This window comes from Bufo gargarizans, chromosome 1 (assembly GCF_014858855.1).
Source record: "Bufo gargarizans isolate SCDJY-AF-19 chromosome 1, ASM1485885v1, whole genome shotgun sequence".
NCBI lineage: Eukaryota > Metazoa > Chordata > Amphibia > Anura > Bufonidae > Bufo > Bufo gargarizans.
Genome location: NC_058080.1, coordinates 360,127,965 through 360,249,860, shown reverse-complemented (window position 1 = coordinate 360,249,860; position 121,896 = coordinate 360,127,965). Strand labels below are relative to the sequence as shown.

General features: G+C 44.8%; 2 protein-coding genes across 3 annotated transcripts; one reads left to right on the top strand and one right to left on the bottom strand.

Annotated features, from left to right (window-relative positions):
* The first annotated feature begins 292 nt into the window (after positions 1-292).
* On the top strand, positions 293-64,157 carry GNG7 (G protein subunit gamma 7). Of its 2 annotated transcripts, none has more exons than XM_044269089.1 (3): positions 293-378; positions 60,085-60,205; positions 62,057-64,157. In XM_044269089.1, exons 2-3 carry the CDS (start codon positions 60,125-60,127, stop codon positions 62,180-62,182), a joined length of 207 nt encoding a protein of 68 aa, XP_044125024.1. In that variant the 5' UTR covers positions 293-378; positions 60,085-60,124; the 3' UTR covers positions 62,183-64,157. The 2 variants fall into 2 exon arrangements, with proteins under 2 accessions (XP_044125024.1, XP_044125033.1); XM_044269098.1 differs by having other exon boundaries at positions 327-385.
* A 20,398-nt stretch (positions 64,158-84,555) lies between these two features.
* Positions 84,556-87,430, bottom strand: GADD45B (growth arrest and DNA damage inducible beta). The gene is made up of 4 exons (XM_044283437.1): positions 87,295-87,430; positions 86,898-86,999; positions 85,980-86,196; positions 84,556-85,159 (listed from the first exon to the last, which is right to left on the bottom strand). The coding sequence occupies exons 1-4, from the start codon at positions 87,336-87,338 to the stop codon at positions 85,046-85,048; spliced, it is 477 nt and encodes a 158-aa protein (XP_044139372.1). The 5' UTR covers positions 87,339-87,430; the 3' UTR covers positions 84,556-85,045.
* Positions 87,431-121,896: the final 34,466 nt, after the last annotated feature.

Below are 121,896 nucleotides of genomic sequence, written 5' to 3'. Positions count from 1 at the left end.
CCCAGGGTTAGAAAAACATGGCTGCTTTCTTTCAAAAACAGCACATCTGTCCACAGGATGTGTCTGGTGTAGCCATTCGGCTCCATTGCAGTCAATGAGAAAGAGCTGCAATACCACACAGGACCAACAGACAGGTGCAGCTGTTTTTGGAAGAAAGCTGCCATACTTCCAATTCTGGACAATCCCTTTAAGTCGCAGATGCTGCCTACCCAACCTCCAGCCCAACGTCCCCCCCCCACGTGAACTCCCCACCTTCTAGTGAGTGCCGCTCGCTCACGTACCCCCGGGCATGCGCACTGCCCTCCCACCGCGCGTCCCCGGCCCCGCCTCCTGTGTTCGGATAGAAGAGGCAACTGATGCTGCGCCCGGAGCCCGCGGGTGAGAGGTCACGTGACCGGGGGAGGGGGACCCGGAATTACTCACCCTTTATTTAGCATTGTATGGCGAGCCCTATTCTGCCGTAGTGTCCTTATATTGTCCAGGGGGGCGCTTTCTGTGCTGCATGCTCACAGCTGTGGGGCCTTGCTGTGCCAGTGTGTGGGGTTCAAGGTGATGCACTGCTGTGGGGTCCTGGCCGTGCATAGCCTAGGGACTGCCCATAGGGTGTATTAGGGCTCATAGCACAGGTGGTTAGGGTTCTGCTTTATATCAGGCAGTTATTTCATTGCCATACAGGTGTGGACCTCCTACTGTAACCCCCCTCCCCCCAGTTTTTTTTATTATGAATTTGATAGAACACGATGTTACCAGTTTTTTCTGTCAGGCTGCCGTACATATGGCGCACGATGGAAGCCATATGGCGTTCTACAGAAGCGATGCTGCCCTATCTGGTGGCCATGCCCTGGTCTTTTTCAGCTTATTACCTTCATTGCAATGAGATCTGTATGTAATACGTGCATTGTGGAATTTGGTGCAGATTTATAGGCTAGCTCAACAGCCAAGGCCACGCTCACATCTGCGTTGGAGGCTCCGTTTGGGGCGTCCATCGCAGATTCTGCCAAATAGAGCCGACAAAAAGGGTCCTAACACCTGAGCGGACCTCATTCTAGTGCTCGCCTAACCTCCCAAGGCTTCCTTCCCTGACATCACAACAAGGAATCTCAAAATCTTTTGCACGCGGCATGTGCTCCGCTTCCAGCGCATGCATAGGGTCTTCCATTTTGTGGGTTATTGCCTCAGAGATATGTCCTGTGCAGGCGCTGCAGCCTAACCTTGTGAAGATTGGGAGGCGTATTTCCGGGAAGAGAGCAAAATGTTTAGATGCTTCGCCATGATGTCGGGGAGAGGGGAGGAAGCCTTGGGAGGTTAGGGTTGGAGCAGAGAGGTGGGCTTGGGCACTTGGGAGCTGTTTTTCAGCAGAATTGGGGTATGGTGACATTTTATGTAATGTAGAATAATGGGGTTTGCAATGCGACATGCTGCGCTGCTACAGTCGCATCTTAAAACTGGACAATCCCTGGACTAGCTCAGCTGAATGTAATGATACCTTTCACTTAGAGATTGTTGCTTCATCCTGAAGAAAAACTCCAACTAGCAGTTAAGTGCACCGAGGTGCGGGCTCAATCACTCTGTGCACCCTTGCCTATCCTGCTTCCTTTCCAGTCCCTTCCTCTCGTTCTACTGCAACAGGCTAGGGCCAGGAGACCTGGTGCAATAGCCCAGGGTCCAAAAACAGCGCCACACATTGGTGCAGACGTACTAATCCTGTAGATGTAAGTTTAGCCAGGCTGTCTGGACCTGCAGCAGATCTATCACAGGGGCTCAGGCTGGAGGATAAGGCTACTTTCACATGTCCGTAGTGTATTGCGAATCCGCAATACACCCGGCCGGCACCACCATAGAACTGCCTATTCTTGTCCGCAATTGTGGACAAGAATAGGAAATGTTCTATTTTTTTTCTGGAGCCGCGGACCGGAAGTTCGGAGCCACGCTCCGGAAAAGTGGATGTAGAGAGCACATAGTGTGCTCTCCGCATCTCTTCCGGCCCCGTAGAGAATGAATGGGTCCGCACCCGTTCCTGATATTGCAGACGTGTGAATAGACCCTAAGGGCTGCTTCACACGAGCGGATGCCGTGCGTGACATCCGCTGCGTGAATGACAGCCAAGACCCGATGCGGACAGCAGAAGCACGGAGCAGTAACATGACTGATAATGCTCCGTGCCTCTCTGTGATCCCTTTACTACGAAATCACAGTGAGATAAAGTTGTCAGTGTGATTTAGTAGTAAAGAGATCACAGAGAGGCACGGAGCATTATCGGTCATGTTACGTGCCTCTGCAGTCTGCATCGGGTCTTGGCTGTCATTCACGCAGCGGATGTCACGCATGGCAATCGCTCGTGTGAAACAGTGTGGTGCAGGGACAGACACTGTTCTCTGACTCCATACCAACTAGTGGTTGGCTTACTTTTATACCAGAATTGTGGTGGAATTGGCGTAAGATGTCACGTTAGTTCACACCACTTTAGGTAGGCCAAACCTCTTTGGCCAGTGTGTGTTTTTATTTATTTATTTTGTTAAACATAGGGGGTCATTTACAAAGACTTGCTTTTTACGCCAGTCTTTGTTTCCCCCCTGTGCTGGTGGAAAAAGCGTCTAAGGCTACTTTCACACTAGCGTTCGGGCGGATCCGTTCTGAACGGATCCGCGCATAATAATGCAGACGGAGGCTCCGTTCAGAACGGATCCGTCTGCATTAAAATGGCAAAAAAAAAGCTAAGTGTGAAAATAGCCTCGGACGGATCCGTCCAGACTTTCAATGTAAAGTCAATGGGGGACGGATCCGCTTGAAGATTGAGCCACATTGTGGCATCTTCAAACGGATCCGTCCCCATTGACTTACATTGTAAGTCTGGACGGATCCGCACGCCTCCGCACGGCCAGGCGGACACCCGAACGCTGCAAGCAGCGTTCAGCTGTCCGCCTGTCCGTGCGGAGTCGAGCGGAGCGGAGGCTGAACGCCGCCAGACTGATGCAGTCTGAGCGGATCCGCTCCATTCAGACTGCATCAGGGCTGGACGGCTGCGTTCGGGTCCGCTCGTGAGCTCCTTCAAACGGAGCTCACGAGCGGACCAGTGAACGCTAGTGTGAAAGGAGCCTAACTTAGGCCCGTCATATATGACCCCCTAAATGCTCCAAATTGCATGTTTTGGCACAGTTTATGACAAGGTTTAGGTGCGCTGACGGTAAATGCGGGCCAGCCTGATTCCCTGTACATGCAGTTCTAATCTATGTAAAGCCAGGAATCTTACGATGGGGCAATATTTGGGGTGAAGCACTCATTTGAAGTTTTTAAAGCAGCATAAATAGTTTTACCTTCTGGTTTGGGATCTGCGTAAGGGCTCATGCACACAAATGTATTTTTCTTCCATTTCTGTTGCGTTTTTTTGTGTATTCGGAACCATTCATTTCAATGGGGCTTGGAAAAAAAATGAAATGACTGCAAGTGCATTCCATTTCCGTATGTCCACATGTCTGTTCCATAAAATACTAGAACGTCCTATTCTTGTCCATTTTGTGGACAAGGACAGGCATTGTTACAATGGATCTGTAAAAAAAAAACGGATGCAACACGGACATCACATGGACGTTAACCCTTTTCTTTGTGGTTCTATTTTGCGGACTGCAAAATACGTACGGTTGTATGCATGAGTTCTAAGGGTGGTTTCACACACAGGAGGTTTTTTTTCCTGTCATTTTTCTGAACTTACTTTTGCATTTTGAGTGGTGTTTTTGATGCATTTTTACTGCAAAAATGCAAGCTCGAGATGTTCGGTGGTCTATGGGAAATATAAAACACTGAACACTTTTTTAACTGCTGCTCCTCTGTCTGAAATCCCGCTTCCTCGCCGCTCCACACATTCCCGGCGCGTGCGCACTGCATTGCTCATTATGGGCAGAGGAACAGGGACTTTCAATGCGTCAGCCTGAGCAACCCGATCCAGCCGGCGGAGGCTTGGGATTTCAGACTGAGAGGAGGAGGTAATCAGATTAAACAAGGGCGGGCCAGAGGGGTGAAAGAGGAGGGGTTTGGTAAGCAAAGAGCAGAGGGGCATGGGCACCGGCCGCATAAACATCGCCCCTGGGCACCTTTAGAACCTAATTACCATATGGTATAAAAGTGTTTTTTGGAGCAAATCGGCGATGGACTGCAATATGAAAGGTACCATAGTAATCTGGGGAAAGTAATGGAGAACCTGATCTGAGTGGTCTGTAATGGTCATATTTGGTGAAAGACTCCCTTTAACGTGTAACTGCTATTTCACTACCAAAAATGAAATTCCTAACATATGTGATGCTGAAGAGAAGCTATTCATGAAGCTTTACTTTTCAGTTACTTTTACCTTTCTGGTGTCTGTATTCAGCCCTTAGCAACCCTGTTTCTCTGTGCCTGTATTTCAGCATCTTCCCAAGATGGCATCTGCTGCACTTCCTGCGGTGATGTTTGCCATGTCCTTGAGGCCATCCTGTATTTCCCTCACTTCCCATAATCCCTTGCTCTCCTTACATGAACTAGCAGGACAAATCAGAATGCAGATAACCTCCCCCACTACCCCAGAGCAGTGTGTATCCTCTCACATACAGCTAACCAGAGACAGACAAGACCAATCAGAATGCAGATAACTCAGGGGTGTGAAAATCGTATCGCCCGACGCCCGGGACATGCAGTTCCAGGAAGGTAGTTTGTTCAGTAGCTTAGCCCTGCTGCGGGCAAGTAGCAGAGCTGAGATGGCTTTGTTTACTGGAGCAGTGGATCGGCGACGAGCTGGGCGTGGAGAGGTGTTCCCATGGTGATGGGGACGCTTGCAGTTAAAATATACCATAGGAGTGGCAAAAACTCTGATCTGATGGTATAGTCCAGTGGTGGCGAACCTATGGCACAGGTGCCAGAGGCGGCACTCAGAGCCATCTTTGTGGGCACCCGCGTCCTAGAAAAAGTCTATGGTGTACCAATATTTTTCCTGCCATTCATCAGCGCAGGGCGCACTATGAACAGCGCAGGCAGCGCATTGAATGTGGGCAGGCTATTATAGTACATGGGGGATATACTATACTGTAGTATTCAGGCTATTATAGCTAAATTATAAAGTACATGGAAGATATACTATATTGGTATTCAGGTTAAATTGCCATGCTGGCACTTTGCGATAAATAAGTGGGTTTTGGGTTACAGTTTGGGCACTCAGTCTCTAAAAGGTTCACCATCACTGGTAAAGTCTAATCCCAAGGTGTTCCCATGGTGATGGGAACGCACCTCTGGGCAGTGTGCCCTCCATCATTGGTGGCAGCAGCAGTTCCGATCGGAGCCCCAGCAGTGTAATGCTGGGGCTCCGATTGGTTACCATGGCAGCCAGGACGCTACTGAAGTCCTGTCTGCTATAGTCAGTTACTCAGCAGCATTATACTTACATGCACTGTGGCCGCCCGGCGCTCCTTCTTGTAAGGCGTTTCATTCCGTGTCTGTTCCTTTTTTTTTTTTTTTTTTTGTGTGGACCGTATACGGAACCATTCATTTCAATGGGTCCGCAAAAAAAAAAACAGAAGGTACTCAGTGTGCATTCCGTTTCCGTATGTCTGTATTTCCGTTCCGCAAAAAATAAAACATGTCCTATTATTGTCCGCATTACGGACAAAGATAGTACTGTTCTATTACCGGTAAGGGCCGCAAAATACGGAATGCATATGGATGTCATCTGTATTTTTTGCGGACCGCAAAATACATCTGGTCGTGTGCATGAGGCCTTATAATGCCACGTGTTCCTGACTGACCACAACTGTACTGAAATCTGTATGTGAAAAGTTAGGTGCTTGAGTAAATTTCTCACAGCTTGTGGATGGAAATTGTCAAGATCTCATCCACTTTGCTGCTACTGTAGACTGTCGATGTTCTGTATGTGAGGGTCCATTCACACGTCCGTAGAATGTGTCCGCACCCGTTCCGCAATTATCCGGAACGGGTGCGGACCCATTCATTCTCTATGGGGCAGGAATGGATGCGCACAGCACACAGTGTGCTGTCCGCATCCGCATTTCTGGAGTGCGGTCCCGAATTTACCGTCTGTGGCTCTGGAAAAAAAATAGAATATGTCCTGTTCTTGTCCGCGGACAAGAATAGGCAGTTCTATGGGGGTGCCGTCCGGGTATATTGTGGATCTTCAATTTGCGGAATCCGCAATACACTATGGACATGTGAATGGACCCTAAGGCTACATGCACACAAACGTATTGTTTCCGTGTTCGTTCCGTTTTTTGCGGATAGGATGAGGATCCATTCATTTCCACGGGTCCGCAAAAAATGCTGACAGCACACTGTGTATTATCTGCATCCGTATGTCCGTTCTGTAGCCCCGCAAAAAAAAATAGAGCATGTCCTATTCTTGTCCATTTTGCGGACAAGGATAGGCATTATTACAATGGATCCGCAAAAAAAAAAACTGATGCCATACAGACGTCATCAGTTTTTTTTTTTTTTTGTGGATCCGCAATTTGCCTAATGCTGTTACAAAAAAATTCTGCAGTGTATGCAGCACATATGGTCATGCCTTCAGGCCATGTACTTGGTTATGGCTATGATGGTTGTTATGACATTTCCGATAATTATTGGCCATTTTCATAGTCCACAGTATAAGCAGGAGCATTCATTTGTGTATACCAAGAGTAATCAGTGCAAGTAACTAGTAAAACAACACTCCAATGTCTGTAATTCCACCACCAGTATGCAGTTATATATACCTGGGAACGGTACGGACTTAGTACCAATATATTATGTAACAATATGGATAGGTACACAGGTGACAAGTAGCAGAGCGAACTGGCGTTAGCAGATAAGCCGATATAATCATGATGCAAGGAGCAGTTACAATCTACATTATGCTGCTTTAGCAATCCATATTATTTAGGAATAACATTATAGCAACACGTGTCATGTTTAAAAAGCATGTTCAGATACATACGTAGAAAAGTGGTAATCATTAACCTGATAAAAGTAAATAGCAGCCTATAAATAGGGGATCCATCTGTATGTGTAGTGCAATCAATAGGCACTTTGCAAAATGCATCTAAAGGATACAAAATACAGCACACCACGTTCTTGTATCCTGCACAGTCCAGTAAAGATAAATGCCATTTTTGTGCATTATGTGGAACTTTTGACACTTTTTAAAGGCCCCTTGCAGACGAGCGTGTGTCACACTGCGAGTCCGCAGCGCAGCTCCCGGCCTGGCCACCCAGCACTGATGGGGGTCATAGCATTATATTGATTTATGATGCTATGTAACCCTTACAGTTCTGCAGTGTATTGGATAGCATTATGTCACTTATCTAATACTGTCCTGTTATCTGTTACTTACAGAACTGTAATGGTTACATAGCATCATAAATCAATATAATGCTATGTGACCACGTCAGGACGGGAGCTGCAGCGTGACAAACCCTCGTCTGCAAGGGGCCTAAGAATTGGGCTTGGCTTAGCAGGATAGGGTGTGGCCTCCCACAGCCCAACAGATTTGCTGCAATTTACACAGAAACTGGCATCAATTATAGCCCAAATCTATGCACATCTGGTGTAGATTTGCTTTTCTGGCGAATTGAACTGCCTGAAGATGCGCAGAAATTAAAATGACCTTTCAGTTCAAGAAAAAAAATTCACATCAACTGGGGCACAAACAGAGCACTTACATAGTGACCTCCTTTTCATCTTTTTAGTTGCAGATTCACTCATTCTTGAGCTCCTCTTCTGCCATCCAAGATGGTCCCACTGCCTCTCAGACTTTCTGCCTACTCTTGGCGAGCACTGCTGGCCAGTACAAGGGCAGCAGACAGAGTGTTTGGCTACCAAATAGTTTGTCTGAGAAGCAGTGCAGCCATTTTGGATGGCAGAAATGGAGCCTGGGAATTGACAGATCTACAGCTAAAGAAATGAAAAGGACACCCATACTTACCAACGTTTAGGTTGGTAAAATCGGACATAGAAAACCCTGCCGCACTCCATAGGAAACAGGTTATAGATAGCCCTGTCCATTTTCGACCCAGGACAGCTGGCAACTATGGACACCTTGTAAGTGTTCTGTTTGTTCCTCAGTTATTGTGAATTGTTTCCTTGAACTGGAGAGTCACTTTTAGAGATGAGCGAATTTCCGGTTATGAAATTTGTTCACGCTTTGTTTGATGGTATAAGCTGAATTGCGTTATGGTTTCCCTTACCATGGACCGTAACGTAATTCTATGATGAAATGCCTTTAGAGGCATTTCGTTATTTATTCCGTCATAATAGAAGTCTATGGCCTGCATAACGGATCTGTGCCGTTTCCATTATTCAGGAGAGGACTCCCCTACATAACGGAAACAGAACGGATCCGTTTTGCAGCCCATATACTTATATTATGACGGAATAAATAACGGAATGCCTCTAAAGGCATTCAGTTATGAATTCCGTCATAGAATTGCATTATGGTCCGTGGTAACGGAATCCATAACGCAATTCGACTTTTACCAGTAAATGAAGCGTGGGCGGAGCAGGTGCGTCACGTGAGTAAGTGAAGTTACGCCGCCGTCCGCTCTGCCTGTTACTGGAGCGTCATTGTAAAAGGTAAAATAAAGATGCAGTGATTAGTCCGACTGCAGCGGGGCTGGGGCAGTTATGGGGAGGGGGGTCTGTGTATGGCACTGCTATCATGGGGAGAGGGATCTGTGCACTGTTATGCCCATAACAGTGCACATATCCCCCTCTCCATAACAGCGCCATCCACAGATCCCCCCCTCCATAACAGCGCCATCCACAGATCCCCCCCCTCCATAACAGCGCCATCCACAGATCCCCCCCCCCTCCATAACAGCGCCATCCACAGATCCCCCCCCCCTCCATAACAGCGCCATCCACAGATCCCCCCCCCCCCTCCATAACAGCGCCATCCACAGATCCCCCCCCCCTCCATAACAGCGCCATCCACAGATCCCCCCTCTCCATAACAGCGCCATCCACAGATCCCCCCCCCCCTCCATAACAGCGCCATCCACAGATCCCCCCCCTCTCCATAACAGCGCCATCCACAGATCCCCCCCCTCCATAACAGCGCCATCCACAGATCCCCCCCCTCCATAACAGCGCCATCCACAGATCCCCCCTCTCCATAACAGCGCCATCCACAGATCCCCCCTCTCCATAACAGCGCCATCCACAGATCTCCCCCCCCCCCTCCATAACAGCGCCATCCACAGATCCCCCCTCCATAACAGCGCCATCCACAGATCCCCCCCCCCTCCATAACAGCGCCATCCACAGATCCCCCCCCCCCCCCCTCCATAACAGCGCCATCCACAGATCCCCCCCCCCTCCATAACAGCGCCATCCACAGATCCCCCCCCCTCCATAACAGCGCCATCCACAGATCCCCCCCTCCATAACAGCGCCATCCACAGACCCCCCCCCCTCCATAACAGCGCCATCCACAGATCCCCCTCTCCATAACAGCGCCATCCACAGATCCCCCTCTCCATAACAGCGCCATCCACAGATCCCCCTCTCCATAACAGCGCCATCCACAGATCCCCCTCTCCATAACAGCGCCATCCACAGATCCCCCTCTCCATAACAGCGCCATCCACAGATCCCCCTCTCCATAACAGCGCCATCCACAGATCCCCCCCCCCTCCATAACAGCGCCATCCACAGATCCCCCCCCCCCCTCCATAACAGCGCCATCCACAGATCCCCCCCCCCTCCATAACAGCGCCATCCACAGATCCCCCTCTCCATAACAGCACCATCCACAGATCCCCCTCTCCATAACAGCACCATCCACAGATCCCCCTCTCCATAACAGCGCCATCCACAGATCCCCCCCAATAATAGTGTAGTCCACAGATCCCCCATAAGTCGTCCACAGATCCCCCATAATAGTGTCGTCCACAATTTGTTTTAATATGGCCTTTGAACATAATTTTTCAAGTAAAATCATATAAACCTCTTTGTTTTGTAATTTTGTTGTTTTTCCCGATTAATCATAGAAATTAATCGGCAACTAATCGATTATTCAAATAATCGTTAGCTGCAGCCCTACTGTTTATACATTTGGCGTAAGACTGGTGTATACATTTCCCCATTGGATTGAGTTGGGGAGGTGAGGTTGGAGTAGTAATATGATTGGAACTATGAAGCTAATAAGGCTCATTGATGTATTTCTAGTTGTAAATCATGCACCGCTTCATGATGCATAAAAATAGACTGGCGGATTCTAGTCTGAGCTAGCTCTGAATGCATTGTCCTGGCAATACCATACATGGTCATTATGGAGGCATGGCCACTAGAGGGCGCCAGAGGCTAAGGTTAGACTTGCTCTGCTGCAGCGCAGTTCTTGGAGCAGTGTGAATGATATGACGTATCTGTCACCTCGTATCCCTGTGTATTATATATGATGAGCCTGGAAATGCTAGCTACTGTGGCTTACCAGAGAAACGCAGGGACATTTGGGGGCTATTTTGACTTATCAGTAATGTACTGATCACACTTTGTGCTTCTCTAACATGTTCTGTAGCGCATTGAGCTAGGAAAAGTAGCGGTGCTCTCAGGCAAGAATTTCTAGTATTGACTAGAGTGGTTTCACACTGCCTTTCTCTGGAACAGCTCTTTTTGGGTTCGGGGAGAAAAAAAAATGCAACAGCCCGATGTTACCGTATATGTAGGCCAATGGGATATTATAAAATACTTTACAAACTAGATTTTTTTTGTAGTGTTGTTTTTAGTTTCCAAGCCTTTATTTTTCATCACCGAATGCTCTGTGTGGCATTTTTTTGATGGTTTCCCATGGAATTCTCTACAAGAAGAAAAAGGCAGAACAAAGCGTTATGCGATAAAAAGTTATGCGATAAAAAAAAAAATGCCTGTACAAAACACCAGAATTTCATGGCCTTTTTTGCAAGCCCAAAAAAGACATTACATTAGTAAATCTGGGTCATTGTTTTGTGAAATTTACACCAAAATTCGGATAAAGGCATGTGTAAATGCTGCATCTGCACACAGATAATCCGCAGTGATTACAGTAAAACCAAGTGGATTACATTTTTTACAGATCTCATCCACACACTGTGGACATTTTCCACCAAAAAAAATTCAGGCATAACTTGGCATTGCGTGTGGATTTTAAATACACATTTTGTCAATTTATGTTGCTGACTTCTTTGCAATGGACAGCATGAAATCTGAGGCAATTCTTCAGTACTGCCTTTCCGAAATCTGCAGCGCAAAATCGGATGGGGATTTCTGCCAGGCCCACTTGCTGACCAGCTATGTATGTGTGGCTGTACTCTACTATACCTACCGTAAGCTAGGGCAGCGCTAAAGCCAGCCCATTAGTGGCGGTGACGTCACTGGGCTCACTGCTTGGTGGACGCCTCCACCTAGCTTAACCATGGAGAGTCCGGTACGTCTCCTGATCTCCAGAAAAGGGGATATGTCTGGGTTCAGCTCTGAACCAGAGCAACCCCTGTAAAGGGCATCTGTCAGCAGATTTGTACCTATAAACTAGCTGACCTGTTGCATGTGTGTTTGGCAGCTGAAGGCATCTGTGTCTGCCCCATGTTCATATGTGCCCGCATTGCTGAGAAACATGAAGTTTTAATATATGCAAATGAGCCTCTAGGAGCAACGGGGGTGTTGCCATTACACCTAGAGACTCTGCAACTGCTGCATCCTCTGCACTGTAATTGACAGGGCCAGGCAGTGTAAACATTATCATGCCAGCCTGACAATCACAGTGCAGAGGGCTTGGCAGCTGCAGAAAGGGCAGAGCCTCTAGGAGTAATAGCAACGCCCCCGTTGCTCCTAGAGGCTCATTTGCATTAGGGATCGACCGATATTTATTTTTTAGGGCCAATACCGATAATTTGTGAACTTTCAGGCCGATAATTTATACCGATATTCTGGGTATTTTCATTTTTGAAAAAAATAAATAAAAAATTCCTACACATCTGCTGAAAATTTTTTTTTTTTTTTTTTTTGTAAATCATTTTTTCATTTATACTTAATATTTTTGTGTCTTATTTTTATTTATTTTTTAGTTTTGTTTTTTTTTTTTTACTAACTTTTAGCCCCCTTAGGGACTAGAGCCCTTGTCCTATTCACCCTGATAGATCTCCATCAGGGTGAATAGGAGCTCACACTGTCCCTGCTGCTCTGTGCTTTGTGCACACAGCAGCATGGAGCTTACCATGGCATCCAGGGCTTCAGTAGCGTCCTGGCTGCCATGGTAACCGATTGGAGCCCCAAGATTACACTGCTGGGGTTCCGATCAGGGGAGAGGGGATCCTGTGGCCACTGCCACCAATGATTAATGGTGGGGGGGCCCCAATGGTTTTAATACTGGGGTGGGGGGCGCACTGCGCCACCAATTAAGATAAATCTGTCATTCATTCATATACAGGAGGCGGGAGCTGGCTGCAGAATGGCATAGGCGGCTCCCGACCTCTATGAGCGGTAGCTGTGATCCGCGGCATCTGAGGGGTTAACTACCGCAGATCGCAGCTAATGCTCATAGAGGTCGGGAGCCGGCTATGTGATTCTGCAGCCAGCTCCTGCCTCCTGTATATGAATTGATGAGAGAGGTATCTTCATTGGTGGCGCAGTGGCCACAGCCCCTCCCCTTCTCTTGTCCCCTGTCCTTTCATTGGCGGCAGCAGCACAGGGGGGAGGAGACACTGCTTCCTTCTCCCCTGTGCTGCTGAGGGAAGACTGAGAGCGCTGACAGCAGCGCGATCTGTGTTCCCAATAAGCTATCGGAATATTGGCAAAATAGATGCTGATACCGGTCAAAATCCTGAATATTGGCCGATAATATCGGTAAATCCGATAATCGGTCGATCCCTAATTTGCATATATTAAAGCATAATTTTTCTCAGCAATGTGGGCACATATGAACATGGGACCAACAGAGATACCTTAAAGGGGTTATCCCATCTTGGACAATGGGGGCATATCGCAAGGATATGCCCCCATTGTCTGATAGGTGCGGGTCCCACTGCTGGGACCCGCACCTATAAGGAGAACGGAGCAGAGAAAGTGGAGGAGGGCGCACTCGCATGCGCAGCCGCCCTCCGTTCATTTCTATGGAGCCACCGAAAATAGCCGAGCGCTGGCTCGGCTATTTCCGTCGGCCCCATAGAAATAAATGGGAGCGTTGGCTGCGCATGTGCGGTGCGCTCCCATTCACTTCAATGGGAGAGGCGGGGAGCTGCGCCTGGTGGTGGTCGGATCCTGGGAAACCCGGGGTCCTCCAGCCACAACTCTCCCCGGCTCCGTTCTCGTTGTAGGTGCGGGTCCCAGAGGTGGGACCCGCATCTATCAGACAATGGGGGCATATCCTTGCGATATGCCCCCATTGTCTAAGATGGGATAACCCCTTTAAGCTGCCAAGTGCACATGTAACAGGTCAGCCAGTTTCATAGGTACAAATCTGCTGACTGATGCCCTTTAAATCTCTGCTATTCTTATGTTTAGGAGTCATGTGGGTGGAGCTGCTCAGTGACTGACATGTATGCTTGTATGCTTAAGGCCTCATGCACACGACCGTTGTGTGCATCCGTGGCCATTGTGCCGTTTTCCGTTTTTTTTTGCGGACCCATTGACTTTCAATGGGTCCGTGGAAAAATAGGAAAATGCACCGTTTTGCAGCCGAGACCGTGATCTGTGTATCCTGTCCGTCAAAAAAATATGACCTGTCCTATTTTTTTGACGGACAACGGTTCACGGACCCATTCAAGTCAATGGGTCCGTGAAAGAACACGGATGCACACAAGATTGGCATCCGTGTCCGTGATCCGTGGCCGTAGGTTGCTTTCATACAGACGGATCCGAAGATCCGTCTGCATAAAAGCTTTTTCTGATCTAAGTTTTCACTTCGTGAAAACTCATTTCTGACAGTATATTCTAACACAGAAGCGTTCCCATGGTGATGGGGACGCTTCTAGTTAGAATACACTGCAAACTTTGTACAAGACTGCCCCCTGCTGCCTGGCACCACCCGATCTCTTACAGGGGGATATGATGGCACAATTAACCCCTTCAGGTGCGGCACCTAAAGGGGTTAATTGTACTATCATATCCCCCCCCCTCCCCAGTTTGAATATCGTTGGTGGCACAGTGTGTGCCCACCATCGCCCCCCCCCCTTCCCTCCCTCTATTGTAATAAATCGTTGGTGGCACAGTGTGCGCCCACCATCGCCCCCCCCCCCCTTCCTCCCTCTATAGTTAAAAATCGTTGGTGGCACAGTGTGCGCCCACCATCGGCCCCCCTCTCTCTATAGTAGTAACAACCATTGGTGGCAGTGTGCGGCCTCCCATTCCCCCCCCCCCCCCCCCATCATTGGTGGCAGCGGAGTTCCGATCGGAGTCCCAGTTTAATCGCTGGGGCTCCGATCGGTAACCATGGCAACCAGGAAGCTACTGCAGCCCTGGTTGCCATGGTTACTTAGCAATAGTACAACAGTAGAAGATTCATACTTACCTGCTTGCTGCTGCGATGTCTGTGACCGGCCGGGAGCTCCTCCTACTGGTAAGTGACAGTTCTTTAGCAATGCGCCGCACAGAACTTTCACTTACCAGTAGGTGGAGCTCCCGGCCGGTCACAGACATCGCAGCAGCAAGCAGGTAAGTATGAATCTTCTACAATTGTACTATTGCTAAGTAACCATGGCAACCAGGGCTGCAGTAGCGTCCTGGTTGCCATGGTTACCCATCGGAGCCCCAGCGATTAAACTGGGACTCCGATCGGAACTCCGCTGCCACCAATGATGGGGGGGGGGGAGATGGGAGGCCGCACACTGCCACCAATGTTGTTACTGCTATAGAGGGGGGGGGGCGATGGTGGGCGCACACTGTGCCACCAACGATTTATTACAATAGAGGGAGGGAGGGGGGGGGGCGATGGTGGGCGCACACTGTGCCACCAACGATTTATTACAATAGAGGGAGAGAGGGGGGGGGGCGATGTGGGGCGCACACTGTGCCACTAACGATTTATAACAATAGAGGGAGGAAGGGGGGGGGCCCGATGGTGGGCGCACACTGTGCCACCAACGATATTCAAACTGGGGAGGGGGGGGGGTCTGCCCCCTGCTGCCTGGCAGCCCTGATCTCTTACAGGGGGATATGATAGTACAATTAACCCCTTCAGGTGCGGCACCTGAGGAGTTAATTGTGCTGATCACGGCCCCCTGTAAGAGATCGGGTGCTGCCAGGCAGCAGGGGGTAGTTATGTACACAGTTTTTCAGTATATTCTAACCTGAAGCGTCCCCATCACCATGGGAACGCCTCTGTGTTAGAATATACTGTCGGAAATGAGTTTCACGATGTAGCTCATATCCGACAGTATATTCTAACGTAGAGGCGTTCCCATGGTGATAGGGACGCTTCAAGTTATGTTCGGGTGTCCGCCTGGCCGTGCGGAGGCAAGCGGATCCGTCCAGACTTATAATGTAAGTCAATGGGGACGGATCCGTTTGAAGATGACACACTGTGGCTCAATTTTCAAACTGATCCGTCCCCCATTGACTTTCAATGTAAAGTCTGGACGGATCCGTCTGAGGCTATTTTCACACTTAGAAATGTTTTAACAATATAATGCAGACGGATCCGCTCTGAACGGAGCCACCGTCTGCATTATGAACACAAGTGTGAAAGGAAAGGGACTCCTGACTTTACATTGAAAGTCAATGGGGACGGATCCGTTTGCAATTGCACCATATTGTGTCAACGTCAAACGGATCTGTCCCCATTGACTTGCATTGTAATTCAGGACGGATCCGTTTGGCTCTGCACGGCCAGGCGGACGCCAAAACGACTTTTTTTTCATGTCCGTGGATCCTCCAAAAATCAAGGAAGACCCGCGGACGAAAAAACGGTCACGGACCCCGTTTTTGCGGACCGTGAAAAAAAACTGTCGTGTGCATGAGGCCTAACCGTACAGAGTTAGGCCTCATGCACACGACCGTTGTTGTGTCCTTTGTTCCGTGAGTTTCTGCGGACCCATTGACTTTCAATGGGTCCGTGGAAATTTGGGAAATGCATAGTTTGTCATCCGCGTCCTTGATCCGTATTTCCAGTACGTGAAAAAAAATGTGACCTGTCCTATTTTTTTTCACGGACAACGGTTCGCAGACAACGGAACTCCGTTTTGCGGACCGTGAAAAAATACTGTTGTGTGCATGAGGTCTTAGCTGTCAGTTGCACCACACATGACTCTGATGCATAAAAACAGCAGAGATTTAAATGAATGAAATACAAGTTTTACTGAATCTTTTTCGATAAAACTATATATCACTCTGCTTCGCTCCTCCTGCTCTATGATATTCTGCCTGCAGATTGCACTGCCCTTTAATGGGCAGAAAATCTTTGCATTTCTGTGGTGGATTTGCAGTTTATTTGCATGCGGCTTAGTCCGTTGAATGAGGCTAATCCCCATGCGGCTACTTGCAGAAGTTTTGGGAAAGTCTGCATTATGTGAATCACTGCATGGATTTCTCATTGTCATTAGGGCTCATGCACACAATCATATTTTTGGTCAGCATTTTTTGCAGGTCGGATGCGGACTCCTTCGCTTCAATGAGGCCACAAAAAAAGTCCGTATGTCAGTTTCATGGCATCTGCAAAAATATAGAACATTTCCTATTATTGTCTGTATTGCGGACAAGCATTGGACTGTTCTGTTCCGCAAAATGCAGAATTCAGGTTGTTTTGTTCAACTCCGTATTTATACTCCGCAGGCGCACAGGGCACACAGAGTTGTTGTGGTAGGCACTTTGCCGTTGGCACTCCTTATGGTGCCTTGGCATCATGCACTGCTGTGGGATGTATCAACAACTATGGCTCCGACAGAATTGGAGCAGTTGCTTATAATAACCAGTCAAATTACATTTCTCAGTTGTCTTCGGCCACATGCACAACTTGTACTACACCCGCTCCGTAAATACAGCGTCCACACCCCGGGAGGAGCATTGTGTAGCGGCACATAGCATCCCATACGGCTCCGTAGTTTGGGCCCTAAGGCAGAAGCTAAAGTAGATAACCTGGTTGCTTGGTTTGGGTAATGCTCCTTTGGATGACATGATGTGTTCTATAACTGTCAAAGGAAATCGATTCTCCAAAAATAGAACACCTGAGTCAGGCATGTTTGATGTCAGAGGCTTCTTCTGCTAACACAAGAAGATTACCAGGCTCCTAACTGCAGTAGCAGAAGCACCCACAAAAGCTGGTTCAGACCCACCATGTCTCAGTCCTCCAGACTGGAGCTGAGGGATACTTCACCAGCACCAATAGCAAACCATCAGTGAAATACCTTGATTCATAACTGCACGTTTTCCTGCCTTGAAACGAAAAATATATTTTTGTACTTTTTCAGCCTGTTATTATTAGCTCTCAGGATACATTTATCTGGCTCTATTTTAAAGGAGTTCTCCGGTAATAATGGATTCATACTTATCTGCTACCCACGCTCCAGTCCTCTGCGCTGTGTTTACATCTGCCACAGTGTGGGCATGGTCACATGCTCTGCTGCAGCCAATGACTGCCTTCTGTGGTGATATGGCCACAGCAGGACTGGAGTGGCTGGCACTTGGTAAAATGTCTTTATTTTCAGAGAATCCCTTTGAGTCTTTTATTTGGTTTCTTAAAGCACCGTCTCACTTCAGCAAATGGCATTTATCATGTAGTGAAAGTTAATACAAAGCACTTACTAATATACTGTGATTCTCCATATTGCCTCCTTTTCTGGCTTGATTCATTTTTCCATCACATTATACACTGCTTGTTTCCATGGTTACAACCACTTCTGAAGTGCAGGTACGAGGTGGCTGGGACTAGATCTGTGCATGAGTGCCTAATGTACCTTCCAGGCACCAGAAAGGCCACCATCTTTTCCTATAGTGTGCAAACATGGCCACCGGTGCTGGGTTACAGGGTGGTCGTAACCATGCTTTATAGTTTTTGCGGGGCCATGGAACGGAGCGACATGTGTAGACAGCACACGGAGTGCTGTCCGCATCTTTTGTGACCCCATTGAAGTGAATCGTTCCGCACCCGAGCCGCAACCAAACCACGTTGTGTGCAAGAGGCCTTATGGAGTCATTCACTGAGAATAAGTGTTTAAAAGGAATTGTTAAGCTAGACCCCTTATGGAGAGCTTTTTATTGGGTGTCTTGCTGTGACTGCTGGGGAGGGGTCCTCCAGTGACTGCTAGTGTTGAACAAACTTGTGTTTCAAGTTCGGCTTACAAGATTCGGGTTATCTAAGAATTCAATTAAGGATTCTGATACCACAGACCATAACTTACGGTGGTGATGGGGATGAGCCTCCCTAGCATCGCAAGTGACGCTAGGTAGGCTTGTCCCCGTCACTGACTGCCTCCGCTCCGCACGGCCAGGCGGACAGCTGAACGTTGCTTGCAGCGTTCGGGTGTCCGCCTGGCCGTGCGGAGGCGAGCGGATCCGTCCAGACTTACAATGTAAGTCAATGGGAACGGATCCGCTTGAAGATGTCACCATATGGCTCAATCTTCAAGCGGATCCGTCACCCATTGACTTTACATTGAAAGTCTGAACGGATCCGCTCAGGCTACTTGCGCACTTAGAAATTTTTCTAAGTTATTAATGCAGACGGATCCGTACTGAATGGAGCCTCCGTCTGCATTAATATGATCGGATCCGTTCAGAACGGATCCGATCAAGCGCAAGTGTGAAAAGTAGCCTAAGTAGAATTAGTTTGAGGGGCCCGGCATATGGGGGGGGGGGTTGGGGGGGCGGGCATTTGTTAGTGTCTGATAACCCCTTTAAGTCATAAAAAAATTATAAAAATGTATATTAGGGGGTGTTCGCCCAACAGATTTTGAAAACACTGAAAAAGTCAGCCCAGAATCTGTGCAGTTTTTGGAGAATTTTTTTCAGCCAGCTTCCCATTCATTTCAATGGCACATCACGAATTGCACTCCAAGATTTTTTTTCAACGTGAAAAAAAAAAGAAAAGCAAGTTCTGTCTCCCTTCTTGCGTTTTTGGGGCCTGGAAAACACATGAAAAACGTAGTGTGAACAACTTATAGCAAATAGCTTATTGTGATTGCAAATGTTTGTGTTTCCAGAGGATCAATGGTAGACATGAGCCGGGATGAGAATAGTACTGACTGATGATGCGATCAGGTCAGGGGAGCCGCACGCGGTTGTGTGAATCGACACTAAGTGATGTTTCATTTGCTGTTCTTCACGTCCCCTGTACTGAAGTACATAGAGCAGGGCTACTAACCAGCGCCTGCAGCAGTTTTTCTCACAGGTTGCTACGAGTAAAGAGATGATTTGCTCCTATTTATAGATGTACTTTTACAAGATGCTCTGTTTCAGACTCACTGAAAAAAACAAGCAGTTTTCTACCAAACATTCACTGATAGTTCACGTTCGTTCAAACAGAGCCTGTTATTCTGTGTCCTGTGAAGTAGCGGTAATGTAACGTGCTCATACAGTGCGCCTGGCCTCCTATCCAGGTCTCGCAGTCCTGCTGAAGGCACATACTGCGTAGTTTAAAGGACTGGAGTACCAATTAGTCCTCCTTTTTACATTCATCAGTCTTCTTAGCTAAAGGAGAGGTTAAAACTGTATTGTGTGAATAATAAACCTTGGGGGAGTGATGCTATGATTGTTTTACTTTCAAGCAGAAAGCTCATTTTACAACTCAATATAAAATGAAACAAAAAATAATAATAATAATCTACTGTAGAAATCCAGGGATCATTCACACAACATCAGTTTTCAGAACCAATTAAAGTCTATGGGGCCATTCACATGGCCTTTGAATAGCAGCCATCAAAAAATAGAACATGTCCTATTTTTGGCTGTTTTCTCAACCAGACAGACCCCATTGAAATCGATGGGATTGTTTATAACGACTGTTTAGACAGAGTGCACCCATCTAACGGCCGTTAAAAACATGAACACTATGACAGGTGAAAAAGGGGCTTTCAAGGGGGAACGTCATGTCCTGCTGCTTCCAGTGCAGAGCAAGTGTTTCCTCACATGCAAGCAGATGAGATGAGTATTTCTTCTTTTTAATGGCGCAACCACGGTTTAGGAGGTGGCAGGGGTTCAGCATTGAATAATTATTAACAGCACAGTGGGGGTAAATTATATACTGAGGGCACTGGGGGGGCATTAGAATTCCAGGAGGCACTTTGTACTGAGGGCACTACATGGAATTGTGATAAATAAAAAAAATACAATGAAATTTAATGGCTATTAAAAATGTGAAAAACTGGACGCACACAGTTTATCTGTTTTTAACCCCTGAACAACCAGCACCGTACATGTATGACAGAGGATGTCTTTTTAAAGATGGCACCCGCTCCGTAGTGGAGTAAGCACTATAGCCGCCAGGTGCCTGCTGTTTCACATAGCAGACACGCAGGGATAATGTCTGCGATCAGCGTGAGAGTTGTGACCACGGCATCAGAGAGGGGCAACTCGGGAGTGTTGTGCTCCCAGGTCCTGAACGTTTCCCCTGCGCAGCTGTTGGTTGTGTGTGAAAGCCCTGGTCTCTCTGAAGAAACCAGGGCTTTTAGAGCTGTAGTTCCTACAGAGCCCTGCAAGTGGCAGGGCTACATAAGAAGCTAGCATTCCAATGTATTGTAGAAGCAAGCTAATGATTACTTATCACAATTATCTAGGGTGGCTTAAGAAAAATAAAAATCTTAAATATAAAAAATAATAGGTCAATTCAACCCCCTCTTCCCATTCACCTTGTAACAAATAAAAATAAAAAATGGATACAAAGTCAAACAGCTTCGTAAACATAACTATAAAAAAATAAATAAATTATGGGGGTAATAATATGGCATTGAAATTTCCTTTTTTTCCAAAGTTTTTTTTTTTTCCCAGTACAAAAACTATCCAAATGTGGTAATGTTGTAATAGTACTGACCGAGAGAATGAAGGGCACAGGTTGGTTTTACAGCATAGGGAAGGCCGTAAAAACAAAACCCATAAAACGGTGGTGGACTTAAGCCTCTTTCACACTTGCGTTGTCCGGATCCGGCGTGTACTCCACTTGCCGGAATTACACGCCGGATCCGGAAAAACGCAAGTGTACTGAAAGCATTTGAAGACGGATCCATCTTCAAAATGCTTTCAGTGTTACTATGGCACCCAGGACGCTATTAAAGTCCTGGTTGCCATAGTAGTAGTGGGGAGCGGGGGAGCAGTATACTTACAGTCCGTGCGGCTCCCGGGGCGCTCCAGAATGACGTCAGAGCGCCCCATGCGCATGGATCATGTGATCCATGCGATCACGTCATCCATGCGCTTGGGGCGCCCCTGACGTCACTCTGGAGCGCCCTGGGAGCCGCACGGATGGTAAGTATGCTGCTCCCCGCTCCCCACTACACTTTACCATGGCTGCCAGGACTTTAGCGTCCCGGCAGCCATGGTAACCATTGAGAAAAAGCTAAACGTCACATCCGGCAATGCGCCGAAACGACGTTTAGCTTAAGGCCGGATCCGGATCAATGCCTTTCAATGGGCATTCATTCCGGATCCGGCCTTGCGGCAAGTGTTCCGGATTTTTGGCCGGAGCAAAAAGCGCAGCTTGCTGCGGCCAAAAAACGTTCCGTTCCGGAACGGAAGGCATCCTGATGCATCCTGAAGGACGGACTGTCCATTCAGAATGCATTAGGATAATCCTGATCAGTATTCTTCCGGCACAGAGCCCCGACGACGGAACTCTATGCCGGAAGAAAAGAACGCAAGTGTGAAAGAGCCCTAAGCGTATTTTTCGCTTTATAAGATGCACCTGATAATAAGACGCATCTAGATTTTAGAGGAGGAAAATAAAAAAAGATATATTTTGAACCAAAAGGTGGGCTAAAAATAAAATAACAGAATATTTCACACTGTTTTGACGCACTATTGTGGAGGAATCTGCGGAAGACATAAGCACTGTTATGGGGGGTTTGGCAGATGACGCACTGTTATGGGGGATCTGTGGATGACACTATTATTGGGGGATCTACGGTTAACACACTGTTATATTATGGGACTATACTTCCCCTCATCCTTAAGAATGCATCCTGCTGTACATGAATAAATTCTTTAGGATGAGGGGGCTATGTATACATTTTAACACTTACCATTAAACACCAATTACGTTTATATTAAATATGACTATAACTTCCCTCATCCTTTAGAATACACCCATGTACTACAGTACATATGTGCATTCCTGTGGATGAGGGGGTTATAGTTACGTTTAATATAAAGATGTAGGCAAATAACGGTACAGTTCCTGGACAGTGTTTATATTAAATGTGACTATAACCCCCCTCATCCTTAAGAATACATCCATGTACTGCAGTGCCAGGATGCACTCCTATGGACAAGGGGGGTTATAGTCATATTTAATGTTCAGGTCTGCCCCTGATCGCCCTGTCATATCCTGGCTGTCACTCACCCAGCGGGCAGGACAGCACGGCATTCAAGGATGACGGAAGGCCAGTATGAGTCCCTCCCTTCTTCCTTCCTAATAGCAGCGCCACACATAGACAGGAGGGAGTAAGCTGATTGGTGGAGGAGGCAGAGCAGCAGTTGATTGGTGCAGGGCGGCAGTGCAGAGGAGAAGAAGAATGGCTCTCGTCTCTTCTCCTCCTTTGGAACGGACCCCGGCTGCAGATAAAGAACGTGCGGGCTGGCGGCATTCAGCTGAATGTTTCACTGCTGCTTCCCGCACCAGAGTGCTTTGTATCGCACCATACTTCTTCCTTCTAGGTGGCCGCCTCAATTATTAAAGCTCCTGCAATGTGCCAGCCACCATGATTTTGGCATGTGCGCTTTATAAGACGCACTGAACCCCCCCCCCCCCCCCCCCCGAGTTGGAGGAAAAAAAGTGCGTCTTATAAGGCGAAAAATACAGTATATTTTTTTTTTTTCAATTCGACCACATTTGAATTTTTTTCCCAGCTTCTCACTGCATTGTATGCAACATTAAATGGTGCCATTAGAAAATACAACTTGTCCCGCAAAAAACAGCTGCCACTATTTTTCCTGGTGTGCCGTCCCCGCCTTACACCAGCATGTGTCCCGTAACATCACCTGTCCCTGAACAACACAGTTATTGGGAAGGTCCACTTAATGACTGACACATGGACAAGTGCTTTTGGCCAGGGATGCTACATTTCCTGATGGCACACTGGATGAACATTGTGGTGGCCGGGAGCGTACCCTGGTATGGCACAGGTGCTACTGACGCCAAGGATTGCGGGCCCTACTTCCATCAGGATTTCCGCCACCACCTACATTAGTGGATGCTAGACCTGCACAATATATCGCCAAAGCAATCGCAATCGCAAATTGGCCGACCCAAAAATGCTGCAATTGTATTACCATATGTTTTGCTTTGTAAGACAAACTTTTTCCCCAAAAAGCGATGGTTGACTCTTTACGTGGATGACACGGATGTATCGCCGGCCGCTATGCTGCACAGCGTGGCCGGCCATACATCAGTTACAGTATGGGGAGAGAGGAGGGGCTGGAGGCAAGTCGTTATTTTAATGGGCAAATGTTCTTCTATTTATTCTATTTTATTTCTCTGTTCTGTGCAGTGCTATTAAGAAAATGGCAAGTTTTGTATTTTGTACTTTTGCAGTAATGAAAATATGTTATTTAATTTAGTAAAAGATGTTTTATTTTAAAAAACACTGCATTTCAGGTCTTGAGTTAAGCATAACTACATTTCAGCATTTGTGTGTGCTTTTGCCTTGAAAATCCAAGCAAATAGACCTCTAGCACAATTCCCTTAAAATATCGTAATGCATATTGTTATCGCAATCTTTAGGGCCCTAATCACAATCGCACAAAATTCCCATATCGTGCAGCCCTAGTGGGTGCAACCCCCCCTTCTCCACCTCCTCCTCCACTTCCACCTCTGAATTCTCATCTTGCAGCACCAGTCATCCATCAGTCAGTAGCTGGAAGCAGTGTAGCACTGCAGTGGAGAAGCGGCAACAGGCCGTGCTGAAACTAATTTGCTTAGGTGACAAACAGCACACCGCCACAGAGCTGTGGCAGGGGATAAGGGACCAGACTTATGGCTCTCACCACTCAACCGACAACCATGCAGGGTTGTGTCTGATAATGGCCCTAACTTGGTGGCGGCTTTGGAGCTCTGGAAGCTCTCACACATCCCATGCCTAGCCCACCTGTTCAACTTAGTGATTCAGCGGTTTCTCAAAACCTACCCCAATTTGCCTGAGCTACTGTTGAAGATGCGCCACGTGTGTGCCCATTTCCGAAAGTCATCTATAGCTGCCGCCGATCTGGCAACGCTGCAGCAGCACTTGAAATTACCAGCTCACCAACTGTTGTGCGTCGTGAGCACGCGCTGGAACTCCACATTCCACATGTTGGCTAGTCTTTGTGAGCAGCAGAGGGCAGTAGTGGAATACCAGCTGCAACATGGTCATTGCCTTTCCAGTCAGCTTCGGCTATTCACAAGCGACAAGTGGGCATGGATGTCTGACCTCTGTGAGGTTTTACACAACTTTGAGGAATCAACACAGATGGTGAGCGGCGATGCCGCTATTATCAGTGTAACCATCCCACTTCTGTGTCTACTGAAACGCTCGCTTCTCACTATGAAGGCGGACGCTTTGCATGTGGAAATGGGGGAAGATAGTACATAGGGTGATAGCCAGACCACCCTCATTTCGTCTTCTCAGCACGAATTGGATGATGAGGAGCAGGAGACGGTTGCCTCCGCTACAGAGGGCAGTACCCACAGCAGGTTTATTCCATCTGTTTAGCATGGATTGGCATGAAGAGGAGGAAGAGGATGAGGAGATTTGAGAATCATCCTCCTGATAAAGACAGCGAAGTCTTGTCTGTTGGGACTCTGGCACACATGGCTGAATTTGTTATACTGCCTTTCCTGTGACCCTCACGTTATACGCATTTTTGCCAACACCGATTACCTGTTGTTCACCCTTCTCGCCCCCTGCTACAAAAATAACTTCTCATCTCTCATTCCTATGGTGGAGAGAACTAGCAAAATGGTTGAATACCAGAACGTCCTTGTGGAAAAATTGCTCCAAAAATTTGTAGCTGACAACACTGGCGGCAGAGTACGTAGTTCCTTGGGCAACCGAGGAGGGGAGACGAGGGGAACACACAGCAGTTCCAACAGAGGCAGGGCAACACTCTCCAAGACCTGAGACAGTTTCATGACACCCCACCTGCACCCTCACCCGCACCAGCGTTTTGTCAGAGCGGGTATTTAGTGCTGCTGGGGACATAATAACTGACAAGCGCATCCGCCTGTCTGCATTTTCAGTTCACTTGAAAGGGACTGAGCAGCCCCTAGGCCATGTGACTTATGAGTGTGACGTCACTGGGCCTAGGACCGTCACGGTCTCTTCATACAGCTGATCGGCAGCGGTGCTGGGAGTTAGAAGCCCACCAATCAGATATTGACAGGTTATCAATATTGAACTCCATGTGTCTTGCTTGCTGCTTAGCCAGACGTGGGCCACTTGGTGTCCCTGCCTTAAATGTAAACGGGGACATTAATCACCTTAGAGACCAGCCTTTGGACTTTAATGACTAAGTGATTTTTCTTGTTTTTTTCTTAGTCACATTCCAAAAGCTATAACTTTATTTTTTCATTGACATAGCTGTATCAGGGCTTGCTTTATGTGGACCAAGATTTCTGTTTTAACAGAATCGTATAACATACACGCATTCTTTTACATGTTTTGTCAATGAAGCTCTTTGAGAGCTTATTTTCTGTGGTAAGAGTTGTAGTTTGTAATGGGACCATTTTGGGGTACTTTTGAAATTATTGGTAACTTTTTTTTTTTTTAAAACAACAAAATGAATTCTAGCATTTTCATTTTAGATATCTTTTCTTACTACATTTAACGTGCAGGATATATAACATTATTTATTTTCAACATTAGTCCTACAAGGCTTAGATATGTGATCAAATGACTTATGTAGAACAGTGTATAATGCCTGTCAATGTAAGTAAGGCCTCATGCACACGGCCGTTGTTTTGGTCCGCATCCGAGCCGCCAACTGATGCGGACCCATTCACTTCAATGGGGCCGCAAAAGATGCGGACAGCACTCTGTGTGCTGTCCACATCCGTTGCTCCGTTCCGCGGCCCCGCTAAAAAAATATAACATGTCCTATTCTTGTCCGTGCTTTGCGGACAAGAATAGGCATTTATATTGAAAGCTGTTCGTGCCGTTCCACAAATTGCGGAATGCGCACGGACGCCATCTGTGTTTTGTGGACCACAAAACACACCACTGTTGTGAGCATGCGGCCTTAGGCCTCCTGCACATAACCATATCCGTTTTGCGGTCTGCAAAAAAAAAAAAAAACTCGTCTAGACCTATCTTCTCGTGGCAGTGCCAAGGCTTGGTGACTCAGTGCTTATGCAGTGATTCAGATGCTGGTTTCTGAGTTTGGGAAGCAGGAGAAGATCCATTGCACAAGCACCGAGTTGGCTCAGTGACTCGGCGCCTGCAGAGTGGATCTGATGACTACTCCTTTGGCCTGTTTTCAGATGAGTCCAGTGTGGAAAACATGCTTTGCGTTTTATGCTCGTTTCACAGGATCACACAGCATTATAATGATTCATGGGTCTCTGCAGGACCTTTATTCTACATAATTATACCGACAGCATTATGTCTGTGTAAGGCCTCATGCACACGACAGTTTATTTTCACGGTCCGCAAAAACGGGGTCCGTGATCCGTGATCCGTGACCGTTTTTTCGTCCGTGGGTCTTCCTTGATTTTTGGAGGATCCACGGACATGAAAAAAAAGTCGTTTTGGTGCCCGCCTGGCCGTGCGGAGCCAAACGGATCCGTCCTGAATTACAATGCAAGTCAATGGGGACGGATCAGTTTGACGTTGACACAATATGGTGCCATTTCAAACGGATCTGTCCCCATTGACTTTCAATGTAAAGTCTGGAGTTCTTTTATACCATCGGATTGGAGTTTTCTCCAATCCGATGGTATATTTTAACTTGAAGCGTCCCCATCACCATGGGAACGCCTCTATGTTAGAATACACTGTCGGATATGAGCTACATCGTGAAACTCAGATCCGACAGTATATTCTAACACAGAGGCGTTCCCATGGTGATGGGGACGCTGCAGGTTAGAATATACTACAAACTGTGTACATGACTGCCCCCTGCTGCCTGGCAGCACCCGATCTCTTACAGGGGGCTGTGATCAGCACAATTAACTCCTCAGGTGCCGCACCTGAAGGGGTTAATTGTACTATCATATCCCCCTGTAAGAGATCAGGGCTGCCAGGCAGCAGGGGGCAGACCCCCCCCCCTCCCCAGTTTGAATATCATTGGTGGCCAGTGCGGCCCCCCATCGCCCCCCCCCCCCCCCCCCTCTATTGTAATAAATCGTTGGTGGCACAGTGTGCACCCCCCATCGCCCCCCCCCTCTATTGTAATAAATCGTTGGCGGCACAGTGTGCGCCCCCCATCGCACCCCCCCCCCTCTATAGCAGTAACAACATTGGTGGCCAGTCTGCACCAAATCCGCACGCAAATCTGCACCAATTCATACGTGTGCATGTACCCTTAGAGGAAACAAATTTTGCAAACTGCCATCGTTGGCATTCCGTTCCAGTACCATGCTGGAATTACATGAGCTCTTTAGAACAACACATACAGTGGAGGAAATAATTATTTGACCCCTCACTGATTTTGTAAGTTTGTCCAATGACAAAGAAATGAAAAGTCTCAGAACAGTATCATTTCAATGGTAGGTTTATTGTAACAGTGGCAGATAGCACATCAAAAGGAAAATCGAAAAAATAACTTTAAATAAAAGATAGCAACTGATTTGCATTTCATTGAGTGAAATAAGTATTTGAACCCCTACCAACCATTAAGAGTTCTGGCTCCCACAGAGTGGTTAGACACTTCTACTCAATTAGTCACCCTCATTAAGGACACCTGTCTTAACTAGTCACCTGTATAAAAGACACCTGTCCACAGAATCAATCAATCAAGCAGACTCCAAACTCTCTAACATGGGAAAGACCAAAGAGCTGTCCAAGGATGTCAGAGACAAAATTGTAGACCTGCACAAGGCTGGAATGGGCTACAAAACCATTAGCAAGAAGCTGGGAGAGAAGGTGACAACTGTTGTCGGTTGTTCGACAACGGTGCGATTGTTCGAAAATGGAAGGAGCACAAAATGACCATCAATCGACCTCGCTCTGGGGCTCCACGCAAGATCTCACCTCGTGGGGTGTCAATGGTTCTGAGAAAGGTGAAAAAGCATCCTAGAACTACACGGGAGGAGTTAGTTAATGACCTCAAATTAGCAGGGACCACAGTCACCAAGAAAACCATTGGAAACACATTACACCGCAATGGATTAAAATCCTGCAGGGCTCGCAAGGTCCCCCTGCTCAGGAAGGCACATGTGCAGGCCCGTCTGAAGTTTGCCAATGAACACCTGAATGATTCAGAGAGTGACTGGGAGAAGGTGCTGTGGTCTGATGAGACCAAAATAGAGCTCTTTGGCATTAACTCAACTCGCTGTGTTTGGAGGAAGAAAAATGCTGCCTATGACCCCCAAAACACCGTCCCCACCGTCAAGCATGGGGGTGGAAACATTTTGCTTTGGGGGTGTTTTTCTGCTAAGGGCACAGGACAACTTATTCGCATAAACGGGAAAATGGACGGAGCCATGTATCGTGAAATCCTGAGCGACAACCTCCTTCCCTCTGCCAGGAAACTGAAAATGGGTCGTGGATGGGTGTTCCAGCACGACAATGACCCAAAACATACAGCAAAGGCAACAAAGGAGTGGCTCAAGAAGAAGCACATTAAGGTCATGGAGTGGCCTAGTCAGTCTCCGGACCTTAATCCAATCGAAAACCTATGGAGGGAGCTCAAGCTCAGAGTTGCACAGAGACAGCCTCGAAACCTTAGGGATTTAGAGATGATCTGCAAAGAGGAGTGGACCAACATTCCTCCTAAAATGTGCGCAAACTTGGTCATCAATTACAAGAAACGTTTGACCTCTGTGCTTGCAAACAAGGGTTTTTCCACCAAGTATTAAGTCTTTTTTTGTTAGAGGGTTCAAATACTTATTTCACTCAATGAAATGCAAATCAGTTGCTATCTTTTATTTAAAGTTATTTTTTCGATTTTCCTTTTGATGTGCTATCTGCCACTGTTACAATAAACCTACCATTGAAATGATACTGTTCTGAGACTTTTCATTTCTTTGTCATTGGACAAACTTACAAAATCAGTGAGGGGTCAAATAATTATTTCCTCCACTGTACTTCCACATATGTATGTAAAGGCAGACTGCATGGATAGGTGCTGGATATTATACACCTGTGGAACTGAGACTGAATTCAATCATTAAAGGGGTTGTCTCACTTCAGCAAATGACATTTATCATGTAGAGAAAGTTAATACAAGGCACTTACTAATGTATTGTTATTACCCGTATTGCTTCCTTCTCTGGCTGGATTCATTTTTCCATCACATTATACACTGCTGATTTTGAAGGGTTGTGGCCAGGAAAAAGAGCTAGCCTCTCTGGTGTATAATCCAATGGAAAAATGAATCAGCCAGCAAAGGAGGCAATATGGACAATCACAGTACATTAGTGTCTTGTAACATTCTCTACATGATAGATGCCACTTGCTGAAGTGACAGAACCCCTCCATACTTTTGTCTATATTCGGTACGTCCACGCACTACAATGGTGATGCAGTAAAACTGTGTGCGGTTGACTGCCTGCAGTTACTGCACCAGCACGCATGGATTCCTAAATTAGTTAAAGGATTTTTTTCTCATGCAGAAAAACGCAGTGTAATACAGTACCAGAAAAGCGTATGAGATTAGACAAATCTCGTACACTTTACTTTTTCGTTCCTTGTGGAAATTTCCCTGCCATACAAATTTCAATTATGTTTGTGATTTTTTTTGTGTGCGCGTATTTCACCCTTTCCAGTGGAAGTGTGAGATCTGTGGCAAAATTGCATCAAAGCTGCACCAAAACCCACAAGTAACACATGCGGTTTTTAGTGCAGAAATACACAGAAATCAACACCAAAATTTGGTCAGACCTTATGTAGGCACTTTTAGGCCACCTACACACATGCCGGAATACGCAGTTTTCCCGTGCAGAGTAAAGCCTCATTCATACCATCAGTGATTGTGATCCAACGCCAGGAGTGGAGCCTCCACAGACATAAGGTATAAGGGAAAGATCTGCACCTGTTCTGTGTTTATAGCCGCACCTGCTATTGGCTTATAATCACTGATGGAAATCACTGACCGAATACTGAGGCATAATACAGTACCAGCAAAGTGTTTAAGGAGGTTACACAAATCTCATGTACATTTAGCAGATTTTTTCTGTGCGGAAATTAGAAATTGTGGATTTTGAAGCATATACCGTATGCTACAGAAACGCACTGAAATACACACAGATATTCGTGTGCATCTTATGTGTGTTCACCCACACTCTTGTGTAAGTGGCCTTAGGATGCTGTGGCACCTATCAGACATTGGGGGCATATCCTAGCGATGTCTAAGGCTCCATTCAGACGTCCGTATGAATGGTCCAGATCCGTTCCGCAATTATGCGGACCTATTCATTTTCAATGGGGCCAGAAAAGATTCGGACAGCACACAGTGTTGCTGTACGCACTTCTGTTCCGCAGCTCCGCAAAAAATAGGCATTTTCTATTATAGTGCACATGGCCGGTGTCAGTGTTTTGAGGATCCGCAAAACACTTACGAACATGTGAATGGACCCTAAGATGGTACAACCCCATTAAGGCTCTGCATGGGAACCATTGGAGTAATTTATCAAACTGATGTAAAGTATAACTGGCTTAGTTGCCCATAGCAACCAGTTAAATGACACCTTTCATTTTCCAAAGGAGCTGTGAAAAATGAAAGGTGGAATCTGATTGGTTGCTATGGACAAGTAAGCCGGTTGTTAAATGATGAATGACCCCACATGTACTTAAGCACCAACAGTGGACTGAATCCCATATTGTGCAAGAAAAGGTTCTTTGTAGAACAGTTTTTTTCTTTTGAATTCCCATGATGAGATCTGGTTCTGGGGCGTAAAGGGGTTGTCTCCTCATGGAGAATGGGGGCATATTGATAGGATATGCTCCTATTGTCTTGTAGGTGCGGGTCACATCGCTGGGACCCGCACTTATATCAAGAACGGAGCCCCCCAAGGTGGTGGCTGGAGGACTCCGGGCCGGCCACCACCAAGCCGGCTTCCCATAGAAATTAATGGGAGCGTACCGCACATGTGCGGCCCCTGCTCCCATTCATTTCCATGGGGCCAACGGCTCTGCTAATTTCGCTGGCCCCATAGAAAATTAATGGAGTGCGGCTGCGCATGCGCAGTGAGCCCTCCTTCACTTGCAGGGCGCTGTTCTCGATATAGATGCTGGTCCCAGCGGTGGGACCCGCACCTATAAGACAATGGGGGCATATCCTAGCGATATGCCCCCATTGTCCATGATGAGACAACCCCTTTAATATATGACCGTCACATGGAGCCATAATACAGCAGTGGGAATTCAGCCTAATTCCTTATGAGCTGTAAAGGAAAGTGTTTCCTTCTTGCTTCTAGAGGTACCCATTGGCATCAGTCCAACCAGGTATCCAAGTCTAATATGGAATCGTGTAGCTTATTCATGTACCATTTATGTTAAGGTTTTAAGAAATTCTGCTTTCAGTATCCATTTCCATCTACTTATTTGTCTTTTTTTTTTTTTCACATTGTGCAATAGACTTTATTATAGACTATATTCAGTTCAGCGTGTGGACAACATTCCTTTGTGATGTGACCTGTTTAATTTGCTTGTATTGGGCACGTGCGTGGCTGGCAGGCTGGGTGTCGCCAAGCAGAAGCAGGTCATATAAACTAAGCCTCAAATTCCACTAAAAGTAATAACAAGCTGCCTCTCTTCTATGCAGAAAGAGAAATATGTGCACATGGCACTAGATAAGGAAGCCAGTGCCAGCAATAGGTTAGCAGTATAATAAGCTTCAAACATGATGCCATCTGCTGGACACGGTGGGCCACAAACAATGCCGCTGTTCATGCTCATTAAAGCCCCTTTCTCACGGGCGACTATTCCGCGCGGATGCGATGCGTGAATTGAACGCATTGCACCCGCACTGAATGAACCCATTAATTTCTATGGGGCTGTTCTCATGAGCGATGATTTTCACGCATCACTTGTGCGTTGCGTGAAAATCGCAGCATGCTCTATATTCTGCGTTTTTCACGTAACGCAGGCCCCATAGAAATGAATGGGGTTGCGTGAAAATTGCAAGCATCCGCAAGCAAGTGCGGATGCGGTGCGATTTTCACGCACGGTTGCTAGGAGACGATCGGGATGGAGACCCGATCATTATTATTTTCCCTTATAACATGGTTATAAGGGAAAATAATAGCATTCTGAATACAGAATGCATAGTACAATAGCGCTGTAGGGATAAAAAAAATAAACATTTTTACTCACCTTAATCCACTTGCTAGCATAGCCTGGCATCTCTTCTGTCTTCATCTTAGCTGTGTGCAGTAACAGGACCTGTGGTGACGTCACTCCGGTCATCACATGATCCATCACCATGGTAAAAGATCATATGATGGATCATGTGATGACCAGAGTGACGTCACCACAGGTCCTGTTACTGCACACAGCTAAGATGAAGACAGAAGAGATGCCAGGCTATGCTAGCAAGTGGATTAAGGTGAGTAAAAATGTTTATTTTTTTTATCCCTACAGCGCTATTGTACTATGCATTCTGTATTCAGAATGCTATTATTTTCCCTTATAACCATGTTATAAGGGAAAATAATACAATCTACAGAACACTGATCCCAAGCCCGAACTTCTGTGAAGAAGTTCGGGTCTGGGTACCAAACATGCGTGGTTTTTCTCACTCGAGTGCAAAACGCATTGCAATGTTTTGCACTCGCACAGAAAAATTGCGCGTGTTCCCGCAACGCACCCGCACATTTTCCCGCAACGCCCATGTGAAAGAGGCCTAAATGTTTCTCTGATGGCGCTCCCGCCGTTCATGTTTGAAGGGGCTGAGGTGTTCGAGAAGAACTATGGCCTCTTCATAGTATTCCAAGTACCTTGCAGTACATTTTCTAACGGCTGTGCCTTGTGGTGCAACTTGATCCCATATACTTGAATGGATGCAAAAAGGCCATCTGCCCAGTGGATGTGGAGTCACAGGCCGAGGAAGAGGCTGCAGCGCTCATCCAAGCACCCAGCCTTCTTAGGACCCCCTTTAGGATACCTGCGCATGGATGCGGGCTGTCTTGCAGAAATTCTACACAAATTTCCTTGTGGACTTCGGTGTTTTTCCACACCAGATCTACACCAAAAACCGCATCTGGTACTTGCAGTTTTTGCCGCAGATCTCGCCCTTGCATTGAAAAGGGTGAAATCTGCACACACAAAAAACGCAAAAGCTCTTGACATGCTGCAGATTTTAAAAGCCACACGGCATGTCAATTTTATGCAGGACTAAAAAGTAAAGTGTACATGAGATTTGTCTAATCTCACACACTTTGCTGGTACTGTTTTAGGCCATTGCATGGGTCCGGCCCGCTGCACGGATGTTGCCCTTGCATTGGGGACCGTAATTGCGGTCCCCAATGCACGGAACAGCCTTACACTGAGGTTTATCCGCATGGATAAAACACGCATAAACCGCAATCTGTTCAACTAGCCTTACGGCTGCTTCTGCACGTCTGCACATATGTGCTTTACACTTCCGTTCTTCTGTTCCGTTATATGAGCAGAATAACAAAAATAACGGAAGTGCAGGACTTTTGTCTCTGCTATAAAAACCTTCTCCTAAACGGAAACCTAACCAATCTGATTATAGACAATGGGGTCCGTGGGCTCCATTTGCTTTCTGGTTACTGTTCACCAATGTGTTTGTGAGATGATTATATGGCACTTACTAATATATTCTTTGAGAAATTCGGCGCCATTTTCTATATTTCATAAATGTTTTATGCCATAAGATGGCTGATTATGGAGGGTCATGTGACCAAGTAAATCACCTCCATGTGATATCCCCTCCATTCAAGCACATTGCACCTGCACTAAACCTCCAACATAACAAGTGCAGAGATGCAGGTGCAGTGTGTTTGAATGGAGAAGATATTGCATGGAGGTGATCTGTCTGGTAACATGACCCTCCATCAGCGGCCATCTTATGGACAGGGCCTGTGTGAAGACAACACAAAAGACTTTGTAAACAAGGGGGCATACCCTCATGAAATGCAGAAAATGGTGCAGAATTTCAACAAAGACTATATTAGTAAGGGCTCGTTCACATGACCGTTGGTGTCCTGTTCCCGTATTGTGGACCGCATTTGCGGATCTGCAATACACGGGGCACCGTTCTGTTGTCATTCCGCATCACAGATGCGGACCCATTCATTTCAATGGGTCTGCAAATCCGAAGATGCGTAACGAAACACTACGGACTGCTTTCTGGGGTTCTGTTCCGTGCCTCCGCACCACAAAAAGATAGAACATGCTCTATCTTTTAGCAAAACGGAGGGATCGCTAACCAATTCCAGTAAATGGATCTGCGATCCCCATACGCCTGCCCCACGGAAGTTGCCCGTGCATTGCGGACCGCAATTTGCGGTCCACACCACAGGCTTCACACGTTCGTGTGAACGAGCCCTAAGTGGCATATAATCATCTCACAAACACATTGATCAGCAATAACCAGAAAGTGTCCAACCCCTTTAAGTGCCAAATCCGGCACTTCCATTACTAAAACAGAGCAGAAGAATGGAAATGTGAAGTGCAGATGTGAAAGCAGCCTTTGCAAAATCTGCTGTGTAAAGTTAAAAATTGTTTGGAAATTCACGACCATTAATTATAATTATTGCAATGGTTAAAATAAAAGACTACTAGGGTCATTAACGATAACAGTTTGGCATATAAATTTGGCCCCCTTATTGTGACTTTTTGAGGTCCGTACGACAATATGCCACTGCAGAGTGGTGGGGTGTGGTCAACAGACCTGGCAATTTCACTAAAATATACTCCTGGAAACAGGAGCAAGTATTGGTGACAAACTACTACATTCAGGGGGTGGGGGTAGTTTCTCACTCCAGGTGCATGGACTGCCGGAGGATGCACCTGATCAGCGTAGGGGTAATCAGACCGGCGTAGAAATCTTTGGGACCACCATTACATGAGCCATGCTGGGTATTTACATTTACCATGTTCAGAAGTAAGGTCTGCAAAAAAAGTATGTGAACCCTTTGGAATGATATGGATTTCTGCACAAATTGGTCATAAAATGTGATCTGATCTTCATCTAAGTCACAACAACAGACAATCACAGTCTGCTTAAACTAATAACACACAAATAATTAAATGTTACCATGTTTTTATTGAACACACCATGTAAACATTCACAGTGTAGGTGGAAAAAGTATATGAACCCCTAGACTAATGACATCTCCAAAAGCTTATTGGAGTGAGGTGTCAGCCAACTGGAGTCCAATCAATGAGATGAGATTGGAGGTGTTGGTTACAGCTGCCCTGCCCTATACAAAACACACACCAGTTCTGGGTTTGCTTTTCACAAGAAGCATTGCCTGATGTGAATGATGCCTCGCACAAAAGAGCTCTCAGAAGACCTACGATTAAGAATTGTTGACTTGCATAAAGTTGGAAAGGGTTATAAAAGTATCTCCAAAAGCCTTGCTGTTCATCAGTCCACGGGATAACAAATTGTCTATAAATGGACTGCTGCTACTCTCCCTAGGAGTGGCAGTCCTGTAAAGATGACTGCAAGAGCACAGCGCAGACTGCTTAATAAGGTGAAGAAGAATCGTAGAGTGTCAGCTAAAGACTTACAAAAGTCTCTGGCATATGCTAACATCCCTGTTAGCGAATCAACGATACGTAAAACACTAAACAAGAATGGATTTCATGGGAGGATACCACAGAGGAAGCGACTGCTGTCCGAAAAAACATTGCTGCACGTTTACAGTGCACAAGAGCACCTGGATGTTCCACAGCAGTAATGGCAAAACATTCTGTGGACAGATGAAACCAAAGTTGAGTTGTTTGGAAGAAACACACAACACTATGTGTGGAGAAAAAGAGGCACAGCACAACAACATCAAAACCTCAACCCAACTGTGAAGTATGGTGGTGGGGGCATCATGGTTTGGGGCTGCTTTGCTGCGTCAGGGCCTGGGCGGATTGCTTTCATCAAAGGAAAAATGAATTCCCAAGTTTATCAAGACATTTTGCAGGAGAACTTAAGGCCATCTGTCCACCAGCTGAAGCTCAACAGAAGATGGGTATTGCAACAGGACAACGACCCAAAGCGTAGAAGCAAATCAACAACAGAATGGCTTAAACAGAAGAAAATACACCTTCTTGAGTCGCCCAGTCAGAGTCCTGACCTCAACCCGATTGAGATGCTGTGGCATGACCTCAAGAATGCAATTCACACCAGACATCCCAAGAATATTGCTGAACTGAAACAGTTCTGTAAAGAGGAATGGTCAAGAATTACTCCTGACCGTTGTGCACCTCTGATCTGCAACTACAGGAAACGTTTGGTTGAAGTTATTGCTGCCAAAGGAGGTTCAACCAGTTATTAAATCCAAGGGTTCACATACTTTTTCCACCTACACTGTGAATATTTACATGGTGTGTTCAATAAAAACATGGTAACAAATAATTCTTTGTGTGTTATTAGTTTAAGCAGACTGTGATTGTCTATTGTGACTTAGATGAAGATCAGATCACATGTTATGACCAATTTGTGCAGAAATCCATATCATTCCAAAGGGTTCACATACTTTTTCTTGCAACTGTAGATGTTGGTTTAGGGAAGCTGTTTTTTCCCAGAACAGAAATGGCTGAGACGGTGTGTATGCCGCTTTCACTTCCAAGGACATATATAATGCCAGGTTTGGTATATTAGGGGTTGAGCAAAGATCATGTTAAGGGCCCCTACACACTCAAATGTGGACTGTAATGCCAGAATAGATGTGTGTATTTCTTCTTCTTTAGCTTTCTGTCCTTCTGATCCATCAGAAGAATTCTGATCAGTTATTTAAAAAGTTCTGCATGAAGTTAAGGGTACTTTAAGGCCTCTTTCACACGAGCGTGTCCGGATGCGTTGCGGCAAACCCGCGCGAGTAGGTACGCAATTGCAGTCAGTTTTGACTGAGATTACGTTCCGTTCAGTTTTTATCGCACGGGTGCAATCCGTTTTGCATGCGCGTGATAAAAAACTGAATGTGGTACCCAAAGGCCGAATGCACATGGCCGTGAGCGGTCCGTGGAACCGCGGCCTGGATTCCTGCTGAGTGCAGGAGCGCACGGCGTCATGGGTTGCTATGACGCCATGCGCTCCCTGCTGCCGCCACAGTACAGTAATTCACTGGTATACCAGTGTATTACTGTACTGCGGCGGCAGCAGGGAGCGCACGGCGTCATAGCAACCCATGGCACCGTGCGCTCCTGCACTCAGCAGGAATCCAGGCCGTGGTTCCACGGACCGCTAACGGCCGTGTGCATTTGGCCTGACCCGAACTTATTCACAGAAGTTCAGGTTTGAGTTCAAGGTTGTGTAGATTGTATTATTTTCCCTTATAACATGGTTATAAGGTAAAATAATAGCATTCTGAATACAGAATGCATAGTACAATAGGGCTGGAGGGGTTAAAAATAAATTAATTAATTAACTCACCTTAATCCACTTGTTTGCGCAGCCGGCATCTCTTCTGTCTTCTTCTGTGAGGAAAAGGACCTTTGATGACGTCACTGCGCTCATCACATGGTCCATCACATGATCTTTTACCATGGTGATGGATCATGTGACGGACCATGTGATGAACGTAGTGACGTCATCAAAGGTCCTATTCCTCACAGAAGAAGACAGAAGAGATGACGGCTGCACGAACAAGTGGATTAAGGTGAGTTACATTTCATTTTAATTTTTTAACCCCTCCAGCCCTATTGTACTATGCATTCTGTATTCAGAATGCTATTATTTTCCCTTATAACCATGTCAAATAATAAAGATCGGGTCCCCATCCCGATCGTCTCCTAGCAACTGTGCGTGAAAATCGCACCGCATCCGCACTTACTTGCGGATGTTTGCGATTTTCACGCAGCCCCATTCACTTCTATGGGGCCTGTGTTGCGTGAAAAAAGGCACAAAATAGGGCTTGCTTCGATTTTCACGCAACGCACAAGCGATGCGTGAAAATCATTGCTCATGTGCACAGCCCCATAGAAATGAATGGGTCCGGATTCAGTGCGGGTGCAACGCGTTCACCTCACGCATTGTACCCACGCGGAAAACTCGCCTGTGTGAAAGTGGCCTAACACTTGCAGCAGAGGATTCCGTTGCTTGCACTGCCTGCAATCCGGATGCAAACGGATGCATTTGTGAGACGGATCCGGATGCGGATCCGTCTCACAAATGCATTGCAATACCGGATCCGTCTTTCCGGTATTTATTTTTTTCACATTTTTAAAGGTATGCGCATATCGGGAAACCGGATCCAGTTTTCCGGAACACTTAGTACCGGATCCAGCACTAATACATTTCGATGGAAATTAATGCTGGATCTGGCATTCCGGCAAGTGTTCATGATTTTTTGGCCAGAGAAAACTACAGCATGCTGCAGTATTTTCTCCGGCCAAAAAACGTAAGAGGGACTGAACTGATGCATCCTGAACGGAATGCTCTGCATTCAAAATGCATTAGGATAAAACTGATCAGTTTTTTTCCGGTTTTGAGCCCCTAGGACGGAACTCAATACCGGAAAAGAAAAACGCTAGTGTGAAAGTACCCTAACAATGAACATTAAAAAAACAATTCAGTTCTGATTAGTTAATATGATCTTGCTGTAACCTTTATAGCCGTGTGGTTCTCGTCTGTGTCTCAGATAGGGCTGCAACGATTAATCAAAGTTAATCGATAATAAATAATGGGATTCGTTGTCAACGAATCCCGTTATCGAATAATCGGCCGATTAGTTGTTATGGGAGCGGGCGGTCAGGGTCCAGCAGTAACTTTTACTTCAACTTTAAATCAGCGCATCTTTACTAACTTACAATAAAGCTCCGGTAACAGGCAGAGCGGGCGGCGGCGTTATGTCACTTACTCACGTGACCCGCCTGCTTCATTCATAAATTGGGCGGAGCAGGCACGTCACGTGAGTGAGTGACGTTACGCCACCGCCTGCTCTGCCTGTTACTGGAGCTTCATTGTATTTGTAAGGTAATAACGATGCGCTGATTTAAAGTTCAAGTAAAAGTTACTGCCAGTTAAGGAATAGTCTGAATACTGATGTGGCCGGTGTATTGGGAGATCTGTGGATGGCACTGTTATGGGGAGGGGGATCTGTGGATGGCACTGCTATGAGGAGGGGGATCTGTGGATGGTGCTGTTATGGGGAGGGAATCTTTGGATGGCACTGTTATGGGGGAGATCTGTGGATGACACATATAGCATACGATGCTATATAGTGTCATCCATAGATCCCCCCCCCCATAGCAGTGTCATCCACAGATCCACCTCCCTATAACACTGCCATCCACAGATCCCCCTCCCCACAACAGTGCCATCCACAGATCCCCTCCCCATAGCAGTGCACAGATCCCCCTCCTCATAACAGTGCCATCCACAGATCCCCTCCATAACAGTGCCATTCACAGATCCCCCTACCCATAGCAGTGCACAGATCCCCCCTCCCCATAAGGCCTCATGCACACGACCGTTGTGTGCATCCGCGGCCGTTGTTCCGTTTTTTTCCGCGGACCCATTGACTTTCAACTGCACCGTTTGGCAGCCGCATCCGTGATCCGTGTTTCCTGGCCGTGAAAAAAAATATGACCTGTCCTATTTTTTTCACGGCCATTCAAGTCAATGGGTCCGTGAAAATCACGGATGCACACAAGATTGTCATCCGCGTCCGTGTCCGTTTTTTCCTATCATTTCAATGGCAAACTTGACTTAGATTTTTTTTTTCATTTTTCATGTCCGTGGATCCTCCAAAAATCACGGAAGACCCACGGAAGAAAAAACTGACACGGATCACGGTACAACGGAACCACGTTTTGCGGGACGTTAAAAAATACTGTCGTGTGCATGAGGCCTAACAGTGCCATCTGTCCGTGGATCCTCCAAAAATCAAGGAAGACCCACGGAAGAAAAAAACGGATCACGGTACAACGGAACCACGTTTTGCGGGACGTTAAAAAATACTGTCGTGTGCATGAGGCCTAACAGTGCCATCCACAGATCCAATCAATAACAGTACCATCCACATATCCCCCTCCCCATAACAGTGCCATCCACATATCCCCCTCCCCATAACAGTGCCATCCACAGATACCCTCCATAACAGTGCCATCCACAGATACCCCTATAACAGTGTCATCCACAGATCTCCCATAAGTGTGTCATCCACAGATCCCTTATAACAGTGTGTCATCCACAGATCCCCCATAACAGTACCATCTACAGATCACCCCCATAACAGCGCCATCCACAGATCCCCCATAATAGTGTCATCCACAGATCTCCTATAAGTGTGTCATCCACAGATCTCCTATAAGTGTGTCATCCACAGATCTCCTATAAGTGTGTCATCCACAGATCTCCTATAAGTGTGTCATCCACAGATCTCCTATAAGTGTGTCATCCACAGATCTCCTATAAGTGTGTCATCCACAGATCTCCTATAAGTGTGTCATCCACAGATCTCCTATAAGTGTGTCATCCACAGATCTCCTATAAGTGTGTCATCCACAGATCTCCTATAAGTGTGTCATCCACAGATCCCCCATAACAGTCTGTCATCCACAGATCCCCCATAACAGTCTGTCATCCACAGATCCCCCATAACAGTCTGTCATCCACAGATCCCCCATAACAGTCTGTCATCCACAGATCCCCCATAACAGTCTGTCATCCACAGATCCCCCATAACAGTCTGTCATCCACAGATCACCCTCATAACAGTGTCATCCACAGATCCCCCATAACTTGTCCTTTTTACATTGTAATGAAATTTTTTTATAATTATGTAACTCCTAAATTTGTTTTAATATGGACTTTAAACATAATTTTTCAAGTAAAATCATATAAACCCCTTTTTTTGTCATTTTGGTGTTTTTTCCTGATTAATCGATGAAATTATCGACAACTAATCGATTATTCAAATAATCGTTAGCTGCAGCCCTAGTCTCAGATGAGCATGGCAGTGCCATGTGGCTGTACACTAAGGCTACCTGCACATGCTGCGGATTCTCGTGCAGAAAACCCACAGCATAATACAGTACCAGCAGAGTGTATGGGATTACACAAATCTCATGGACACTTCTTACATCGGTGCGGAAATTGACCTGCTGTGCGGATTTACAAATTAGCAGCATGTCAATTATGTTTGCGATTTTTGGTGCGGATTTCACCCTTTTCAATAGGATGGTGAGATCGGCAGCAAGACCACATCGAATTCGCACCAAAAACTGCATGTAACACATGCTGTTTTTGGTGTGGAAATGCCCAGAAAAGTCATGCGGCTCTTCTGCAATTTTACCCACAGCCATGTGCAAATAGCCTAAAGAGGTCTGTATAAACCCACAAGTACGCTCCAGGTCAGGCCACATGCTGCCTCCCTGATGTTAATATTTACCACATTTGAATTGCTGAGCTTTTGGTTTTTTCAGATCTGGTACAAGTGTCGATATTTGCATGTAGACATAGGCATAATTGGTATGTATGGATTCTGTACTACCTGAACTTTTATTTTTTGGACGTTTTGTGCATCTTAGTTTCTTCAGGGGTCAGTATTATAGCGACAAACATGTTTTTTTTTTTTTATAAATTAGGAAAAAACGACACTTTTCAATGATTGCAAAGCGCTGGATGGCATTTTCACTGTCTGCCAATTGTCTAATTGTCATTGTTGGGTTTAATGTAAATTTTTTACATATATATATATATATATATATATATATATACATAACAGGAAAAAGATGGGCAGCACTCCAAGAAGTAAAAAAAAGCAAAAATACTTTATTTACCCCAGCAGGACATGCAACGTTTCAGCTCCTGTTTAGAGCCAAAACATTGCATGTTCTGCTGGGGTAAATAAAGTATTTTTGCATTTTTTTACTTCTTGGAGTGCTGCCCATCTTTTTCCTGTTATGTATTTACTGGATTGGCTTGTATCCATATTGGGCCAGCTGCACCCTTCAGCCTACATCGGGGACGGTGCTGCCACTTTTTCTCTATCTATCTCTCTCTATCTATCTCTCTCTATCTATCTCTCTCTATCTCTATATATATATATATATATATTTGAAGGGGTTGTACTACTAGCAACACTTTCCCTATCCAGATAAGAGGGGATAAGTATGTGATCTCTGGGGGTCCAACCACTGGGAACCCAGCCATCACAAGCACAGACGAGTGACGATGGATAGCCCAATGAGAATGGAGCAGAGGTGCGCATGTGTGTCCACCACTCCATTCACTTTTATGGAGTACAGTGCTTGGAACAGTCCCATGGAAGTAAATGGAATGGTGGGCACACATGTGTACCACCGCTCCATTCTCATACCGCAGGTCGATGGCACTTGCAGACCCCTATTCCCGTGATTGCTGGGGGATCCAGCAGTCGGACTCTCAGAGATTAAACACTTATCCCCTATCCTGTGGATAGGGATAAGTACTATTAGTGGCACAACCTCTTTGAAGCGTCTGCCTCTACTTTGTCAGGGTCATCTGTCTTGATATGGCCTGGCACAGCATTGTAAACCCCATTATTCACACGTCAGTGATTGGGAGCCAAAACCAGACATAAGGTATAATGGAGATATTCTGTGTTGGCTCACAATCACTGACCGAACACTGGCTGTGTAGGCTCATGCATATGGCTGTAGTTTCAGTCCACATCCTGTCTGCATTTTATTGCAGATAGGATGCGGACCTTTTCATCTCAATGGGGCTGCAAAAGATGCATGTACATTTCCATGCCGTCCGCAAAATTAGGACAAAGATAGGACTGTGTTTTGTGGACATAGATAGGAGAGAAATTCTGGCTTGCACTCAGCCGGGATCCGTATTTTGCAACCCGCCATTTGCAGACTGCAAAACACTTGAGGCTGCGCGCATGAGCCCTAAGACCTTAGGCATTCTCACACCGCTGTTTATGCCTTTTCTGTCAACTCTGGCCGACTTTGCCTCGTTTATCTGCATGGCTTTTGTGTTTTCAAACAACGCCATCTCCCCAAGTCTATGTGAATTATGAACTGTAGTGCACACATGCATATTTTTGATACATGGAGTTGTTGTATTTTTTGCAGAATGATGTAGTTATTGCATTTTTGCCAATGTTTTTCTATACCCTTCTCTATAGGGAAAATAAAATAAATTTCACTCATGTAGAAGAAAAAACGCACGTGACAAAAAAGAAAACGCATTCAGTCTTCTAGCATTTTTTAGAGGCAAAAAAAACCCTGTCAGACCGTGGGTGTAGGAGCCCTAAAGCATGTTAATGAATGCTTGCTTGCATCATGGCAGTGCTCTACTTTGGATTCTTTTTTGGCAGACGAGCAGCGTATTGTGAGGATATACCTCCACCCACATAATAGTGGCACGGAGCTACTGGCTTGTATAATATTCCTTGCTCTAGATGTGTTAACCCCGAGATCTCAGAAGCGCACGCTTTATGTAATAGTGTGGGATCAGCACAGTGGTGTTGTAATAAGATAGTGTTTTATTTCTGCATGCTTTATCTTGCTAAATGGATCTGCTGCTGTCCACCCACTTACATATGATCATATGAGTGCGGGACAATAGCCCCGCGGGCGCCCCGACGTCCACAGCATCATTGTAATCTATAATGTTGTGTACTCATATGGCCCGCTCACGAACTGTATGTCTCGGAGTGCAAGGGCCCTTACTGTGGATATTATTTACATTATTGTGTTGGCGGCACATTAATCAGGTTTATTATATAGTCAGTGAACACTAGTACAGGAAGTAATTGATACAATGGACTGCACGTTGAAATGTGGAACTGGCTTCTTAAAGGCGTATTCTGGTTGTTAGAAGTTATCCTCTGTCCACAGCACAGGGGATAACTATTAGATCCGTGGGGGTCCCATTGCTGGAGCCACCACCGATTACGAGAATGGGGACACCGTTCCCCTGAGGCCCAGGATAGGATTGGCAGGAGTCAGACACTGATTTATAGGATAGCTACCTTACATCTGGTGGCATTGAAGACACAGCTTTCTTTTCCCCCCAAGTGAGAATTGTAAGGTCTTTAAGACTGCTTACTCCTACTAGGTGCTGTCCACAAGGAGAAATTGTATCCCCCAGATCCAGATAGTTGTCAGTCACATTGCCTTCAATAGTTGTCAGCAGCAGTGTCAACCCAGAATTGTCTACCAATAGGTGTCAAGGACAGAAACATGGAATAGAAAATGTAGCCCTCCAGTATATCATATGCACCCACCCGTACCGTTATTTATAATGGCACGACATGATGAGCAACTGTTATCAGAAGCCTCTCTTGGTATAGCTTTGGCATAGGCGCTTATAAGCAATGCAGCCAACCTAAGACTACCTGTACACTGCACCAAATACCCACCAAATGGGCCAGATTTATCATTAGCTAAGGTCAGAATAATGGAGTGAAAAAGTCCCAAACGCTAAAACTGCGCACAAATATGTGACTTTTTTCTGCTCTGCACTATGCTCACCAGTTTTCTGAAAGTGGGCGTGTTTTCTTATGTAAATGAATCTCTAGACAGATTTACTATTGGGACTATTTAAACAGTCGCAATTTCACTCCAGTGAGGACCATGCTTATCTTATGAGACTTTTTAATAGAACATGCAACTTTTTCGTAAAGATGTACGACTTTTGTAAAGCCGCTTACTGACGGATAAACTGCTACTGTCATTCCACATTTATTACAGTCTTAAAGGGCCGATCATAAATCTGACTTGGTTAAAACTGACTTTAGCCATATGTGAAAGTGGAGTGAGCTGTCAGAGCAATGATAAATCTGGCCAAATGTCTTAGGCTACTTTCACACTAGCGTTCGATCGGATCCGTTCTGAACGGATCCGCTCATAATGCAGACGGAGGCTCCGTTCAGTACGGATCCGTCTGCATTATTTTTAGCATATAACAGCTAAGTGTGAAAATAGCCTCGTATGGATCCGTCCAGACTTTAGAGGTAAAGTCAATGGGGGACGGATCCGCCTGAAGATTGAGCCATATTGTGGCATCTTCAAACGGATCCGTCCCCATTAACTTACATTGTAAGTCTGAGCGGATCCGCACGCCTCCGCACGGCCAGGCGGACACCCGAACGCTGCAAGCAGCGTTCAGCTGTCCGCCTGTCCGTGCGGAGGCGAGCGGAGCGGAGGCTGAACGCCGCCAGACTGATGCAGTCTGAGCGGATCCGCTCCATTCAGACTGCATCAGGGCTGGACGGCTGCGTTCGGGTCCGCTCGTGAGCTCCTTCAAACGGAGCTCACGAGCGGACCGACGAACGCTAGTGTGAAAGTAGCCTTACTTGCAGTTTTTAGTGTGGATTTAATGTGGTTTTGCCACAGATCTGACCCTTTCATTTAGAAAGGGTGAAATCCACACAAAAGAACTGCAGAAAGAATTGACATGCTGAGGATTTCAAAATTCACATGGAAAAGCAAAGTGTACATGAGATTTCTTTAATCTCATACACTTTGCTGGCACTGTATTAGGGCTCATGTACACGAGCGTATGTGGCCTGTGCTCGTATTGCATGGGCTGTGTGCGCTCCGTATCACGGATGCAGACCCATTCACTTGAATGGATCTGCAAGTTGTGGAGTGGAGGCATGGAGCAGAAGCCCACGTAAGCACTACGAAGTGAATGGGTCCGCAAACGGTGGGCACACAGATGGTGCCCATCCATTGTGGACTGCTATTTGCGGTCCAGTGCACAGGGGCATGTTTGTGTGCATGAGCCCTTACCCTGTCTGCAACATGTGCAAGTAAACATGGATACCGGCATTTTACGGAACGGCTGACCCGTAATAGAACAGTCCTATCCTTGTGGAATGGCCATGCGGACATACAGACACGGAATGCACACATTTTTTGTTTGCGGCCCCATTAAATGGCCGCAAACAGAGCAGACACGGACAAAAAATACGTTCATGTGCATGAGCCCTAAGGGTGTTTTGAGACTTCAATGCCTGTCTAAAGATTCAATAGGTGCTCATATTTTTATGTATTTTTTACTTTTGGGCAGTAGCTGTTCATTTCTATTACCACAAATAAAGAGGAATGTTTATACCTACCTGGAATTCTACAACCCACCTTCATCTCACTGACATTTTTTTCTGGTTTACAATGCTACATCAGCACATATTTGGCGCGGTCAATCGGCTGCCATGATCTGACCCCCTAATTAACCATCTCAATGAAAAACACATTTTTCTTTCCAGAGCTTCTCTTTCCATTGTGTTCAGAAGTGGCAGATGCAGAAATTCAGATATGTGGATCTTAGATGAACAATAGTGACTGTACTTATATAACAGGCACCTCCAGAGGTAGAGGATGAAGCATTAGACGTTCTTGTGTGAAGGCCTGCCAGTGGTGCCCTCCGCCCACCCGTGTGCTGGTGCTCTGCTCCAGTCCGTAATTACCCAAGCTCTGAACAATGGTGGCTCTATTTGGCCCGGCTCTCGAGCACACTAAGGGACTCTCGCCTGATGCACAAGCTCACATGACTATGATGTCATGAAAACAGGCTCAAATCCGGGAAATCACAGGCTTCTCTTCTATTTGCTGCCTGTGACTGAAACGTGGGCAAATGTTAAAGAGGCATCAGCCGACAAATATACAGTAATACAAGGTCAGGCCTTTGTCTGCTCGTTTCTTTCCAGATGACCTACGTCTTATGCACAGTCTATTATAGGGACGTTGAGCCTATTTTTAGTCGCCATATAACTGTTTTTCATTCCCCTTTTGATGCCAGTGATTCATGTAGCAGTGACCATGACCCGAGGATGATTATTTCTGTTGTGTACAGCAGTGAACAGATAAAGGGCCGTGGATTTTGGAGTCATACGCCAAGTCCGATTATTAGAATAATGAGAGCTAGGGCATTCTTCCTGGAAGATAGTGGAGCGTTATGGAGGAAAAGCACCGGCCATATGAATCCTAGAGATGCCCACTCAACTGCTGTCCATCACGCTATTTAGAAAGCTCCGTTTCCATCTATCCAACAGTGTTTGAATTTTTGCAGAATTGGAGCCCAAATCCTTTTTGCCATGTCTGTTCTTAGCTGTGGACACACATTTTTCCACGTAACCAATACACCAGCACACAGTACTTGAATCCAGGAGTTTATAATACCATGGATGCCTTGGCCTGTGTTTTAGAGCAACACAACTATAACATGGTATGAAAACTGGATTTCGCTAATGCAACTTTCATAGATGTTTCATATCATGTACAAACCATATACCAGAAAAAAACATCCCAGCCTATTATAATGTCCAGTGGACTGCTGCTCAGCCACTCATAGCACACGACCGTATCCGTTTTGCAGTCCGCAAATCACATATCCAGAAAATATGGATGCGCAATTTTTTGATGGATCTATTGACTTCAATGGCATTTTGCATAATGGACATACGGATGCGGTAAATACACAGGTCATCTGTGTGCGAAAATCCATTCTGCAAAAGATAGAACATGTCCTGTTCTCGGTAGCAAAATATAGGGCCATTGGACGTCAGCGGTCCCACAAAAAGAAAAGATGCAACATGGACATGATCTGTATTTTGCAGATCCGTGTTTTGCGAAGCACCAAATCCATATGATGGTGTGCATGAGGATGACTATCGGCCAGAAAAAAACTGTCCAAGTTATTGACCAATCAAAATTGTCTCTTTGTCAACATTAAAATGTGCCTCTAGCTATGAATTGTCTCCCACTGGAAATGTAAGGTTATGACCACACGTGGCATAAATGCTGTGGATTTTCTGGAGTGGAAATTGGTGCATTTTATGTTAGGTTGTTCACCCCTGAGAACATTTGTGCTGTCCACCCCCCCAGCGTGGTTGGACCTGTAGTGGAAATCCAACTTACCTGATCCATCACTCCAGGACTCAGGTCTCCCCATGTCAACCTCCGGTTTGACGTGGGTCACGTGGCTGCTGTACCCCATGCATCATGTCACTGAGTCACTTCATAACATGTCACCACACGTCCGGCCACATTTGAGGATCTGCAGAAAAGGTCCCCAGGGATAAACATCCCCTTTAAAGAAATCCCATCCTGACACGGCATAACAAATCTGCAGCAGAAATTGCAATGCCTAAAGTGAAATCCGCAGCAAAATCTGTGACAAATGTGCTGATAATCTGCCCAATGTTGCCATATCTTTAGAGTGACGACACAGGCGAGAGTGCAGGCATTCTGGTCTATGGTGCCAGGAACCCGAGGGGCTTCCACTGTGTAATGGTTGCCTACTAGGCTGGACCGCCCCTCGCTGACATGTCTGCCTCCTTCTACTATTCAAGCCATACTTGTAACTGAGAGTGTAATCTATGGGACATAGTTGCTGTCACACGCAGCAGATCTTGCTGCAGCAGTGTGCATGTATATAGGGGGAGTCAGGAGGAATAGCCATTGAGCAGCAGCTGTCTAAAGTATATGGCTGTCCGGCTGCTGTTACACTACAGTCTCGACATGCTATGAGAGTAGGGCTGCATTCACATCTGTTCCCGCAGAGAGCAGTCTGCTGGATCTTGCTGCATTCTATAGTTCACTGCCGATAGTGATAGGCGACAGGTTATATGGACACTCGGTCAAACCCTTTGTTATTGTACAGTTCTCTCGGATGTATCGCCCTATTCTTCACTGCCGTGATCTTCTCCAGAGGCTCACGCTTCTTTGTGCATCAGCAATCATTAGATCTGAGCTGTCTCTTGCAGTCTCTTGACCCACTTTAAATAAGCTGCTGCAGTTTGCAAACGTAATAGAAAATAAGTGCTCCCTGTCATTAGCGGTGAGTTTATTATCAGTTTAAAGTAATAGTGACATCTTCCCGTGTTTCCCAGCATTAGGAATATTTTGAAGCCAACATTTTATTGTAATTATTGGTTACAAAGTAGTCTTGCAGGTGAAACCGCTGTGAAAGGCTCCACATAACACTGCTCTGACTCACTGCTGATGTAGCAGGTGCCATGTGCCGGAGTTAGTGTCATTAGAGGTGGGGAGCTTCTAAGGCCATGCTCTCACATAAGAAATGTTGGATTTGTGGGTGGAAAATCTACAGGATAAGGTCATCAATATCAGATTGGTGGGGGTCCGACTTCTGGCACCCCTCCGATCAGCTGTTTGGAGAGACTGCAGCCCTCGTATGAGCGCTGCCTTGTCTTCACCTGCTCACTGTCGACACTGCAGTGGTGAGGTGTAATTACAGCTCCTCAGTCCCATTCACTTCTATGGGAAGTTGTAATTATACTGCCGACAGTGAGCAGGTATACGGTGAAGAGAAGGCAGTGCTCATGAGAGGGCTGCGGTCTCTTCAAACAGCTGATCGGAGGGGTGCCAGGAGTCAGACCCCCACAAATCTGATATTGATGACCCATCCTGAGGATAGGTTATCAATATCCGAAACTGCTACACCTATGAGATATAGTTTTGTAAAGCTAGAGTGTCATGTACAATGCTAGAATATGAGCCTCACCAATTAATTGTGCACGACAAAAATGGTAATATGAAAATAAGTAAGTTTAACACCTTTAGTAATACATAAAATGACATAAGGATTGGCGATAAAAATACACAGGACAAAAATATCCGAAACTGGACAACCCCTTTAAAAAAAAAATGTAAAAAAAAAGTCGTCTGAATACATCCTTAGGCCTCTTTCACACGGACGTCGCATGTGAGGGCCGGATAGGATGCAGGTTTGTCACGGGAAAAATTTTCTGCGCGAGTGCAAAATGTTTTAATGCGTTTTGCACGCGTGTGAGAAAAATCGGCATGTTTGGTACCCAGAACAAGTGGATAAGGTGAGTTTAATAATTTATTTTTATTTATTTTTTAACCCCTCCATCCCTAATTTACTTACTAACCATGTTATAAGGGAAAATAATAATGATTGGGTCCCCATCCCGATCGTCTCCTAGCAACCATGCGTGAAAATCGCACCGCATCCGCACTTGCTTGCGGATGCTTGCGATTTTCACACAGCCCCGTTCACGTCTATGCGTGAAAAACGCACAATATAGAGCATGCTGTAATTTTTACGCAATGCACAAGTGATGCGTGAAAATCACCGCTCATGTGTACAGCCCCATAGAAATGAATGGGTCCAGATTCAGTGCGGGTGCAATGCGGTCACCTCACGCATTACACCCGCGCTGAAACTTCGCCCGTGTGAAAGAGGCCTTAGACATTCATTGTTTTGAAAAAAGATGGAGGTTAAGACTGTTCGTCACTCTGCACTCTGCGTTATATGCAATACACTGCCGGTCTAATGACTTAAATTGACAGAATCAGGGATGTCAGTAGACACATAGTTGGGCCATGTCTTGCGGGTGCACAAGTGTGCCAGCATTCCGCTAGTGTGAACCTGGCCTTAAGAGATGTGGGTTCTGTCTTCTCTGTGTAGTGAATAGAGACGGCAGCAATGTTTCACATATGTACAATAAATGCAAATAATGTAAAAAATAAAACACTACTCATGCCAACCCTAACCACAGCCAGGAGCTGCCCTGACAACGTCAGACTACAAATATCATATATCACAATGAGCCAAACAAAATGGCTAACCCATTTTATCAGTTTATTTTTAACACCTGTTATGAATATTTCTTGGGTGCACATGGACAGTATAATATCTGCTCACGTGTGGCAGCACGGTATTCATTTGTTTGGCTAATAATTGAGGTGTATCTGCTGCGTAGCATGGAGAACGATGTGTGGAATCCAGCCCGAGAAAAGTGACTTCCTGTTATTGGAATGAGAAAAGAGAAAGCCTACAAGGCGGCATTACCCTCCGCCATACCGATGTGACGGCTCATTGTTTTCAGGCGTTGATGCCGCTGCAGCCCCAGCATGTCTCGACAGCTCCTTCTTTATTGAACTTCTGTGCATGTAAATGACTGAAACTGCAGTTTGTTTGGGAGGAGAACATGTAAGACGTATGTGGGCTCAGATTCCAATAGTTATCAGGCAAGTCTTCCAACTTCTGCATCACAAACCACATTCATACATGGGCCTCGCTCATCTGCACTGTGTTGTGTGGACTATAGAACAGGGCTTGACAAATTTCCTTGGAATCTAGGAGCCAGCTAAAAAAGTTAGGAGCCGTTTTTTTTTTTTTACCTTTTATAAAGCCTTTTTTTCCAGCGACAAAAATAACACCTCTTAAATTAACATATAAAAAAGTCTAGACCCAAACAACATGGGCATTGTTTATTATCAGTGTGCTATGACGTCACTGTGTGTGTAATCTCTGCGCTGTGACGTCACTGTGTGTATAATCCCTGCGCTGTGACGTCACTGTGTGTATAATCCCTGCGCTGTGACGTCACTGTGTGTATAATCCCTGCGCTGTGACGTCACTGTGTGTATAATCCCTGCGCTGTGACGTCACTGTGTGTATAATCCCTGCGCTGTGATGTCACTGTGTGTATAATCCCTGCGCTGTGACGTCACTGTGTGTATAATCCCTGCGCTGTGACGTCACTGTGTGTATAATCCCTGCGCTGCAGCTGACTGAACTGAGACTGAGATCCCTTCCCCAGGATGTTTGGTCCGGACTCATTCATCTCATAGAACTGCAGCTATGAAATCCACAGCGTATTGCAGCCAATACCAGCAAAATTTTACCAAAAATCCTCACACTTCATAAAATCCACACGGAAATGAACCTACTGTGCACAATTCAAATCTGCACCGTGGTAATATATGATTTTACCACGTGTAACTGAATTCCACAGCAAATCCACACGCTACATGTAGAGTTTGATATAAATTGAGTTTGATATATCAGATGATTTAGCCATTTTGGAGTCTTATGGCAGCTCCTAGGAGACCTGTGTGGTATACAGCCTGTCACCCAGCTTTCCTGAGGAGAACATCTCTCGGTATGGGAACATATAGAGAAGTCATCAGATGATTTGGCCATTCAGCATTCTTAGTTCTCATAGGAGCTGCAACCCGGCTTTCCAAGACTCCTGAATGGGTAAATCATATGATATCGTATCTAAATGTTCCTATACGGAGATATATTCTCTTCAGGAGACCAGGAAAGCTGGGTGACAGACAGCCTGTATACCACACAGCTCTCCTAGGAGCTGCCACCAGGCTTTCTGTGTGGTGTACAGGCTGTCACCCAGCTTTCCTAGAAAGGGACAGAACTAAGAAGTGGCCGAATGGTAACTGCAGGGATGGAGGACGGTGCAGGAATGGCCACCAGTTGTGGCTAGCAGGAGCTCCGGCCTAATGACGTATGATTCATGGCCGTAGCAGGCAGACATTACAAACTTAGTGCAGAGCGCCTCATTTACAGCAGCAGAGCCGGCCGGATTGTCTTACCTCCACTTGTCCGCAAGTGCAGCGCCGCTAACTGTGCTCCCGCTCTGCCTCCCCTGCACTAACTCCTCTCTCCCCGCCGAGGCTCTCTGACTGGCACACGTGCTCTGATGATAAGTATCGGCCGGGCTCCTGTAACTGCCCTGGAGATGACGCACGCTGCGACCGATAGATGGCGAGAGAGAGAGGCCAAACCATGATGGAGCCGAAAGCTGAGGGGTCCGGGCATGGTGGCAGTCCGAACCTGGGCGCGCCGCGCAAGTGATAAAAAAAAAGGTTTCATTTTGCTAGCGATCCTAACCCTCCAGTGTCTGCGCCCGGCTGCGGGGCCTATTTTCAAGCAGAGGCGAATACCCAGGCGCCAGGGCAAAATTGCTAGTCGCCATGGCGACCTGGCGCCTGGGATTTGTCGAGCCCTGCTATAGAAGGCACATCAAAGGAAAATGGTGGCGTTGCCCGTTCTATTGCATTATTGGAATAAATGACACAATAATGTTACTTCCCCAGTTGCACCAAGTGGCCAATTTTATTTAATGATTTCATTTTAGATGTATTTTTAGTGCCATTCAGAGCTGTATTTGAGAAACGTTGTTTTATTCTACTGTTTTTGTGGTCATGCAACTAGTTTATGGACTAGGGCTCTGTTCACATTGGCATTGAGTTCTGTACATAAGTGAGAACTGACAGCTATACAGCATTCGCTAAAGGGCCCTTTACAAGGGTCGGGATACGACCTGCATTCGTGGGTCCGCATTTGTGATGCGGAATGCACACGGAACGGTGCCCGTGTATTGCGAATCCGCAAATGCGATCCGCAATATGCCAACGGGCAGCACACGTTCATGTGAACGAGCCCTAAGTCATAGTTTGCTGGCAGCAGATTGTGCTGACTAATTATGCTCTGCCGCCGGCAAACAACGAGTCTGTATATGGGCGAGCAAGGGCATTAGCGATCACTCCTCCTCATACTATGGAGGAGATCTCAGCATGTAAATACAGTGGTCTCCTTCACTGACGAGCAGGCAATTGCCGGGAAGGAACGCTTCCATTCCAACAATTTCTTGCTAAATCTACAAATTCATGTTTATTAGGGCTCATGCAAACGAGCGTATTTTCTTTCCGCTTCCGTTCCATGTTTTTGCGGACCGTATACGGAACCATCTACTTCAATGGGTCCCCAAAAACAACGAAAGGTACTCCATGTGCATTCCGTTTTTGTATTTCCGTTCCACAAAAAAGTAGTTCATGTCCTATTATTGTCCACAAATCACGGTCCGAGGCCCCATTCAAGTCAATAGGTCCATAAAAAATACAGAACGCACCCGGAACACATCCGTATGTCATCCGCATTTCATCCGTATTTTGCGGATGCCCAGCCCATATTGCTCATGTGTTTGGTGATTAATAAGTTACTGTTTCCGTTTCCAATCTGCAAAAAACGGATCGCATACAGAAACTATACGGATATGTTTTGTGGAATAACGGAAGAGGACTTAAATCAGAGAAAAAAAACCTTAGATACGGAACAACAGATCCGTAAAAAACGGACCACAAAACAACAACGGTTGTGTGCATGAGCCCTTAATCTTATCAGATAAAATCACTAAGGATAAAACAGACAATACAGACGCAAAGAATGTGCAGTCGGTGAACTGAGCAAAGATGATATTAATTGGCAAAAAATATATACATAAGACTGCACTCACATGAGTGTGGTCTGCGTTACGGCCACATTTCTCGTATTGACCATGGCTAATGTAAGGGTACTTTCACACTTGCGTTAAAGTTTTTCGGTATTGAGTTCCGTCACAAGGGCTGCATTCTGAATGGAGAGCATTCCGTTCATGATGCATCAGAATGTCTTCAGTTCAGTCCCTCTTGCTGCAGTATTTTCTCAGGCCAAAATTCTGGAACACTTGCTGGAATGCCATTGAAATGTATTATTGCCGGATCCGGTACCAAGTGTTCTGGAAAACCGGATCCGGTTTCCCGGTCTGCGCATGCGCAGACCTTTAAAAATGTTTGAAAAAAATATATACCAGGTCCAGTGTTTCAATGCATTTGTCAGACGGATCCGTAAACAAATGCTACCCGTTTGCATACGTATCTCCGGACCCGGCAGGCAGTTCCGTCAACAGAACTGCCTGCCAGAATCCAACAACGCAAGTGTGAAAGTACCCTTAGCCAAACTCGCTGCATCATAGTGATGTATGATTCTGTGAGTTTCAAGGGTCTACTGTTCCATACGCATGGCATCATTTGAGAACAGGTTAGTAGGCCGACAGCAATGCTGGAACTCACAGATCACTATGATGCAGTATGTTCGGCTCACATGAGCCACAGTCGGTCCGGGAAATATGTCTGTCACAGATTGCATACCGCCATGTTAATGAGGCCTTAGGCTTCATGCACACAACCGTATTTTTGTTCCACATCCGATCTGCATTTTAAATGTGGACCTGTTCACTTATACTGGATCGCAAAAAATGCAGACAGCGCACAAATGTCAACTATGTGCTGTTCGTATCTGTGTGTCCATCTTGCAAATGATAGATGCATTTCTACTATTGGGCCCGTGAAAAATGCAGCCTGAACACAGCACGTATGCTTATTTTGCGGATCGGTGGTTTGCAGACTGCAAAAGACATACAGTTGTGTGCATGAGGCCTTAGAGAGAGAGACTTAGATGCCAAACTCAGGAAGTGCAATATAAGGCTGGGTTCAGACCTGAGCGTTTTACAGCGCGTTCCTACGCGCTGTAAAACGCTCAACAGGCAAGAACCAATGATTCCCTATGGGAATGGTTCTCACCTGAGCATTTTACAGCACGTACGATCGCGCTGTAAAACGCCCGAGGCCCCAAGAAGTACATAAGCTTCTTTGGGGCGTCTTGTCGCGTGTTCCCGTACATAGACCTCCGGGAACGCGCGACAATGTGCGTTCGCTTGTCTCTGTATGCGCGATTGCAAACGCCAGTACAATTGCGCATACAGAGTGCTCCATCGCAAACGCTCAGGTGGTTCCCAAAATAAATCCATATACATAGTAAGGCCTCTTGCACACGACCGTATGGCTTTTTCAATATTTTGCGGTCCGCAAAAAATACAGATGACGTCCGTGTGCATTCTGTTTTTTTGCGGAACGGAACCGCTGGCCCCTGATAGAACAGTACTATCCTTGTCCGTTATGCGGACAATAATAGGACATGTTCTATCTTTAAAGGGAAGGCATACGGAGTAAATGAATGGTTCTGTTATGGTCCGTATATGGAACGCAAAGAACGGAAATTGAATAAAAAATCGTTCCTACAGGAATCCCCATCCAAAATTCTCCAGAAGCCCTCTTACTGTTCGACAGAGTCCTGAATGTCCAGGCATATAAGAAATCCCTCCTAAAATACATGGTTCAGGCAGCAAAGGCAGTGATTCCCAGGCATTGGAAATCCCCCTCTCCCCCCTCGCCTGAGGAGTGGTTTGATGAAATTGCTCTGTATCAGAGGCTGGAAGACCTCATTAGTATTACGCCCGCAGACACCGCACGATATGTGAAGATATGGGGCCCCTGGGAAGCCTTTCGCTCTTCAGCCGCATTTCGAGATGCGCAGGTCTAACCGCTTCAGCAGAAATTGTACCCTTCCCCCTTCCTTTCCTCCCCCCTGTTCCCTTGTCCAATGTCTCGTCTGTCTATCTGCTATTATAATTTACATGTCCGTTTAGATATGCCTAATTCATTTTCTTCCATGATTTACATTGCTTGATGACGGCTGTGTACACCCACTTCAGTTCTGTAGACATCATATTTGGAATGTTAACATTGTTTGAATTTGCACCTTTCTCTATTTTGGTTATACTGAAAAATTTCAATAAAACCTAAATGAAGATTAAAAAAATGTTCCTGTGCCTAAGGCCCCTTTCACACGGGCGTTGCAGATTAGGGCCGGATGCGTTCAGGGAAAATGGTGCGATTTTGACACTAAAACAAGTCAGTTTTCACTGCGATTGCGTTCCATGTTTGTGTTTTTTCCACGCAGGTGCCAAGCATTGTAATGCGTTTTGCACGCGCGTGAGAAAAATCAGCAGAAGTTTGGGTTAGGTGTTGTGTAGATTGTATTATTTTCCCTTATAACATGGTTATAAGGGAAAATAACATTCTTCATACAGAATGCATAGTACAATAGGGCTGGAGGGGTTAAAAAAAAATAATAATAATTTAACTCACCTTAATCCACTTGATCGCGCAGCCCGGCTTCGATTCTGTCTTCTTCTTTGAGGAATAGGACCTTTGATGACATCACTGCGCTCATCACATGGTCCATCACATGATCTTTTACCATGGTGATGGGTCATGTGACGGACCATGTGATGAGCGCAGTGACATCATCAAAGGTCCCTTTCCTGTGCACAGCAAAGAAGAAGACAGAAGAGAAGCCGGGCTGCACGATCAAGTGGATTAAGGTGAGTTATATTATTATTATTTTTATTTTTTTAACCCCTCCAGCCCTATTGTACTATGCATTCTGTATTAAGCATGTTATAAGGGAAAATATTAATGATCGGGTCCCCATCCCGATCGTCTCCTAGCAACCGTGCGTGAAAATCGCACCGCATCCGCACTTCCTTGCAGATGCTTGCGATTTTCATGCAGCCCCATTCACTTCTAATGGGGTCTGCGTTGCGTGAAAAACGCAGAATATAGAACATGCTGCGATTTTCACGCAAAGCACAAGTGATGCGTGAAAATCACAGCTCGTGTGCACAGCCCCACAGAAATTAATGGGTCCGGATTCAGTGCGGGTGCAATGCGTTCACGTCACGCATTGCACACGCGCAGAAAACTCGCTCGTGTGAAAGGGGCCTGAGGCAGTAAAGCAAGTGCTGCAAATGTATACCACAGTTTACCCACCACACCCCACACCGCTTCATCTTCGGTATCTTTGTCTAATTCGGCCATCGCATTTTCTGTGTTTTGTAATAACCTTACCTCAGGGTAAGTTCACACGGTCAGGTTACCTGATGCCGATTTGGAAGCCAAAATCAGGAGTGGGTCATAAAAAGAGAGAACGTATAAAAGGGAATCTGTCATCAGCAACCTCCCTATAAACTGTTTGCATACACATACTGTGGTTTCCATGATTAAAACGCAGTTTTTTTATTGTTGATCTGAGGCTTCATTCCTGAGTTATAATTTTTCTTAATATGCAAAGTAAGCATTTGGTGCAATGAGGGCGTCACCATTGCTTTTTTCTATCTGTATGAAATTATAAGAATGCAGCGCTACAATAGAGGACTCGAGCAGCGTTCAGTCCAGAAAATGCAGCCGAGCAACTGTGGTGCGATACAACCTGTTGCTATTTACTATTCTACCCTCTTGGTACAGTATAGTACTATTTATTGTGGTGTGAGAGATATTGCATAAACTATACAATTATAAATGTGCTAAACTTTTGTGTAATCATTTTTTATGGACTTTTGCAGAACATAACCCTTACCAGTGCTGAGGCTATGTTCACACAACAAAATCCACAGCACAATCAATAGCTGAAAACAGGTCGTCTTTGGTGGTAGTTTTCTAATTTGGTGGTGGTTTTATAGGAGTTTTTACGAGCATTTTAGAAGAGATTTTGGGTGACTTTTTTTCTGCAGTTTAACCCCAGCCGGTTATGGGCATTAGTGACCAATCAGTTTTTTTAATATTTTCATCACATTCCAACCTCTAACAACATAGCGCAGACTTTTTTTATTTTTCGAATAACCGTATGAGCATGGGTTTTTTGCAGTTGTAGTTTTTAATGTATCATTTTGGGGTACATATAACTTACTGATGAACTTTTATTAACTTTTTTGCAGGAGCGTGGGAAAAATAGCAATACGTAAAAAATTTGGCGGTGTTAATTTTTCAACATAAATAACATGATAACGTTACTCTCTTTGTCAGTATGATTACAGCAATACCAAATACATATAGTTTTTTTTACAGTTTACTAAATAAAACCACTTTTTAAAAATAAAAATGTTTTTGCATTGCCACATCCCAAGAACCTTAGCTTTTTATTTTTCCTTATACGGCGCTGTGTGAGGGCTTGATTTGTGCTTGTAGTTTCCATTGATATAATTTTGGGGTGCACAAAACTTCTTGGTCACTTTTTATTCTTTCTTTTTTTATTTTGCAAATAGGCAAAAAACAGCAATTACAACATTGCTTTTTTTTCTTTTTTCCTTTTTACAGAGTTCGCCATATGGAACATATTACATTATAATTGCCTAGTGTGTGTCATTATGAACACAGCAATACCAAATATGTGGCAGGGGTTTGTTTTGGAATTTTTTTTCCAGTGGAATAAAGTTTTATGTATTTTTATTTATTAAAAAAAAAAAAACTTTTTGTAACCATATATTAGTCCCACAAGGGGACTTTAACAGGTGATCTTCTGATTGCGTCTATAAAACACTGTGTTGCTTAGAAGTACACTGTATTATACTTTCAGTGCTATACTGACAGGAACCATATGGAGCACCAGAAAGGAGCAGCCTGATGGGCATACACTGCCTATGTTTCCTGGAATGCCAATGGAAGACAGAGGAAGTCCCCTCCCTTTAAACAACTTAGATGCCAAAGTAGCTATTGACTGCAGTGTTTGAGTGCAGTTTCTGCTGATTCGGCCAATAGAGCATGAGCCTGGCTCTTCGCTGCTTGCGAGATCCATGCAGCGCTCAAACTAGAACGCGTTAGTGACCAAAAAAGGCATATTGGTGGTCAGTAATTGGTTAAAGTATAAACGTATTTATCACAGTTTTTTGTCGCTTCACCTCCCAAAAAATTAATCAAAAGTTAATTTTTTGTTAAGTATTAAAACACAAGAAAAACTATATAACTGTATCGCTGTGATCATACTGACCCACAGAAAAAAAGAGGTCAGAAAAATTAGGGCTATTTTTTTTCCAGTTCACGATATTTGCAATTTTGTCCAGATTCCCTCTACATCAGATGCAATATATAATGGTGCCATTAGAAAAGTACAACTTGTCCCACAAGCAAAAGCCCTCACAAAGCTGTGTGAACGGAAAAATAAAAAAGTTATGGCTCTGGGAAGTCAGGTAGTAAACAATGCTAATATGAAAACTGGTCTAATCATTAAGAGGTTAAATCAGCTGCTGTAAAAACTTCTACCATGTTTTGGACATTGAAATGAATATGAAGTTTATGATGGTATTCGGAATGTGGAAATGCTGCTGAATCGGTGGCAGGTTTTGCCTGGGTGGACACAGCCTCGCCGTTTCTTCTCTTGTCGTGTAATTGAGAGTGGTTATTATCTGCATTAAATGGTCTGTCTCTAGTCTGGTGCATGATCAATATTCCTTTTATTTTGCAGACATTTCTCCAATTTGTGGATAAAGATCTGATGGCAGATAATGTCAACCTCTAACAACATAGCGCAGGCTCGAAAGCTGGTGGAGCAACTCCGCATCGAGGCCGGTTTTGAGAGAATTAAGGTATACTTAACACCTTCATTATCTTTTTGTTCAGCTGACTTGATTCTATTGGGATAAGCCTGATTACCGTAGGGTTTAGGGATTTTACCAGTTTTAATCATATTTGATGATGACTCGTTATCTGGCCATCTGGGAGGCCTGGCACTGCTCTGTCATGTAGTCCTCTGCCCCAGTAACGGTGTGACAAGAATTCCAGTGAGTGAAACTAGCTGTCCTGTTCTCAAGCACTAGTGCATTTCCTTGTGGAGTAACAGTACAGTGAGTTCTGTGTGTGTCATCTGTGTGCTTCTCTATGTACAGTAGTTTGTATATGAGTAATGGACAACCAGTCCAGAATAAGATGATCTAAAGGACACATGCCATGTACTGCAACATGTAAGCACATACAGTTACAGGGAAGAGTAGGTGAACTCTTTGGAATGTGCCTGGTTTTCTGCATTGATTACTAATAAAGTGTAGTCTGATTATTATCTAAGTCACAATTACTGACCAACACAATGTAACTGAAGTAATAACACACAAAGAGCGGTACTGTTCATGTCTTTTATTGAGCACATTCAGTAAACGTCCACAGTCCCTTTTACCAGTAATCTCCTCTACCAAACATTTTTGTAGCTGCAAGTAAGATTTGCATAACGTTGAGGAATTTTAGACATCATAACTCACAGACTGGACTCTTAGTGTCTCCCACCCACACACCACCTCCTCACCTTGTCCCCTCTCTGTTGGTGTCCCTCAAGGCTCTGTCCCAGGACCCCTGGTCTTCTCAGTCTACACCTTCAGCTTGGACATCTCAGGCTACTTTCACACTAGCGTTCGATCGGATCCGTTCTGAACGGATCCGATCATAATAATGCAGACGGAGGCTCCGTTCAGAACGGATCCGTCTGCATTATATTAGCAAAAAAAAAAGCTAAGTGTGAAATTAGCCTGAGTGGATCCGTTTTGACTTTACATTGAAAGTCAATGGGGGACGGATCCGTTTGAAGATTGAGCCATATTGTGGCATCTTCAAACGGATCCGTCCCCATTGACTTACATTGTAAGTCTGGACGGATCCGTTTGGCTCCGCACGGCCAGGCGGACACCCGAACGCTGCAAGCAGCGTTCAGGTGTCCGCCTGCTGAGCGGAGCGGAGGCTGAACGCCGCCAGACTGATGCAGTCTGAGCGTATCCGCATCCATTCAGACTGCATCAGGGCTGGACGGAAGCGTTCGGGTCCGCTCGTGAGCCCCTTCAAACGGAGCTCACGAGCGGACAGCCGAACGCTAGTGTGAAACTAGCCTCATAGAGTCAACTTTTGGCCAACATTGTACCTGTGAGAATGGGTACCACAGAAGCACACAGCATATTTAAAAGAGGGTTCTCTAGGAATGCGTTAAAATGGCCACCAGCAACCTGTCCCAAAGGTGAATAGGACTGGTTGCCACCACTTACAGAGCTGCCCAGGGGGCAGGGCCTCACTGTACACTACACTGAAATAGATGGTAATAATGTTAACCTGCCTCTGACATGCCATCATGGCTGAGCAACTTGACAGGAAAACTCACAAATATGTAGTTTATGCAAGTGCCAGAGTGTAGTATGTAATGAGGCCAAGTTCCTCCGCAAGTGGAGTCAACCAGTCCTGCTTACATTCTAGGACAGGTTGCTGGCAGCCATTTTAAATCATTCCAGGAGAACCCCTTTAATGTAAGTTTCCCATATAGTGGGTATATCACTTGCATGGACTACCTATAGTTTGGAGTAATACTGTTGTATACCTGATTTATGTGTCTTCTTTCATGTATTTATGTAGGCAGATATCATGAAAGTTATATTCTAACATGTAGTCTTTATGTAATTGTTTAGGTTTCTAAAGCAGCAGCAGAACTTATGAACTACTGCGAGCAGAATGCCAAAAATGATCCGCTGCTGGTTGGAGTGCCAACTTCCGAGAATCCATTCAAGGACAAAAAGCCATGTTCTATTCTATAACTTTCCTCTTCCAGGCATTACAGCAAGCAGTTTCTTGACCAGCTGATGGCATCTGAGTGAGATGGTCAGGTCATTTTCAAGATAGCAATGATCTGCAGATAACTCAGATAGCTGCAAAATAGAAGAACACAGTCTTGCACATTATATGAGAGACACTTAGATTTCAAATGTAATGTTTATACAGTCAGATGACTGCAATGGTTGGTTTTCTCATTTTCTTGTGTGTATTTTGGGGGAGAATCGTTTGTGCCAGTAGTATCTTCAGAGAGGATTTGCTGTACATATAAGTGTCAGGCGTGTACAGCTGTAGTTTGTATTCCGGACTGAGCCATGAAACGCGTTGATCTAGTTTGTGGTCATTAACCCCATTTTGTATTTTCACCATCACATGACATCTGTACTTCTCCGTATAGTGGATGCATTTCTCGCCTATTCTTTCTGCTTAGTGAATCTGTTGGAGCTTGTTAATAGTAGGAAGTTGTGAGCAACATCCACCCTGACTTTATTTCTAGGGTATGGGCTGCAATTTTAGATGTGATGTATACAGCATGATCATGTGAGACAACCACTTATGAATGAAGTTCCAACAGCTTATTTTAGCTTTACAATTTTCATGTAGTTTTATATATTCTTTCCCTGGGTCCACAAAGAAATAAAATAGGTGTCACATGAAATACACATCTCAAGATGGTTCTTTTCCCCTTGTGGTCATGTAAATGGGCTTTGTATGAAGGTACATGTAGTAGATGACATTCCAGACTGTGTTCTTTTTCTGTGAAGATATAGTAAAAGTGGATTCATGGGAGGAGTATGATCTTTTGTAAGACACACAGTCTCACATGTTTTATATAGGTTATACATAATATCTGATGGAATGAAATGATTGGCTATTGCTGTGTGGTGCCATTCATTTTATATGGTTAGTCGACTGGTATTAGGTTTCAGAATCAGAAAATCTCTTTTCCTATGACCCCCTTTATATGCTCAGATATTGTTTTGTAAAACACCCATTGATACTTGAAGCGCTACAATAATACGACTTTTCCTGTTACATGAGACATATATAAGATTGTGACATCATGGACAGAAATTATGTGCCATCACAAAAATCTTACACCTTTAATGTACAGTAATGACAAAACCAGCACCTCTCATGTAACCCTGCTAATGGGTCCCTTGCTGGATTGTATCAAATTGTATTCTTAGAGGTCATTCCCTAACATGTAACTAGCATCATTGCCCCGACACAATATTGATACCTTATTGTTTCACCTGGTAATACAATGTATAGCTATAAGAGACAACATTTACAAGCTAATGCTCTATCCAGGGGCTAAAATGGGTATTCCTCATCCAAAACCAGTAGGAACCAAGCTCAAGTGGTGGTTAAGGGACTGCATAATTAGTAATTTCTTAATATGCACTTGTAGGAATCCACCTCAGAGTTATAATCTACTCATATTCCCAATTGGCCTGGGGATCTGTTAATGATACCCACTTGTAGCTTGTCCTTCTTTGGCTCCTAAATCCAGATGCTGTACAGAATTTTGATCTCCAGTTTAAGACCCCAGTAGCAGTGGAGACTTTCCACCTTTTCTTTGTATTGTGTGGTGAATATGTCCGCAATATTCAGAATTTGTACCTATAGCGGTATTCATTGTAGGTGTGAGAATCTATTCTATGCTGTATTATACTAATCCGCAGTGATCTGCTCAGTGTTCTTAAGTGTTTGCCATTTTCTTTCCTTTTCTTGATGTATACAGTATTTTCCAGCATTGGTGTTCTTTTGCCTGTTTAACTAACATGTCGATAACTCACTAAATATCTGTACAGTGTTTATCCTCACATTCATTCCTGCAAATTTATTGTCAACTTTTATCATGTGCCAAATAATTTTGCACTGTAACTATATATTTTGTGGTGTAGCTGTTACAATGTTAAACCTTAAATAAAGATTCACTACACTTTACTTATAGCTTTGGCCTTGTGTGTTTTTATTGATGCGTATATTTTTATTGTGACGACAAACGTATCTTTATTTATTAGAACAGGGATGCTCAACCTGTGGCCCTCCAGCTGTTGCAAAACTACAACTCCCAGCATGCCCTGTAGGCTGTCTAGGGATGATGGAAATTCTAGTTTTGCAACAGCTGGAGGGCCACAGGTTGGGCATAACTGTATTAGAAGGTAATCAATGTGTAGTAATGACAATGTGGTTGGATAGTCACAGCGTTGAAGGAATTGTCCATACTTACGTAAACAAAACTTGTACAGTTTTGGCCCTGATATATCAACAGGGGACAATGTAAAGTTTGTCTCCCCATGCACACGACCGTATGTGTTTTGCGGTCCACAAATAGCAGATCTAAAAAAAAAATGGATGACGTTCCGTATGGCATCCTTTTTTTTTGCGGAACCATTGTAATAATGCCTATCCTTGTCCGCAAACTAGAAAAAAATAGGACATGCACAATTTTTTTTGCGGGGCTACGGAACGGACATACTGATGTGGACATCACATGGTGCGCTGTCCGCGTTTTTTGCGAACCCATTGAAATGAATGGATCTGCATCCTATCCGCAAAAAAACGGAACGAACACGGAAACAAACTACGTTCATGTGCATGTAGCCTAAGGGTAACAGTCTGTGAGCCAAATTCATAGAAGTGGCGGCACACAGCACTTGTTAAAGGATATGGACACCTTTGTAAAAAAAATAAAAACATTTTTACACTAATTTATTTTGTGGAGAAAATCATTTCTCCAATTGGTTCTATTTATCTATCTTTTTTCATTTTTGTTCTACAGCCTGCTGTGCTTCCTATGCACAGCAGGCTGCTGTCAGTGATTCTCTGTAACCACTCCATGCTTCACACGGACAGCCTTTACATATAACTGGAGTCTGGAGTGGATAATAATAAAGCCCAAAACCAACATGCTCCATAGGAACATCCACAAACAGCGGGATTTCTGAAATTGACTTAGCAAGTGCAAAAAAATTACTTTGGCCTGTCGTAGACTATTGGTAAATGTGTCTTACAAGTAAAACGACACATGATGCAATGTATTCCAGTTTGACAAATCCTACCATTATTATGATTTCTGCTTTCAATGGATGAAAACATGTTGTCTACATTCAGCTGCTGTTAACCAGCCCTGAACTAAACTTGCTCAAAAGGAGTTATCCAGTACTAAAATAGTGGCCCCGACCTGCCCGCCCCAGAGTGGGGGTGATGCTTACCTGATCCCTGCCATTGGATTCGGCCCCTTGGGCCGGCAGTTGTGCTCCGAGAACAATATCTGTTGACGGGGCACGTGTGACCACTGCTGCCAATCACAGGCCGCAACAGTGAACCACTCCCCTTGCATCACGCGTGATGTCACATGCGTTAGAAAGAAGCATTTTATTGAATAACTCAGTGACGATACTACATTTGCAATTACATGCAATTACAAAAGCATCCATATGCAGTTTGAAATCTGTAGAGTACTTTTCCTGGGACAACCCCTTTAGGCTGCATCGCGGATCCGCAAAACACGGATGGCTTCCGTGCGCGTTCCGCAATTTGCAGAACAGCACGGACAGCCTTTACATATAACCGCCTATTCTTGTCCGCAAAGCGCAGACAAGAATAGGATATATATTTTTTGCGGGGCCACGCAACGGACGAGTACATCACACGGAGTGCTGTCCGCATATTTTGCGGCCCCATTGAAGTGAATGGGTCCGCATCCAAGCCGCCAAAATGGCAGCTCGGATGCGGACCAAAACAACGGTCGTGTGGATGAGGCCTTAATCTAACAGGTTATTCAGTGTGAAAGGTGAGCAGTATGAAAAAAATGGCCAATTATTTTTATTTCTGTCTGTGTCCAAAAATTATATACATTTTTAAAAATGACATGTACTGCCAAACAGAAATTCCAGCCACATCAATTATTAGTTTAAAAAAAGTTAGGCTGCTAAATTGCAGAGGAGCAAACATGATAAAAAAGATTTAGCTGGTCATCAGGCCTGGTAACTGAGGGGTTAAAGATCTAGGGCTCATGCACAAGAACTTATTTTCTTTCCGTGCCTGTTCAGTTTTTTGTTTTTTTTTGCGGACCATATGCAGAACCATTCATAACCATGCCCTAATAGAGTTAGGCTGCATGCACACAACCGTTTCCATTTTTCAGTTTGCAAACCGCAGATACTGTGTGTGTGCAATCCACATTTTTCTCAGTCCCATTAATACAAATGGCTGTTTCTGCCCCCAAAACACATAAGAGTAGGACATATTTTATAATTTGTGGGAAGGACATACGAATGTGGACAGCACACAGATCAACACCAGCAGACTGAGGAACAGCCTGCCGGAGTTCACAGGATATTGCCGTTTACTGCTGAACCCCATTGACTATAATGGGATCCAACCATTTCGAGCATGAGCGACGGGTTTTGGCCAGACAAAAACTGGTGCATGCAGAAATCTAGTGCTTGTGCCAAAAACCGTCCGAATCCCCACCATTATGGTCAATGGGCTCCAGTGGTGCCTGGCCCTATCCAGCTAGGTTGGATATGGTAAAGTCTGGCAGGCTGTTCCTCTGCCAGAACAGCCTGACGGATATTTACTGCAGGTGAGTGGAGCAGGACGTAGCATTGAACACACAACAATGGAGAAGACAGGGACGTTAAAAAAAAAAAATGTCCCTTCCTTCTCTATGGAGAGCTGTGCTGTCACTTCACTGACATATTTGCAAGGCCATTCCTAAGTGCCAACTGACCGGATGTATATAGCTAAGATGTATATAGTTAAGACCATTTAAGGACAGGACAGTTTTCCCTATGCTTTATTGGTTTTGATTTTACAATCTTCCCTATGCGGTAAAAGTTATCTGTTAGGCCCCTTTCAGACGAGCGAGTTCAGCGTGAGTACGCTGCAGCTCCCGTCCTGACCTCCCAGCACTGACGGGGTCACATAGCATTAAATACATTTATGATGCTATGTAACCCTTAGGCCCCTTGCAGACGAGCATGAGCGGAATAGGTCAGGATGCGTTCAGTGAAAAATGCGCAATTTCGCCAGCAAGTCCATTCAGTTTTGTTTTCGATCGCGGTCAGTTGTTCAGTTTTTATCTCGCGGGTGCAATGCGATTTAATGCATTTTGCACACGCCTGATAAAAAACGGAATGTTTACAAACAACATCTCTTAGCAACCATAAGGGAAAACGCAAGCAAGTGCGGATGCGATGTGATTTTCATGCTGCCCCATTAATTTTTATGGGGCCTGCGTTGCGTGAAAATCGCAGATTATAGAACATTCTGCGATTTTCATGCAACGCACAAGTGATGCGTGAAAACCAACCCTCATGTACACAGACCTATTGAAATGAATGGGTCTGGATTCCGTGCAGGCACAATGCGTTGGCATCACGCATTGCACCCGCACGGAATACTTGTTCGTGTGCAAGGGGCCTTAGGTCTCTCTCACACGAGCGTGGCGGATTGGCTCCAGATGCGTTCAGGGTGCGTTCAATGAAACTCGCACCATTTTGCAAGCAAGTTCAGTCAGCTTTGTCTGCGATTGCGTTCAGTTTTTTCCACGCGGGTGCAATGCATTTTCATGCGTTTTTCACGCATGTGATAAAAAACTGAAGGTTTAGAAACAACATCTCTTAGCAACCATCCGTGAAAAATGCATTGTGTCCGCACTTGCTTGCGGATGCAATGATACGGTTGATACTGTTGGTACTCTGGTGCACATTTCCAGTCTTGTCATGCCAAGCTATAGGTTTACCCAGAAAGAAAACAATAAAGTAGTTATGGCGATTGCATAGATTTAATTAAATTTAATTTTAATGAATCAATTAAATTTGAGCATTCAATGAATAGTCACACAGTATGTTCACTGTGGAGGAAAACTTCAATTCATATTTCATGAACCTGCTGGAGCCATCTTTCTGAAAGAAATTCTAGGCACTTGTTTCTATTTATGAAATGTGAAGCTGCATCCTTTGCCACTTCATGTGTCTTAAGTGGCATACACACACTATCTTAAGGCCTCTCGCACACAACCGTGGTTTGGTTCCGAACCTGAGCCGCATTTTTTGCGTCTCGGGTGCAGACCCATTCACTTCAATGGGGCCGCAAAAGATGCGGACAGCACTCAGTGTGCTGTCTGCATCCGTTGCTCCATTCCGTGGCTCCGCAAAAATTATAGATCATGTCCTAAGAATAGACATTTCTATAATGGGCTGTCTGTTTCGTTCCGCAAATTGCGGAAGGCACACGGGCGGCATCCTTGTTTTGAGGACCGCAAAACGCGGCACATTTGTGTGCAAGAGGCCTAAGGGTGTCACCTCTCAGCAGATAAATTCACATTCCATTTATTGTTATTATCATTATTATAATCTTGTCATTAAATGAATTCCTGAAGTCGCCTCCGCCTATATAGTTATGTTTGGAATGCTGTGACCAGTTTCATTATGATCCACCAATTGTTGAGTGGCTGTGTGCATCACCCGTAGGAGAAATCAAAGCAGTGCCATGTATAATGTATGTATAGAGCAGCAATGGCACGTTGTGGGAAACCTGATTTGTGATGTGCCACCCGCAGCCTCAGGGAAATTCTTTTCTACAAGGTTTCTCCAAGTCTGACCCTGCTCCCACACAGATAGTATGGCTGGAATATGTAGTGTTCTGCATTTTCTTTACCTGTTACTGTGTATAGCTTCAGCGCTGAATACAGATTGTCATCACTCACACCAGTCCCTGTCCTCAGTGGGGTTTCAATGTAATTTTGTAGGAAGTCCAGACTCAGGCTTCCTGCACACGACCGTATCCATTTCACGGTTCTACAAAACACGGATGCGGTCCTTGTGCATTCCGTACTTTTTGCAAAAATACCTATTCTTCTACACGAAACGAACAAGAATAAGACGTTGTATAATTTGCAGCACAGCCACACGGATGCGAACAGCACACGGATGACATCCCCATAGAAACTAATAGGTTCACAAAAAATGCAGATCAGATGCAGACCAAAAAATACAGCCATGTGCATGAGGCCTTAGGGCTCATGCACATGACCGTAGCCTGTTTTGCGTTGCGCAAATTAAGGATCTGCAAAACACATCCTGGCCATGTGCATTCCGTATTTTACAGAACGTCCTGGCCACTATAGGACAGTTCTATCCTTGTCGGTAAAACGGACAAGAATAGAACATTTTCTATTTTACTGATTATGTCATGGAACAAACATACTGATGAGGAGAGCACACAGTGAAGGGGTCCGCATCCGTTTGTGTGCATGAGCCCTTAGGGTTCATTGACATGACAGTGTGCCCCTCATGGCCGTATTGCGGCCCTGCATACACCGGCCGTGTGCATTCCGCATCATCACTTGAATGGGTCCGCAAATGCGGATGCGGTGCGGAACGGAAGCATGGAACGGAACCCCACGGAAGCACTACGGAGTGCTTCCTGGGTTTCCGTTCCGTGCCTCCGCACCGCAAAAAGATAGAACTTGCTCTATCTTTTTGCGGAACGGACGGATCGCGGACCAATTCAAGTGAATGGATCCGCGATCCGCATGCAGCTGGCCCACGGTCGGTGCCCGTGCATTGCGGACCGCAATTTGCGGTCCACAGCACGAGCACAGAGGGGTAACGGTCGTGTGAACAATCCCTTAGGCTGCATTTCATCAGTGATTCAGAGTCAAAACCAGATATGGGTTCAAAACACAGAACAGGTGCAAATCCTCCAAATTTCCATTATACCTTATGTCTGTGGAGGCTACACTCCTGGTTATGGATCACAATCACTGATGGAAATCACTGACCAAACACTGACGTGTGAATGAGGATAATCCTGTCTAAAATGTACACACTGTAAATTCAGGCAGTCTAAAGATGCACCAGATTTATCACCGTGTCTTGCTGAAATAGCTGGACACTTTTGTCTAACTTTATACCATCATTGATTGGCTTACTTTACCCCAAAATATTGGTGCACATCGTTGCATCTTAATCCATGCCCACTTTTTGATAACCCACATCCCTAGTTGGCACAGTGGAGTAGTCCTAAGCATGGTAAATGATAGGACAATCTGATGTCTAAAGGTACAATCCAATGACACCACTGGCCACATCCGGGCCAAGTAGCCAATAGCCGCATTATTTTACCGCAAAATCTTGCAGCCTTTGGCTGGGTGTGGTTTGGCAGTATGCGCCGAACTACTCCATTTGGTCATACCCTAATACATGCAGAAGACCAGTGGTCTCCAGCTTGTCCTACAGCATTGAGGAGGACATGCTGGGAGGTGTAAGACTGGAAAGCCACAGTTTGGACACTACTGCAGAAGACTATTACTTTAGCTGATGCCATGGCTATATTTTCAAGTTTGCCTAGGTAGTCGCTTTTCTGGTTGAGATTTCAGCACTGAGTTTTTACAGACAGGAATTAAGTAACAAGTAAAACCAGTATTTGACATTAATGCGCTGGATATGAAAGCTGAGCATTCATTAAATTACGCTTGTCACACCTGGCTTCTTCCACACAGCTGTACCAGGGGAGGGAGTAGTTAGTGCAGAGAGGTTTCTGTAGATGGACAAAAATGCTGTGAAGACCATCATACAGGTATAACATTCAGGCAACAAGGCTGGTTCCATGTAAGGCCACCTTCATGTTCATCTGAGGGTAAGGCCTCAATCACATCTCGGTTTGTGGATACGGCAGGCTGTTCCAACACAGTGCGGCCTGCTGGAGCTCACAGATCTGACATTGCCAGATCCTTTACTTCACCATTGACTGATATGGGTTCGGAGGTGTTCCGTCCGATTTCTGGCATAAATTCAGGGTCTCAGTCGGACATAAACCGCTGCACCAGTGGTTTTTGTCCGGACGAAACCAGGCTTTTTTTCTCTGTAAATTGGCTGGATCACCACCGGACTCCATTTCAGTCAATGGGGATCCGGCGGTAAAGTAGAATAGAACAGAACAGCCCGCTGGATCCAGAAACGGAGATGTGAATGAGACCTTACCTGGATTCTGCTGTGAATTTGCAGTTCGCCATGCAGTAGATGCACAAACAAATTTAGCCCAGTTCAATGCAAATTTTTGTGTGGCCAGCCAGGTTTCCATGGAAATATACTGCCACATGAAAAAAATCATCAAGATGGTAATGATGCCACATCATTTTCCCATTGAAATGAATGGCATGCAGTTTGACAGCAAAGTTCACTCACATATTGCCGCATTAACTTGTCCTAACTTTAACTTCAGCTAGATTCAATAAGATATCAGATTAATTCTCAACATTATACTATAGGGGAGAGATTTATCAAACTGGTGTAAAGAAAAACTGGCTTAGTTTCCTATAGCAACCAATCAGATTCCACCTTTGAAAAACGAAAGGTGGAATGTGATTGGTTGTTATGGGCATCTAAGGCTGTTTTCCTTTACAGCAGTTTGATAAATCTCCCCTATGTGTTGAAAACAAAGACAATTTATGAGGCTTGCACGTGCTGGAGGGCTGAGACCCGTCTGTAAGGGAAACGGCCCCCTAAAAGCCCGCTATGGACTGCTGGAGGCAGAACTGCCAACAAGGTGATTTTTGCTATGTGGACTTTCCATTGTGTGTGAACTAACACCAAGACTGCAAAGTGACGTTTTGTTTTTGTTTTATGTGTGAATAAACACAGAGATTTGATTTAAGAACTGGTAATTTGCCTCTGTACTGCGTCCGCACACCCTGTCTACCAGAGCGAATCCCCACAGGACATATGGAAACGGAATGCACACTTCAGTTTTTTTTGTGGACCCATTGAAATGAATGGTTCCATATACGGTCCGCAAAAAAAAAAAAGACACCGAAAGAAAATACGTTTGTGTGCATGAAGCCTAAGGGTTCATGCACACGAACGCTGTTTGTCGGTGCCCGTATTGTGGCCCTCAAACAGTGGGCTTGCAGGAAAGCCTTGGTCGGAGCAGAGATCAGCAGTCGGTTGGACTATTGTAATGCCTTGTACATGGGACTCCCTAAGAAGAACTTGCATAGACTTCAACTTGTGCAGAATGCCGCAGCAAGGCTACTGATGGGTGTTGCCCGCCAAGAGCATATCACTCCCTCTCTTAATGCCTTGCACTGGCTCCCCATCCAATAACGGGTGATGTTCAAGATTGGATGCTTCATGCATAGGGTATTCCATGGTGTGGGGTCCTTGTATCTGCGGCGTAAATTGACCAGGTACGCCCCGTTGAGGACATTGAGGTCTAGTAACTCTGTAAATTTTAACATCCCGCAAGTTAACAAGATCAGACGTGGAGGTAGATCCTTTTTGGCTCAAGGGGCCAGATTTTGGAACCACCTACCTCTGGCCCTGAAAATGATTCCCAGTCTTCTCTCATTCAGACCTGCACTGAAAACCTTACTTTTCAAATAGGCGTTTGATCTTCCTATATAACACTTATTTGGTTTATATAATTTAGGTTTTTTTTCTAAATCTTAGTCTATAAATTCACGGTTGGTAATGTCCCTCCTTTTTTTAAAGATACTTTTTCCTCACGTTTATTAATTTTGTTCTCTTCAAGTTCTCTATATCTCGTCCGAACCCTCTGAACCTTGAGATCCCTCTACCTTCCCTCCCTTTTTCTTGATTCTCTATTTTGATAAGTGCTAGGAAATTGGTCTCTGGAATAGGTGCCTTATCCTAGGCCTTTGCGGCCCATGGTAAAGTGTCATGCCTTCTTCTTTTTCCTCCCTTGTTGAATCAGCCAGCTAAGCGCATCGAGGCCCTAAGGGTAAGACTGCGTGTACACAAGACTATACATCATCATCATCATCACCGGCCGTTTGTGCACTGCATCACGGTCTCCAATGCACGGAACGGGCCGTTAGAAATACACACTAGAATCCGCATCCTTGGCTGTCTTAGTGGCACTTGGTACAGCAACACTCGCTTGGTTTACAAACATACAGGTGTATAAAAGAAAATCATTGTTAGGCCTTTTTGCACACGACCGTGGTTTGGTTCCTCATCCGAGCTGCATATTTTGCGGCTCGGGTGCGGACCCATTCGCTTCAACGGGGCTACAAAAGATGCGGACAGCACTCCATGTGCTGTCGGCATCCGTTGCTTCGTTCTGTGGCCCTGCCAAAATTATAGATCATGTCCTATTTTTTTCCGTTTTGCGGTCAAGAATAGGCATTTCTATAATGGGCTGTCTGTTTTGTGGATCCGGAATTTGAGGACCGCAAAACACGGCATGTTCGTGTGCAAGAGGCCTTAGAAAGATAAAAGAATGGTTGACATCTGAGAGCATCTACATTTTCCCTTAGTCTAGGTTCATATCTGCCCTAAAGGTTATCCAGTAGTCTGGTTTGGCAAAGAAACAGGCTATTGGAATTACAATATCCGGCATAGCCACATACCGTCATGCACCGCATTGACTATAATAGGATCAGATGGCTTTCCGGCATAAATGACGACCTCTTAGAATGCAGTGGACAACTGCCAGATCCCCGTCGGACCTCTTTCTAGTCAATGAAGATCCTGCAGTGTGAGGTGGCATCCAGTAAGGCCTATTGCACACGACCATAGGTGTCCCGTTGCTGTATTGTGGACCGCATATGCAGATCCGCAATACACGGGCACTGTTCCGTATGCATTCCGCATCACAGATGCGGACCCATTGATTTGAATGGGTTCACAAATCCGGAGATGCGGAATGGTCCTATCTTTTTGCGGAACGGGCGGATTGCGGACCCATTAAAGTGTTTGTGGATTGCGGCCTTTGCTAGGAGGCCTAACTTTACTAGACTGTTCCTCTGTCAGCACAGACTACTGGATTACCTTTAGAGCAGATGTAAACCTACCTTCAATGTAGTATATAGCTAGAAACTTTGAATGTTCCTGAAAACCCAGTCTCAACACCTATAAGGAACCTCTGTTCCCCAAATCCCCTATAAGCATGCATGGTTCTAAAAGCAGTTACTCTATCAGGCATTAATTGCGGGAAACCAAAGGATCTGACAGATAAAATCCAGGTAAAAACCAATGTTCCTGACTGTTGAGTTGTCTCTATACCAGGCATCCTCAAACTACGGTCCTCCAGCTGTTGAAAAACTACAACTCCCAGCATGCCCAAACAGCCTACAGGTATCAGCCTACAGCAGGGCATTGTGGGAGTTGTAGTTTTACAACAGCTGGAGGGCCGCAGTTTGAGGATGCCTGCCCTATACACATCATATTGTTGATTGGTGGTATGTAAATTGGTGGGATGTAATGATTTATTATGTACATCCAATTTAACTTTTTGCTGTTCAGTCTAAGGCCCCCTGCACACAGACGTGTGCACCCCGTGGTCGTGCTGCGGCCCGCAAAATGCGGGCTGCAATGCACGAACACAGTCCGTGGGGCAGCCACAGCGGATTGCGGACCCATTCACTTGAATGAGTCCGCGATTTGGCCGTTCCGCAAAAAGATAGGACATGTTCTATCTTTTTGCGGAACAGAAGTACGGGACAAACCCCACGGGTTCCGTTCCGTGCTTCCGTTCCGCACTATTCCGCATCTCCGGATTTGCGGACCCATTCAAGTGAATGGGTCCGCATCCGTGATGCGGAATGCCCACGGAACGGCGCCCGTGTATTGCGGATCTGCAAATGCAGTCCGCAATACGGCAATGGGAAGCACACGTCCGTGTGCAGGGGGCCTAACCCATGTGGTTTCTCTTATTTGTCTATCCTCAATGATTGGTCTCCAACCTCTATTAAATTGCACTTAACTCAAAAAAAGAAAGTCTGCAATTAACGAAAGAAGCATTTATAGCATCGTACGCCTGAATCCAGCGGGGCGGAGATGAATCATTAGTTCATTCAGATCTGTTCATGTTGGACATAACCTCAAAACCATTAGCACTTTGTGTTACCATGTAGTTGCAGTATGTATATGGCATTGTTAATTTGGCACATTTCTTTTCTGCGTAATCCATATGTTACCATCAGAGATTTGGCCAAACCTGCTGTTAATTTATCATTGGTACACATGATACAAACTGCACTTATAATCTGGGGGAATACGTTGGTTAATAAGATTTGTTTGTTCCCTCAGAACAGATGTCCTACTAATTGATTTAGCGTTTATAGGGATGAATCAAATCCTTAATTTTGGGATTAGAAATAATTCCAAATCCCTTATAAAATTGTCTAAATGCCAGAATGATAAACACCTTAGATAGCATCAGAGCAGAAGCACACATTTCCCTCTGTGCTATCTGCAACAAGGTTGTATAGAGTAACACCAAGAATCGCATTGAAAAGTGGTCTTTAAGCAGGATAGTCTTCTTAAAGAAGATGGCTGGTATACATAATATCATAATATGCGGTGGAGGTGAAAATTTGTCAAAAGAAATCTGTCTGAATGAGATTGGAGGCTTTTGCAGATTTTGCACTACTGAAATGTAATAATTAACCAATGTTCTGGTTGAGATCTGCTGTGCCTAGCCCACTATCAAGCACTGTCCAGCAGATCATTCCTACAGTAAAGGGGTTGTCTCATCATAGACAATGGGGGCCTATCACTAGGATAAGCGCCCATTGTCTTACAGGTGCAGGTCCCACCGCTGGGACACGCACCTATATAGAGAACGGAGCCCCGCAAGGTGGTGGCTGTAGGACTCCGGTCCGGCCACCACCAAGCCGGCTCCCCAAAGAAGTGAATGGGATGAATGGGAGCATACCGCGTATGCACAGCCCCCGCTCCCATTCATTTCAATGGGGCCACATACAAAATGAATGGAGGGCGGCTGGGCAAGCGCAGCACACCCTCCTTCGCTTGCGGGGCTCCGTTCTCGATATAGGTGCGGGTCCCAGCAGTGGGACCCACAATTATTTGACAATGGGGGCATATCCTAGCAAAATGCCCCCATTGTCCATGATGAGACAACCCCTTTTAGCAATTGAGGTTTTCCAAAAGCTCAACCAGGTTTCATGGGAAATAGTTGTGAAACCCTAATCATTTTATGCTTCTATCTAATTTATAGGATATTTAGGGATTGCAACTGGTCCTGTGTCCAGCTTCTTACCGTAGGAAGTCGCCCTGCCTTGTCCAGCACTTAAGTTATATATCGCTGAACAACTTGTCATATTATGGGGCCAATATACAGCCCTTCATTGCTTCAAAAGAAAAATATTAAACACACCCATGGGAATTACAGATGTTTGATCAACTTTGATGTTCTTTGTAAGTAATCCCTCCTCTCCGATTTGTAGTTATTATTGGTAATTTTTATCAATAATAAACTATGTGGTACCTGTCTTTAAATCCATTATGGGAGGATTCTGCACAGTTAGGCCCCATGCACACGACCGTTGTTGTGTTCCGTAAAATGGGGCTCCGTTGTTCCGTGATCCGTTTTTGTTTCCGTGTGTCTTCCTTTATTTTTGGAGGATCTCCAGACATTAAAGTTAAAAAAATCTAAGTCAAGTTTGCCATGCAAATGATAGGAAAAAAACTGACTACTTCTGGAAGTGGTAAGATCTACCCTCTATTATTATTATACTGCCGCCTCAGAAGATTGTGATTTTTGTTTGTTCATTCACTGCAATTGTTGGTTGCCTACAATTTTAAACAATTATAGTAAAAGTTATGTGTTATTGTATACCCAGTCCACAGTGTGTTTTGACAAAAATAAGTAAAGTAAAAATAAGTACAAATTAAAATAAAATTCAAATACAATAAAAATGCCCACGTCAACCATTATCGCCCATTCATGTGAAACGACTAACACAAAATGGGGATCTCATTTTAATAATTTATTTCCATATTTACAGAAAGGGGCTATAATTTGAAGAAATTTTTTTTTTAAAGGGAACCTGTCACCAGTTTTATGGTGTCCTAACTAAGGGCAACATAAATAAGTGACTGGTTCTCTTAGCAAAATGCTGGGTCACTTTCTTTAATTGACCCAGTCAATCTGCCAACATCTTGGATTGAAAAGCTCCAGCTGATAATGATGAGTCATGAATATTCATGAGCTCCTGATTCTCCCCGCCTACCTGCTGCTGATTGACAGTTTTTTTCCATATGAATCAGCAGCAGGTGGGCAGGGGAGTGGCTATATCTCTGAATTAAAAAAACGCTGGACTCACTGGCATCACGCTGGACTCAAATCAGCTCATTAGCATGTGGCATCTTTGTGTGTATATTATGAGGTAACCATCTGTCACACCAGTAAGTGAATACATCTAAGGTATTTTTTAGTAGTTGATGATTGCATATAATTAATTAGATTATAATCAAATATCCACGACAGGTTCCTTTAAAAAAAAAAAAATCAGTTGTCCCCTAGTCTTCCCACTCAAAAGAAAACATATCTCTAAAACATATCAATAAAAAGCCCTAGGAGACACTTAAAGGGTTTCTACCACCACATTTTGACCTAATTAGCTGTCAGACACTAGCGATCTGCTAGTGTCTGCTGTACCTAACCATGCTATTGTAATCCCTTTCTCTGCAGCGGTTACCCTAAAAAACGAATGCCAGTGATACTTCAGGGGGGCAGGGCAATGGCGGATTACAATAGGGGAGTTCAGGTCAGGAGCCCCAGGCCCTGCACCGCTGGGGGGCCCAACGCCGACCCGAACGCCCATAGTTCCCTGCCCCGCCACCATTCACCGCCATAGGCTTCAGGCCTAGTACGCCCGAGGCCTATGCGGTAGTGAAATCCTGGCGCAGGCGGGCATGATGACGTCATTGCGAACATGCGCCTGGCCCTGGGCATAGGTGAGTATTTAGCTTTAATTATTTTTTTTTATCTTTCATTTTTGTATTTTATGTGTCTACTTTGGGGGGTGGGGACACACAGGAGGACACATTAGTGAAGAGATATTGAGTACATTGGGGGGAAATTACTATATTGGGGCTTCTGTATGGGGGCAAATTACTATGTGGGGAAAAATTATTATGGGGGATTACTATGTGGGAGCTGTGTGGGGCCAAATTATTATGGGAGGGACTACTGTGTGGGCAGTGTGTGTGGAAATTTCTATGTGTGAGGCAGTGTGGGGGCAAATTACTATGTGGGGCAGTGTGGGGGCAAATTACTATGTGGGGGCAAATTACTATATGGGGAAGTGTGGGGGAAATTACTATGTGGGGCAGTGTGGAGGCAAATTACTATGTGGGGGCAGTGTGGGGGAAATTACTATGTAGGGGCAGTGTGCGGGAAATTACCAAGTGGGGGAAAATTACTATGTGGGGGAAATTACTATGTGGGGCATTGTGGAGGCAATATACTATGTGGGGGCAGTGTGGGGGAAATTACTATGTAGGGGCAGTGTGCGGGAAATTACCAAGTGGGGGCAAATTACTATGTGGGGCATTGTGGAGGCAATATACTATGTGGGGGCAGTGTGGGGGAAATTACTATGTAGGGGCAGTGTGCGGGAAATTACCAAGTGGGAGCAAATTACTATGTGGGGGCAGTGTGGGGGAAATTACTATGTGGGGGAAATTACTATATGGGGCAGTGTGGTGGAATTTACTGTGGGTGGGAAATATGGGGCAGTGTGGTTGAAATTACTATGTTAGGGAAATTGCTGTGTGGGGGGGGGGGGGCAAATTACTATGGGGGATTACTATGTAGGGGCAGTGTGGTGGAAATTACTATATGGGGGTGTTGCTATTAGGGAGGCACTGTAGGGGCAATTCTATTATTTTTGGGGACACTAAACAGGGATTATTACCTGGAGCACAATATAGGGTGTTATAATTACTGGGGGCACTTTAGGGGACATTATAATTGCTGTAGACACTATAGGGACATTTGGGGTAATGTATCTAAGTGGTGTAAAGTAGAACTGGCTTAGTTGCTCATAGCAGCCAATCAGATTCCTTCATTGATTTTTGACAGCTCTTTTGGAAATCCAGTTCTACTTTACACCAGTTTGATAAATGACCCCAATTATGTCTATTAGGGTCACTATTTTTTCAGCAGTATAGTACCTGGGGCATTGGGGAGCACAACGGGCACAGTATTGAGTGGCAGTAGGATGACACTGTGTTAACATCAGGATGGGGAGGTTGATGGAAAAAATTTGAAATCTAACGTGTCTGTGTTACAAACTCTGTAGAGATGAGATGTGGCTGAAATAGTAGTGGACTGATGGAAAAGTATGCCTGTATGACCAGACTGCTAATGCTGTCACACTGTGGCTGACGCAAACCCCCGCCTTCCCATGGCAGCCAATGGCTACACAATTGTGCCAGTAAAACTGAGATATTACCTTTAATATCATGCATCAATGGCCACCATGGGTGAGTGGAGTTTTGGTAACATGTGGAAGCCAGGGCGTGCAAACCCAGAATAAGGCTACATGCACACGAACATTGTTTGTTTCCGTGTCCGTTCCGTTTTTTTGCGGATAGGATGCAGACCCATTCATTTCAATGGCATCATCCGATTTTTTTGGGCGGATCCGCAATTTGCAGACCGCAAAACACATACGGTCGTGTGCATGTAACCTAAGGCCACTTTCACACAGTTAGTGTTTGGTCAGTGATTTCCATCAGGGATTGTGAGTCAAAACAAGGAGTGGAGCCTCCACATACTGTAGATAAGGTAATAAGGAAACACTTGCATCTGTTCTGTGTTTAGACCTAAACCTGCTTTTGACTCACAAACACTGATGGAAAACATTAAAGAGTATATTAGATGGGCAGATTTTCTGCCTGATAATCGCTAATGAGTGTTCCTATGAATGCTCGTTAGCGATCATCTGGCAGTCTAATACTGCCTCCAATTGCCCGATGAACTAGCAAGCTCTCGTTCATTGGGCAATTCAGGTCTTTCAGCATGCTGAAAGATCTGGATTTGTCGACAGCAGATTGTACTGTGTAATCACGGTCTGCTGCTGGCACGCCGCTTTCCTGCATGGGGACAAGCGATCGCTCCTACCCATGCTACGGAGGACATCGCTGCATGTAATAACAGCGGTGTCCTATGTTAGCTATCTGGCGACTGCTGGGAGAGAAGGCTTCCCTCCTGACAATCGCTTGCAGCATCAGGGTGTCTAATACATTCTTAAAGCCTCATTCACACATCTGTGTCCGTGCTCAAATCCGTGAGGTGGTCAGTGATGCATCCGTGAAGCTGTCCGTGAAGGATGTTGGGTCCGTGTGTCCATTTTTTGCTGTCTGTGTGCCATCCGTGTTTTACTGACGCACGGGCACTTTCTGTGGGCCACCTGTGTGCAGATCGTGACTGCATTCACTTGAATGGGGTACGCTATCTGTCCGTTCTGAAAAAAGATAGGACAAGTTCTATGTTTTCGCGGAATGGAAGCACGGACCGGAACCCCACTAAAGCACTCCGTAGTGCTTCCGTTCCTCACCGCATCTCCGGATTTGCAGACCCATTCAAGTGAATGGGTCCACATCTGTGATGCAGAATGCACACGGCCGGTGACCCGTGTATTGCGGACCCGCCGTATGCTGGCCACAATATGGTCACAGGGGACACACGGTGTGCAAGAGGCCTAAGGCCTTAGGCCTTCTGCACACTAACGTAGGTCTCCTGTTGCCGTGTTGCGGACAGCATATGCCGATCCGCAATACACGGGCACCGTTCCGTGTGCATTCTGCATCACAGATGTGGACCCATTGACTTGAATGGGTCCGCAAATCTGGAGGTACGGAACGGAATACTACAGAAGCACTATGGAGTGTTTCTGTGGGGTTCTGTTCCGTAGTTCTGTCCCGCAAAAAGATAGAACTTGCCCTATCTTTTTGCTGGACGGACAGATGCCGACCCATTCAAGTTGAATGGGTCTGGATCTGTCCCGGTGGCCGCACGGAGGTTGCCCGTGCATTACGGACCACAAATTGTGGTCCCCAATGCACGGAACAGGACAAATACGTTAGTGTGCAGGAGACCTAACTGTGTGAAAGAAGCCTAAGGGCGTGTGTGGAGATTAATTAATTGAGATGTATTGCAAAGCTGTTTTCGAAAATTAAGTTGTGAAGGTGGACATAGCCTTTAGGTTAATTTATACACACTGTATGGACAAAAGTATTAGGACACCTACAGGAGCTTTTATGACATCCCATTGTAAATCAGTAGGTATAAATCAGCACTACATCCTGAAACTTTACGCTTTCAGCACCTAGGGCAGCGCTGGCACTCCGAAACGAGAACTATGGTGCAGTGAGTAATGCCAGCGCATCGCTAGCGGTGTCCTACTCACTGCTCCCTGGTCCTCTTGTCCTGTACTAATAAGCGCTTCAACAACGGATGTGCTCATTAACTAACCCCTTAAGGTATCACAAGCCGAAGATAATCTCCTCAGGGTTTCTGCCCCGTCTTAGGGCATAGTCACACGTGGCAGATCTTCTGCAGAAATGCCTGAAACAAATCTGTTATGTGTGAATATAACTTATAACAACTGTTCTTAAACATATAGCTTATTCAGGAACAGACAGAACCTTCCAATATAATCTTTATTATATAATTGATATTTTCAATATTGATATAAATTCTCTTGGTAGGACTGATTACAATGTCAAGTCTGGGTCCAACACAAGATCCTTTGATCCATTCATGTGCCATGAACATGATTTAGTAAGACTCCGCAGGTCATGAGCTCACAGACCAAAGTTTTCCTACCTCACAGGAGAGTCGTTACCAGATACACAAAAAATCACCCTTTTTTCTTAAACGACTTGTCTCGATCTTCTTTAATATCCCCCTCACCCCCCACAGATGCTCCAGGGTTCTCCTACGATCTTTGTTTATATGCCTGGACCATTTATGTGATGACGATAGCAAAGCACTGGCCTCAGGAGTGATGCTAACACGTATGGCATGTGGCTGCTGAGGCAAATGATTGGCTGCAGCAGTTATTTTGATTTACATCATGTCACTGCTGCAGGAAAACAAAAACCGGTAAGGAGCATGAGACCCGAGCAGCAGAGATTTAACACGTGAGTAATGGTATTTTATCCTAAATGAATTGTCTCAGTGTTTAATATTGGTGGCATATCCTCAGTATGAGATTGGTGGGGGTTTGACTCCAGTCACTCTGGAGATTAGATGTTTGAAGAGAGAACTGCGGAGCTCCAGTGAGCACTGCAGTCTCTTCCTGGTGCAGCATCCCACTAGTGTATGTGGGCACTGCAAAAGCTTATGTCATATGTTATATCATGCTGTATTTCATCCTTATGTAGAATCCCTGTTACCAGGCTGTTAGGTGCACTACACACATTCCACCACTAGATGGGGAGAACACCACAGTATATATATATATATATATATATATATATATATACACACACACACACACACACCAGTTCAGGCCTAGTGACTGAGTTGGAGTTAGAGTGGGGAAGCAGGAGGAGATGGAGTGAGGGGCAAGGAGAAAAACCCCTCCTCAGTCTCTCTTGGGCTCCACTGCAGAGGTGAAGCCTTTATTCTACTCTTCCGGAGAGCCAAATGGATTTTACTAATTTTATTGGGAAAGAAAGGACAATAGCCATTTTTCTAGGCCCCAGGTGCCTTTGTAATAAGGTGAAGGTTTATTAGCTTCCGGCAGCCTCACCGTTACTTCAAGGACAAATAGGCCATCTGTTGCATCACTTGTGTGTAGAAGATAAGGACTTGAATCACCCTTACTGAGATTGGAGCAAGGCAAAGAGCTAAATACCAGTGAGTACACAACCTCCTACTATAGCCTGAGACATAACCACATGTACAGCCTGTTACTGGGATTTGCCACATCCAACCTACATGTTCATAAGAGACTGTTTTATAACTGGATGTAAACTGCTGTCAAGATCCGGGTTACAGTAAAGTTCTTAGTTGGATTCAACCCTGCCTCATTCTCCCATCTCCATGCCACAACCACTCATCATTTTGCACCACCAAGGTGCTGGCGTCACAACATTACCTTAATTCAGGGGCCCAGCCGCACAAGCACTCAAAAACCCAATCACCATCAAGGGCACCTCAATCACCACCTGGCCGGTGTCTCCTGTAGAAGAGCCCCGGAGAATCTAGTGCTGTTCTCTCCTTCACTGCTGGCCCAGGGAGGCATCTGCTAACCAGGAGTACCTATGAACTGTTGCACCCATGGGCCGGCCGTGAACCTCATGTGTTCTCCCCTGGGGACCAGCACACTGCACTGGGCCAATGACATTATTCAGTCACAGACTAAGCACAGCTCTGTCCCACTCAAGTGAATGGGGCTGAACTGCAATACCAAGCTCAGCCACTATGCAATGTATGGCACTGTACTTGCTAAACTGCAAGGAGGCAGCATCCCTTACTGGACCACCACAGCCTCTTCAAACAGCTGATAGACTTTTCAAGCATTGAGCCATTTTTGGTGCACTGTTTTATATTATGGAGTACACCCTGAAGTTTTACAAAAGAACGAGAGGTTGTCACACTTCCCCTTGAGTTAATGGATATCCTGGTAACAGTGTCCATACAGGTTACACACAAGAGTAAAGATGCAAACAAATATGAAAATAGACTTGATGCATAAAATGTATAATTGCAACATTTATTAGAAACTTGACAAGTGAAGACATCCATTTTTTTGCATTGAAATTTGGTTTTTCATACGGTATAATTAAAGGGAATCGGTCACCAGCGACCTCCCTATCCAACTGTTTACATAGACACGACTGATTCATCTTAGTAAAACAGTTTTTTTTTCTAATGTTGACCCGAGGCTCAGTTTTTTATTGATATGCAAATTAGGTCTTTGGTGCAATGAAGGTATCACTGCTACTCTTGCTGCACCCAAGCTCATCTCCTTTCTGCGGCCAGCCCCTCCCTGACTGCTTTGATTGACAGGGCCACAGGGTCCGGCAGTAGCAAAGCAGCTAGGGAGGGTCTGGCTACAAATGAGTGGAGCTTGGGTGCAACAAGATCAATGAGGACGACCTGAAGGTATCATAACTTGGGAACGGAGCCTCGAATCAACAAAATAAAAACAGCATGTGCATATGAATAAAACAACATTTTTCTTCATAAGTAACCTTTTTATAATATATTTTAGGTTGTAAACCACAATTTTTAGAAGCAATGTCTAGATGAGGTGTTTACCAGTCATATATACGGCTTGGGCTACATGCACACAAATGTTAAGGCTCCGTGCTGCAGACTGCAAATTGCGGTCCGCAATGCACGGGCACAGACTGTGGGGCAGCCGCATGCGGATCCATTCACATGCATGGGGTCCGCACCGCAAAAAAGTAGTGCATGCACTTGCACGGCCAGAAACACCATGGAAGCCCTCCGTAGTGCTTCCAATCCGTGCCTCTGTTCCGCGATTGCGGACCCATTTAAGTGAATGGGTCCGTGATGCGGAATGCACGCGGCCGGTGCCCGTGTAATGCGGACCCGCTGTATGCAGGCCGCAATAGGGCCATGGGGGGGGGGGGGGGGCACACGGTCATGTGCATGTAGCCTTAATGGCAGACTGGGCATAAAGGTGATCAGTATTTCCAGGTAAAAGGATGAGATCCTGGGGTAAGTTTCTATGATCAAGGCACCACTACTGGCAAACAAACACTTGCCAAAAATGAGCTATTCAGACAGATACAAAAAAAATATATATAAAATGCAATCCTTATTGGTCCATATAGTCTACAAAAAAAACGCACTAAGTGCCTTGCAGATCCAGCTGCATGCTTTACGTCACAATACAAAAAAGTTATTTGTTCTGAGCCCAAGATTTTCAGCTGTGGTCTGGTGTGTCGCCATTATCCAAGACTCCATAACACCAAGTATGGCACAGAGAGGTACTCCACAGACAGTCAGTTCTTTTGCACGGCTGAGTTCACAAGATGACCAGAATTAAGCAGGGTCCAGCGGCATCACCTGTCCATTAGTGACATGAAGGGTATCCATTGGTTCCTGGATTTACATTCAGCGCAATAATTAAAGACCTCATCCAAACTTGAACACTTCCAGGAATTGTTGTGTGGATTCTGGATTTAAGAAATAGGAACAATTAGCAATGGTGAAACCCAAGCATGGACGCATACACTCCAGTTAGAAAGAAAATGATTGGCCAATGTGCTGAAAACACCACAATCAGCACTAATATACTGCTATAAGGGTATCTGCGTTATTGTCACCATCCCCTTGTCTAGTCCAGCCAGCTGCCATCCCACCATAGTCATTGATGGATTGGATCCCTTTATCAGCAGCATACATCTAGTTACCCATGCCATGCACAGTGTTACTCAATAGAGGCTGCTGATGGACATGGTCTAGTCTCGTGCTACGCCATCAGTGGCCTAACTTTTGGGGTTTTCTAAAATGGGAATGGCAATTAGGCGCCTTTTGTATTAGTCAGGGCTGATAGTAACTTCCTCTGTGGAGGACTCTATGGACACATATGATGTAAGCACTAATCCCAGTGGTACCAATAAAACCACCTGCAGAGCAAATCCTGGAAAAATTCAGACTAAGGCCGAATGCACACGGCCGTGTTCTGCGGCCGAGAGCGGTCCGCGGTATGCCGGGCTAGATTCCTGTTCAGAGCAGGAGCGCACGGCGTCATTGGTTGCCATGTCGCTGCTGCACTACACTATACGAGTGTATTACTGTACAGCAGCGGCGGCATGAAGCGCACGGCGTCATAGGAACCAATGACACTGTGCGCTCCTGCTCTGAACAGGAATCCAGCCCGGCATACCACGGACCACTCTCGGCCAGCTTCTCTGGACCCCTATAAGAGGGCAAATAAAGTATACATAAGAACTGGAGTGTTTCAGTTGATCTTAATTTGTTCTAAAAACTCACCGATACAAGGATGCAATGAAGATCCATAGGCTCGGAGCTTGGTTCAATCTGACTATGAATGATCTCTGACAGGCGTTGAAGGCCAGATATTCTCAAAATGTTGATGTCATTGTCACAGCAAAAGGCTTGTAACAGTGTAAAGTGTATGCTCAGTGCAACATCATCGTCATGTTCTGGATCTGCTGCTAGAAGACATAGGACCACACTGTCAGGATCTCTGTGGGTGAGGAAAGAAAATCACATTATTTAAAAAGTCATAACCATTGTAGGCTATGGTCACTAAACGCATTAACCCATTCTCAACCATACATAAATGTCTCCATTCCTGACTGCTGCAGCGCATGTAAAAGTTAGGGCCCATTCACACAACCAGGTTTTTGCTCTGCATCCAATATGCATTTTTTGCGGGTCGGATGAAGACCTATTCATTTCAATGGGACTACAAAAAAATGCAGACAGCACAATGTGTGCTGTCTGCATCCATATGTCCATTCCACAGCCCCGCAAAGAAGACAGAACATTTCCTATTCTTGTCCGTTTTGCAGACAAGAGGCATTGTTAAATGGTGTCTGAAAAACAAACACTGATACAACATGGACGTCACACTTTTTTTTTTGCAGATTTGCATTTTGCGGGCTGCAAAATACATACAGTTGTGCGCATACACTCTTCTAAAGATGCCTTAGGCCTCTTTCACACATCAATGTTTCGTCAGTGATTTGAATCAGTGATTGTGAGCCAAAACCAAATCTCTGATGGAAATCACTAACCAAACACCCAACTCTGCTGGTCAAATTAGCTATGTAAATGAGCCCTTAAGCTTCCGCGATAGGCACGTGTCAGCAGTCTATTAAATGTAACACCAGTGCACAGTCATCATGAACCTCAAGGAATGTAGGACAACCACTGGAGACCTACCTGTCCATCATCTGTGCTGATTCATAGACACCAATGGTCAGTGACTCTCGCCTGTGGGCATCAAGGAGGACGTCTTCTAGAGCCGTGGCTACCGGATGCATCCTGTATATAGAGAAAGAGCAGATGACACATTGTACAACATGGAGGAGGAAAGCTACTATATATAATACAACTGCCATATAACCATAGGAAGGACTCAGGTCTGCACATACAGAACATACATGCTGCTCTATGGCAGGTACACTGCATGTATGTAATCTAGCATGCTTATATATAAAACAGGGTGCTGCATGCTCTATGTAACCCTGAATGCAGACAGTCCTGGACTATCCTTTATACTATACAGGTACTGAGGGAAGCCATGGCATGTCACCACATAGGAGAGAGCAGGACTTACGTTTCGTTATGGTTGTCACAGGTATCAGCATCCTCCAGTGTCATAATGAGAGAGTCTAGGAGTAGTCCTTGTGAAGAATAATCCACAGCGATGTGTAATAGTATCCTACAGGTAAATCCCGAGCGCCGTCTCCAGCTTCTCTGGTCCCTGCAGCAGCCTGCGCTCCTTATATACGCTGCCGGCAGGAGGCGGGGCCTGACGCGGCCAGGCGCGCCCATTGGCTCTTCCCGTCAGTGACAGGCTCCCACACGCCGCTCGCTGTGGAGGAGAGGACGTGACGGGCTGACCGCGCTTTGTAAGGAGCGAACAGCCCGCTCTGTCCGTGTGCCCCTCAGTTACCTTAGCAGAATGAGTGCCAAGATGGAGAGGGGCATAAGGCAGACACATGCATTAGTAAATAAAGGGGCAACCTTACACTGCCCCCAATAAGCCATATACAATGGGGCAAATGTACAAAGTGTGTATAGATGGGGTAATGTATAAAGCCCGAAGGTTGGTGGTGGTGGAATAGGCATTTGTGCCAAGTGTACAATACATTTGCGCCATTTTATTCAGTGGCGGCTGTTGTTTTGTGGGCTTCATTTTTATCTTTGTGACTCTGACAAAAAAAAAGACCCCAAAAAGTTGCAGTTCTTTGAAGGCGTTCAGAGTCGGAAATCCAGGGGAAATTTAGAGGGCCATATCTATGCCCCCTCTCCACTTTCTGGAAAGGGGGCAGATCTGTCATCATGTAGGCCCGTACATAAATGATGACTGCATAATACACCAGCTATTCTAGGTGCATGGACTGCCAGAGGATGCGCCTAATCTATGACATGCCAGCGGGGCATATTAAAGACCCCTCCGTACAACAAATCTAACAAATGGCGTGCAACATTTTGTAAAGTTTTTGCAAGAAAAAAACACAACCCATGACACACTCCATAAAAAGGAGAGCACATTACACCACAAGTATCAGCGAGGTGAGATGAATGGAAGAGCTGAGGCTCTGTAGGTGCATATGGCCCCACAACTTGGTAACTGGGTTATTTATTAGCTGGAATTTAGGGTATAGCTACACAGTGGTAATCCCATAGAAATGAATGGGATCGCCGTGCCAGTCACAAGAAATTCAGCAGTGTTGGATTTCTTGCGACTGTCTCTGTGGCGATGGCGGGCTCCATTTTCCATAGATCACATGTATTTCACTGTATGAAAGGAGTGGTCCAGGATTAGAGGATAAATTGGCAGCAGAGAATATTCTAAAATAAAACTCTTAGTCACCCGTTACCTACCCTGCCCCTCAGTACTGCCACTCTGGTAGTCCCTGATTGCTGCAGCAATGATATTCTGTGCATTCATGTGATCATTCGAGCCAATTACTGGCCTCATGTATGGTAAAAGACTGCTGAGGCCACTGACTGCAGCGATCACGTGGATGTACGCCATGCCATTACTGCAGCAAAGTGCAGGAGCACTGGAGAGATGCTGGATTTAGCAAATGAGTCATGGTTATTTTATTATTTTACTATTTTATTATATTCCCAATCCTGGACAATTTCTTTAAAAGGGTTGTGCCAAGTTTAGAAGTTGTCCCCTATCCACAGGATGTTGCTGGGAACCACGTTGATTCTGAGAATGGGATCCGCTCCATTCATTCTCTATGGGACTACCAGCAATAGTCCAACGCTGTCTCTGCAACTCCCATATACATGAATTGAGCAGCTGTGTGCATGCCTGACCAGCTGCTCCCTTCATTTTGGGAGGCTCCACAGGACCTCCACCAATCTTATAGTTATACCCTATCCTGTGGATAGGAGATACCTTTATATAAACCGGAGTACCCCTTTTAGGCCTTTTACATAGGTAGAGGATCAAGGTAATTATTGTTAATGAGTGTCTGTAAATGTGTCACCAATCACCCGATAAAGAGCAATACGTATACAGTGGGGGAGATTTATCAAAAGTGGTGTAAAGTAAAACATAGCAACCAATCAGATTCCACCTTTCATTTTTCAGAGCTCTTTTGAAAAATGAAAAGTAGAATCTGATTGGTTGCTAGGGGAAACTAAGCCAGTTTTTCTTTTTTACCACTTTTGATAAATCTCTCCCAATGAATCTATATGGAGATGAATGATCACAGCATCAATCATTTTTGCAATATAGAGGGGATAATTGCTGCTTGTAACAACTATCATCTCCACTCAGCGAGTAGGCAGTGATTGGGAAGGAGTAGTTCCTTCCTAATCATCACCAATACATTAGCACATGTAAAAGGGGCCATTACTCTCCTTTTCTGAAGCCTCTGAATAACTTGTATCTGCTAATCAGAGTCTGAGATGTGTGTATGGAGATGTTTAGGTTACAGAATACAGTAGAATGAGACTTCTCATGTATTGTAAGCCCACTGATGTGTATTGGTCTTCTGGGCTTTTGTATGCATACGAGTAGAGTTGTTTTCAAGTTACCATAAAGGTGTAAACATAGGATGGTCCAGATATACTAATTTGTCTTCATCTAGAATATCTCTAAAAAGTGGCTCAATTTGGCACATCTAGGGCTTCTAAACTTTTTCCCCCAACTTGCCCAAAAGGGTGAAGGGGCTTACCAGGAAGTGCTGGAAAGGGGATGTCCTAAGATGCACCATTTTGCGCAAAATTATGCCACAATTCTGGTTTAAAATTCTGTCTCAAAGTAAGCCAACCACTAGTTGGTGTAGAGTCAGAGAAAAGAGTCTGTCCCTGCCCCCACTTATCCTCCAGCCTGAGCCCCTGTGATAGATCTGCTGCAGGTCCAGACAGCCAGGCTAGGCTTACATCATCTACAGGATTAGTACATCTGGGCCAAAATATTAGTTTTATCATTTCATCTTTTTTAATGATTTTATTACATGCCAGATTCTGCCTCACTTCCCATACATTAGACTGATGTATCTTATTTTCAATGTGGCTGTGTGGAGCTTTTACCTTCTCAGTGTTTGGACTACATAGTAAACTGGATGAAGATGCATTTTTTGACAATAATTTGGTATTTTTTTATTACCAGCCCTGAAATATCAAATTTTGCTCCATTATTAGGTACAATTAGCTGTTTGTACCATAATTTTGAAATTAGCTGCCAAAAAACATGGTGGACCAAATTACATTTTTTAGAAGTATGTCATTTGGGGTGAAAGAACTTGGTTTTAATGTTTTCCATAGCAGCAGCTCTAGGAATATGATTGCCAGTGTATGTATTTTAGAGGCAGTAGTGGGTGCATACCACAACCACCAAACATGATCATACTCGTAGGACATGACTACAACCTATTATTGTATTTATCGCATAATTTATCGCATCCCACCAAAGACAACATCTGCGTGGAGTTTGTATGTTCTCCCCGTGTTTGCGTGGGTTTCCTCCGGGTACACCTGTTTTCTCCCACACTCCAAAGACATACTGATAGGCACCTTAGATTGTGAGCCCCATTGGGGACAGTTGGATGCTAAAGACTGTAAAGTGCTGCGGAATATAGTAGCGCTATATAAGTGCATAAAATAATAATAATAATAACAACATGCCTGGTGCCAGTGACATGATGTGTTCTCTCCATCAAACATGATTATGGCCTAAAGATGAATATAAAGGTAACCTAGAAGGAGTGCTTTGTCTTGCTGTTTGTAAATGGCTGATTAATGTGCTAAATAAATTAGTTGTACATTCTTCTATCCCAGGGTTCACATTCATTACATTTTGTATGCTGCTTGTGGTACAAAAGGTTACACCACATTACAGTCTACCAACCAGAAGTGACTAGGATTATATTAGTCACTGCATGGTCAGAGCTATAGATTATTTGAAGAACATTAGTAGCACTTATGTAACAGAGGACACAATGTGCACACTTTGGACATGGCAACATATGTTCTACCTGGTGAAGTGAAGCTCCACCATTGTAGCCACTGTAATGATTATATCAGAGACTTGCATAACTAATAAGTCCCTGATATAATGTTATCAGAATTTTTCTCTATTAGCAGGTGATTCAGATATTAAACCTGTAGAGCATTTCATAGTCTCCACGTCAGTGATCAAACAGGTACCATTTACCACATTAGGGTGGTATTATGTAACTTTTTCTTCATTTTATCACCAAAGTGGTTCCACCAGATCTTCAAGTGTATCTCCACTTTTGATATGACATACGTTTACCTCCTTTTTTTAGATGTGTTCTGGCATGACATAAGTATATCTCCATTTTTAAGACATCTTTGGCATGATATAAATATATCCCCACTTTTTAGATATCTTCTGACATGACATGGGTATATCTCTACTTTTAGATATCTCCTGGCATGACATAAGTATATCTCCACTTTTTAGATATCTTCTGACATAAGTATATTTCCACTTTTTAGAAATTTTCTGCCATGTGTATCTCGATTATTTTTAATGACAAAGTATATCTCTCCTTTTACATACTGTATCTTATGACATGACATATGGATACGCTGTCAACATAATTTAACTATATGCTAAGCTTAGTAGAGCCCTCTCCAAACTAACCAACCCCTATTAACCTATCTTCTAACAAGTTTCAAGAAAGCTAAAAGTTGAAGAGATATAATATTACAACGTATATCCATATTTTCCTATTCTATATACAACATTTCTATTGCAGACCTTCAAAATCTATTGCAAAATGTCTGAATTGGAGGTCCTGTAGTAATAAGCTCATTGCTACAGGTCCAGATACCACTAACTACACTGATCGCTGGGAGTATAGCCGCCGGGACCTCCAGTGATCACAAAAGCAAATGTCCTCATAAGTCTGTTATGAGAATGGAACGCTGATGTGCATGTGTGACCTCCACACAATTCACTTCTTATGTGACTGCCAAGTACAGCGCTTGGTGCTATTTCTTCAAGTGACTAGAAGTGAATATGCCGGTAGGTTTGAGCACCACCTCTCCATCCTCAGGGGCCTCTGTTTCCATCAATGCTAGGGTAGGGGGGATCAGTGGTCAGACACTTGACCCTATCCTTGGAATAGGCGTTGAGTGTAGTTAGTGGGAAGAACCCTTTGGGAAAACAAATGATCTTATCAGGTAAGGCTACTTTCACACTTGCGGCAGTGTGATCCGGCAAGGAGTTTCGTCGTCAGAACTGCCTGCCGGATCCACCGATCTGGATGTGACTGAAAGCATTTGTGAGACACATCCGGATGCGTCTCACAAATGCATTGCAAGAACGGATCCGTCTCTCCGCTTGTCATGCGGACGGACGGATCCATCTTGTATCTTTTTTCACATTTTTACCGGTCTGCGCATGAGCAGACCGGAAGGATGGATCCGGCATTCCAGTATTTTGAATGCCGGATCTGGCACTAATACATTCCTATGGGGAAAAATGCATTCAGCCAAGTCTTCAGTTTTGTTTCGCCGGAGATAAAACCGTAGCATGCTACGGTTTTCTCTTTTGCCTGATCAGTCAAAATGACTGAACTGAAGACATCCTGATGCATCCTGAACGGATTGCTCTCCATTCAGAATGCATGGGGGTATAACTGATCAGTTCTTTTCCGGTATAGAGCCCCTGTGATGGAACTCTATGCCGGAAAAGAAAAACGCTAATGTGAAAGTACCCTAAATGTGCTGTTAACTGCTCCTTCTCCTTGTACTAGCTGCTACAGGGGAAATGTAGTATTACGTACATTCAAAGGCAGGCAACCAAGAACTATAGTACCTAGAAAGATTATCACATTTAGAGTTATTTAGTTTAGAATACAACGACTGAGGGGAGATCTAATTACAATGTATAAATATATCAGGGGTCAGTACAGAGATCTTTCCCATCAGCTATTCATTCCCAGGACTGTGACTGTGACGAGGGGACATCCTCTGCGTCTGGAGGAAAGAAGGTTTGTACACAAACATAGAAGAGGATTCTTTACGGTAAGAACAGTGAGACTATGGAACTCTGTCTGAGGAGGAGAGAAGTAGAACAAAGGGATCCACTAGTTCAGCGCTGCCAGTAGAGACATTGAATTTGGTAGGTATGTCGACGTGTCTTTATTAGGGTCAATGTGTTTCAAGGCAAAAAGCCACCTTCATCGGGACATTTTCATATAATTTATAAGATTGATGTCTCTGCTGCCAGTGCTAAACTAGTCGTTCCCTTTCTCCTACTTCTCTCCTCCTCACATCATCCCAGCATTCGGCTAATCAGTGCGGGTGGGAACCTGGGCAGCACCACAGCATTCCCCTCTGCTGGTTGAGGTTATACTACTATAGCTGTTGTGACTATTCACAACAACTTCTGGTAAGCGCAATATATATCATTCTGCTGTATATACATTGTGACGACACCACACATGAGGCCCTATTTTTTGTTTATTTCCTCTTGTATATGCCTGAGGAGGTGGAGATGGTGAATTCAGTAAAAGAGTTCAAGAGGGGCCTGGATGTATCTCTGGTGCGTAATAATATTACAGGCTATAGCTACTAGAGAGGGGTCGTTGATCCAGGGAGTTATTCTGATTGACTGATTGGAGTCGGGAAGGAATTTTTTTCCCTTAGATTAAGAAAATTGGCTCCTACCCCATGAGGGATTAGCCTCCCTCAAATTAAAATTGCAGGATACTAGGATGTATGTATGTTGCTTTTATTAGTTTTACTAAGTTACAATTTATGTGGTCATTCAGATGAACTCAGAGTCCCGAAGTGGGGTGCCCACCACCACTACCACCATCATGACCTCATAAAAGGGCAATGTCGTGAAACCATTGTTGCCAAATTTTGTCTTTTAAATGGATTCCCTAAGTATATTGATCACACATTTTTCTATATTCTATACCCTCTTAGTGGTAAAATGCATATTTACTGACCTAGACCTTATTCCTTGTGAGATAGGGTATTCTACAATTATGTGATAAGTGACTCATTACTTTTTTTTTTTTTTTACTGAGTTGTTTGGCCATACGCTAATAATAATACACTCAATAATCAGTGACTCAAAGTCATGTATTCCTTCAACCAGTTTTGAAACTGTCCTTGAAAAAAAAAAAAAATCCTGAAGTTGTGCCAGTGTTTTGCTTACTATATTTGGGCTGTGATACAGTTGATTCTTTTTTATGTATGCCATCTGCTGGTCACATGAATGTAGTGCTGATGCTTCTTTCAATGTGTCATAGCTGTCTAAATGTTAGGCTTTGCGCCCTCTTGAGCTAAAAAGCAGAAACATGCACGGAAAGTATTTCACTTAGCACTACCTGGTGGTTGTTCATGTTATATACAGGTGAAACTCAAAAAATTAGACTATCATGCAAAGTTAATTTATTTCAGTAAAAGGTAAAACTAATATATGAGATAGACTCATTACATGCAAAGCAAGATATTTCAAGCCTTTATTTGTTATCATTTGGATGATTTTGGCTTACAGCTTATGAAACCCCCAAGTCACAATTGTGAGGTACCCTTTGCTCAGGGGGTATGGATTAATTAGCTACACTACAGTGTGACACTTTGAGCCTAGAATATTCAACCTTTTCACAGAATTCAAATTTTAAGCTGCATTAATGCAATTCCTTTCAATTTGCATTACTGAAATAAATGGACTTTTGCACAATATTCAAATTTTTCGATTTTCACCTGTACATTTCAGATAGCATTTTATATTTAAAGGGCCACTGAAATGCTCCAAAAATACATTATTTTAATAAACATATACATCATATTTATTTCACATGTATAGACCCTAGAAGGTTATGGTGCTATATAAATAATAATATTTTGGTTACATTTATGCTGTTATATTGTAAGTTTTCCCACCTACAAAGAATGGAGAGGTCTGTAATTTTTTTGTTGTGGGTACCTTTAAACTGTGAGAGACAGACTCTAAAAATAAATCCAGAAAATTACATTGTATGATTTTTCAACAATTATCTGCATTGTATTGCATGGAATAAGTATTTGATACAATAGAAAAACAGAACTTAATATTTGGTACAGAAACCTTTGCAATTATAGAGGTCAGACATTTTCTGTAGTTCTTGACCAAGTTTGCACACACTGCAGCACGGATTCTGGCTCCATACAGATCTCCTCCAGATCTTTAACGTTTCTGGGCTGTTGCTGGGCTACATTGAGTTTCAGCTCTGTCCAAAGATTTTCGATTGGGTTCAGGTCTGGAGACTGGCTAGGCCACTCCACAACCTTGAAATGCTTCTTATGCAGCCACTCCTTTGTTGCCCTCGCTGTGTGTTTTGGGTCATTGTCATGCTGGAAGACCCAGCCACAACCCATCTTCAATGCTCTTACTGAGGGAAGGAGCTTGTTGGCCAAAAGCTCGCAGTTCATGGCCCTATCCATCCTCCCTTCAATACGGTACAGTCGTCCTGTCCACTTTGCAAAAAAGCACCCCCAAAGTATGATGTTTCCACTTCCATGTTTCACACTTGGGGCGGCGTTCTTGGGGTTGTACTTATCCTTCTTCTTTCTCCAAACACAATACAAGTGGAGTTGATAATAAAAAGTTCTATTTTGGTCTCATCTGACCACATGACCTTCGTCCCATGCCTCCTCTGCATCATCCAGATGGTCATTGGCGAACTTCAAACGGGCCTAGACATGTGCTGGTGTGAGCAGGAGGCCTTGCGTGCCCTGCAGGATTTTAATCCATGACGGCATAGTGTGCTACTAATGGTAATCTTTGAGACTGGAGTCCCATCTCTTTTAGGTCGTTGACCAAGTCCTACCGTGTAGTCCTGGGCTGATTCCTGACCTTTCTCAGAATCATCCTTACCCCACGAGGCGAGATCTTGCATGGAGCCCCAGACTGAGAAAGATTGACAGTCATCTTGTCTTTCTTCCATTTTCTAATAATTGCGCAAACAGTTGCTGCCTTCTCACCAAGCTGCTTGCCTATTGTCCTGTAGCCCATCCCAGCTTTGTGGAGGTCTAGAATTTTGTCCCTGGTGTCCTTAGACAGATCTTTGGTCTTGGCCATGGTGGAGAGGTTGGAGTGTGATTGAATGAGTGTATGGAAAGGTGTCTTTTTCTTTTTTTTTTTTCTCATTCAAGGTTTTTATTGAGATTTTCAAATAAGTAGATGTGGTATACAAAGGACAGCAAATTACAATGTCTTACAATGCCATGAGCAGCACGGAGTAGCCTCCAGAAGTGGAAAGGTGTCTTTTATACAGGTGCAATTAATACAGGTAATGAGTGCAGAGTAGGAGGGCTTCTTAAAGAAAAACTAACAGACCTGTGAGAGACAGAATTCTTGCTGGTTGATAGGTGATCAAATACCGTATTGTCCGGCGTATAAGACGACCCCCAACTGTTCCATTTAAAATATAGGGTTTGGGCTATACTCGCCGTATAAGACTACTTCTGAATGCCCAGCCCTCCCTGTCTTCAAGACGATCTTCTCCAGTCCAGGGAACTAACTGGGATCTGTGGATGGCACTGTTATGAGGAGGGGGATCTGTGAATGGCACTGTTATGGGGAGGGGGATCTGTGGATGGCATTGTTATGGGGAGGGGGATCAGTGGATGACATTGCTATGGAGGGATCAATAGATGACACTATATAGCATCTTATGCTATATGTGTCATCGACAGATCCACCCCATGACAGTGTCATCCACAGATCCCCCCTATAACAGTGTCATCCACAGACCCCCCTCCCCATAACAGTGCCATCCACAGATCCCCCCTAAACAGTGCCATCCACAGATCCCCATCACCATAACAGTGCCATCCACAGATCCCCCCATGACAGTGCCATCCACAGATCCCCTCCCCATAACAGTGCCATCCACAGATATCCCCTAAACAGTGCCATCCACAGATCCCCCTCCCCATAACAGTGCCATCCACAGATCCCCCCCAAACAGTGTCATCCACAGATCCCCTCCTAAACAGTGCCATCCACAGATCCCCCTCCCAATAACCATGCCATCCACAGATCCCCCTCCCCATAACCGTGCCATCCACAGATCCCCCTCTCTGACGCTCACAGGAATACATTTATAAACTGTAATCCGTAACTTTAACTTTAATCAGCGCTATTCTGTTTACTAGGGTACCTTACTCTCAGCTCCGGTAACACAGCCTAGAGGGAGGCGCAGGCACGTGACGTCAGTGAGTGAGCGCTGCCCGCACTAACTGTTACCAGTGCGGAGAGTAAGGTACCCTAGTAAACAGATGAGAGCTGATTAAAGTTACAGATTACAGTTTATAAATGTACCCCTGTGAGCGGCAGGTCCCTGTATATTCTAACCCCCAGGCAAGAGTCCCGTCACCATGGGAACGCCTGGGGGTTAGATTATACCATTGGATCTGAGTATACCCGGCGTATAAGACGACCCCCGACTTTTGAATTTCTAGTGTTAGAAAGTCGTCTTATACGGCGGAAAATACGGTACTTATTTCATGCAATAAAATGCAAATTAATTATTTACAAATCATACAATGTGATTTTCTGTATTTTTTTAGAGTCTGTCTCTAACAGTTGAAGTGTACCTACAATAAAAATTACAGACCTCTCCATTCTTTGTAGGTGGGAAAAAATGCTAAATTGTGTATCAAATACTTGTTTTCCCCACTGTATATGGTAATCAAAATAAATCCCCGGATAAACGTCCTATCTCCAGAAATCTACCAATAACTTCTGATACCATTACTTTCCAGAAAGTCATCCAAGTCCCTCAATGAACTATCACAGTGTAATGCAACTGAAAGTTCCATAGTCTCACTGTTCCAACAGGAAATGAATCTGCATCTATCCTCTAGACCAGTGATGCCCAACCTGAGGCCCTCTAGCTGTTGTAAAACTACAACTCCCACCATGCCCTGCTGGCGGCTGATAGCTGTAGGCTGTCCAGGCATGCTGGGAGTTGTAGTTTTGCAACAGCTGGAGGGATGCAGGTTGGGCATCCCTGCTCTAGACGTAGAGGATGTCTTCTTGTCATAGCTACAGGTCTAGGAATAAAAAGATAATTAGATCTCTGTAGTGTCCATTTAGTCGTGGTTTTCAAACTGAGTAATCCCAAGTGTGATAACCTGTTTTAGTACTGAAATATACCCATTCCAATAAAGGTGTTTTACTTGTCCCTAAACTTGATGACCTTGCCTCAGGATAGGCCATTAGTATCCGACTGCCGTGAATGGAAACTGAGCTGCAGTAACCTGGCATGGCAACTACATTTTGAATGGAACTGTTAGTTGGCAACTGCAGAGAATAGCTGATCATGCTGGCGTGGGGTGTCAGATGACTACTTGTCGGATATTGACATATCCTGAAGAAAGGTCATCAATATCAGAAACATGGTGTCCTTAGACAGGGCCTGGATATTACCTTTAATTACCTTTGTTGAGCTCCTCTGCATCCTTTCCTCCTCAGCTATGTCCTTCTTATGCGTTATTGCCTAAAATTGTACACAATATTCCATGTGTGGTCTGACGAGTGACTTATATAGAGGCAAAACTATGTTCTAATGAGAATCTATGCCTCTTTTGATGGACCTTATGATTGCATTTGCTTTGGCATCAGAAACTTGGTACTGGATGCTAAGGTTAGGTTTACAGTTCACCAACAACCCCAGCTCTCTTTCAATATTAATCATCTGCCATCACACTAACGCCGATCGGCGTCAGTGCGGCGGCTCTGCCAGGTCACACTAACGCCGATCGGTGTCATCTCGCGAGACGCGAGATTTCCTGTGAACGCGCGCACACAGGAGCACGCGTTCACAGGATCGGAAGGTAAACGAGTGGATCTATAGTCTGCCAGCGGCGATCATTCGCTGGCAGGCTGTAGATGCGATTTTTTTTAACCCTTGAAAGGTATATTAGACGCTGTTTTGTTACCAGCGTCTAATATACCTGCTACCTGGTCCTCTGGTGGTCCCTTTTGCTTGGATCGAGCACCAGAGGACACAGGCAGCTCTGTAAGTAGCACCAATCACCACACTACGCTACACCCCCCCTGTCACTTATTAACCCCTGATCACCCCATATAGACTCCCTGATCACCCCCCTGTCATTGATCACCCCCCTGTCATTGATCACCCCCCTGTAAGGCTCCATTCAGAGGTCCGTATGATTTTTACAGATCCACTGATACATGGATCGGATCCGCAAAACACATGCGGACGTCTGAATGGAGCCTTACAGGGGGGTGATCAATGACAGAGGGGTGATCACCCATATAGACTCCCTGATCACCTCTGTCATTGATCACCCCCCTGTAAGGCTCCATTCAGACGTCCGTATGTTTTTGCGGATCCGCAAAATATATATACGGGCGTCTGAATGGAGCCTTACAGGGGGGTGATCACCCCATATAGACTCCCTGATCACCCCCTGTCATTGATCACCCCCCTGTAAGGCTCCATTCAGACGCTCGTAATATGTTTTGCGGATCCGCGGATCTGCAAAGCACATACGGACGTCTGAATGGAGCCTTACAGGGGGGTGATCAATGACAGGGGGTGATCAGGGAGTCTATATGGGGTGATCACCCCCCTGTCATTGATCACCCCCCTGTAAGGCTCCATTCAGACGTCCGTATGTGTTTTGCGGATCCAATCCATGTATCCGCGGGTCCGCAAAACACATACGGAGAACCTCAGGAAACATGTAGAACCTCAGGAAACATGATAGGTGCTCAGACAGTCAGAGCTGCTTAAAAATGCGGAAATTCACATTTTTGTACCATAGTAAACGCTATAACTTTTGCGCAAGCAAAAAAAAATAATATACACTTTTTTTTTATCAAAGACATGTAGAACTATACATTTTGAGAAAATTTTATATAGAAATGTAGTTTTATTTGAAAAATTTTACAACTGAAAGTGAAAAATGTAATTTTTGGGCAAAAATTTTGGTCAATTTTGATTAATAACAAAAAAGTAAAAATGTCAGCAGCAATGAAATACCACCAAATGAAAGCTCTATTAGTGAGAAGAAAAGAAGGTCAAATTCATTTGGGTGCCAAGTTGCATGACCGAGCAATAAACTGTTACCCCCCTTTCACACGGGTGAGTATTCCGCGCGGGTGCGATGCGTGAGTTGAACGCATTCAACCCGCACTAAATCCTGACCCATTCATTTCTATGGGGCTGTTCACATGAGCGGTGATTTTCACGCATCACTTATGCGTTGCATGAAAATCGCAGCATGTTCTATATTCTGCGTTTTTCACGTAACGCAGGCCCCATAGAAATAAATAGGGTTGCGTGAAAATCGCAAGCATCCGCAAGCAAGTGCGGATGCAGTGCGATTTTCACGTATGGGTTCTAGGTGACAGTCTATTCACTTTATTATTTTCCCTTATAACATGGTTATAAGGGAAAATAATAGCATTCTGAATACAGAATACATAGTACAATAGTGCTGGAAGGGTTAAAAAAAATAAAAAAGTTAACTCACCTTATCCTCTTGATCGCGTAGTTCCCGGTCGGTCTCTTCTTTAGCTGTGGGCTAAAGGATCTGTGGCGATGTCAGATCACATGCTCCATCACCATGGTGATGGACCATGTGATTGGAGCATGTGATCTGACATCACCACAGGTCATTTAGCCCACAGCTAAAGAAGAGACCGACCGGGAACTACGCGATCAAGAGGATAAGGTGAGTTAACTTTTTTATTTTTTTTAACCCTTCCAGCACTATTGTACTATGTATTCTGTATTCAGAATGCTATTATTTTCCCTTATAACCATGTTATAAGGGAAAATAATACAATCTTCAGAACATCAATCCCAAGCCCGAACTTCTGTGAAGAAGTTCGGGTTTGGGTACCAAACATGCGCGATTTTTCTCACGCGAGAGCAAAACGCATGACAATGTTTTGCACTCGCGCAGAAAAATCGCGCATTTTCCCGCAACGCACACGCCTCTTATCCGGGCCAAAAATATGACGCCCGTGTGAAAGAGGCCTTAAAGTTGTGAAGTGCCGATTTGTAAAAAAGGGCCTGGTCACTAGGTTAAAGTATAATTGTAATTTCATAATCACATGTCAAAAGTTGTGACTGGAGGGGGTGTGCATGCTGAGACCCCCACTGATCACTAAAATGAGCGTGCAGAAGTGCTGTCTCTCGTGCTAAGAGAAGAGGCCTATAGTCTGTGAGCCTATCTTCAGCTAGCAAGGACAGTGTTTGCGTAGCGTTCTTGCAACCAGTGTAGGGTCTTACCACTCTCACCGATCATAACTTTACACATTTCGCTCTGACACACATTGATCTGGGCACATGCTTTACATAGCTTACGGCCAAACAGTTATTCCTCTGGATACCTCCATACACATGCACGCATGGGAAGTATGGGAAGGGAGTAAGCAACTACCAGACACCTCTGTTTATGTTACAGCTTATGTTTATAACATTACTTCTGCAATGGAATCCACACATAACTTGGCCTACAGTGCAGATTCTGCGTCTGCTGCATGTCAATTTATGTTATAGATTTCCACTGTGCATTTTTCTTTTTGCACTTCATCTGCATCTCCATCTACACTATGGATTTGCTGCTGTGGAATTCCAGCATATTCACTGTTGATCCATCTCGTGTGGACGTATCTTAACCCCATAAGGATGCAGCCTAGAATCCAGGAGACATTACATGGAGGTGATATGCCTGGTCACATGACCCTCCATCAGCGGCCATCTTATGGACAGGACCTCTGTGTGGATGGCACAAAAGACTTTGTAAACAAGGGGCATAGCTTATGGAATATAGAAAATGGCACAGAATTTCAGCAAAGACTATATTAGTAAATGCCAAATAATCATCTCACAAACACATTGGTCAATAATAATCAGAATGTGGCCAACCCCTGTGTGAGGGTTCAATTTTTGCAGGGGGGTCTGTATGGGGTCTATATGACTTTTGATCACTTTTTATTAGATTTATTGAGGGAGGTAAAACAACGGAAAAACTGCGAATTAGCCATTTAGTGGGGTTTTTTTCCATTACACGTTCAATGTATGGGATAAACTTTTATATTTTGATAGTACAGGTGTTTTTGGACACAGAGATGCCTATGATGTTCATACATTGTTCTTTTTGGGAAAGGCGGGTGGTTTGATTTTTTATATTTGTTATTTTTTTTCTATATTTAAAAAATATATATTCTTTTACTTTTTTTATGTCACCCTAGGTCAGTGAAGGCAAACCTTTTACAGACTGACTACCCAAACTGTATCCCAAAACCCAAATATTTATCGCTAAGTGCCAACACGGCTATTTAATCTGAATACTAAAGTGCAATATAGTATATATTTTATGTACTTTATCATTTAGCTATAATAGCCTGCTTACATACAGTGCCCTGCCTGTGCCCTTCATAGTGCACCCTGTGCTGATGAATGGCAGGAAAAGTCTAAGGCATATTAGACTTTTTTCATGGTGCGTGTGCCCACAAAGAGGGCTCTGAAAGCTACCTCTGGCACCCATGTCATAGGTTTGCCACCACTGCCCTAGGTGACTATAGCATGCAATCATTAGAATGCCATTTATATTCTATAATGGATTTACAATTCAGCATATCCAATGCAGTGCTGCCACCTGGAGGCCAGCATTGAGAGTTACCAGTGTGATCCTACATGACTACAATATGCCAACATTAGATTGCCAATTGTATTCTGTAATGGATTTTTATCCATTACATAATACAGAATTCCGTTTTTTTTCCAATGCAGTGCTGCCACCTGCGGGCCAGCACTGGAATATACCAGTAATTGACTTGGAAGCCGTATAGAGGCTCAGGACTATTACTACTATGGAACGCCTTCCCTGATCTCAGCCAGGCCAGAAAGCACACCCTTCAGGCTGTTTCACACGAGCTGATGCCGTGCGTGACATCCGCTTCGTGAATGACAGCCAAGACCCAATGCGGACTTCAGAAGCACGGAGCATTAACATGATTGATAATGCTCCGTGCCTCTCTGTGATTTCTTTACTATGAAATCACAGTGACAACTTTATCTCACTGTTTTTTGTAGTAAAGAGATCACAGAGAGGCACGGAGCATTATCAGTCATGTTACTGCTCCAGGCCTCTGCTGTCTGCATCGGGTCTTGGCTGTCATTCACGCAGCGGATGTCACGCACGGCATCCGCTCGTGTGAAACAGCCATTCCAGTTTTAGCGGTCTCAGATGCCGTGTTCACATCTCTCAAAATAACTGTATAACCCTCACCTTATGTAACCCCAGCTTAGGACATATTAGTTGTTATGAAGGTATATTACTTTAAAATTCCCTCCATCCCACCATAAAAATTTTCTTCCATGCTTGCATAAAATATTTCTTTAATGTGATCATTCCTGGCTGTTGCATGAGCGTGGGATCGCAGCCTGTCCTTTCCAAACAGCACATATTGGAATGTGAACGTAGTATTATGAACACAAGCACCAAACCACACATGCTGACGTCAAAAGAAAGGAGAAAATGAAATGATCTGAAAATATAGCAGATTTGCCTGCTTGCTACAGATGGGACTAATATTGAATTTGTAAATGATGCTTTTGATTATTTTTTTTTTCAATTTTGTTTAAATGGCAGATTTGTTAGACTCCATGCATGCTGCATCTGAGCCCTTTATGGTGGGCACAGAGAAAAATACCTAGTATTTCCTCGATAAGGTCACTTGTAGTCCCTCAGAGAGTCTATACTACACAGTCTCATGGATATTTTCAAAGGTTCCTGTCACGGTGTGGAGTGGGCGGAAACTCCACACCGTACAATGTAGGTTGGCGGGATATGCCACTAGGCCTGGAAACAGGAATAAAGGGAGCAGGTCACCTTCTAACACATCCCTAAATCCTAGCACTGACCTCCTAACTGTATGAGCGAACCCTAATGGTGGGAGGGCTTATACCCGGAACCTCTGGCCCTACTAACCCTAAAGATCCCTGGTAATAATGTCAGACCTAGGAGACGACCTGTTCATCCAGGACACGGATGTACCAGAGTCTCCAGCAGGCCTAGCATCAAGAAAGGAGCAGACAGTAGCATATACAAGATTGGCAGGTAAGCACCCAGTGCAAACAACACACACTAGAACAACAGCACTTACCTGCCACAACAACTGGATGAAACCTCAACTGCTACTGACTAGTGGTTCCCCCTGTGTGAAACCCTGGAGCCCACTTCCGCAAGGAGGTTGTCAACGCGGTTCCCCCTCCGAGGAACCCAGGAGCCCTCTCACCAGAGGCACAACACACAGGGAAACGCCTTGCATACATGCTGGATGAACAACACCAAAAGACCAGACATGAAACTACAACAAGACGTACACCACATCCTGAACATAAACCCACACCAAACATCAACACAGGTAAGGTAGGGAACATGGAGGATACATAAGGGATGACAACATGTGTCCAACAAAGTGGCCCTCAAACTGGACAGATGGTAAGGTCCAGGAATGCAACATAACTCCAGCTCCACAAGAAGCTGAAGTCCCAATAACCTCAGGCTCCAAGCCCAAGTACTATGAGCCCACACCCAGCTCCACCTTGCTCACACTTTAATCCCATACCCACCAGAATGGGAAGCGACAACAACCTTAAAGGGGAAGTGTGTAAACATGCTAAAAACTATACGTTGCCACCGGCAAAAAGCATACAGGGCTAAAGCGTCGCGGTCCACTACAACCAGACCATAACACAGCCGTGACAGTTCCGACGCATCCCTGCAATTTTATTGGTTCATCAGGGGACAATACAGAGACATCTAAAAGTCCAGATGTCCGGGGCACATAGGTGCTCCTGTCAATATATTGTCACGCTTCGGTGTGGGAGGGAAACACCACACCGAGCTTAAGAGGTAAGGGGGGAACAGGGAATCAGGCCTGAGAACTAGGAAAGGAAGATGGACACCTCCTAGTAAAACCCTTACCAAAATCCTGACTTGAGTACCAGTATGAACAGACCTGAGAGGTAGTTGTGTTCATACACAGGAATACCTTGAGTCCTATCTTGCCCTATAGCACCCTGGTACTAATGGCAGGGACGAGACTGCCTTTTCCTCTAAAAGGAAGGACGAACAGGAGTCTCCTTCAGGCCTTATACAAACAATAGGGAAATGCAACACACAGAACCCAAACAAAATACAAAAGGGAAAGGAAAGACTTAACTTCAAAGGAGCAATGGAAGCACCAGGAACTCCGCCAAAATCCACACAACTGAGACTGAAGCGATAAACCGCACAGCATTGTGGGAGAAGCAACAATAAATAAGGAAGGTTAAACGACCACATTAGCAACACCTGAGGCAAGGGGTGTGGCCATTACCAGAAACGACACAGATGCATAATGATCCACAAGGAAAACCAGTCAGATCAAATCAAGTATTGCCAGTCTCACCGAACTCCTGCCACCTGTCTCAGGAACATCTGTGACATATATACCAGAAACTGGCAGCCAACAAAACTGAATTATTGGATTTTTTGTATTTTTTTATGTTTTTTTTTCCCCATTGCAGTTGCATGCCTTTAGTGTTTGCATATAACCAATAACCAAAGTACATATATATATATGGGTCCGCGCTAGGCTTCCACAGGCTGGTATTTCACTCACAGGAAGATTCAAATAGGGATTCCACAATGTCACCAGTGCATCTCCAGTTGTAATCGCGATACCGACCAGCAAGGTTTTTCTCCTTCAGGAGAAATACCCAGGGTGTTTAATATTCAGTAAGATTTATTGTACTTACAAATATCGATTGGTAACAAGCGTGTATAGGGCATCTATACACGCTTGTTACCAATCGATGTTTGTAAGTACAATACACCCTGGTTATTGCACTATGTTCTGTTTATCCTGAAGGAAAAAAACCTTGCTGGTCGGTATCGCGATTACTACTGGAGATGCACTGGTAACATTGTGGAATCTCAATTTGAATCTTCCTGTGAGTGAAATACCAGCCTGTGGAAGCCTAGCGCGGACTCATATATATGTACTTTGGTTGTCTTTCCAACCCCTGCTTCCCAATTAAATTATTCAATTCAATGATTTAACTAGAATACTGCAGTGTTTGCTGTCATTCATCCCTTTCCTTCTTCGCTTTCTTGATAATGTATTCAGCCCTCATACCACTCATCATCTCAGAGAAAGCTTTCAAGAAATTGTAGTTTGCTTTCCAATGGTTCCCATCTGTCAAGAGTGCCTTTATAAAAGTGGGCATATAAAAGTTAAATCTACGCCAGCATGAGAAAGCTAGGAAAATAGTTTTTGTTTGTGTGTGTGTGTATATATATATATATATATATATATATATATTTATATATTTGTACAGTGCTGCCCATAATTATTCATACCCCTGGCAAATTTTGACTTAAAGTTACTTTTATTCAACCAGCAAGTCATTTTTTGACGGGAAATGACATAGGTGTCTTCCAAAAGATAATAAGACGATGTACAAGAGACATTATTGACCCCATTTTGGAAACTACACCCCTCAAGGTATTCAAAACAGATTTTACAAACTTTGTTAACCCTGTAGGTGTTCCACCTAAGAGTTATTGGCAAATGGAGATGACATTTCAGAATTTCAATTTTTTTGTAACCTTGCCTCACAAAAATGTCATATAGAGCAACCAAAACTCATATGTACTCTAGAAATTGTCCCAACAAAACTGCCACCTTATCCCGTAGTTTCCAAAATGGGGTCACTTTTTTGGGAGTTTCTACTCTAGGGGTGCATCAAAGGGGCTTCAAATGGGACATGGTGTAAATAAACCAGTCCAGCAAAATCTGCCTTCCAGAAACCATATAGTGTTCCTTTCCTTCTGTGCCCTGCCATGTGCCCATACAGTAGTTTACGACCACATACGGGGTGTTTCTATAAACTACAGAATCAGGGCAATAAATATTGAGTTTTGTTTGTCTGGTAACCCTTGCTTTGTTACTGGAAAAATTGATTAAAATGGAAAATTTACCCAAAAATTTTAATTCTGAAATTTCATCTCCATTTGCCAATAACTCTTGTGGAACACCTAAAGGGTTAACAAACTTTGTAAAATCAGTTTTGAATATCTTGAGGGGTGTAGTTTTCAAAAATGGGTCATTTTTGGGGAGTTTCTACTCTAGGGGTGCATCAGGGGGGCTTCAAATGAGACATGGTGTAAATAAACCAGTCCAGCAAAATCTGCCTTCCAGAAACCATATGGTGTTCCTTTCCTTCTGCGCCATGCCGTACACTCATAAAGTAGTTTCTATAAACTACAGAATCAGGGCAATAAATATTGAGTTTTGTTTGGCCGTTAACCCTTGCATTGTTACTGGAAAAAATTGATTAAAATGGAAAATTTTCCCCAAAAATTGAAATTCTGAAATTTCATCTCCATTTGCTAATGCCTCCTGTGGGGTCATTTTTGGATGGTTTCTATTATGTAAGCCTCACAAAGTGACTTCCGACCTGAACTGGTCCTTAAAAAGTGAGATTTGGAAAACTTCAGAAAAATTTGAAGATTTTCTTCTAAACTTCTAAGCCTTGTAACGTCACCAAAAAATAAAATGGCATTCCCAAAATGATCAAAACATGAAGTAGACATATGGGTAATGTAAATGAATAACTATTTTTGGAGGTATTAATATGTGTTATAGAAGTAGAGAAATTGAAACATGGAAATTTGCAAATTTTTTTTTTGTAAATTTTTTTTTTTTTAATAAATTAAAAAATTTATTTTTTTTACTCCATTTTACCAGTGTCATGAAGTAAAATATGTGACGAAAAAACTATATCAGAATGGCCTGGATAAGTAAAACTGTTTTAAAGTTATTCACACATAAAATTACACTGGTCAGATTTGCAAAAAATGGCCTGGTCCTGAAGGTGAAAATGAGCCCAATCCTTAAGGGGTTAAAGTGCCTCTGATTAACCCCAAATAAAGCTCAGCTGCTCTAGTTGGTCTTTCCTGAAATTTTCTTAGTCACAAAAGCCATGGTCCACAGAGAGCTTCCAAAATATCAGAGGGATCTCATTGTTAAAAGGTATCAGTCAGGAGAAGGGTACAAAAGAATTTCAAAGGCATTAGATATACCATGGAACACAGTGAAGACAGTCATCATCAAGTGGAGAAAATATGGTACAACAGTGACATTACCAAGAACTGGACATCCCTCCAAAATTGATGAAAAGACGAGAAGAAAACTGGTCTGAGAGGCTACCAAGAGGCCTACAGCAACATTAAGGCCTCTTTCCCATGGGCGTGTGCGCCCCGTGGTCGTGCTGCGGGCCGCAATGCACAAACACAGTCCGTGGGGCAGCCGCATCGGATCGCAGACCCATTCACTTGAATGAATCTGCGATCCAGACGTTCTGCAAAAAGATAGGACATGTTCTATCTTGTTGCGGAACGGTAGTACGGGACGAAACCCCACGAAAACACTCCGTAGTGCTTCTGTAGGGTTCCGTTTCGCACCATTCTGCATCTCCGGATTTGCAGACCAATTAAAGTGATTGGGTCCGTATCCGTGATGCGGAATGCCCACGGAACTGCGCCCGTGTATTGCGGATCAGCTAATGTTGTCCGCAATACGGCAACAGGGCGCACTCGTCTGTGGGAAAGAGGCCTAAAGGAGCTGCAGGAATATTTGGCAAGTACTGGCTGTGTGGTACATGTGACAACAATCTCCCATATTCTTCATATGTCTGGGCTATGGGGTAGAGTGGCAAGACGAAAGCCTTTTCTTACGAAGAAAAACATTTAAGCCAAGCAAGTTTTTTTCCTTTTTAATAAATTTGCAAAAATATCAAAAATTCTGTTTTCACTTTCTCATTATAAGATATTGAATACAAATTGATGGGTAAAACAAAATGTGAAAAAGTGAAAGTCTGAAGACTTTCTAAAAGCACTGTACACTCCTCAGCATTAAAGAGGACCTTTAACTACAATTAAAAATCTAAACTAAGCATACAGACATGGAGAGCGGCCACTCTGTTCTCCCGGTATACGCTCCAGTATCTTCATATGTTCGGCTCAACTGGGTGGAGCCTGCCGGCGTCTGCTTCTCCCAGGCTGTAGTGCTGGCCAATCGCAGCGCTCAGCTCATAGCCCGAGAAAAAAAAAACCTCTCGATTGGCCAGCGCTCCAGCCTGGGAGAAGGAGACGTCGGCAGGCTCCACCCAGTTGAGCTGAACATATGAAGATACCGGAGCCTATACCGGGAGAACGGAGCAGCGCCCAGGTATAACAGTAAGTGCAGGGAGATCTTTAAAATTGCAACACCAAGAAGGACAAGTCATGGAATCATAGAAATCTCAGGATAGATATTTTAATATGTTAATGATATGCAAATGATAAAAAGTACCATACAGTGGTTTAACAAGACAGGTTCCACTCAGAACAGGCCTCACCATGGTCGACTAAAGAAGTTGAGTCCACATGCACAGCGTTATATCCAGACGTATGACTGCTGCCAGCATAGCTGCAGAGGTTAAAGGGGTGGGGTGTCAGCCTGTCAGTGCTCAGACCATACTCTGCATACTGCATCAAATTGGTCCGCATGGCTGTTGTCCCAGAAGGAAGTCTCTTCTAAAGATGATGCACAAGAAAGCCCTTTAAACAGTTTTCTGAAGAAAAGCACAAAAAGAACATAGATTAGTGGAATCATGTCCTGTGGTCTGTTGAGACCTAGATATACTTATTTGGTTCAGATGGTGTCAAGCATACTTGGTGGCAACCAGGTGAAGAGTACAAATACAAGTGTCTTGCTGACAGTCACTCTTTACTACTAATGTCCTTTGGGACTACTTAACACCTATTAATCCTGCACCTACCAAAATCCTAAGACTTAACTTTTATTACTTATAAATAATAAAATTTCTATACGTGACAGTTAGTGGTTTAAAATTCCCAGTATCACTGGCCTTTATATGTCACCTAGGGCATGTTGTCAGTGTAGTCATCTGACTATGTATGCCTACTACTAGATTAGATCACACTGCTGCCGTGACAGGCTGCGCGCTTGCCTGTGTTGTATCGGCACTGTGTCTTATATTGCTTCTATATACATAGGCGACAGTGATTGCTGTTTAAAATCCGAGCTTCACGCTGCCCCCCGACATGTTTCGCCGTATCACGGCGTCCTCAGGGGTTAGGGCAGTGTCTGAGCGTGTTCGTCTCACTGCTAGCTTATAAGACCTTTGCTTGTGACGTATTCCTATACGTTTTATTTGGGGGCGTGATGGATATCTCTGCTGGACTTCAACAAGAAGAAACCAAATGGATTTACCTATTAAATAGTCTATCCCCAAATGGTCTGAATGAGGTGTTCACGTACTCATCCTTCCTGTAGACGTCACCTGTACCTGAGAATAAAAGAAATAAAAACAATATAAGAAAACATTACTGATATTAATGGATGATGCAGTATTCAAAAAAGATAGAGCAACCCCACTGCGGCAAGACCAAAGTAAAATGTATTCCCAAAGAAGGGACAGAAAAAGGAAAATAGAATAAGGATGACTCCATTGAAGAAGATGATAACTCCAGGAAGACCCCATTGATTCATTAAACAAATTCAGTTCCATTGAGTAAACACTAAATGAGGGAGTAAATATGGGAAAAATTTGGGGAAACCTGCTGTGAAATAACCATTACTGCTGGTGGATATAGAGGTAAAGCCATAACACAAAAGAATAATGTAAAGTAATTGGCTGTGGTAGAGATCACCTGAGGTATTAGATAACCGGAATATATGTGTTGCGACGTCGCTGGAGCCGAAGTCATCAGGCATGTGCAATGGAGAAGTGAAAGATCCGGAACCAGTGGGACTGTGAACTAAGTTCAAAAACATGCGCAGTAACACAGGAGCGGAGAGAGCCCCAGCGTATTCAACAAGCGGGACACCGAATGATGACGCGCACCAATCGAGAAGAGAAGAATAATAAGCAACTGACGTCAAGGGGCGAGGCCAGGACGTCACTGAGCCGAGCCCCGTGATATACCCAATCAGCAGTCCAGCAGAGATATCCATCACGCCCCCAAATAAAACGTATAGGAATACGTCACAAGCAAAGGTCTTATAAGCTAGCAGTGAGACGAACACGCTCAGACACTGCCCTAACCCCTGAGGACGCCGTGATACAGCGAAACATGTCGGGGGGCAGCGTGAAGCTCGGATTTTAAACAGCAATCACTGTCGCCTATGTATATAGAAGCAATATAAGACACAGTGCCGATACAACACAGGCAAGCGCGCAGCCTGTCACGGCAGCAGTGTGATCTAATCTAGTAGTAGGCATACATAGTCAGATGACTACACTGACAACATGCCCTAGGTGACATATAAAGGCCAGTGATACTGGGAATTTTAAACCACTAGCTGTCACGTATAGAAATTTTATTATTTATAAGTAATAAAAGTTAAGTCTTAGGATTTTGGTAGGTGCAGGATTAATAGGTGTTAAGTAGTCCCAAAGGACATTAGTAGTAAAGAGTTGTTGTATAACACACCGTATCCTTGCACTTAAAGGGAAAGTGTAGTAATTGAAGTTGCTGACAGTCAAGCATGGTGGTGGAAGTATCATGTTTTGGGGCTGCAGGAGTGTTGCCGGCTATGGGGAGCTACAGTTCATTGATGGAACCATGAATGCCAACATGTACTGTGACATACTGAAGCAGAGCATGATACCCTCTGTGATGGACTGAACCATCACTGGGGCTGCTGGAGACGCCTGAGGGCTATCCTCCTTCCTATGGACTATGGACCCAGAAATATGGAGACCCCCCCCCCCTCAGACTCTTGGGGTTACAAGGAACTATTAACCCTGAGTTACGCGTAGAGTATTATAGGCCATATAGTTCCTATTGCCCATTAAAGGTGCAGGGGTGAACCCAGCAACACAAAAATGTGTTAGTTCATTTGTCTCTTTGTTCTATTGTGTTAGTGATGGGATTAAGTAGCCGACTCCGGTGTAGAGGAGTAGATCACCCTCTGATACACTCAGAAGATAATCCGATTACATATGTCTCCTCTCTCCCTATTCTTCCATTAAGACACTGGGGAGGGGATGTATGTTTGCATGCTGTTCATGTTTGATTAGGTAATATTGTTAGACCTCTTGAACTGTATATGTATATTGAGTTAGGCCATTGTCTTAGTTAACTGTATCACAGGCAGCGGGGGGGGGGGCCCTCTGGCCTGTGGAATTGTATAAAAAAGTACTGGCTGGCATTAAAGTGGCCTGTTCTACCCTTCAATAAGTCTGGGCTCATGTTTGCGGGATTGGAGAACTACACTCTTGGGATTGCTATAATCATTATAATCTCAAGAGTATAATCCCTAGCTCTTGTAAGAGCTGTTCCTGTTTTGCTCTCTGGACTAAGGAGAGGTTCACCCACTGGAAGATGGAACCCAGCCTTGGGTCCAGGGTAGGTGGAGTACGGCGAAACCCCAAACCAAGCTGCGGCGATTCGTGGGGTTTGCGTGGTTATGGTGGCGAGCACTAGGAGAATCGTTCGACGGAGGCACCCTGTCTGGGTGGCAGGCGATCCGTCTATTTTGAAACTGGGCTGCAGGGCCTTATTCCAACATGATAATGACCCGAACCAACCTCCAAGACAACTACTGCCTTGCTAAAGAAACTGAGGGTGAAGGTAATGGACTGGCCAAGAATATCTCCAGACCCTAAAACTCACTGAGCATCTGTGGGGCATCCTCAACTGGAAGGTGGAGAAACGCAAGGTCTCTAACATCCACCAGCTCTGTGATGTTGTCATGAAGGAGTGGAAGAGGATTCCAGTGGGAACCTCTGAAGATCTAGTGAATACCATGCCCAAGAGAGTTAAGGCAGTGCTGGAAAATAATGGTGGCCATACAAAATATTAACACTTTGGGCACAATTTGGCCATTTTCACTTAGGGTGTACTCACTTTTGTTGCCATTGGTTTAGACAATGGCTTTGTGTTGAGTTATTTTAAGGGCACAACAAATTTACACTGTTATACAAGCTGTACAGTGTCATATCTTCAGTGTTGTCCCATGAACAGATATAATAAAATATTTACAAAAATGTGAGGGGTGTACTCAATTTTGTGAGATACTGTATCTCTCTTCCACAATGAAGAAAGTTCTGGCATCATAGAACCAGCATTAGAAAAATAGGCCTCCAAAAACTGCTCCAGTCCTTTGAGGTCTTGCAGTGAGCCCAAAATATATGTAAAAAGCACATATTTGAAATCATTCAAATTGGCAGAAATATATGAATGTGTGGTAAAGTGTGTTTATTCAAGGACACATGGTGAATGTGAAATATAGGTCACTGAATTAAAATCAAAATAGGTCACTGTTGAGCGAATCAAGTTTCGGATCCAAGTTTTAGATTGTTTTTCGGATTTAAAAATCAATAGCCGAAATAATTCACCCACAAGACTTTGGTGATAATAAATTTCCCTCACCAGAGCCCATACATTTGAATGCGGTATGGAGACAAATCTTCGTACAGCATTCAAGGGAAGTTTTGAACGAATCGACTTTGGATCTTGGATCTAAAGCTCGACTCATTCAACCCTAATGAATACCTTAGGGGGTCAGCATTTTAAATAGTAGTCACTTTGTTGGCGTTTCTAAGGTTTTGGTACTGTACAACATGTGATCTGGCAGTATGGTGCCCTAGAACCAGCAATGGAAAATAGGCATCCAAAATCCTCTCCAGTCTTTTGAGATCTTGTGGTGAGCATAAACAAGATGTAAAAAGCACATTTTGATTTTTATCCACTTAATGTCATTCAAATTTAGTGCCATAACTCCAGCAATGGAAAATTAGAGCGCCAAAATCCATAATGCGCTCCACTCATTTCAAATCTCGTTGTGAGTCCAGCCAGTAGATAAATTGCACAAATAGCATCTATTTCCACAGCACAAACATACAGAAATCATACAGTGAGTGAAGGAGCGCTTCCTTCACTCACTGCGCCTGCGCAAAATACTAAACGGGACGGCGCTTCCGCAGTGAGTGAAGCCAGCGCAGGCTCAGTGAGGGAGGCAGGCAGTAGGAGCACGTCCTTCCCTCACGGCGCCTGCACCGAATACTAAGCGGGACGGCGCCTGTGCAGTGAGTGAATCCAGCACAGGCGCAGTGAGTGAGGCAGGCAGCAGGAGCTCATCCTTCACACACTGCGCCTGCGCCGAATACTAAACGGGACGGCGCAGGATTTACTGGACGAAGAGGAGAACTCGCCAGTCAACTGGACCTGGGCATTCCTAATGGTAAACTACTAATACATCAACGCTCCTCACACCTCCACCTTTTTTGTCAGGCCTGGCGGAGAGATATAAGTACACAATTTACTCTACCTCAGTTGAAAGGGAGCTTTCTCTTATCCCATAAAGCGTTGATCTCTACTAAGGCCCAGGAAATGAGTTATAAAATCCAATCCAGATGGTACAGGGTGCCCGCGCTTCTCCATAAACGATTCCCCACAGTGTCAGATCACTGCTGGAGATTTCACACAGAAGAGGGCACGATGCTTCATATTTGGTGGAATTGTACTTCCCTGCACCCCTTCTGGAACTTTGAGCACAAAACCATCAGAGAGGTGACGGGCATTACTGTGCAGAACTCCCCTGAAGCTCTTCTACTATTTGTACTTGACCTAAATATCCCTGCCTACAAAAACTCACTCCTGAATACATGATTCAAGCAGCAAAAAGTTATTCCAAGACACTGGAAATCCCCCTCCTCTCCCTCACCAGAGAAATGGTTCAAGGAAATCACTCTATACCAGAGAATGAAGGACCTAATTAGTGTTACACCCATAGACTCCTCACGATTCTTGAAAACTTGGGCCCATGGGACACATTCCGCTCCTCGGAGATGTTCTGGAATATACAGATCTGGCTCTCCATATCTGATTCCCTCCCCCTCCCCCTTTCATACCGTCTTTTGTCTGTCTCTCTCCTCTTTTAAGTAATTTTGTTAGTTGTCACATGCCAAGTTTTTGTAATTGTCATTACCCACGCTGTTGCGTGGCTTATTACTTCTGAGCACTATATGTTACATGTGCTCTTTCACAATGCATCGTTATTGTAAGCTTGTATTATTTGTCTATGATCAGAATTTGTTCATCTAAAATCTCAATAAAAATTCAATATGTAAAAAAAAAAAAGCTAGCTATAATATTAAATGAATGGTTGGATCCTGAGAAGAGATTGGGAGTCTCAAGAAAATTCAGAAACCGTTTAGTGTTCGATGCCTCAGAGTCTAAAATATTCAATGAGACTCCTAAAATTGACATCCAGGTGGCTAAGGTAGTCAAGAAAACTTTACTACCATTCAAGGACTCCTCACAACTACGGGATTCTATGAATCGTAAGGCAGATTGTTTGCTGCAGCAGCATTTTTAGTGGATGCATCTTCTGAGTCGGTAAGATTTGCTGCAAGGGACGGGGCCCTATCTAACTCTGCTATACGCGTCTTATGGATGAGGTCCTGTTCGGGGGATAAAACTTCAAAATCAAAATTATGCTCCATAGCTTTTTCGGGCGAGTATGACAAAGCAGCATATAAATGAAGGGCTCCCTGAGGATAAGGAGATGAAATGGCCCTTTCGTCAGTTTAACCCCCAGGATAGATCTTTCAGGGGTAAAGGTAAAATGGGGCGTTAGAGCTACCCTAAGGGGGTAAGAGGTAGGGGTTTCCTCCTTAACCCTCAGAATTGTCCACAGGACAAACAATGATGCCAGAGTGGGGGGAGGGGGGAAAGCTGAGTTTATTTCTTCTCCAGTGAGAGAACATAACAAATTGCAAATTATAAGAGATGGTTACCAAATAGAATTCTCCTCAACTCCCCCTCACAGGAGACAAATTACCTCTCATGCGGGGCAACTGTTCTAAACAACATCTGGATGGGTATTCAAAACCTACTAGAGGCAAAAGTCATAATACCAGTTCCACAAAAAAAAACAGTGGAAAGGGTTTTATTCAAGATTATTTCTCGTAAAAAAGCCCGATGGGTCTTTCCATACAATTATGAATCTAAAAGATCTAAACAAGAGCATCATATACAAAAACTTCAAGATGGAGTCGATATCCTCCACAGTACCCCTGATTTAAGAAGGCTCATTCATGACTTCAGTAGAGTTGAAAGATACATATTACCATCTTCCAATACACAAAAGCTAGTATCTACGATTTGCTATAAAAAACACAGCAGGTACAATTTGTCACTTCCAGTTCACAGCACTGCCATTTGGCATTTCAACCGCTCCAAGGATCTTCACGAAGTTGGTGGTGGAGATGATGGCTTTCTTCAGAGAGGAAGGAATAACAATTATCCCCTATCTAGATGATTTCCTGGTAATAGGAAGGATGGAAGCAAAAACTCTCAGAGACACAAAATATTTTTTATAGAAAACCTGGAAAATCTACGTTGGATAGTCAGCAGAAATAAATCCTTTCTGAAACCAGCAACAAGAAGGAAATTCCTTGGTATTCTTCTGGATTCGGTAGCACAAACTTCATCTCTACCAGAAGAAAATATATCAGACCTGAAGAAGAGAATAATAGAGTTCCAGTCTTGTCAGTAAGAGTAGCAATGAAAGTCCTAGGTATCATGACTTTGTGTATAACTTCAGTGGCCTGGAGTAAAGCGTGCAAAAGAGTATTCCAGTCTTGCATCCTGAAAAATTGGGACAGGAATCAATTGTCAATAGACAAGGAAATCCTCATTCCCAGATCAGTGAAGTTAGACTTAAACTGTTGGAAAAAGGAAAAAAACCTATAACAAGGAATTCTTTGGTCCAGAAGTTATAATCCAGACAGCCGCCAGCAAGGCTGGTTGGGGGGCGTTAGTAGGAAATCAAGACTTCCAGGGTCTTTGGCCAGAAGAGATGGCTTCAGTCTCCTCAAACTTCAGAGAATTAAAGGCAGTTTGGCAATGTTAAAAAGGGGCTCATCATCTAGTAAAACAATGTCATCTGAAGATACTATCAGACCACATTACGACAAAGTGGGGGACTCCAGAAATTGACCTTTTTTTATACCAAACTTGCAGACTATCACTGGATTAGGAGGTTTATAACAGTAGCATCTAGGTTAAGATCTTCCATAAGACCTCGGGTTCCTCAGTGGGACCTTAATATTGTTCAAGAATCTTTCAAAACCTCCCTTTGAACCGATCTCAGAGATCTCCTTAAAACACCTTTCATTTAAAACCGCCTTCCATGTAGCCATCACCTCTGCAAGACAAATAGGGGAGATTCGGGCTCTGTCCTCCAGGGAGCCTTACTTGACTATAACAGATAACAGGGTCTCCCTCAGATTAGACCCATGGTTTTTACCAAAGGTAGTCTCCAACTGCCACAGAAATCAGGATATACTTTTATCCTTGTTTTGGTCTGGATCTGGGTCTTAGACCTAGCACCTTAAGGGTTTAGATATCAGCATTAAGTATCTTTTTCGATACCAACCTTGCGGACCATCACTGGATTAGAAGGGTTTATGACAGCAGCATCTAGGTTAAGACCTTCCATAAGACCACGGGTTCCTCAGTGGGACCTTAACCTCTTAAGGACACAGGGCGTACAGGTACGCCCTGATGTCCTGGTACTTAAGGACACAGGGCGTACCTGTACGTCCTGTGTATTTCTGATCACGGGCGGGCGGTGATTGGAACTGGGTGCCTGCTCAAATCATTGAGCAGGCACTCTGGGACAATGCGCCGGGGGGTACTGTGACCCCCCCCATGTTGGGGATCGCAGCAAACCGCAGGTCAATTCAGACCTGCGGTTTGCTCCTTTTCCGGGTTATTCGGGTCTCTGGGGACCCGATAACCCATAACAGAATGGTGATCGATGGGGCGATAATACACCACCAATCACCATCCTGCGATCCTGAGAGGTGATGGTGACAGGATTGGCTCTGATTAGCAAATTATTGTAGTGCTCCTCTCCTCCTCCACAGTGCCATCTGGCACTAAAAGGTATTTAGTGAAAGGTTAGGCAGGGATATTTAGGGAAAGTTTAGTTTAAAAAAAAATATAGTTTTTTGTTGCATCACCCTAAATCTGGTGTCTGGGGTCCACAGCACAGCTGTGTGACCCTAAACCCCCCCTAGGGGTGTTGCAGCTTGCCCCCCTGCCACCCCCCCTCAACTTTTTTTGGGGCACAAGCAGTTTTATTCTGTGTACGCTGACTGTGGCCAGCACTCTTAGCGTCCGGCCACTGTTAGCGCATGTCACACCCCATCGCTGATCCACTTCGGACGACTGATCAGCGAGTTTGATTTTTATTTTTTATTATTTTTCTCATTTTTTTGGCCTTTTTTTATTTATTTTTTTGTCTGTTAGGTTTAGGGTAAGTATGTGAACACCCGTGCCCCCAAACACACGCCAAATAAAGATTTCCACGCACACACACTCCCCTATGGCCCGCCGGATGTTCTTGGCCGAGGAGGCATACACCCAGCTTGCCTCCGAGTCTGAGAGCCCCAGTGAGGACGAGGATGACCCCACTTTCCTTTTATCATCCGCGTCATCCTCATCATCTAGCGGAGACGCCGCCAGGCGGAGCAAGGGGACCGCCATGCTAGGGACCCTGTGGCCCACACTAGTACGAGAAGCTCTGGGGCTCGTACTAGTTTTCCGGACCACCAGTTAAGTCCACCGGAGCCCCCTACGGGTGAACTTGCATGGTGTACCCCAGAGCATTTTGAGCCTGCGATTCCTGATTTTGTTGGTCAACAAGGAATCCAGATTCCCACAGTGGGCTTCACTGAATATGACTATTATAGTCTTTTTTTCAGTAACCACTTTGTAAATCTGATGGTGGAGCAAATGAACCTGTTCGCCCAACAGTTCATTGCTCAACACCTGGGCTCCTTTTTGGCTAAGGCCGATGGCTGTACTCCGGTCAGTGCAGCCGAGATGAAGACGTTTTGGGGCCTTGTGCTGCACATGGGCCTAGTCAAAAAACCTAGTGTCAGGCATTACTGGAGTGGGGACGTCCTCTACCAGACCCCACTTTATAGTACGGCCATGACACGTACCCGGTTTGAGGCCATCCGGAAATGCCTGCATTATGCAGATAATGCAGCATGTCATCCCCAAGGTGATCCTGCCTATGATCGCCTGTACAAAATCAGGCCAGTCATCAATCACTTTGGGGCCAAATTTTTGGAGGCCTATATACATGCTTTCAAGGGGAGACTCATTTTCCGCCTGTATGTTCCCTCTAAGCGGGCGAGGTATGGTGTGAAGCTGTACAAGCTTTGTGAGAGTACCTCAGGGTACACTTACAAGCAGGGCCATCTTTACCAAGGGGCAAAAGGGGCAGCTGCCCCGGGCCCAGTTGCTCCTGGGGGGCCCAAGGCAGCTGCCTCTTGAGCCCTGCTAGCCACTGCCCCGGGTGTCAGGCTGTCAGCTACACAGGGGGTGCTGCCATGCCATGCCTGCCGGCACTGAGTCCAGACATCGTACTGTCTTAGAGCTGTGATCTAGGACCTTAGATGACATCATCACCATGTGACCAGTAACCTAGCAATATTACTGGTCACATGGCTATGAGGTCATCACAGGTCCTTGAGTGTTGCAGGAGAAGTTTGCCTTAACTGTGGAGCTTTTTTGTGAAGATTACATCAGGAAAAGGTGACAGGGGCTGTTATGCTAATATACTGTAAACTACTGTATAGTGGGGTGCTGTATACTGTGGGGGGCCTGTATACTGTGGGGGAGCCTGTATACTGTAGGGGGGGGGGCTTGTATACTGTGGGGGGCCTGTATACTGTGGGGGGGGGTCTGTTTACTGTGGGGGGAGGCCTGTATACTGTGGGGAGGCCTGTATACTGTGGGGGGGCCTGTATACTGGGGGGGCTGTATACTGTGTGGGGGGGGGCTGTATACTGTGTGGGGGTCTGTATACTGTGAGGGGGGGGGCCTGGAGTGCTATACTGCTGTACTGTATACTGTGGGGGGCTGTATACTGTGGGTGCTGTATAGTGTGGAGTGCTATACTGCTGTACTGTATAGTGTGGGGGGCTGTATAGTGTGGGGTGCTGTATCGTGTATAGTTTGGGGTGCTGTATGCGGTGAGGTGCTATACTGCTCTACTGTGAGGTGTTGTATACTGTGGGCTGCTATAATGCTCTACTATATACTGTGGGGTACTTTATAGTGTGGGGTGCTATATTGCATACTGTGTGGTGCTGTATACTATAGGGTGCTATACTGCATACTATGGGGTGCTGGGGTGCACTGTAACACTAGGGTGAGCCGAGCCCTGGTCTCCTTCCTGCAGAGCGGTGCCCACTTCCAGCCTGAGCCCAGAGCACTGATCCTGAGCCGCTGGAGTTTTCAGAACTGGAAGTATTTACAGTCATTCACTGTACTCTACAAGATGTGTGGATTTTTGTGTGTGTGTTGTGGTGGAGGGCGTGATTGCCTGCTAAGGTGTGGGAAGGCGGGATCCAGGGGGCCCAAGTAAATTTTTGCCCAGGGTCCAATCAATATTAAAGACGGCCCTGCTTACAAGTTTCGTGTGTACGAGGGGCGAGATTCCCGTATTGAACCCCCAGAATGTCCCCCCACTCTGGGTGTTAGCGGGAAACTTCTGTGGGACCTTATGCACCCACTACTAGATAAGGGTTACCACCTGTACGTGGATAACTTTTATACTAGTATCCCCTTGTTCCAGTCCCTCACCATCAGATCCACGTCCGCTTGTGGGACCGTGTGGGAAAAATCAACGCGGCCTCCCTACCCACTCCCTCCAGGTACCTATCCCCCAGGGGTGCGACCCGTGCCCTTACCAGTGGAAACCTGTTGCTGGTCAGATATAAAGACAAGAGGGATGTCCGTGTACTGTCCACAATTCACGGTAACGGCATCTCCCCTGTCCCTGTGCGAGGTACCACAGCAACAGTCCTCAAGCCCGATTGTATCATCAACTACAATCGGTATATGGGAGGAGTTGATCTCTCTGATCAAGTCCTCAAGCCATATAATGCCACATGCGCAAAACCCGGGCATGGTACAAAATAGTTGCGTTCTACTTGGTACAGGTTGCCTTGTACAAGTCTTTTGTGCTGTCCCAGAGCGCTGGCAACACAGAGAAATTCCTTCAGCTCTATGAGGCAGTCCTCAAGACCCTGATCTTTTCTGACCGGGAAAGAGCTGGACGGAGTACCTCGGGAACTGGAGGCACCCGGATCGTCTCTGGCCAACTCTTTACAGGTGTGACAGGTGTGGTCCCCCATACTGGAAAGAAGGAACGGACCCCAAAAAAGTGCAGTGTGTGTCACAGGAGGGGGATACGGAAGGACACCACCACTCAGTGTGACAAGTGCCCCGATCATCCAGGCCTCTGCATTGACAGTTGCTTCAGGGAGCTCCACACTTCCATGGAGTACTAAATTTATAATCCCCTTCCCCAATTTTGGCCACTGACAATCGGAAAAAAAACTATGGTTGTCAGACTTGAGACACTAAAACTAAAAAGATTTTTTTTCAAAAATATTATTTTGTAAAACTAAAATAAGTAAAAAAGTAGACCTATTAGGTATCACCACATCTGTAAGAATATGCTCTATAAAAATACCCCTCAGATGAACACGGTCAAAAAAATAAAAGAAAAACGGTGCCAAAACAACTATTTTTTGGCAAATTTTCCATTCCCGGATTCTGCAGTTTACAGAAA

Excerpts from the sequence above, each read along its gene's own strand:
- GNG7 (XM_044269089.1), top strand. The coding sequence starts at position 60,125 with ATGTCAACCTCTAACAACATAGCGCAGGCTCGAAAGCTGGTGGAGCAA. Across the intron at positions 60,206-62,056 it reads CCGGTTTTGAGAGAATTAAG|GTTTCTAAAGCAGCAGCAGA; the intron begins GTATACTTAACA and ends GTAATTGTTTAG.
- GADD45B (XM_044283437.1), bottom strand. The coding sequence starts at position 87,338 with ATGACACTGGAGGATGCTGATACCTGTGACAACCATAACGAAAC. Across the intron at positions 87,000-87,294 it reads TGTGACAACCATAACGAAAC|GATGCATCCGGTAGCCACGG; the intron begins GTAAGTCCTGCT and ends CTCTATATACAG. Across the intron at positions 85,160-85,979 it reads TTCATTGCATCCTTGTATCG|AATCCACACAACAATTCCTG; the intron begins GTGAGTTTTTAG and ends TCTTAAATCCAG.